Below are 144,179 nucleotides of genomic sequence, written 5' to 3' on the forward strand. Positions count from 1 at the left end.
TTTTTGCCAACTGCTCTAGGGTCATTTATTGAAAAGGTCCTCTCTTCTCCATTGAGGGAAATTGCACATTTGTCAAAAATCAGTTGGGCACATTCATTTAGATATATTTTTGGGGTTCCCTACCCTGATCTATTGATGTATGTGCATAGCACTCCATGAATAGCCACATAACAGCTGTCCTATAGGCTTTGAAATTGGGTAGACTATTCCTCCCATGCTATTCTTCTCCAATATTGTTCCTTTGTCTCCATATAAATTTTAGAATAATCTTGTCTACATTTAAAAAAAATCATGATGTGATTTTGGTAGGAACTGCATCAAACCTGTCTATCAATATGGGGAGAACTGGTATCCTTACTATGCTGGGACTTCCAAATCATGAACACTGTATGTTTCTCCACGTATTTCAATTTTCTTTGATTTCTTTCTTTAGTATTAGGTCATTTTCAGTATGTAAGTTCTGTAAATGTTTTATTATATTTATACCTAAGAATTTAATAATTGTTACTTACTATAAATTGTATTCTTTTTTAAAAAATTTTTTATTTTAAGTAATGCCTGCACCTAATGTGGGGCTTGAACTCATGACTTCAAGTCAAGAGTCGCATGCTCCTGTGACTGAGCCAGCCAGGCAGCCCCCTCAGTTGTATTCTTAATTATAGTGTCTACATGTTCATTGCTAGTATACATAAATACAACTGATACTTAAAATGTATCTTATATTCTACAACCTGTTGAACTCACATATTAGTTTTAAGAGGTTTTATTTTTTTTTTTTTTTTAGATCATTTAGGATTTTCCAAGTAGAAAATCATGTCATCAGCAGTAGCAGGTTTTCTTTCTTCTTTTCTGTCTGTGTGCCTTTTATTTCCTTTATTGCCTTCCTGCATTGACTAGAAATCCCTGCACTTTGTTGAAAAGGACTGGCAAAAATAGACATCCTTGCCTTACCTCCTGACTTGGGGAAAAGCATTCAGTCTTTCATCATTAAGTATAATGTTAGCTGTGGGCAATTTAAAAAGATGTTCTTTATCAAGTTGAGGAAGTCTCCCTCTATTCCTATTTTTCTGAGAGTTTTTATTATATGTCAGTATTGAATTTTGTCAAATCCTTTTTCTGCATCAAGATAAAATCATGTGATTTTTTTTCCTCTTTTGTGTGGTTAATTAAATTGATTAGCATTTTAATGTCAAACCAGCCTTGTATCCCTGAAATAGAGCCCATGGTTATCATGTATACTTTTTTAATGAATTCTATTTGCTAATATGTTGTTAAGAATTTGGGGGTTTATAAATGTAAGGGTTATTGATCTATAGTTTTCTTTTTTATATTGTTTCTGCCTGACTTTGGTATCTAGATAATGGTAGCTTCATAAAATAAACTATACCCTCTTCTATTTCCTAGAAGAGTCTTTGTAGAATTGATGCTAATTCGTCTTTAAATGTTTGGTAGAATTCTCCAGCAAAATCATCTGGACCTGAGATATATTTTGGGGGGGGGGTGCAGTTAAAATTACTTCAATTTCCTTAATAGTTAAAAGACTATTCAAACTATTTCATACTAGGTAAACTGTGAGATTGAGAAAGGGATTTATTTTTTTCTAAGTTGTCAAATTTATGTGTGTAGAATTGTTCATAACATTCCTTTACTATCCTTTTGATAGGTGCAGGGTCTATTGTGTTTCATTTCTGAGACTGGTATTATAAGTCTTCTGTCCTTTTTTCTACGTCAGTCTTCCTAGTTGTTTGCCAATTTTATTAATTTCTTTGAAGAAACAGCTGCTCCCGCTTTCTTTTAATTAATACATGTATTACAGGTATATCTCTTCCTTCCTTTTACTTCTAATCTGCCTCTATGGTTATATTTGAAGGGAGTTTCTTATAGACAGTATATAGTTGGGTCGTGTTTTTTTAAACAACTCTGCCAGTCTGCTACAAGTAGAGTATTCAGACCATTTAACTTTAATATAATTATTGATATTTTATGTCCTAGCCTAGCATTTTATTTTTGTTTGTTTGCTGTTTCCTCTCTGGTTTTTGTGTTTCTGTTTTTGTTTTCCTGCCTTCTGGTAGGTTATTCGAATTGTTTTTTTTTTTTTTTTTTTTTTTTTTGAATTCTATTTTGATATACCTAAAGTGTTTTTGAATACATCTCCTTGTAGAACTTTTTTGCTCTATGCATTATATATTCATAACTTATAAATATAAAATAACTGGTGGAATTTTATCAATCTAAATAAAATATAGAAACCTGGCCTCCTTTTATGTCCCTTTACGCTCCCCATTTATAATTCTCTTATTAAATATTTCAATCATTTGCATCCACATCAGAAACTACTATAATTTTTGCTTCAATCTATAAATATAATTTAGAAATTTCAAGAATAAAAGGTAAGCCTAATGTATTTATCAATATTTTTGCTTACTGTGTTTTTTCTTCCTTCCTGTGTTCCAAGGATACATTTTTTTAAAAATCATTTTCCTTCTGTTAGCCATTCTTTTAGAGTAGCTCTGTTGGTCACAAATTCTCTTGGTTTTCCTTCATCTGAAAAAAAAATCTTGACTTCCCTTTCATTCCTAAAGGATGTTTTCACTGGTTATAGCATTCTGAGTTAACTCTGGGTTGACTATCATTTTCATTCAGTACTTGAAAGCCTTAAGTTCCTAAGTCTTAGCAGAAATTCAGAAATAAGACAGGTAGAGGGGTGCCTAGGTGGCTCAGTCAGTTGAGCGTCTGACTTTTGCTCAAGTCATGATCTCACAGTTCATGAGTTCAAGCTCCACATAGGGCTGGCTGCTGTCAGCACAGAGCCTGCTTTGGATCCTCTGTCTCCCTCTCTCTCTCTGCCCTTCCCCTGCTTGCGCTCTCTCTCTCAAAAATAAATAAACATTAAAACAAAATAAGACATGTAGAAAAAGCTAAAAATATATATACATAATAAACTGGATCCTGTTGAGTTGAACCATCACGAGGCTATAAGGAACTCTGATTCTGGCAGGAGGAATAGCCATGTAATAATAATTACGTGTTTAAGTACAAAAATGCAAGTATGTAATCGTCACGGTGCTGACGCACAGAGAGTGAGCTGTACTGCTTGGGAGAATCGGCAGAAGCTTCTCAGAGATCTGTGAGCTGAATTCTAAAGGTTCAATAGTTAAAGGAGTTTCCAAGGAGAGGGGGAAGCATGTGCAAAAGCCCTAAGAGAAGAGAACATGGAATGTTTGGGACATGATATGAAGTAATACCAGACTGAAGTACAGAGCATTTCTAGGCATAAGGGGAGAAGATGGAAGCACAGGTAAGGGGGTGCAGGAGGCCTTCATCCTCTCCTAAGGAGTTTAAACTTCATCCCAGGTACCCCCAAAGAACTGCAAAATAGATGAAACTGGTGAATATAATATTCAAACAATGACAGCTAGTAGGACACACTTTTAAATGTAGCTTTTCAATGACTCATTATCTTCATTCTCCTATATATCAAAACTTAGTTTCTGTACTGGTAGGAAGGAAGTGTTAACAGCCAATAAAATTAGAAGACTCGGCTGAGTCCCTGCCTCTCGCAGTCTATTGTAAACACACTCCATCCTTCCTGCGGAATGATTTCAGGGTCTCTGCAATGGGTGAAGGAAGGAGCATGGCAGGAGTCAATGGCTAGATGGCAGCATGTTAAGTGAGGTGTTTCAGCTTTCCTGTAGCTTTGAATTCTCCAGATTTTGTCAGTTTTTGTCAAATGTATTTTGCATTATTTACTAAATAAAAATTTCTAACGGCTGAAAAAGAAATATCAGGTTTGGGTACACCATGTCAAAATTATGCTCTGAGCTCCAGAAATGTCCACAGGACCTTCAGAGAGAAATATCCCTATCCCTCACAACCATTTATCATGTTGACCCCTTTCCCCGCAACATACCCCTCTCCCACCCACTATGAGCATCTACATTATGTTCTAGAATCTAGATGGAAGTCTGTTTGGGTTTCATATAGATGGGTATCACTGATTATAACTAGTATCACATTTTCAGTGAAAATTAATTTCAGCAAGCGTATAGAAATAAAAAGCAGAATAAAATTTAAAAACCTCTATGCATGGGGTGCCTATGTGGCTCAGTCGGTTGAGCATCTGACTTCGGCTCAGGTTACGATCTCGCAGTTCCTGGGGTTAGGACTCCATGTCGGGCTCTGTGCTGACAGCTCAGAGCCTGGAGTCTGCTTTGGATTCTGTGTCTCCCTCTCTCTCTTTCTCTGCCCCTCCCTTACTTGCATTCTCTCTCTCTCTTCTCTCAAAAAATAAAAATTAAAAAAATTTTGTTAATAAAAAATAAAAAGAAATAAAAACCTCCATGTGCAACATGAGTGCCTATTTGGGCACAGTGTTATTTCCTTTTCAGTCCAAGTCATTTTTAAAAGTCATATTTATTGCTACCGAATTGTATATTAAAAACGCTTACAATGGAAAATTTTATGTTATTTATATTTTTCCACAATAAAAAAAAATTGTCAAAGTTAAACAAAAAAGAAGAAGAGAAAAGAAATGAGTGCCACATTCATGCTGCTTCTCAAAGGCAGACATTGGCCATGCCTTGGAAACAAGGAAGGGAAGACACACTGGGTAGTTGATCTAATTCAGAGCTGGTGGTGAGGGGTCTTCAGTTGCATTAGGAGCTCCATAGCATTCAATCTCCTTTTAAAGGAAAGAAATCTGCAAGCCTGATGGACTTGAAAGAAATGTCACCTTTTTAGAACAGAAAAAGAGCATATGAAAGTTTCCCATTGAAAATGAAGAAGTGAACTGGAACATTAACAGACAGGGAGCAAGGAACCAAACATCGTCAACCTGTTTAGCTCATGCACATCAGAATGTGAAGACATTTGCTTGCATTCCTTTGCCACCGAAGATAATTTTCTTTTAATTCCCATTTCTTTTATGGTGTGTGTGTTGTTTTGTTTTCTCTCTGTGGCTACTGTTCTAAAGTAAGTTAACTGTATGAGTATAAACTGGGATCTGTATATGTTCCAGTCCCATACTCTTTGGTGAACTTGACAATTTGAATGGATCAGGCTTCCAAAAGTGGAAAATTATTCCCACAAAATTACTACCTTGTGAGAAAATGTCCCTTCTGAAAACACTTTCTAGTCTTGATAAGAACTAAAATACCTTCCTATCTGAAGGCATGTTAATTAAATTTAAAAGATTATTATGTCAAGGGAGAATAACCCTAATCAACCTGGGAATCTGCTTTTCTCAAATATTTTGAGAGCCGGTATTTATTTAGAACTTATCTGTATGCTTCCCTCCATTCTCTACACAGTGTTTTATTTCTCCCCAGGTCCTTCTTGACATCTTTTTCCACACTGCCTTGAAGCCTTTCTCATCCAGTTACACAACAAACTATATCTGAATTATGTTCAAATAAGCAGGGAGACTGGCATCTTCTGTAGAAAACATATGGGCTATCAGAAGTGATGTCCTGAATTGTTGCCTCGTCATGACATTACTTTAATGAAGACACTATTTCATATATGTAATAAACAATATGGTGTCTAATAGATTTGTATAAAGTGCCTAAAATTAAGCAAGCACAATTATCAATTATATGAGTTAGTATCATATTATCATGCAGCACTACATTTGATAATTAAAAAAACAAATGAAAAGCCAGCCCACTGTCTTCATTGAAACTGTCAGTTGCAGATTTTTACTTTAAACTCTACTGGTCATTACTCTACCCTCTTCTGTGTTGGGTCATTATTTTATCTAGGAAACTCCAAACCCATTTTTTCATCCATACATACTATATGGAACCTTAGATTCTCCTAATGACCCAACAGATTTTTGGACAGTTAACTATCCTACTGTAACTGGTCTTGTTTAGAAGAAATGAAAGTTAAGATTGTGGCGGTAAAGGACAAGCTGTCAACCCATTAAATAAATTCCTGTTGAAAAGTTACTAAATGCACTGAGTATTAACATAATTTATTAGAACAATTAGAACACATCCTTGTTGTCTTTTAATTAGATTATTCCTTGTTCTGATAATTACACTAGACAAGGAAGAATAATAGTTTCAGGATTCTAAGATCATCTGTAGACTATGTGGAAAGAGAATGATCAATAATGCTAATCTACTAGAACACTTAAATTTCCAGAAAGAGATCTTTTATCATGAGCAATCCTTTGTATAATCAGCATTATTTCTCAATGTCTATGATAATCCTTCCCAAAGTTTAAAAGTAAAGATGCTAGACAAATAACATTTATTGCACTATTGAAAACCCAGTCAGGCTGGGCCACCTCTGGCCTCTACTGGCTCAGACATTGCTTCACTCTCTTGCAAAATGCCAACAAATAACCACAAATGAAGGATTTAAGATTCCATGCAGAGCAGCACGGCCAGGAGTCTGAATATCTAACAGAGAAAAGACATGATTTTTAAGTTCTGATCCTAAGAGAGGAGTCATAAACTTCCCAATTTAAAAATATATTCAAATAGATGAAAATTTCTCATAAATGAGAGTTAATCTGAATATAAAACTGGTGACATTTCCATACATGAAGATATTATTTGCAGAAATTAATGTGGAGGCATCTGTATGACAGGGAATATAGCTGGGCTTGCAGAAGTGGACCAAGGCCTTTACATATGAGTGGTATTACTATCTCTGGTTTTAAAAGTTTTAGAAACCACAGAGAATTCAAAAGCTCCAAGGTTCCTCTCATGCCCTATGCAACTGTCACCAAGCATGCTAGGAAATCCTAGAGAGCAGCTCCCAAGACTTCAAGGATTCAGAGTCTTTCTAAAAAGTCAGGAGTTGGCATATGCTATCCTCTAGGATAACCCTACAGTTGAGCGGGATGATGCTGGGATACACAGAGTTGACACCAGTGAATCTGAAGGTCTCTGTAATAAGGGGCAACACAAATTTCCCACCAGCAGCTTGGATTACAGGAATCTCAGCCCCACTGTTGACCGAGTCTGCCCTAGTCAATGCAAAGTCATAATGAGACCATGTCTAGACAGTATTGATCTCCCACCAGAGAAAAAAATAATTCAGAATGTGACTTCTCTTCTAGCTTGGCCCAAATAACACCCAAATCAGGAGTTTTCATTCATACACTGTGAGTATTCTCCATAACCAAAGTCATTTTATCAACTAGGCAGTCAATGACACACATAAGCTTCTTTTCAAGGTATATATTAAATTTTTGATATTTGAAGTCTTTCATATTCAAATGGCAAATAAGAAAGTTGCTTAAACCTATTAAAAAATCTAGAGACATCAAATGAGTTTTTATGTGTCTTTTTTACCTTGCCAGGCAAAGGAGACAGGCGTTTAAAAAAATGAGCGTCCACACAACCTGAAAGAATGAAAACTCAAATTAACATGGATTAAATATCTAGAGAAGTCATTAGCTTAAGTCATCTGAATGATTTTCCATGCAGTCTGGTAGTGTAAGAGCAGAAGAACATCGCTATAACCCAGTTGTCCATTCCAGCTGGGAAGACCTGTTTCCCCATTGACGCACCTCTTTAAATTGTCAGGGGTGCTACTAAGAACTTAAGTTCCCCACTACTCTGATCTCCAGACTAGAGAAATCTATGGGGCAGAATACTATCTTAGAGGCACCAGAGATTTTCATTTGAGTGCCCAGTGGTCAAGCATTCCAAAGCCAGGCTGAGTATTGGCTCTGCTCCCAGAGAGTCAGGGAGGAAGGAAATATGATTTAAAACACAAACGGAGGGTTGATGGGGGGGTGGGAGGGAGGAGAAGGTGGGTGATAGGTATTGAGGAGGGCACCTGTTGGAATGAGCACTGGGTGTTGTATGGAAACCAATTTGACAATAAATTTCATATTTTAAATAAACAAACAAACAAACAAACACTAGTAGGAATGGAGTTAAAAAGCTCCCCAGGCAGTGTGATAGTAAGCTAGGACTGGGAAACTCCAGCTAAAAAGGGGAGCCAGAGAGAATTCTCTCTGACTTGGGGGCTGAAGTAAAACCATGGCTTTGAGGTATTCAGGTGATGCCACAGCCACAGGGAAGAAAGCCTTATAAGGTGGATTTTTTTTGCCTCATTGAAGGAAAATGAAGCAACCATTTCATTATTTTAAAATAGTATCAAGGTACAAATCTATCCGATAGAAGAATATTAAATAAAAACAATCCATAGGGAGATTTCTACCATTATAAATAGTTCCTTATAAATGCCACCCAGAGATAAAATTATCATTTCTGTGTTCCCAACCAAAATAAGTCTGCAAGTCTGGGAAATACTTTGCCCTCTAAAGCAACCAGAAGAAAGTCCCTTCAGTCTACGAGTTCTTGTCCTACTGGGTATTGAACCCTTTGAACATTCACTCCCCAAACTGAAATTCAAAAGGCCAACTAATAGCTAGATAACTGGGTAACTATGGATAACTAGAAACCTTAACTATTTATAGCACTACTTCCCCAAATGGTCTGTATATAATTTCTTGCAAGCTTAGTAAAAATCCTACACTTGTCTGAAATGAAATGAAGGGAAACCAATAATGAACTTCCTTTTCTCTGTGTTAACGAAAAACATAACCATGCCATGAAAAGCAAGAGAGACACAGTATTCATCCTTTTCTTCTCATCCAAGGAAGGTAACATTATGAGGGTTCTAATTTAGAGTACACCACTATAGCAGATTTCTAGGACATAAAGTTAAGTTTATAGTCTACCTCAATCCTAACACACTGGGGTTAAGGTAAGTATCTATACATTTCTCTAGTTATCAAGAGAGAGAGATAGTGGTAAAATAAATAAATAAAACTTGGATACACATTTAAAAGATGTGCTGCTTATTTCAAAATAAGGCAAGAACAATTGCAATTTAGGATGCTGTGTTGAAGAAACTTAACTCTCTTTAACAAAAAATGTACACTAGCAAATACTTAAAAAACACATACACACACAAAGCTAGGCTATAACATTTGGTAGAATCTTATTTACCATTCTGATTTGGCTAAATGTTAAAGTAGCCAAACATAATAGGAAAAAATTTCCCTATTGATTAGGTAATTGATTTGAAATATTCATGAACTTAGTTGAAGTATAAGTAGTAAGTTCCAGAAACAAGAAATAAATCACATGTATCCACAAAGAGGAATGAATGTGTTCTGTGCAATCTTGGGGAATAGATTTTTTAAGGCACTTCATAAAATCATTGACTCTGGAGCAGGAAAAAACCTTACATATATCAACCCAGAGAATTCTTATTCCTGCCTTCACAGCAAGAGCCCAAAAATAAAAGTTATTTCCTAAGACTTCCTCAGAATGTGATTCAATGTATTGTCTATTTAAATAAATGTTTTCTGCCATTTAAAGTCATGTGGCAATTTTTTTTCCCAATGACTAACCAAATATGCCTATTCTATCAATCAGTTACTTCTTTTCATTCTTAATTTTTTTAGTATTTGTTTATTTTTGAGAGACACAGAGAGAGAGAGCATGAGCAGGGGTAGGTGGGGCAGAGAGAGAGGGGACACAGAATCTAAAGCAGGCTCCAGGCTCTGAGCTGTCAGCACAGAGCCTAACATGGGACTCGAACCCACAAACCATGAGATCATGACCTGAGCCGAAGTCAGGCATTTAACTGACTATGCCACCCAGGTGCCCCTCAATCAGTTCTTTCTTAAAGCTGCAAATGAAGACAGAGGGATAGCTCTTAGGTGCCATCCTCTCTCGTAAAAATCACACCTCAGCTATTTCTTTTCAAAAGTGATCAATCATACCTGTGACTATCTTCCAAAGATAGCTGAAGTTTTCCTGAATCTTACAAACTGAGTGCAAGAGCTAGAAAATGTCTTTCTAGGATGCATATGGAGGAAAGGAAGTCGTGCCATTTCTCTTAATTTATTTCTGAATTCCGCTTGGTCTTCATTAGTGCTACAGAATTGCCTTATTATTCAATGTCCTCAGTGACCCCCTGATCATTTTTCCCTGAGGGTGCATATTTGTTCACTAACTATATTACAATTTTGTGATCTGCTGGATTTTCTCTGATATTCTACTCTACATCTGTCCGAAATTAATGAATTCCATTCTTCTTGGCTTCTACTCCTCCTGTTTATTAAATTCACTCTGAACATGGAGTTTATTTTCAAAGGAATTAATAATTCTTTATTCTCAGCTTGGTATTAACAATGAATTTAATATGCATTGTATTTAATCAATTTTTTTAAGCACACTGAAGACAAATTTAGTTACAATGTTAGTGTTCCAAACCTTCCATTCCCCCAGAAAAGAAATTTATTTTGCTTGGCCTTTCCCTTCACTCCCTTTCTAGGAGAACTATTAATTTTTGTGATGCAGAATTATGTGATTGATAACAAAAACAGAACTGGAAGATTGGGATGAAAATGAGAGGGAAAAAAAAGCCTAAGTCTGCAGCCTTAATAGATATAGTATAGCTATGAAAGTGAAGGGACAAAAAAAAGAGAGTACTGGCCCCTGAGTAGTATAAAGTGAAAGATCACTAGAAAGAGAAGAAGAATGGAAGGGGATTTTAAGAATCATTGCCATGTGCAGGGAACTCAGTGACTCCAACAAAAATAACAACATTGGTAGTAGAGGAATCCCAGAAGAAGAAGAGAGAGAAAATTCATTTGAAGAAATAATAACTGAAAAATTCCATTATCAGGACATCCAAATCCAGGAGGCATGGAGAACTCCCATCAAAATCAACAAAAGTAGGCCAACACCAAGGCATATTGTAATTAAGCTTGCAAAATATAGTGATAAAGTAAAAATGCTAAAAGTAAGGAGACAAGTCTTCGACTTGCAAGAGAAAACCCAAAAGTGTAGCTACATATCTCTCAGAAGAAAGTTGGCAAGGGAGGAAGGAGTGGCATGATATATTCAACATGCTGAACGGGAAAAATCTGCAGCCAAGAATGCTCTATCCAGCAAGGCTGTCATTCAGAATCGAAAGAGAGATAGTTTCCCAGACAAACAAAAACTAAAGGAGTTTGTGACCACTAAACCAGTCTTGCCAGAAATATTAAAAGAGACCCTTTGAATGGAAAGGAAAGACCAAAAGTGACAAAGATAAGATAGTAACAGAGAAAATCCCTAGAAACAATGACAAAACAAGAAATAAAATGGCACTAAATACATATCTATCAATAATTACTCTGAATATAAATGGACTAAATGCTCCAATCAAGAGATATAATGTGTCAGAATGGATAAAAAAACAAAACAAAACAAAACAAAACAAAAACAAGACCCACTTATATGTTGCCTACAAGAGACTCATTTCAGACCTTAAGACACCTATAGATTGAAACTCAGGGAATGGAAACATTTATCATGCAAATGGTTGTCAAAAGAAAGCCAGAGTAGCCATATTTACATCAGACAAACTAGATTTTTTTTTAATTTTTTAAATGTTTATTTATCTTTGAGAGAGACAGAGACAGAGACAGAGCATGAGTCAGGGAGGGGCAGAGAGAGAGAGAGAAAGACTGGGGGAGAGAGAGAGAGAGAGAAAGAGAGAAAGAGTCTGAAGCAGGCTCCAGGCTCTGAGCTGCCATCACAGAACCCGATGTGGGGATTGAACTCACAGACCATGAGATCATGACCTGAGCCAAAGTCAGATGCTTAACTAACTGAGCCGCCCAAGCACCCCCAGACAAAGTAGGTTTTAAAACAAAGACTGTTACAAGAGATGAAGAAGGGCACTGTATCATAATAAAGAGGACAACCCACCAAGAAGCTCTAACAATTGTAAATATTTATGCCCTCAACACAGAAGTGCCCAAATATATAAAACCATTAATAACAAACATAAAGGAACGAAGTGATAATAATACAATAATAGTAGGAGACTTTAACACCTCACTTACATCAGTGGACAGATAATCTAAGCAGAAAATCAACAAGGAAACAATGGCTTTGAGTGACACACCGGACCAGGTAGACTGAACAGGTATATTCAGAACATTCCATCCTAAATCAGCAGAATACACATTCTTTCCAAGTGCATATGGTACATTCTCCAGAACAGATCACACACTAGGTCACAAATCAGGCCTCAACAAGTACAATAAGACTGAGATCATACCATACTTATTTTCTGACCACAATGCTATGAAACTTGAAGTCAACCACAAGAAAAAACTTGGAAAGACCACAAATACACGGAGGTTAAACAACATGCTACCAAACAATGAATGGGTCAACCAGGAAATCAAAGAAGTTAAAAACACACATGGAAACAAGTGAAAATGATAACACAATGGTCCAAAACCTTTGGGATGCAGCAAAAACAGTCCTAAGATGGAAGTATATTGCAATAAAGGTCTACCTCAAGAAGCAAGAAAAATCTCAAATGACCCAACCTTACACTTAAAGAAACTAGAAAAAGAACACATGAAATCGAAAGCCAGCAGAAGAAAGGAAATAATAAAGAACAGAGCAGAAACAAATGATATAGAAACTAAAAACAAAACAAAAACAAAACAAAACAATAGGACAGATTAATGAAACCAGGAGCTGGTTTAAAAAAAAATAGCTGTGCAATGAATAAAATAATTTTCAAAGTTCTTAAAGAGACATAAGTAAAATTTAGAAATATTTTTCGATAATTTGCTATCTTAAGACTGAACCACATGTGGCCCCAGCACTTATGTATGTGACACAAATATCATCCAATGCTGATGTTTATTCATTTACATCTGAACTTTGGTTTCCTTTAAATGCCATAAACACAGACCAGAAACAAACTGAATCATCCCAGAAATTTTCAAGAGCCCTCACATTGCTTTAAATGAAATTCCATTAGTTAATTCACAGGTCAAAGTCTGGGACAACCTCAGAAACTACTTGAGTAATTAATAAATTTATATGGCAACATACTGAAAATAAAAGTGTCGATCTGTTAGTGTCAAATACCAAAAAAGACACAGCGCTAGGCAACAGTTGCTACTTTGTAATGCAGTTTTAAACTATTGGCAATGTATCTGAAACAAGCATATAAGAAGAAAATTAAGGAACAGCCTTGTAACTTATATGATAAGCATCTCGCAGAAGATTTTGAGGCAGGTGATAAGCACTTAATGGCTTTAGTGCTTTGCTCTACAGATCACCCAGCAAAATATGGGCATAACCTCCACTGGAATGTGGGGGCTTTTTATGTCTTTTTTTAGTTGAGTTATATTATTAAAAATCAATACAGCATAACATGGTAATTACATTCTTAAAGAAGTACATAAAATAAAAAGAAGAACTTTAACTAAATTAAAAGTTTATCACCCTCAGACCAATATGTTATATATTTGTAAATTAAACCTGTCACCAATAAAGATGTACCATATAGCAAGGGTATGCATAAAAGAATGAGATAGAATGGAGGATTCAGGAACATATATTACATATATAGTAAATAAAAACTCCAAGGCATTCTCAAGGATCTAAGCAGCCTATACACCAATACAGTAAAATCGTATCTTCAGGGACACTTGAGTTCTATAGCTAGGGCCTAACGCAAATGTTGCATATAGTCAAACTTAACACTGAAGATCATTTTAAAACCTGTAGGGTATGAATTCTGTTGCTTTGTTTATTCAAGACCGATGGTACATATCTGAGAACAAACAACTGAGCTAGAAGGAAGCAAAGGAAAAGCCGACCTACAGATATCTGGGTACTCAAACCACCCAGTCTTTAAGAAACTACCAAATCTCCCCCAATGAGTCCTTACCAGATAAGTGGTGAAGTATAAACTTGTAAACCCTCCAGCAGGATTTATTCCGCTGTTGTAACATGAAATTTTTATAACTTTAATATGTTAATAGATATATTTGCATTGTTAAGATTAAATATCATAATATATATACTGGGGCACCTGGGTGGCTCAGTCGGTTAAGCACCCGACTTCAGCTCATGTCATGATCTTGCTGTGAGTTCCAGCCCTGCATCAGGCTGTGTGCTGACAGCTCAGAGCCTGGAGTCTGCTTCAGATTCTGTGTTTCCCTCTCTCTCTGCCCTCCCCCACTCACGCTCTGTCTTTCTCTCTCTGTCTCTCAAAAATGAATAAATGTTAAAAAAATTTAAATAATGTAATATATATGAAGGCACCAGATACAGATACTGGCACAGGGCAGATATTCGGTAGATATGCTGGATTTTAATCTAAGTCTCGTTTCATTGGACCCATCAACACACTGCTCTTTGAAATCTTGTAGAGAAGATCATAATAACTGCTTCTGTTCTTTTCAAGCTGGCATGTCCATCCAGCTGGGGCACCATGAGGAACAGCCATCACCTGCATACTTTAGGCATTGAATAGAAGCGAGTTTACCCTGGTGCTGAGTTTTGAGTGGATATAAGGTGAATCCAGTGCCCACAGAAAGCACATCTTTATGCTTGGGTCACATCTAAACAGACTGGCTCCTGAATGGGTCTGCTCTTTCCAAAGCCAAAACATGGCACATTGGCCCAAACTATAAGGCTATCAAACCAGGAGGGTCCATTTCTTTTCCAAAAAAGAAATTCCAAAAAGGCATTCCTTGAAAGCCCCATAAAATTCATTTATTCATACCTTACATAATGTATGTATACATGGGTCCCCTTTACTGGAACTTAATAGCAATGGGATGCCACAAAAATCTAGAAATTGTAATTCTTTTTTCCTTCCTTATCCCCCCCCCCCCCCCCGTTCCTTCTTTTCCTCCTTCAAGTTTCTGCCTATAGTAAAACCCCAGCAAGAAGGAAAGTCAAATGGATTTTCCTACTAGTGGACATTTTTCTGATATACTCATTTTTGGTCCTCGTATGAACTTCCTCCAGGGTGCTCCTTTATGGGAATAAGGTATGCCAAATGAAATAGAGGACTCGAGGCACAATTTTATCCTTGACATATGAAGAGAGAATATTTTTCTCCTGGATTTATGATGTAATGCAACTCAGCCACTTTCTTTTCATCTTTTCCCTCGTTTGCACTTCCTGAATATTGCTGTACACCATCATCACCATCATCATGAATTTATAGAGTGCCTATGGCTGTGGCCTCTAGGCAGCTCCTAAATGATCTAATCCAGATATCATTGTCTTCGGCTCCCCTTGGCATTAGTCTATTTACCATTCCGCTTTCTTATGGAACTCTGCTTCCGATTATTCTTCATAAGATGTTTTCACTTTCCTTTCTCTCCCTTAAGTTGGATCTCTTTTATTTCTTCCTCTCATTGTCATATTCTCCTGGGCCCTAAGCACAGTTACTCTACATTTACAGGGATTTACATCATCAAATTTAGACACTCTTGAGAACTTTCCTATCCAACTGCCTTTTCTAAGGTAATTTTTAGCAACATTAACTAAGAGAAAAGCTTTAGACTCTAGAATTCCAGGGCTCCAGGCTCACTCAGACCCCTGCTCTGATATCACATGTCAGAATGATGACCAGCATTATAGCACCCCGGGCCAAACTCTCCAAAGACAGCCACTCCTCAACCCCCTAGGATTCTAACTGGGAGTCTTTCAGAGATCAGATGTCCAGGCTTTGGATTTAGACAGACAGGGGTTCAAATCCAGCCTCTGGCACTTAATTTGGATACAACCTTGACATCCACATCACCTTTCTCAGCTTCAATTTCTTTGACTGCAAAATGAAAATGAAAATATCCACCTAAGCAGATTGTTGTGAGGCAGAAATGAGGTAATCTGTGTAAAACACACACAAAGTCTGGCACACGGTAAGCATTCAAACTTGGTAGCTATCATTTTTATTCTTATCAGTTAAAATATTGGATAGAATGCATTTGTCTTCAAAGAAATTCCAAAGCTGACCTCAGAGCACACATTAATACATTATTTAGTAGACCCCAGTCCTAAACACCACTCAGTTCAGTGTGTTCATACTTGGAAGTCAATAAATATTTTTAAATTAAAATTGAGGACACACAGAGAGTCAGGATTTGGAACCAAAGGAATACATAACCAGTCATAAATTGGGATATATCATTAAGAGCCTCTATTCTCAGAAAGTACATCTCTTTTAAAAATATATTTACTACAGTTACCCATGGAGACTGAGTATTTTTGTCATCAGTTGCAAAACTGTCTCCGGAAGGGGAATAACTGTGTAATTATAACTCTGGCCGACTTCACACATTAACCTTTTATGTAAGGGAAGAACAAAAATGTAGACTCTGGGCAAGACGCTGGGAAGCAGAGGGAGAGAGGAAGAGAAGGAAAGAAGGAGAAAGAAAAAAGAGAAGGAGAGCAGACAGGTTTGATGAGGAACAGTAATTTGGCTTTTGGCCCTTGTCTCTACCGGCACAGATGGGAGGACCAGACCATTTATGATAGCTGTCAGGTCTCTCCATAGAAAGTGAGCAATGGGACACCTCCCACCTCTCAATTCAGAGAGTAGAGCTGTCAATTGCTACAGGACTTCTGTGTGTGTGTGTGTGTGTGTGTGTGTGTGTGTGTACATACACACATGTATATATGTGTGTGTGTGTGTGTGTGTGTGTGTGTGTGTAAATTATTATGATGATTTAAAAAAAAATAAGCTAAAAATCTAAACTCAGTGATGAAACTAATTGGGCCCAATCCACCAGAGTCTGTGAGGTTTTTACTCTTGGATACGAATACGTTCTTTTAAGGCAGAAAAATAAAAAACTCATTCACTGATCCTGATCTGTAAAAAGAACAACATGATCTGCTTTTGTACCCAACACACTGTCTTTTAAATGCTATTTCTGCCTCTTGCTTGTTGGGCAGGTTAACCGATCCCTTATGCGCTTGACTTCCTCACACTTAAAATAGACAGGAAAATACCTGTGTGGAGGAGGGTAGCAGGCCGGCCATGCTTTCCCTTTCCCTGGGCCCCCACATCCATCCAAGGAGCAATTCCTAATCGGATAGGCCATATTCCAGCACAGTGGTTGTCACTAAAAGGTGGGGTCAATATACAACAAAGCCTCCTTCCCCCATCTCCACTTCTTCTCCTCCAAGTTGCAAGAAGTGACTCCTCAGGGAAGGGTAAGCATTTTCTTCTCTCTCTCCTGCCTTCTTTGCAACATTAGGCAATAGCAAATGTGAGCCAAAGTGATATCCAGAGCTCCAGCTCTTGCCCCCACACTTTTATTCTATCCTGCTTTCTCACAATGTCCCCACTCAGAATTCCTTAGCATGCTGTTCATTTGAGGGAGCGATTTAAGAAGTGAGAGGAGGTCCCATTTATGACCTCTTTGAGGTCAGCCTATGTTTATTAGTGTTCAGTACTAGGAGGTCTTGAGTACTGATCCAACTTTGTTACCATTGCCATGTTAGGGCCTTTGCATTTGTTATCCCCTCTCTCTGGAAAGTTCTGCATCATGAAATCATGGATCTTTAAATCATTTGGGTCTCAGTTCAAATGCTAACTCTTCAGAGAGGCTTTCCCTGACCATCCAATCTTAAGTAGCATCCTCGCCACCACCAAGCAACTATTACATTAATCTATTATTTTGTTAAAGGCTCTCATCCCATTTCCTTACTTTCTTCATTGATTTGCTTGATTCCCACCCCTACCTCTGTTCTAAACATTTCCATTAGAAGGGAGGTCCAAGAGAGCATGGTTCTTGTCTGTCTTGTTCACTACTTATTTACAAAGAGTTGGGTGACTATCACAAAGCAAGTTCTTATTAAATCACAGCTATCATTACCTGTTTCTCTCACACCTGGTCCAGCTACCTCCTATGCTCATCCTGGTGCAGTAAAGTCTTTTGAAAACTCTTCTCCTCCACTGGTATACTATAGGCTTTCTAAATCTTAGACAAGGCATCTCTGTTATAAATTTGTTTTCACTAAATAAAAATTTACATAACCTATTCTTTATTTGTACAGTATCTTATTCCATTTACTTTATGTGTATTTTTTAAAGTTTATTTATTTATTTGGAGAGAGAGAGAGTGTGTGTGTGCACATGTGTGAGCAAGAAAGGGGCAGAGAAAGAGAGAGAGAGAGAGAGAGACAATATCTCAAGCAGGCTCCACACTGCCAGCACAGAGCCCCATACAGGGCTCAATCCCAGGACCCATGAGATCATGACCTGAGCCAAAATGAAGAATTGAACACCCAACCAACTGAGTTACTCAGGCATCCATTTAATAAACTCCAATTTAAGGGACTCAGCTTAGTGAATGTTCCCACATACCAAGAATAAAGAAGCTGATGCCTTTCTTACCCACAAGGATAGTCCTAAAGAAGCACTTTACATCTGCCCTCCAGCCCCCTACACATATGTACACAGTGGAAAGCTCAGATTCCCATTCCAGATAATCTCCAGCAGGGAGGGAGGGAGGAGAAACACATGTTGATAAGAGCTAACCTAAAACCATAATGCTCTTGAAAACATTTCCAGTTAACATTTCTTCTTAAGAAAGTCTCAATCCCAGCCCACCAAAAATAGCTCAGTGGCATGTTAAATTGGGGATAGTTGTTAAGTTGGAGCTTAAAAGGTCTCTTGGAAATCTCTTCAAGATGAGAACAAACTGAGGGCTGATGGGGGGTGGGAGGGTGGGTGATGGGTATTGAAGAGGGCATCTTTTGGGATGAGTACTGGGTGTCGTATGGAAACCAATTTGACAATAAATTTCATATATTTAAAAAAATAAATTTAAAAAAAGGAAATTTCTTCAATTCTCCACAGAATGAAATAAGGCATAGCCTCTCCAGAAGTCCAACAAAGGCTTTCTCCTAGCACAAGAAAAGATAGTTATTTCTTCGGCTGAATATAAGATGAATTAATTAGTGTGAATTTCTTGGATATACACGTATACACACACACACACACACACACATCGCAACACATTTAAAAATGTGTATATATCCACATATTATACATATACTACACATGTGTGTGTATATGTATACACACACACTGTTTTTTTTAATGTGCAACAGAATATGTCAACAAGTACTGGAGTCACACTTGGCACTAAGATGCTTATACTAGGAGATTCAGGACAATAAGACTGACTCCCAGCTCCCATCTCACATTTGGCATGAAGCACATATTCATTGAGGGGAATCTCTGGCAGAATGGCCTATATTCTTTGAATTGGTACTTCTTACTCTTGTCATTTGTTGCTAATTCTGTATGGCTAAAATGGCAGAAGTTCAATGTACATAAGATGCAACTCCATTCTATTCAAGACCGCTCATCTTTACATTAAAATGTCTTTGTATTAAAAATCAAAAGATGGTGTCCATACAGAACTTAACATGTTAACCTGAACTCCATTTTCCTACTTCATGGACAAAGAATGTAGACAGATCTCATACTCAGGGAAGGTACTAAAACAAATCTCCACACGTGTTTAATATAAAAACCAAACAAGCAGACCGGTACCTTTTTATGATAAAGTTAATCTTATAATATCTTATACATATCTTTCTTGGAAGTAGCCGTGATGTAAATCTTTTTTAAAAAGGAATAAAACCAACGTTTCTGTAAAAGTTGTGAGGGTTGATTTTATATATCAATTTGACTGGGCCAATGCGTACCCAGATATTTGGTCAAACATTATTCTGGGTATGTCTGTAAGGGCATTTACCTGAGTTTAACATTTAAATCAGTAGGATGAGATCCAGAGAAGATGGTGGAGTGGAGGATTCTAGGCTCATCTCCTCCCAGAGATACACCTAGATAGCACCCTCATCAGTGTAAATAACCCAGTAGACGACCTTAAGACTGACAGAACAGATTCTCCACAGCAAAATGTAGAGAACAGGTCACATCTAAGAGGGTAGGAAAGGTGGAGATACAGTCAGGAGACAAATAAACCCATGGGACTGTCCACAGGAGGGATGCTGCAGGCATGAAGATGAGAGAGGAAGAGACACCCACAACAGGTACCTCAGGCATGCAGGACCCACACTGGGAAGACAAATCCCCATAACATTTGGCTTTGAAAACTAGAGGGGCCTCACTTCATGAGAACTTATAATCAGTGGAGCTTAATACCTGGAACATTAAAAATCAATGGGCACAGATCTGAGAGAGGTAAGTGCAATATGAAACTGAGTCTCCATCCTTAAAGAGACAGCAAAACAAAGAGTCACACTGAGCAACAGCGCATGGAAGCAACAGTTTGGAAACAGCCTGGGGTATACAGGAAGGAGACTTATTTCCTAACCACAGAGCCTATGCTGGAGAAGCAGGGATCTTTGGGAGACTTCTCCAAGAACAAAAGAGCTGGTGGGTGCATCCCATCCCCCTTTCCCTGCCTAGATACATGGACATCTGCTGGAATGAGTGTAGCATGAACACTCTCCACCCAGCTTGGTAAGAGCATGCCCCACCCCTGAATTGTCCTGTGAACCCAGCCCCTCCATCTCGGCTTGAACAGGACTTTTCCTGGGCAGTTGTAGTTCCTCTCCCGCAGCATAACAGTACACACCTTACTGGCATCCCACACCCTGCCCCTCTGTTCTCCTGTAGATCTGTTCCCTCTAATATACCCTTGGCCAGAGCCCATCCAAAGCAATGTCAAAAACCTGGCATTGTGCAAGTAGCCCTGACAGTGGCCAGCATCACTCCAAAGTGACTCCTGCCCCAGGGAGAGGGGAAGAGAGCCACACACACCAATCTGATGGTGGTCCTAGCAGTTGGTCAGAGGCTGACATCTGGTCTGACTGCGGGCTCTGCCCACCAATATAAGCTTCTCAGGGAACAACACAAGGAAAGTGCCCTACAGCTTGGTGCTACCACATCTCCAGCAAACACCTGGTTTGATTCAACTCACGCCTAAAGAGCCCCCGACTTACCTACTAACAACACAGGGTCTAAGCCCTACCCACAATAAAGAGCCATTGAAGACAAATAGACTGAAGGAAAAAGTGGCCCATTCACTCACTCAGCAAGGTGCATGCAACACACATTGGAAATACCCCTGAAGCACCAGATTCTGGTGAACATAAGACACTGCAGTTAAGGGCACTACAGAACCTCTTTTCATAAGGACACTACTTTCAAGAGCAAGAGACATGGCTGACTTTCCTAACACACAGAAACAGACAAAAAGAGTTAGACAACATGAGAAGACAAAGGAATATGTCCTAAATGAAATAATAAGACAAAATCACAGGGAGAGAGGTAAATGAAATGGATATGAGTAACATGCCTGATAGAGAATTTAAAGTAATAGTCATAAAGATATGCACTAGAGTTGAGAAAAGAATAGAGGACCTCAGTGACACCTTTCACAAAGAGAACATAAAAAACAACCAATTAGAGATGAAGAACTCAATAATTTCAATGAAAAATACCCTAGAAGGAACAAATAGTAGACTAGAGGAAGCAGAAAAACAGATCAGCAACCCAGTGGACAGAGTAATGGAAAGCAATTAAGCTGAACAGGAGAAAAAACATCATCATCATCATCATCATCATCATCATAAATGAAAATAGCCTAAGGGAAAGCGTCAACACCATCAAGTGTAATAACATTTGCATTATAGGGATCCCAGAAGGAAAAGAGAGGGAAAGAAAAGGACACAAAAATGTATTTGAAAAAAATAATAGGTGAAAAATGACTGAATCGAAGGAAACAAAAATCCAGATCCAGGAAGATCAACCCAAGGAAGCCCACACCAAGACATAAAATAATTGCAATGGCAAAAAGTAGTGATAAAAAGGGAATTTTAAAAGCATCAAGAGAAGAGAAAATAATTATATACAAGCAAAATTACATAAGGTACCAGCTGATTTTTCAGCAGAAACTTTATAGGCCAGAAGAGAGTGGTACAATATACTCAAAGTGCTGAAAGGAAAAAACCTGAAACCAAGAATACTGTATCCAACAAGGCTATCATTAAGAACAGAAGGAGATATAAAGAGCTTCCCAGACAAACAAAAGTTAAAGGAATTCATCACCAGTAAATCAGGCCTATAAGAAATGTTAAAGGAGACTCACTGAGTGGGAAAAAAAGATCATAAGTAGGAATAATAAAAGTAAGAAGCATAAAAGCAGTAAAATTAGGTTTATCTATAAAAATCAGCCAAGGAATTCACAAAATAAAAGGATATAAAGTATGACACCATATATTTAAATGTGAGGAATGGAGAGGGATAAAACCTTAGTGCTTTTACAATGGGTTCAAACTTAATATAGACTGCTATATGCATATGATGTTTTATATAAACTTAATGGTAATTATAAGTCAAAGAACAATAATAGATAAATAATAAAGAAAGAAATTCAATAATATCACTAAAGAAAGTCAGCAAACTGTGAGAGGAGAAAGAGAAGAAAAAAAAGTACAAAAACAACCACAAAACAAGTAACAAAATGGCAACTAGTACATACCTATCAATAATTACTTTGAATGTAAATGGACTAAACACTCAGATCAAAAGACATAGGGTGATGATATGGATTTAAAAAAGCAAGACCTATCTCTATGTTACCTATAAGAAACTCACTTTACACCTAAAAACACATGTAGATTGAAATTAAAATAGATGAAATGCAAATGGCAGTGAAAAGAAAGCTGGGGTAGCAACAATTATATTGGATGAAATAGACTTTAAACAAAGACTATAGCAAGAAACAAAGACTATAACAAGAAACAAAGAAATAATAAAAAGAACAAGCCACGAAAAAGATTAACAATTTAAATGTTTATACACTCAACATGGAAGCACCCAAATACACACTGCAGACAATAACAAACACAAAGGAAGTAATCAGTAGTAATCCAAAAATAGTAGGGGACTTTAAAACCTCACTTACAACAAAGGTAAGTGATCCAAAGAGAAAATCAACAAGGAAACAGTGGCTTTGAATGACACATTGGACCAGATGGATCTAACAGATATATTCAGAACATTCCATCCTAAAACAACAGAATACATTTTCTTAAGTGCACATGGAACATTCTCCAAAAACAGATCACATATTAGGCCACAAAACAAGTCTCAACAAATACAAAAAGATCAAAGCCATACCATGCATCCTGTTTGACCACAACACTAGGAAACTAGAAATCAACCACAAGGAAATATCTGGAAAAAACACAAAACATGGAGTTTAAATAACATTCTACATAACAATGAATGCATCAACCAAGAAATAAAAGAGGAAATCAAAACATACATGGAGACAAATGAGAATGAAACACAATGGAACAAAATCTTAGAGAGGCAGCAAAAGCTGTTCTAAGAGGGATAGCAACTCAGGACTAGCTCAAAAATAAAAAAATAAAATAAATAAGTAAATAAATCTCAAATAAACAGCTCAACCATACACATAAAAGAACTACAAAAAGAAGAAAAAACACAACTCAAACCAGTAGAAAGAAGGAAATAATAAAGATTAGAGCAGAAATAAACAAAATAGAAACTAAAAAACAGTGGAATAGATCAATGAAACCAGGAGTTGGTTCTTTGAAAAAAATCAACAAAATTGATAAACCTTTAGCCAAACTAACCAAAAGGGGTGAGGTGGAGAGGACTCAAATAAAGAAAATCAGAAAGAAAAGTGGAGAAATAATAACCAATACCACAGAAATACAAAGGATTATAAGATACTACTATGAAAAATTATATGCCAACAAATTGGACAATCTAGAAGAAAAGGATAAATTCCTAGGAACATATAACATCCCAAAGTTGAATCAGGAAGAAACAGAAAATTTGAACAGACCCATTATCAGCAATGAAATTGAATTAGGAATCAAAAATATCCAAAAACCAAAGTCCAGGACCAGACGGCCTCACAGGTGAATTCTACCAAACATTTAAGGAAGAGTTGGTACCTGTTCTTCTGAAATTATTCCAAAAAATACAGAAGGAAGGAAAACTTCCAGATTCATTCTACAAGGCCAGCATTACTCCAATACCAAAACCACATAAAAACACTACAAATAAAGAGAACCATAGGTCAATGTTGTGGGTGAACATGAATGCAAAAGTCCTCCACACAAATTCCCAGGATGCAAGGGTAATTCAGTATTCACAAATCAATCAATGTGAAACATCACATCAACAAGAGAAAGGATAAGAACTGTACAATCATTTCAACAGATACAGAAAAAGCATTTGACAAAATACAACACACATTCATGGTAAAACAAAAACAAAAACAAAAACAAAAACAAAACCAACCTTCAACAAAATAGGTTTAGAGGGAACATACAACAAAATCCTAAAGGCCATATATGAAAAACCCACAGCTAGTATCATCCTCAATGGTGAAAAACTGAGAGCTTTTCTCCTAAGGTCAGGAACAAGACAAGGACATCCATTCTCCTCACTATTATTCAACACAGTATTAGAACGCCTAGCCACAGCAATCAAACCAGAAAAAGAAATAAAAGGCATCCAAATTAGCAAAGAAGAAGTAAAACCTGCACTACTTGAAGATAATATGATGCTATACATAGAAAGCCCTAAAGACTTCTAAAAAAAAAAAAAAAACCACCTACCAGAACTGATAAGTGAATTTAATAAGCTCACAGGGTACAAAATCAATATACAGAGACCTGTTGCAATTCTATATGCTAACAATGAAGTATCAGAAAGAGAAATTAAGAAAACAATCCCATTTACAATTGCACCAAAAATAACAAAATTCCTAGGAATAAACTTGACCAAGGAGGTGAACCACCTGTACTCTGAAAACTATAAAACACGGATGAAAGAAACTGAAGACAACACAACACAATGTAATAGAAAGATATTCCATGCTCATGGATCAGATGAACAAATATTGTTAACATGTCCATACTACCCAAAACAATCTAAAGATTTAATGCAATCTCTATCAAAACGCCATCAGCATTTTTCACAGAACGAGAACAAATAATCCCAAAATCTGTATGGAATCAGAGAACACTGAATAGCCAAAGCATTCTTGAGAAAGAACAAAACTGGAAGCATCACAATCCCAGATTTCAAGATATTCTACAAAGCTGTAGTAATCAAAACAGTATGGTACTGGTACTGGCAGAAAAACAGACACATAGATCAATAGAAGAGAATAGAGACCTCAGAAATAAGCCCACCATTATACGGTCAATTAACTTTCAACAAAGGAAACAAGAATGTGCAACGGGAAAAGAACAGTCTCTTCAACAAATGGTATTAGGAAAACTGGACAGTTAACTACAAAAGAAGGAAAATGGACCACTTTCTTATATCATACACAAAAATAAACTCAAAATGGATAAAGAACCTAAATGTGAGACCTGAAACCATAAAATTCCCTGAGAGAGCACAGGCAGTAATCTCTCTGACATCAGCTGTAGCAACATTTTTCTTGATATGTCTGTCTCCTGAGGCAAGGGAAACCAAAATAAAAATAAGTATTGGGACATCAAAATAAAATGCTTCTGCACAGTGAAGGAAACCGTCAACAAAACTGAAGACAACCTACTGATTGGGAGAAGATATTTGCAAATGACATATCCAAAAAGGGGTTAGAATCCAAAATATATAAAGTACTTATAAAATTTAACACCAAAAAACCCCCAAATAATCCAATTTAAAAATGGGCAGAAGACATTAACAGACAATTCTCCAAAGAAGACATACAGATGACCGACAGACACATGAAACAATATTCAACATCAGTCATCATCAAGGAAACACAAATCAAAATCACAATAAGAGAGTACCTTGCACTTTTTAAAATGGCTAAAATCAAAACCACAAGAAACAAGTGTTGGTGATGATGTGGAGAAAAAGGAACCCTCATGCACTATTGGGAATTCAAAAAACTTTTGCAGCCACTGTGGAAAACAATATGAAGATTCCTCAAAAAATTAAAAAGAGAAATACTATACAATCCACCCATTTCACTACTGTATATTTACAGAAACATTAATTCAAAAAGATATATGTACCCCCAAGCTAATAGCAGCATTATTTACAATAGTCAAATTATCGAAGCAACCCAAGTGTCCATTGATAGAGGAATAGATAAAGAAGATGTGATATATAGTGATATATATATCACACGTGTGTGTGTGTGTGTGTGTGTGTGTGTAATATTACTCAGCCATAAAAAATGAATGAAATCTTGCCATTTGCAACAGAGAGGGTCTAGATAGTATAATGCTAAGTGAAATAAGTCAGAGAAAGACAAATACCATATGATTTCAATCATGTGTGGGGGAAAAAACTAACCAAGAAACAGACTCTTAACTATAAAGAAAAAACTGATGGTTACCAGAGGGGAGGTGGGTGAGGGGTATGAGTGAAATAGGTGAAGGGAATTAAGAGCACACTTGTCATGATGAGCACTGAGTAATGTATAGAATTGTTGAATCACTATATTGTATGCCTGAAAGTAATATAACACTGAATGTTAACTATACTGGAATTAAAACTTTCTAAGTTTTTTTTCAATGTTTATTTATTTATTTTGAGAGAGAGACAAAGAGTATGCAGGGGAGGGGCAGAGAGAGAGAGGGAGAGAGAATCCCAAGCTGATAGCACAGAGCCCATTGCAGGGCTCACTCCCACGAACCACAAGATCATCACCTGAACTGAAATCAAGAGTCAGATGCTCAATTGAGCCACCCAGGTGCCCCCTGGAATTAAAAATTTTTAAGAAAAATAAAAAATTGATAGGCTAAGTAAAGCAGATTACTCTCCCCAGTGTGAGTGGGCCTCATCCAATCAGTAGAAGGCCTGAAGAGAACAAAAGGCTGCCCCAACAACCACCAAATACACACACACACATAAGTGGGAATTCTTCCTGCCCGACTGCATTGAGCTGGGATATAGGTTTTTTCCTGCCTTCAGACTCAAACTCAAACACAGGCTCTTGCAGATCTTGAGCCTGCCCATGTTTAGATGGAACTATAACATTGCTTCTAGTGGCTCACAGACCTTTGGATTCAGACTGGAACTATGTCATTGACCATCACCACCACAACCATCCCCAGGTTTTCATCTTGCCAACTGCTGATCTCAGGACTTGTCAGCCTCCATAATTACACGAAACAATTACTTATAATAAGTTTATATATATCCAATTGGTTCTTTCTCTGGAGAACCCTGATTCAGACAAGTCTTAAACTCAAACCCAAAGATTAATAACTTTATCAGGTAGGCATCCAACTGCATGTCTCTTTATGACTATATAAAACCTTTTCATGAGCTAGCATATGGCACTCACTGTGGAACTCTCTTTAGGCGTTTAAAGCTTTTTATATATTAAAATGTAAAACATCAATGAAGGATATAGTGAAACTAAATTGGAAAGAATAGCTAGTAATGCCAAATATAGGGCAATCTTAACTATAAAGCAATATTCATTCCACTTTCTCAATGGAAAGATTAAAATTTTCGAAAGGGAGGATGGTCAACTTACACATAGAAACACATAGGGATATGCAAAAAACAGTTCAAACATCTACTTATATTTTTTATTTCATTAAGTGAATGTTTAAAAACATCCACCTAATTCAAACTCTGGCAAGGGTGTCTTCAACATATAAGAGCTACCATTTTATTCTTTGAACAGAATGTTCCAGAACACATTCGCTACTCTCAGTTTGAGACATGGCACTCCTTGAATCATGTGTGATGCTGTCTCTGGAAGTTGTCTCTTAAGCCACAGGTACCCATTTATATAAGCAGCTTTTTCTTTTAAAGAAAAATTCATCCTCATACAGGCATAGATTTTGATGTTCATGATAGACCCATCTCTTGTATAGTTTTTTGAAGTGATTTTCAGAAGATCAGTTTAGAACATTCAATACTTGAAATTGTGAAGTCACAGCCCCCAGAATCATGACTAATTCTGTATTCAATTTCTTTACTCCTTTTTTTATTGATCTCAGCAGATGACTTTCATCTTTTTCAGGGGGACAGAGGGTGAGGTCATTTCAGCCCATTGTGACTTCCAAAAGCAGCACTTGAAAGGACCCAAATATAAAGCAAGTTTGTCTCTTCTACGGGATAATAATTTGGGAAGAAAGCAAATGTCACCCCTATATTTGAGCACAGTTGGTGTATTATAAGGGAATCCTGACTTTAAGATAAAATGTCAGCTGATTTAATGAGAGTTTTGACCTTGTGCTTCATTTCATCTTTTAACTCTTTATCCACTAGTTAGTAACGTGAACTTCCTGAAAGACAGGAAGTTTGTATTGTTTGTATTGCAAACACCAACAATCGTGAAAGGCTTATTTTTGCATTAATGTTCACCTCCAATGTATTTTCTGCCTCATATACAAACAAGTATCCAATTTCCAGCCCCCAAATATGTTAAACATCATCTCTTCAATGTCTTCAATAACACAGCAAAGACATCTTTCATGCAAAACTTAATTTGGGGCCTAATTATCTTAGTGTGAAAACCATAAACACCAAACAAAAGCAAACACAATATCCAGATATCTTTAAACAATAACACCCAGGTTGAAGGACAAACGCTCAGATTAACCAGTGGGACCGGAATGTAAACTTCTTGTTTGTGATTCCTCCAAACCATCCAGCCACTGGAGTATCATCCTCCCACAAAGCTTATGGTAGCACTAATAAAACTGACTAACAGAATGAGTAAGCTTGAAGTGTTGGAACGCTGGGACATTTCATACTCACATCAGGCTGGTTATATCTTTCACTTCCCCTGTTTCCCTAACTTTTGTCATATAAAGGTTTTTACATTTTTCCTTGGCAATTAATAACCCTGACTAACATGTGTTTTCACTCTCCTATGCCGTGCTCCCAGGTCTAGAGGATTATCAACCAGGATTGCTTTAGATACAAGTAATCACAACCTGAATAACAGCCCAAGAGTGATTAAACTCATAGAGCTTTCTTCTCTGTCACTTTTTTTTTTTTTCATGTAGCAAGATGTCTGAAGGTAAGCAGTCTGGCAATGGGAAGGTGCCTTACTGTGTCATTAATGTCCCAGGCTCCTTCTATCTTTTGGTTCCACTGTCCTTAGATGGGGATTTCACTTTCACTGTCCTAGATGCTGCTATACCTCCAGGCATGGCATCCTCACTCTAGGCAAGAAGGGAGTAAGAGCAAAGGGGAAAACACAAAGAGAAGATGCCATATGAGTCAGTCTGTTTTTAGAAGCTATCCAGAAAGTTCCATCCACTGACTTTCACGAACACCTCTTTTTGCCAAAAATGGATCACACAGCCTCTCCTAACTGTAAGGGAGTGTGGGAAACTGGGGATTTGAGCTGGACATTACTCGTCCAAATGAAATCAGATTTATGTTAGAAAGAAAGGATTAGGGGGGCACCTGGATGGCTCAGTAGGGTAAGCATCTGACTTCAGCTCTGGTAATGGTCTCATGTTTTGGGAGTTTAAGCCCTGCATTATGTTCTGCACTGAAAGTGTGGAGTCTGCCTGGGATTCTTTCCCTCTCCCTCTCTCTGCCCTCCCCCACTCAAAATAAGTCAGCAAACTTAAAAAAAAAAAAAAAAGATAAAGAAAAGAAAGGATAGGAAAATGGATCACAGGAAGGAAACCACTGATGTCTGGCACACAGAGGTATATGTGGGATGAACAGAAAAGGCTAAGGGTCTCCTTGACATCTGGGAGGGTTAAGGCTATTATTCACAATTGTTTTTGTGCCAGGGAACTAGGGGAGCTAGTCTCCTCATTTGCTTCCATTTCCTTATCTCTGAAAATTCTTACAATAGTCTTCTTCTTAGACCCTATTCTAGTAATTTTATAATTATCATTTCTTAATGCAAACATGACAAGACATGTTCTCCTTTCATAACAGAACCAAAATTTTGATGGACAGCAATATGCCCAGCTTCAGATAATGGATAATGACTGATCTAAGCCAACGATGGCAATATTATTTCCTTTTGCTATTAACTTATCTTTAGTAACAGGCATGTGACCTAGTCCTAACCAATGAGTGGAAATAGATTGGGGTCTCCATGAAGGATTAGGATGTTTAATTAAAAAAAATAATAATGATAGCAGAGCTGCATGAGGAAAAGCTGTCCCCCCACCTCCATCTCTCTATTCTTTCCTGTTTTGAACACTGTCATGAAGAAACTTTGTGTTGGGAGCTGTGGCAGCCATGAGGTAACCATGACCATGAGGCAACAAGCCGGAAAGAGACTAGGTCCTTCATGATATCACTGAGCTACTAAACTAACCCCGGAAACTTTTACCTCCTAGACTCTTGTAAGCAAATAAATATCCTTATGGGTTAAGCCATATTACCTGAGTTTTCTGTTACTGGTAGCTGAAAGCATTCATAATTCAGATACCACCTTAACATCAACCTCCATTTCTTATGGGGCAAAAGTAACCACATTCATTGCTTTATCGTTATGGCACCGCCTTAGGGTTCTGGCACTCAGTGGATCTTCCATAGCCTAGAAGACCATATATTTACCTCTTTCCAACCCTAAAGAACTCTTCATCTAAGACTGACAAGATAAATTAGCTAGAATTAAGGTGAAACCAATCCAAAAGAAATAAAAGCAAGCAAGAAAAGCAAAGAATCAGATGAACATCCATGCTAGGTAATGTGAAGGTATATGCTTAAAGAGTCTCAGTTTTTTAGGGGAAAAATGCATCACCTCTGCTTAAATGAGTGAAATTAAGTTATAATCATGAGGGTGTGTCAGTTAAAGTGTTTCATGAAGAGGAAAGGGAGACTGTTCTCCCCATTTAATTCGGCAGAGGATGCGGCTGTGGGCAGGCGAACACTGCAATGGGAAGGTCCCAAGGCCATCATCCAAAATAGTAATGCGTCCAAGACAGAAAAGTTTGTTTCTGAGTTGACAGAGGCGGGACAGGTGGTGATATAATTGATGTCTTCAAAATTACAAAAGGCACAGACACAGGGAAACATGGGTTGATACACCAAACCCAAGGATAGAGGAATTACAACAACCCTCAGGAAAGACCTCAAACTTCTCTCTCAGTTTCCAGTTTTCCTCAGTTTAACCCCTTCTCCAGCCAAAGTGCAGCCAAAGTGGATCATTTAAAAATTCAAACATTTCATATCTTTCCTCTGCCTAAAGATCTTCAATGGCTCACCATTGCTTTTGTGATAAAAACCCAAAGACTTTCCAGCATCCACAAGGTCTTTCATGATCTGCCCCTGCCCGTCTCACCCCCTTTATCTCCTACCACACTGTCCTCTGCATGTCCCGCCTGCCATCTTCTTTCAGTGCATAGATTCTACCCTACTCTCTGAGGCTGCAAGACCATGAGACACCATGGGCATCTTCACTCATCTAATGGCTACCTATACTTGGCTTCTGAGAATATACTCCTTTTTACAGAGAGGACATCCCTCACCATGCTCCACTCCAAAGCCAGTGTGGTATACTTCCAGTAACAAGCTCTTCTTCCCTCTTTATAATGCTCATGATACTTGGGACTAATGGGATTAATAACTGTTCTCTCCTCTAAATTGTAAGAGCCTTGAAGGCAAAGATGTCTGTCTCTTCCACCCAGATTTTGGCATAGAGTAAGCTTCCATACACACATTGAATGACTAGTTGTAACTTACCATGATTCTGACACCATCTTGGGAGGAAGGGCTTTGTTAACAGTTCAAGGACACATATGAAAAACAGACTCATGATAAATTAATAAAGACAAAAAAAAAGAATTATCAAGGCTGATTTTAGTGAGTGGGGTATACCTTTTACTATTTCAGTTAGGCATCAAGGAAAAGTCAGTGTCCTTCCAAACATGCCTGTGGTTCTGGACAACTGAGTTTAGGGTACAAGTGAAGGAGTCAGACAGCCCTGGATTTGTGTCCCAGATTTTCTACTTCTCAGCCATGTGATTTGACATAAACCTCTAATTCTTCAAAGCCTTAGTCTCCTCATCCATAAAACAATAAAAATGTTATCAATAGGGGTTTAAGAGGATTAACTGACTTGATATATGGGAAGACCTTGCCCCAGTGCTTGTCAAAAATGAGCATGTACTGAACATTAGTGGCGGTTCTTGGATGTTCTAACAATCATTATCAGAGATAGAATATAAATCCGAGTGGATTGAAATGGTAAGAGATTAGTAGATGTTAGACAGTATTGTTATGGATGTTGTTGTTGTTATTTGTGGCCGAAGAGTACTAGTTCCCACCTTAGCACATGGCTTCTTTGCAGTTGGGCTGCTCTGTGTTTGTCTCAGTCACTACCCTGGCCCAATGCCCAGCACAGTGCTTAACACGTGGCGTTATGCAGAAAACAGTTTCTGAAGGGATACTTGAATCAAACGTCTAAACCAGTGTGATAATCCAGACATTCTTATAAGAAAATAGAAAGAGAAAGGCAGTGTTTAGCAGAGGAAGGTATAGGAAAGAGGAAAAGGATTGTTTTCATTAAAAAAAAATTATAATAATAAAAGCTTTAGAGCAATAAGACTAGAAGTTCAATTTTAATGGCACAAACAGAACTCGTTGAGAATCTTGTGCTATGATGTGGTCAAAACAGAAGCCGATAATGAAGGCAGCAGCATTCAGAGCCATCACATCTATGACCAGCTTTCAGACCCTGAAAAGTTGATTAGAACATTCCAGACAAGTGCTGCATTGTCATTCCAAAGCAAGACTCTGAACCCTCTCCCACCCCTCACCCACTGATATTGCTTTCTCTACCAGTGAGGCCTTTATGAAGCGAGGGCTCCTGTTCTCTCTTCTATCTTGTTCCATGACAATAATATCCAAAGGGTTTTCCACCCCTAAAAGGAAGCTTTGGTGAGTACCTTATTATAACTATTACATGTGACACAAGGCCTGCCACTAATATAAGATGAATAAGAATAAATTACCCAAATAGGACAGAAAAGCCATCCGCTTAAAGAAAGGCCCACTTTCTTGAAACTCTGAGGCACTGAAACCATTTAGAGTCTGCTGTCAAGATTCCTACCAGTGCTCATTACCTCGGCCAGCAGTCCCTCTGGACTACTAAAGGCTTATATGAAATATATATAATCACAGGCTGCAATGCCTAAGTGCAACAGGATGATTTAAAAGCACTATGATAGGCTTCACCCACGATATTCATCTCTTCCTGTCTATTCTTTGGTGATCCAGACAAAAAGTTGGAATGCAATCTGTATATTGATATTCCCTGAAAAGGATTTCAGCAGCTCTCCAGGAAAGATTGCTTAAGCAGTTTTAGAAACCTCAAACATTCTGAATTTATGGTGCTTACAGACAGAGGTTCTATTTCATAAAAATTAAGCCCCACTAAGTGCAATCTTCCATTCCAGCCACAGTGAGAGTAGCCAGGAGTGGGTAAATGCATCTACTTTGGTATGAGATAGACTTGGGGTCGCCTCTCAGCTCCTCACAGAACTCTGAGTGAATTAGAAGATGTATTCAACTTTCCTGAGCCTCAGTTACACCTTTAGACAAATTATGTTATGCATGCCTGGCAATGCAAAAGCTCAATAAATGTTACATGTCATTGGTATTAATGTTGTTGTTGCTGCTGTTATGGTGGTTGTTTTTTCTGGCAGAGGCCACTAGTGCTCACCCAGGCACAGAGCTGGAATGCAGCTCCGAGCTCTGGGATAGTTAGGCAGATCCAAATGACTGAGTACTGATCAGTGGAATATGGCAGAAGTAATGTACACCGCTTCCTGGAAGGACCCACAGAAATCTTCAAGGCTCTCTCTTATACTCTTTCTTATTCCTTTCTCAGTAACCTGATGACTACGTGTTGAAGTTAGAACTACAAAGTGGAAGGAACATGGATACTACCCAAGAACGTCCCAGAAGAGTCACACTTCAGAAACATACATGATGGGTTCTGAATGAATAAGACATAATTTCTTTTTTTCTTTTCTGGCCTATGTAACTGTTTGGGAATGCTGTCCTGTGCATCATAGGATATTTAGCAGCATCCCTGGCCTCTAACAACTGGATGCCAATAGGATCCTATCCCCTAATTGTGACAACCAAAACCATCTCCAAACATTACCAAATGTCAGCAGGGTGGGGTGGGAACAAAATCACCCCTGGTTGAAACCCAGAAGATCACCATCACTGTTGCCTTCATGATCCTCATCACTGATAGTCTAGTCCTTCACGACCCCTTTATAATAATAGCCCCCAGTCACAAATATAGTCCAGCATATTTTTTTAGAAGAATATGTTAAAGGGTGCCAAAACTTAAAAGAAGGTAAGGGTTCAAGTGGTAAGCACAGTTTTAAGGGCCCAAAGAGCAAAGTCAAAACCAAAATAAACATAATAATATAAAAAAATAAATAAAAGTAAAAAGTTGGTTTGATCATTTCAGTAGCCTAGAACAAAATTGTCTTTTTAAAACAGAAAACTAAACATCTAGATCTAGGGAGTTCAATGTGTTTAACAAATACATATAGAATATTTACTATAAGATAGGCACTGTGCTGAACATAAAGTAGTGAATAAAACATAGTCCCTGCCCCAATTTAGATGAAAGATAAGTACAAATATGGTGGATTTTTCTAAGAACCTAAACATAGCTTTTAACTGACCGTTGTGACAGGCAGAACTCCACAGATGCCCCTCTAGGATTCCTGTTCCTTAATTCTTCTAATCTAGGTGCTTCATTGAAGGGACTTAGTTTGCAGATGTCATTTAGATTACTAGTCTGCTGACTTTAACATTGGGCGGTTATCCTGGATTACTTGAGTTGTCCAATGTAGTCACATGAGGCCATAAAAGCAAAAGTGGAAGGTAGAAGAGTCAGTGAGGACGAGATAGAAGAAGAGAGATGCAGCCGATGGGAAATCAAAGATTCCAAACACGAGAACTCAGATGTGTCAGAATGGTTCTGAGACACAGGAGCTACAAGTCGGGACTGAGCAGAGACCAGTAGGAGCTAAGGGTCATCCCCAGCTAATAGCCAGCAAGGAAAGAGGGACTTCCACAAAGAACTGCATTCTGCCAGCAACCTAAGCTTGGAAGTGGTTCCTTCCCAAGAGCCTCCAGAAACAAACACAGCCCCTTGTTTTCAGCCCCACAGGACTTATATTGGGCTTTTGACCCCCAGAAACTGTACCAAATGTATGTTGCTTTTGGCCACAAAGTTCATTAAAAATTATTATGGTAACAACAGAAAACTAATACACCACTAATGCCTTAAATATTGCACAAGAGGATAGGTTGGAGAAAAAGAATATTAAAATATATCTTATCGTTCATCAATCTCAGGTTTGCTAAGATTTTGATAGGTGCCCATTTGTGAAATAAATGAATTCATTCCTATATTCATTCATTTGTTTAAAAAGAGATATTGAGTATCCCCTCTTTGTTGGTCCCTGGGAAAGGTGTTGAAGATACAATAGTGAAAAAGATATTGTTCTTTACTTCTAATTGCTCATACTAGAAGTGGAGGATGGAAACCTGGACAGTCATTACAGAGAAATGTAATAGAAACCTTAACACAACCTTAATATAAACGTGATAAAAGTATGAACAAAGGACAAGGGAATAAGGAGTAAAAACCACAGCTAACGTTTACTGATACTTGTCTCACTGATCTTTATAAGCCAATTGGGTAGGATCATGATCCTTTCCATTTTGCAGATGAGGAAGCTGAGTCACAGGCAGGTGAAAAAACCAGGCCTAAATCACCATCAGTAATCGGTGGCGTTGAGATTCTAACCCTGGTGGTCTAACTCCACAGCCCATGCTTTTACACACCTCATTGTGCTCTCTTTCAATGCCAAAGAGTTGGGTAGCTTCAGAACAGGGCCAAGATTTGGGATGAGTACCTTTATCAAAGAGAGGAGGGACAGCAGAAAGAAACGTCTTCAGTAAATCCAGAGCTTTGGGAAGAAGGCACATGGTATGGCATATGCAGGGAACAAAGGAGTGTCCTGTATCAGGATGAAGAAAGATTGATGGCAGATGAGACTAAAGCGTAAATTGTCCTAATCTGAAGGTCTTGGATCAATCAGTTATTTATTTCATTCTGACGCTGCCGGAAGAATCTATCCAAGAGGCAAATAATTTCCACCAACTTGTATATGATTTTCAACATTGTTTCAGGGGATATTGGTGTATACTCTTAGGCATCCAATGCATAACCCTCAAGTATAATAATATTTATTAATACAACTTAGAAAATACCATTGAAAATACAGCAAAATCCTAAAAGATTCTATTGACTCCAAGAAAGCAGGAAGAAGTACAGATGCATGCAGGAATTCAACTCTATCTTCCATCAGCTTTTTCTATCCAAATCCATAGTTACTGCTCAGCTTACGAATCATGTTAGTTCACAATAAAATAGGCAGCAAATCTATATGCTAGCTTTGAGAAAATTTCTTGAGAGCAACAAACCAACTGTTCAAATCATTACCACACAAAATAGATAAATATGGTATATAGAAGCAAAAGCATTTGTTGGTCAAAGACTCAAAAACTCTTCCACTTTTTTTCCTGATATAGAAAGAATCATCATATACATTAGGCGATCTAATCTGTTATTTAATATGGTAGCCACCAATCATATGTGACTATTTAAATTTAAATAAAGTCAATTTAAATACAATTTTATTACTTAGTCCTACCAGCCTTGTTTCAAGGCTATAGTCATGAGGCTAGTGGCCACTGTACTTGTCTAAATACATATGAAACATTTGCACCATTGCATAAATCTCCATTAGAAAAAAAAAGGTATTTATTTAGATAAAAGTAGTGATTTATTAGACATGCCTAAGGTGATTCAGTTTACCTTAAATTTATATAATTAAATTGGTCTATTCTGGGGTCTTTTGAGGTTCTGAGTTTTTGTCTTAATCATCCATATGTACTCCATTCCTCTTATTATCAGGAGATTCTGAACCAAGAGACTCTTCAATAGTCAGGACCAAGCAGTTATTAGGCACCAGCTCTGTTGCAAGCTTTGTGCTAGGCATTTCACATCTGTAAGGTCGCTGAAGTCTCAAGACTCCCTGAAAGGCATGGTTATTCCCATTTTACAGATGACAAGGCTGAAGCAAAGAGAGAGCACCACATCTTTTCACAGATAAAACTAACAAGCATTTATTTCTTCCTAAATAGATCCACTACTCCTGGAAGAAACAGAATACACAGACTGAATAGTTAAGTTTTCCACAGATGAGGTTCACTTACAGGGAAATCAGAGTTCTTTTCATACGATTGTAGGTTTTTGGTTTTTTTTTTTTTTTAATTGCTAAAATCATCCTGCTCTGGCAATGGCTGAGAAGTGACTCAGAGAAGTATAGGGCAAGGGAAATAAAAGGGAGTCTGCCCAGCTGGAAGAACTGAGTCAGATATGCATATCATCAGTCCCCAGAGCCTCCATACTTCTGCCAGAAAGACACCCAGAGTTACTTTGTTATAACTTCTCTTTTCCAATATCTGCAAGGAATGTACTTGACATTTATTTTTAATCTGATTTTCCCTTCACAAAAGCATGGAGGGTCTGACCCCTAGCATCTATGATGGCATCCAGTGATTTGTGCCTCCAGGTAGTCCCCTCCTGTACAGAATAGGACTGGTGTGAGTAGCCAACAGGATATTGCAGAAACGATGGCGTGTCACTTCACTTCTGAGGCTAGGTCTTAACAGACATTAAAGCTTTTGCCTTGTTCTCTCTCTGGAGGAAGCCAGTCGACCTATGACGAAGATATTCAAGAAGCCTGTGGAGAAAAGCCCACATGGGGGCTTCCCTCCAACATCCAGCACCAACTTGCAGGCATATAAGAGAGACACCTTGGAAGGGCATCCTCCAGCCTCAGTCAAGCTTTCAGATGACTGTAGATTTGGCTGACATAGAGAGACCTAGAAACAAAACCACCCAGCTAAGCCTGCCCCTAATCCCTGACCCACAGACACAGCATGAGACTATTAATGTTTATTGCAGTTTCAGGCTAATGCATTTCAGTATAATTTGCTATGAAAGATTAGATAACTAACACAGAAAGTTTCTCAAGCTTTATGCAGTGGCAACTCTACAGATGAAATATCTCACACACTGCTAGCTCTCTCTCCATAATTATATCTTATCTTGGCACCCAGGCTAAAAGCCTTTTGCAGGCAAGCACCGTGTCTTATACATTGTTGTATTCTTCCTTCCCATGCTTACTGATTGAGTGGGATTGTGACTTTCCTTCTTCCTCTTTGACTACTGAAATCATTTTCCTTAACTCTTGGGTCTCTTCTCTTTAGAGTTCCTCCTGAGCAGAGCCAGAAAAATTGCATGTGTTCTATCATAATCACAAAATATGCATGGCACTCAGCAAAAAGAGACTACATAGCCTTTTCAATGACCAGACAAAGATTGCAAGGACCCTGGATTAATTTGTTATGAACACCTTCTCCCATAAGTAAGCTGCTATACATGGGCGGAATAAATTACATTAGCAAATTTGCTTATTATCTATTTCCTACTCCCTGCATATAGGCTTTACCCATAAACTACATTCATTCCACACTTACTAGACATGCAAGACACGATGTATGATGTAAATTCTATATATATCGTCTGTTTTCAAGGAACTCATAATCAGATTTAGGAGACTTATCATAAAGATGCTAATATTTACTCGATTCACTTCTACACCTAAATAGTACATTAAGAAATCAAAGAGAGTGAAAGCTAAGGGCCAGTATTAACAGATCTTCAAATGAACAGGTTATTGCTGTGAGCTGAATTGATCAGAGCAAGCTTCATGGAGGAACAAAGCCATAAGAATGGTTAATGGTAGTAGATGTCATTATAAATGCCACCAGTTTCATCCAGTGGTCCTGGGCATAGACATGCTTGCACATCTCAGGTTCTTGTGATTGGGCAGAACCACATGACTTAGCTGTACCCAAGGGGGTATGAGAAAACGTAACATATTTCTATTCAGGGCTAAATCAGGGAAAGATTCATGTTCAATTCTCCAGTCTCTCTTCCCTAAGAAGGTAACATATTCTGGCTGGCACAGCTAAGTAAGCTGGGGGCTCCAACAGGGGCTGGCCCTGAATAACCAGAAGAAGCAAAGCCCCCTGACAACGTGGGGTGAACTTGAACTATGAGCAAGAAATAAACCTTCCTTTGTGTTACACTATTGGAATTTGGGGATTAACATTGCAGCACCATCTAGACTCTCCTAACTAAGACAGAAAGATTGCTAGTGCATAGCTAATAATCTTTAGATGTCAAGAGAGTTGGAGAATTGCAAAGGTAGAGGTGGAGGTAGTTTAAAAGTCACATGTCCCATGACCTTTCTCAATAACAAATCTGTGTGCATAACAGGACTTAGCTTGTTATGACATATCTTAATAGAATTGAAGGTTTTTAAATAAAAACATAAAGAAGGTTGGAAAGGCAGCGGGAGAATGAGCTACTGCCCTCGGGTGATCATGACAGATCTCAGAGTAACAGGATTATTGATGCTTTGGCCAGCAGCATTCCTTTTTCTTCACTTTCTTTTTCTTTGAGATTACAAGTCATATATTTCCATTTGGAAAACAGTATTTCATAACCTCTAAACCTAACATGAGTCCTGTGAAACCCTAGTCTACAGTTGAATGGCCAGAAATAAAGACTTGGAATTCCTTCAAAGCTATCCCATTTTACACAGCAATGCTTTCTCTCTCTACCAAGAAAGTGCTCCTGCGTGATGAATTCCCCACTCTCGCTGTATATTACACTTACTGCTCTATGCCTGTCACTCCCTATTCTCTTCCTAGTTGTTTGTGCCTTATTAAATTCAACACTTCGAAGCAACCAATAAGAAGCAGACAGGCCCAAGAAACCCTTTCTCTTATAATCAGTGTTCCCTGTTTTCTAGGAACAAATAACGTTTTCCAATCAATTCATGGGTGGGATTCATTGTCAATTTACTTCCTTTGTAATGCATTGTTTGTCCATGAGTAGCAAATGGTCTTCAGTGAGAAACTGGTGATAAATTTTACCTAAATTTTTCACAGGGACATTATCACCCATGTTACCTCTTCCAATCAAACCTCTTTGAAATTGGTTTGCAAATAGAATTTAAGAGTCTAAAGATAAAATCCAATAGCCTAGCCATCCCTGCCTATTATTCCCAAAGTAAAACTCCAAGCCACTCATCTCAGGATATGCATTACAATATCAGGTAGAAATTCACAGGCGCACCTAAGCTCTGAATATCTTTAAATATATGTGCGTTTGGGAGTGAGGGGATAGGGGGAGTGAAGGAGGAGAAGAGGGCACTTCTAAAAAAAAATATTTTAATTCTGTACATTTTAGAGTGTCTCAGTCTTTTGCCTTTAAACACTGTACTAGTCCAGATTTGAAGAGATTTCCCAGGTTAACCAAGTCCCAAGGAACTGACCTCAGATTAGTCTCTTATCTAAGTAAAGTTTCCAGCAACTCAACAGGAAGAATTTGTAAAGTTTTGCTAGAGATTCAAAATATCCTTAAAACATCAAACTTGATGATCATACCAATTTCACCTAAATCCTTTAACTCCTGTAGAATACCAATTCTTCTGATTTTTGAGAAACATTATTCTTATGCCATTGGTTTGCAGGGCAGAATGTATCAGTAAGTCTCTTTGGTCCTAAGTAAGAGAAACCAAGTTAGACTAGGCTAAGATAGAAGGGGGTTTTTTTAGAAGGGTAGACAAGTGTGCTAAAGACTCAGATGCAGAGATGCAGCCAGCTTCCTCAATGCCAGGAAACAGAAGGCAGGCATGAACATAGGGAATAGTCTCCTTCTTTCTTTGCTCCTCAATCCTTATAGAGAAATATCACCATCCACAGATCTCAAGTATACCTGTCAAAACTCTAGCCTCATACAGAAAATTGACTGCCTACCTCTGAATCTCAAATTCCAGGAAGAAACACCTTGGTGGGGGGAGGGGGGAGGGGAGAGGATCAGCTTTGGAGTAGGTATCCAACTCTAATCAAAATAACTTTCTCTAACGATCCATGTTGTGACCCAACATGAGTCCATGGGCTCAGGCCCAATGGTCTACTCTTCCAGAAAAGGAGAAGAGACTTTTGAAAAGAAAATATGATTGTAGACTCCACAGCTACCCCAGAAATACCAATATAGGTAAATGGGAGCCAGAGTGTAAGCAAGGGGCACCATGACTACAAACAGTCCCATCCACATTTTCCAATAATAGAACATCAAGTACTCATATGTGACACCAACAGAGAAGGATGGTCCTTTTTTTTTTAATTTTTTAATCTTTATTTATTTTTGACAGAGAGAGAGAGACAGAGAGACAGAGAGAGAGAGAGAGTGCAAGCAGGGAAGGGGCAGAGAGAGAAGGAGACACAGAACCCGAAGCAGGCTCCAATCCAGGCTCTGAGCTGTCAGCACAGAGCCGGATGCAGGGCTCGAACTCAAGGAGATGGTCCTTCCTTGATATCCAGAAATCTTGCACAACTACCTACCATTATGTACCTTTTTTCACACTGTATCAGAACCATTTAAATAAATTATATCGAAACCAGTTTTTTTTAAATTTTTTTTTCAACGTTTTTTATTTATTTTTGGGACAGAGAGAGACAGAGCATGAACGGGGGAGGGGCAGAGAGAGAGGGAGACACAGAATCGGAAACAGGCTCCAGGCTCCGAGCCATCAGCCCAGAGCCTGACGCGGGGCTCGAACTCACGCACCGCGAGATCGTGACCTGGCTGAAGTCGGACGCTTAACCGACTGCGCCACCCAGGCGCCCCTCCAAACCAGTTTTGCATATGTTGATTTCACAATGAAATTATAGACAGCATTATGTTACCACTATAATGGATGTTGTGTTCAGCTTGTTACGTTACCACCTTAGGAAAAGTCCCCTAGAATTTCTATCTCAAAAGACAATCTCTCCTCATCAGCCTGCATGCCATCAAACTGACAGACAAAAGCAATTCACCTACCCATAATGCCGCCAACAGTCTAAGGGGACACTGCTTGACCAGTGCATTCTCAGCATGTTTTAAAACAGTCAACTTTTGAATCAGAGAGATACTTTCAAAATGCCATTCTGTTTTTAAAGGGCTCTATAAAAATTAGGAAGGTGTCCAGGATTGGTGACGTATTCAATATGTCATCCAGGAACCTAAATATCCTGTTGTGTTATTTAAAAGGATTGTGCTGAGGCAGATACCAAGGGAGTTGAAGTAATCAGAGAAAATCTCTTTGATGTTATGAGCGGGCAAACACATGTTGCAAAATCATGCTGAAAAGGACTGTATGTCCTACCTGCTGTGTGTCCCTAGGGGTGACACACTCCTGAAAAATGCTTTAAGTTGCTATAACTGCCTGTTTTCCTTCTTTGCTGTATGAATTCCCTGCAATAAGTAAATGCTTTCAGTTCCTTCTCTGTCTCACGAACACTTGTTGCCAAAAAATACATAAATAAATGTGTAGGTATTAAACAACTCCACACAAATTAAAAACTTGTAGCAGGAAGGCAGGAAGCTAATTTTCTAACATGAATTGTCCAGCTCAGGGGTCTCTAATCCTGTAATTCATTGTGATACCATTTCACTTCGACTCCAATAATACATACGTTGTGTGAGACACCTTGGGGAAAGGGCAGTTAGGTATTTCACATCAGTAGGAGATCTTCTCCCTTTGTTTCCCCCCTCCACCTCCTTTCCTTTTCTTTTTTCTCTTTAATTCTTCTACCCAGAAAAATTCTCAAGGAGCAAAAATATATCCCTCTCTGTATTTTTATAAGCTGGCCAGTTGTGTTTCCAGGTTTCTGGGGTCTTTTGAACACAGAAAATCATGCCTCAAAAATGATCCCACATTATTCTCAAAAATCAGTTTTCTCAGTCATTAGCCCAGGACACCAATTTTCCCTTCAAAAACATAACAAAACATGATCATCATTTCTGAGGACAAACCCTCACTCAGAATGATTCAAAGAGAATACAAATTTAATGATCACCCTGAGAACCCAAGTGATACATCCCAGGAAATAATAATAAAATTTATGATGGCCTTAAAAATTGTTTAACTCCTTTCTGGAATCTCTGACTTATAGGGTAGTAATACAACCAAGGACTGGCAACAACTCACCAAAGTCCAGAAGAGTTTTTGGCCTTTGAGTTTGTAGGCAAAGATGCTTAAATTGTTCCCCTTCGAAAAATAAAGATTACTTATTATTTACCTTCCTGTGCATCAGACACTCCTACAACATGCCTATAACTCTTGTGTTCTTAGGTTTCAGCTTCAAGGTCTCTGAATACATGGGAGAACTAGTAGGGTAGTGAGCCAACCTACTTGTTTTGGGTTTTTTTTGTATGTTTTGTTTTGTTTTGTTTTGTTTTGTTTTGTTTTGTTTTGTAGGAAGAGAAAAGGAAAGAGAGAGAGAGAACACTCCCCCAAAAGCTTCATAAGGAAATCTGCAAAGCAACACCGAAGAGAATGAACCAGAACACAGAAGGATACAATTTTTCCCTCCAGATGATAATACTAGGAGGAAGAAAGACTTGAAACCATTGAATGATTTTTCTGATAACCACCTAGGGCTCTCTCCAAAGAGACACATGCAAAGTTGGGCAAGTTGTTTTCTGTCCTGTCAGGAAAATATTTAGTAACAGCCGTGTAAAAGTAAGTACTCACAGCTGCCCTGAGGAGCTGTGGATTTGTTTGTAGTGTTGTTTCTTTCAACAAGTTCCTTTGTTGTTTTGTGTGTTCTCCCACAAAGGCCTGGCCTTCTGCAGATAGATTTACCATTCTCTCTGCATGAATACTGTCTGGAAGCACAGAGACCATCCAAGCTGGCTCTATCTGATGGTCCTGGTGCTACAGGGTCCTAAGAGTGACCCGCAGAATGAGAATGGAGATATTTATAGTGGCTGATCCCCTGGGATGTGGTGAAGCTTAGTTGGCTTGCAGCTGTTAGTTTCTTCTCTGAAGGAAAAGGCACTGTTTAAAATACTATGGATATCAGGGCACCTGGGTGGCTCAGTCAGTTAGGGGTCTGGCTTTGGCTCAGGTCACGATGTCACTGATAGTTAGTTCAAGCCCCACGTCCAGCTCTCATTCCCGGGCCTCAACCTGGCTCCCTTGCTCACTTGCCTAGGACCTAAATCCCTCTAGGAATGAGCTCTGGCCCTCATTGGCTTCTTGAGCCTTCTTCCCACCTACACACTAAAACCTACTCAGAGCCACAGACTCCACTACCTTGAGAACCTTTTCTGATGCTTACTCCTTGCCTGATACTTGTTACCACATTGTGGCTCCTGGATTCTCTACCACAGACTTTAACCACCTCTAGAGCCACCTTCCTACAATATATGACACTAACCATCCTACTACCTCCCAGACTGACCACTTATTTGAACCACCGTCTATCAGCGTACTCTTGAAACACCAGGGTAGGTCTGCCACTCAACCCAGAGACACACTATCCTCGATCCCTCCACCACAGTGCCAACTGGTTCACTGTGCTCATTAAAAAGGGACTTTTGGTTTAATGGGCATCTGGCATTTCATATCATGAAATCTGTCAAATGCAGGTTAATAGAGACTGAAAGATGCCCGGTTATTTGAGGGTAAAACAAAGGCAGTAAAATTGATATGAATGGTAAATATAATATTTTGGAGCTCTTAGTGTAAGCCAGACACTATCCTAAGCATTTTTCCTATTTTCTTGCACATGACCCTCAGAACAATTGTGTGCAGTAGATGTGATTATCACCTCTACAGCTAAGGAAATGGAGACGTGCAGAAGTTGAGCAAACTGTCCAAAGTTGCACAGGTAGTAACTAACACAGACGAGGGACTGACAAGTGAGTCCCACTCTCAGTAAGTACGAGAAATGTTTCAGGGTGCATGCACATCTCTAGCAAAGGAGAGTCATTTCATCAGGGTTCAACCAATCAGAGCTCTCTGACAGGTGTCCATACTGTGACCACAAATTGTTAACTCTGAAGCTTCACGTGAAAACATAACCTAAACTCAACCCACTTGAGGTGATATTGTTCCGTTCGCAGGGAAGGCATTTTTTAATCCTGACGCAGATGAAATCGAGTTGATTATCCAGACATTGAAACCCATGGTGTTCACACTTTTTAGTCAAGTTAGGCACTAAGACAATCTAAGTGTTTGATGTCAAGTATTTGTCGTTCTCAAGAGAATTTATACCATATTTAAGAATCTAACTGACTCTGTGATTCCAGTTTTAAGTGTGTAATTGATTACTGACTTCTGATTTTAGGTAGAAAGGTGCAAGAGAATCTGACTGTAAGTGGTACTGAAATGCTTAAGATAATTGGATTTATTATGTTTATGAGTTTGGTATAGTTGATTCAAAATATGGTTTAAAAGCTTGGAAGCTTGGGTTAGGGTTGTGAGCTTGCCCTGGCAGGTGTTGGAAGTATTTTCAAAGAAAGTAAAAGTGTTAAATTTGTAAGTGTCCTTTAAAATATTGATAAAGAAAGGTAACTAACTAAATGTAAAAGACCATTTAAATAGAATTTACTCTTTTATGGAATTTATAAGTTGTACAAAAGGAGTTTGAGTTAATTTAAGTTCTTTAAAAAGTTGTTTAAAAATATATAATTTTAGGGCCTCCTAGGTGGCTCAGTCAGTTAAGCGTCTGACTCTTGATTTCAGCTCAGGTCATGATCTCATGATTCATGAGATTGAGCCCTATTAGAGCCTACTTGAGATTCTCTCTCTCCCTCCTCTCTCTGCCCCTCATCCAGCTCATGCTCTCTCTTTCTCTCTCAAAATAAATAAATAAACTTTAAATATATATGTGTGTATATATACATATATATATACATATATATACACACACACATGTGTGTGTGCGCATGTGCAAGTGTGTGTGTGTGTGTGTGTGTGTATATACACACACATATATATAATCTTAAATAAACATTAATTAAAAACTCAAACTAGTATTAATACACCTCTCTGCATACAAAGTGCCCTTAAGCCACTAAAAAACTCACACTAACGGACCCATAAGCAAGAGTAAGCATTCCAAAGCATAAATCTGGTCATGTCATACCTAAAATCCCCTTTTGGTCATCCATCACACTGAAGAGAAATCCCAAACTCCTAACCAAGGTCTCTGAGGTGCTACAAAACTGACCCCTGGACACTTATCCTACCTCATCTTCAATTACCTTCCTCCTTCCCCAGCACACTCACTATAGCCAGTCATGTTGGCCTTTTTTTTTCCCTCCCTAGTGCATCACAAGTTCATTACTGCAACAAGTCCTTTATATTTGCCATTCTCTCTACCTGGTATACTTTTCCCAAAATTTTTTGGATGGCTAGTTCCTGTTTAACATTTAATTCTCTGCTCAAATGTCACCTCCTCCAAAAGCCTCCTCTAATTGTCCCTTCCTCCAGTAATCTCTGACATAGTAATATAGTTTAAAGTCTTAGAAGTATCCTCGATGTCTGAATTATCGTGCCCATTTATTGGTTCACATATTCATTTTCCTTATTCCCCAAATAAAATAAAAGATCAACAAGGGCAAAAGCTTCTCTTTCCTAAAATATTGCCAGACACATATTAGGTGCTCAATAAATATGTTACATGAATGAATACACTTAACTAAATAAAACTTGCCTTTGTCTTAAATGCAAAGTTATTTTAAAAACAGATCTCTACATAACATTGAGTCTGTAAGACCCAGTTTTCTGAGGGTTATTTGATGAATATGATTATGTTATTTTGGGGTTAATGTCCATGAACTTCTGAAAATAGGCCAAATGTCAAGCAGAATATACAAGCAAATATGATCCCTCCCCAGGACACTTGCCATCCAAATTACAAGCATTCAAAAATCTTGGCGAGATGCCTATGCTAATAAGAAAGTGATCCAGTATTCATGAGAATTTGAAAAGCCATTATTTTTGCCTGAAATCATCTTGGCTTTTCCATAATTAATATGTCATTATCATCAGAAGGCTAACAGATCAGGATGGTAAAAGCATTGTTTCATAGAACAACACTCATAGGAACGACGGTGTTATGTGAAATACCACAGTGACTTTTGATAAAGGAAAATAATCCAAAATCTGAGGCTAATGAATGTAGAAACTGACTAAACAGAAAGAAGATAGAAACAGTTGGCATCAAGACAGAAAGGTAGGTGTTTAAGCAAATCCAGAAATGGAAATCAAGTTCCAAAGATGCATGGGAAGAGACAACTTCCAAGTACTCATGGGCCATGGGAGATAATAAGATCAAAGTCCTATGTTCTGTACCTAGTGATTTTTCTTTCATGGCTCTTCCTTGATTTGGTCAGGAAGAAAGTGGTCTTGGACACCTGCTAATCCATTCCTCCATTCTCTCAACTTTCTAACCCTACATCAAACAAGAAAGGCAGGTATGGTCTATACTACAATACACTGGCATTGGTAGAAATGTCTGCCCCAAACTCTTGGTCTATTATCCAGCATGAATCTAAGACACAATTAGATCAATAGATAGCATCTTTTGTTAGACTAACACTTGCAAACATTATCAACTGTGCATTTTTAAACATTGTGTGTGTGTGTGTGTGTGTGTGCATGTGTATAAAAGAATTGCTAGGAAAAATATTTTTTATAGCTAGGAAGTCATTTGTTCCCTTTGACAAAGTGGTATGTTTCCTTTTGTAGCTAATGGCAGTCACATAACTCACTTCTTTGTTTGTTTGTTTGTTTTGTTTTTCTTGTCTTGCTAATCCAAGAAGTTCAGAGCTCAGAGCAGGAGTATTCTTAGTTTAAATTGTCTGAAACAACTTTCTCCCTCCTTCTCCTTTTTCATGCCTTGACCTCAAATATACAGATATGTTTACATTTTTGTTGTTCTTTTCACATGTGTATTTTCTTACGAGTTGGTAAAAATTTGCTTTGGAAGTGTTTGTGATAAAAGGAATGAATAATTTAGTAAAATTTTAAAACTGTTCTACCAAAAAAAAAAAAAAAAAAGTATGTCCTAGGTTCTCACCAGATTGCAGTAAATGTCCAGAAATAGCTCAGAGCTGAGGTATCTCCAGAGAGTTGGGGGACAGGAGGGCAAAGAATACTTAAAAACAAGGAATTTTAGTCTGTACGTACCATTTTCTATGAAACATAAAAGGAAAATACCCATATAAAGGCTGGCTGATATATGTGGAGGTCTATAGGGGAAATAAGTGAATATCTGACATAAAAGGAGTCTTAGAGATCTCTATTCCAATCTCCTTGATTTGGACTAGGGAAAGTCTAAATCCATAAAATCCATTTAATCCACAGAGATTAAATGACTCTTCCAAATAAACAGGAAGTTGGTAACTGAATCATGCCTGGAATCTGGGCCCTGCTTTCCAGGATATGAGTTTGCTAATACTTGAGAAACTATAAGCATTGGAAGGAAGATTTTAGTCTGACAAAATTTTAACCAGGAAAAATTGCACATTGCCAGTTAAAATACATTTAAGCACTTACTTTTTCTCCAATGCCATTCAATATATGAATTTTATTGTTTATTTATTTTAAGTAAACTACATTTCTTGAATGTTTCAAGTGGAAGCAAGGAGGTATGGGTACAAGGGAATACGAAGATTATAATTAAATTTCCACACATCAAGTTCCAATCATAATGAATTTCTTCTGTAATCAGCCTCTGCATCTCCCAGTTCCTCCTGACATCCTGAGTTTCAGATCCTTTTATAATTTTTTTCAAGTAATAATGTATAGGCTTATGAATTTCCCTTATATGTTAGCTTTACAATAACAATGCAAACTTTCTCTATTTCTTGACTGACTCTTAGCAGGAAAAATAAAGTCATTGGGTATTTATATAAATGAAAAGTTTCATAGGTGGCAACCAACTGGTTGATGCATATTTCAACATATTTAAAATAATACTCAATTATATTCAGTAACTTTACAAGTGGGTACATCCAAAGTCAGCATAATGCCCATATTTTAAAAAAGAAAGAAAAATAATTTTATTTGGATAGGATAGAAGCAATAATCCTGCACCTTTCTTTTCTTTTTTTACTTTTTATTTGGAGATAATTATTAATTCACATACAACTGTAAGAAATAATAGGGAGAGATCTTGGGTACCCTTCTAATTTTTCCCCCATGGTAATAGCTTGTATAAGTATAGGAAGATATCAAACCCAAGACATTGACATTGGTGCAAGCCATCAACCTTACTCAAGTTTCATCAGTTGTACATTCACACATTTGTGTGAAAATACATTTTTAACAGCTACAATTTATTTAGCATTTCTATGATCCAGTTAATCCTTACAAAACTAATTTACTAATTAGGAAAGTAAGACAAGAGGCAAAGTGAGGATGTGAAACTCAATCATTTAACTCTGAAGGCAGAGTTCTTTATACTACTCAGTAGAGGCGAGAAGCCTACATGAATGTTTGGTTCATTTGCAGAATTTTGTATATAGCTATTCCCCAAAATACTCAAATGAAATATTGGCAAAAGCAGTTAAGTACAACAAAGGGGAATATCAAAACCATGAATCAAGAGAAAAGGCAAATGAGGTTAATATAATTCAGTTTAGCACTGAGCTTCTTAGCAGACAGGGCAAAAAGATAAATAGGGTGAGACATGTAATCCTTATTGTCAAAGAAAAGAAAACACGGATGCAGAAATTTTAAAATGTATATATGTATGTCCATATACCCCATGCTTGCTCCATTGCATTTTTTTATTCAAAGTTCATAAATATCCAAAATAAAACTCAGCCAAGGCAGGCTTAATATATTAATAAAACTGTTTTTAAAAAAACACACCCCATGAGGCACCTGGGTGACTTAGTCCATTAAGTGTCTGCCTTCATCTCAGGTCATAATTTCATGGTTCATGGCTTCCAGCCCCACGTCAGGCCTTCTGCTATCCACGCAGAGCCAACTTCAGATCCTCTGTCACCCTCTCTGCCCCTCTCCTGCTTGCGCTCTCTCCCTCTCTCAAAAATAAATGAATAAAACACTTAAAACACACACACACACACACACACACACACACACACACACACACACAAACACCCCACACTGAAGGTAGCTACATTTGTGGAGAGCATAACATATAGACTTGTTAAATCACTATGAATCACACCTGAAACTAATGTAACATTGTGTCAACTATACTTCAATTAAATACACACAGTAAAACCTTGGATTGTGAGTAACTTGTTGTGCAAGTGTTCCACAAGAGAAGCAAACATCTCTCATAAATTGTAACTTGATAAACAAGAGATATCTTGCAATACGAGTAGCATGTGATATGAAACATCACGTGATCACAACTAAGCCAATGATTCTTGAAATTAGCTTTGATACACAAGTGTTTGGATTATAAGCATGTTTGCAGAATGAATTGTGTTCAAAAACCAAGGTTTTACCTTATTTATTTATTTATTCATTCATTCATTCATTCATTCATTCATTCATAACTGGTGCACTTTCCAATAATGACTACTGTCAATTCTCCCCCTGTACACTCATGCTGCTCCTTCTTCAAGGAGTGGAGTCTATCCCCGTCCCCTTGATTATGGGCTGGGCTGGCCTATCAGCTCAGGTTAATAGAATGCACACTTGTAATAGCGTTCTCATTCCATACATAGTAGTTAAGAAGCCTGGCAGCTTCCACTTTGGAGCTTTCTGGAGAAGTCAGCCGCTGTGATGTAAAGAAGCTCACACTAGACTACCAAATGATAAAACACTTTGTGGTAAGACTGAGGTAACGTGGACAGCATCCACATACCACATACCAGAGTAAATCTTTTTTTGACCATCCTGGCCAGCAAATTTGCAAGCTGAATGCAGCCCAGTGAACGATTCAGCCTATTCACAATGGAGTAGACAACTGGCCAGCTAAGTCACACTCCAATTCCTGAGTCATAGAACCTTGAGAAATAATGAATCATCATTGCTTTAGGCCACAGGGTCCAGGGTAGTTTGTTAAAAGCAGCTAATAACCGAAATAATGACCAAAATATAATCTAAAAATTCATTCTATAACTTTGCAAGTTTAGATGTATGCATCTAGGAACTAACTGCAAACCTTCACAAAACCCAGGGGACGTGGCCAATCACCACTTCATCCACCTTCTCCCTCCCATTTACTCCAATGATAACACAAGGTTGCCAGAATCTCTCTGGAGGGAGTTTCAAATCTGGTGTTGAAAACTTTTGTAGCTGCCATCGGAGGGACAGGCAGCCAGATCACCTAGCTTTGGTAGCCAAAGGGCTTGTACTCATAAGTTCCACAGGACTATAGCAATTTAAGAAGCTGTCTTAAAACAGGGGCAGTAACACCCCTACTCCACAGCTATATACCTTGGCTTGATAAACAGGAAGCACACAAAAATACCTATCTCCCAGGTTCTCTCTGGAAAGGGTTTAACTGCATACTTTCCCAGCTTCTGCCTGAGGGTTTGGTTTCTAATCAGCCTGCCTCTAGGCACTGATGGCCATCCTCCCCTTTGGGACTCTGAAGGCTCATGGCATATTCTCAAATACTCACAGCCACAAAGAACAAAGACAGTAGCTTGAACAAATACAAAGGATTGAGTGGCAATGAGAAACTTGGCCTGGATTGATTGACAAGGTTCATCTCCTACACAAGACCTGCCTGTCAAAACTGGAAGAGGTAACTGTTTTATCTAATACAGAAAGCAACACAGTCAAGGAAAATAAAGAAATAGGGGAATATGTTCCAAATAAAAGAACAGGATAAATCTCAAGAAACTGATTTTAACAAAATGGAGATAAGTGATTTACCCAACAGAGAGTTCAAAATAATAGTCGTAAAGATGTTCTCCAAGATCAGGAGAGCAATGCATGTACAGAGTAAAAAATCCTCAACACGAAGACAGAAAATATTTTAAAATCACCAAACAGGGGCGCCTGGGTGGCTCAGTTGGTTAAGCATCCCTCTTCAGCTCAGGTCATGATCTCACGGTTCGTGAGTTCAAGCCCCACATCGCAGGCTCTCTTTGGGGCCCACATTGGGGCTCTCTTTCTCTCCCCCTCTCTCTGTCTCTCCCTCACTCTTTCTCTCTCTCTCAATATAAATAAATACACTTAAAAAAATTAAAAAGATAAAAAAGCACCAAACAGAAATCATAAAACCAAAGAATACAATAATAGAACTGAAAAATTCAATGCAAGGGTTAAATAGTAGAATAGATCAAGCACAAGAAGGTTAAGTGAACTTTAATAAAAGACAGTGGAATTCATCCAATCAGAGAAGCAAAAGACAAAGAATAAAAAAGAGTGAAGATATCTTAGGACATCATCAAGCAGATCAGTATGCACACTGTAAGATGATAGGGGTCTCAGAAGGAGAAGAGAGAAAGAAAGGGACAGAAAGCTTATTCAAATAAAAACAGCTGACAACATCGCTAACCTGTGGAAAGAAACAGACATCCAGATCAAGGAAGACAAAGAATTTCCAAGAATGATGAATCTGAAGAGATCCACAGCAAAACACATTAGAATTAAAGTGACAAAGGTTAGAGATAAAGAGACAATCTTAAAATGAGCAACAGAATAGTAATTTGTTATATTAAAAATATCCATAAGACTACAAGTGGATTTTTTAGTAGAAACGTTTCAGGCAAGAGGGAGTGGGATGTTATATTCGAAGTGCTTTAAAAAAAAGAAATCCCCACCAACCAAGAATACTTTACCCTACAAAGTTGTCTTTCAGAACTAAAGATGAGATAAAGAGTTTTCCAGACAAACAGAAGTTAAAGAAGTTCATCACCACTAGATCAGCCTTACAAGAAATGCTGAAGGGAGTTCTTCAAGCTGAAACAAAAGGATGCAAATTAATTATATAAAATATATGGAAGTATAAACTCACTAGTAAAGGTAAATCTATGGTAAAGTTCAGAATACTCTAATATTGTCATGGTTGTGGGTAAATCACTTATAAATCCAGAATAAAGGTGAAAAGCAGAAGTATTGAAAATAACTATAACTACAAAAACTTGTTAATGGATTGCATAATATAAAAAGATGTAAATTGTGACACCAAAAACAAACAAACAAAAAACTGTGGGAAGACTGTAAAAAGGGAAAGCTTCTGTGTGCATTTAAAGATAAGTTGTTATCAACTTAAAATACAACATTATAAATATATTTTACATAAATCTCATGATAACCACAAAGCAAAAACCTAGAATCAATACTCAGTAGATAAAGAGAAAGAAATCAAAGCATACCCATACAAAAAATCATCAACTCACAAAGGAATAGAGCAAGAGAGAAAGGAACAAAGGAACTACAGAACAGTAAGAAAACAATGAACAATATGGCAATGTAAATCCATAACCATCAATAATTACTTTTAAGTGTAAATGGAATCATTTTTTCTATCAAAAGACATTTATTTATCAGAAAATACAGAGTGGACAAATGGTTAAAAAACAAGATCCAACTCTCTGCTGCCTACGAGAGTCTCACTTTAGCTTTAAGGATACTTATAGACTGAAAATGAAGGAATGGAAAAAGGTATTCTATGCAATTAGAAATAAGAAGAAAGTAAAGGTACTAATATTTATATCAGACAAAACAGACATTATGTCAACACTATAAAAAGAGACAAAGAAGGTTATATAAGGAAAATGGATCAATTTATCAAGAGAATATAATAATTGTAAATATTTATACACTCAACAATGGAGCAAGTAAATATACAAAGCAAATATTAACAGATCTGAAGAGAGACACAGATAGCAACATAATAATAGTAGACACTTTCAGTATCCCACTTACAACTATTCAGACAGAAAAACAAAAGAAGAAAACACTGGACTTCAACTACACATAGGGCCAGATGTATCTAACAAACATATATAGTATATTCTATCCATCCAAGAGCAGCAGAATGTACATTCTTCTCAAGCATACATGGAACACTCTCCAAGATAGATCATATGTTAGGCCACAAAACAAGTCTTCATAAAGTTAAGAATTTTGAAATCATATCAAACATCTTTTCTAACCAAAATGGTATGAAACTAAAAATCAACTGCAAGAAAATAGAAAATTCACAATATGTGGAGATTAAACAACATAGTCCTGAGTGACCAATGGGTCAATGAAAAAATCAAAAGGGAAATAAAACAATATCGAGACAGAGGCACCTGAATGGCTCAGTCAGTTGAGCGTCCAACTCTTGATCTCAAGGTTCATGAGTTCAAGCCCCATTGTCAGGGCAGAGCCTGCTTGGGATTCTCTCTCTGCCCCTCCCTGATGTCTGTTCTCTCTCTCTCTCTCCCTCTCTCTCAAAATAAATAATAAACTTCAAATACATAAGTAAGTAAAATCAACTTAAATGGAAATGGAAACACAAGATACCAAAACATATGGGATACAGCAAAAGCAGTTTTAAGAGGGAAGTTTATAACGATAAATGCCTACATTTAAAAAACTCACATAAACAAGAAAAACTGGTTTTAAAAAAAAAGAACAAACTAAGCCCAAAGTCTGCAAAAAAAAAAAAAAAAAAAAAAAGGAAATAACAAAGATAAAAGTGGAAATCAATGAAATAGAGACTAAAGAGACAATATGAAAGAGCAGTAACTGGTATTTTGAAGATAAAATTGATAAGCCTTTAAGCTGGACAAAAACAAAAAAAAAGACTTAAATAAATAACATCAGAAATGAAAGGGAAGACATTACAACTGATAACACAGATATACTAAGGATTGTAACAAACTACAATGAATAATTATATGCCAACAAATTAGATAACCTAGAAGAAATGGATAAATCCTAAAAACATACAACGTACCAAGACTGAGTCATGAAGAAATAAAAAATCTGAACAGACCAGTAACTAGTAAGAAGACTGAATAAGTATTACAAGCTTCTCAATAAAAATAAAAATAAAAATAATAATAATAATAATAAAAATAATCCAGACCAGATGGCTTCACTGGTGAATTCTACCAAATGTTGAAAGAAGAATTAACATCAATCTTTATCAAAGTCTTCCAATAAATAGAAGAGGAGGAAACACTTCCAAACTCATTTTATGAGACCAGCATTAACCCTGGTACCAAAACCAGATAAGGACACAAGAGAAAAGAAAGTACAGGCTAATATCCCTGATGAACTTAGATGCAGGAATCCTCGCAAAATATTAGCAAACCAAATTCAATAGTACATTAAGGATCACTCACAGTGATCAAGTGGGATTTATCCTAGGACACAAGGATGTTTCAATACATACAAATCAATCAATGTGATTCAGCACATTAACAAAATGAAGGATAAAACTCATGATTCTCTCAATAGATGAAGAAAAAGCACATGAAAAAATTCAACATCCTTTTATAATAAAAACTCTCAAGAAATTGGATATAGAAAACTATACCTCACCATAATAAAGGCCATATATGACAATCCCACAGCTAACATCATATGTAATAGCGAAAGGCTGAAAGAATCTGAGACAAGTATTGGAAGTACTAGCCAGAATAAATGGGCAAGAAAAAGAAATAAAAGGCATCCAAATCAGAAAGCAAGAAGAAAAGTTTTCTTTTTATTTGAAAAATAATCCATTTACAATAACATCAAAACGAATAAAATACTTAGGAATAAATTTAATCAAAAGGTATAAGACCTGTACTCTGAAAATTATAAAACATTGATAAAAGAAATTAAAGAAGACATAAATAAATGGAAAGATATTCCACATTTACAAATGGGAAAATTATTACAATTAAAAAGTCCCACTACCAACCTACAGATTCAGTGTAATCCCCTTTCAAAATCCCAATGACATTTTTTCATACAAATAGAAAAAAAAGCAATCCTATAATTCATATGGAACCACAAATACCCCAAAAAACAAAGCAATCTTGAGAAAGGAACAAAGCTGAAAAAATCAAAATTCCTGGTTTCAAACTACACTATAAAGCTACAGTAATCAAAACGGTATGGTATTGGCATAAAAAGAGATATACAGAGCACTGGAACAGAATAGAGCTCAAAAATAAGCCCAAACATACATGGTAAATTAATTTTTGACAAAGGAGTCAAAAATATACAATGGGGAAAGATAATCTCTTTAGTAAAAGGTGTTGGAAAAACTCAGATACATGCAAAAGAATGAGCCTAGGCTTGTACTTTATATTATATATGCAAAAATCCACTCAAAATGGACTAAAGACTTGACATAAGATCTGAAACAGTAGGTATAACTCTGAAACAGTAGGTAAGCTCCTTAACACTGGTTTTGGCAATGATTTTTTTTTGGATTTGGCACCAAAAGTTAAGGCAACAAAAGCAAAAATAAACAACTGGGACTATATCAAGCTAAAAAGTTTCTGTGCAGCAAGGAAACCATCAAAATAATGAAAAGGCAAACTATAGCCCTGGAGAAGTTTTTGTAAGCCACATATGTGATAAGAGGTTAATGTCCAAAACTACAGGAAAGTCATACAACTCAATAGCAAAAACACAAATAACCCAATTTTTAAAAAGGCAAACAACCTGAGTAGACATTTTTCTAAGAAAGACATACAGATGACCAATAAGTACATGAAAAGGTATACAACATCATTAATCATCAGGGAAATTCAACACAACCACAATGAGATGTCACTTCATAACTGTTGGGATGTCTATGATCAAAAAGATAAAAGATAATAAATCCTGGCAAGGATGTGGAGAAAAGGGAGCCCCTGATGCACCAACGATGAGAATGTGAAATGGTATAGGAACGAAGGACAACAGGGTGGAGGTTCCTCAAGAAATTAGAAATAGAAGGACCATATGATCCAGGAATCCCACTTCTCAGTATATGTCCAAAGGAAGTGAAATCATTAAATCATTGTCTTGAAGAAGTACCTGCATTCCCATGTTCACTGTAGCAAATGTCTGTTGCAATAGCTAAATGTCTGTGGATGAATGAATGAAGAAAAGGTAATATTATCATTTAGCCTTAATATATTAGTGAGCCTTTAAAAAGAAGGATTATTTAGCCTTTAAAAAAAAAAGGAAATCCTGCCATTTGTGACAACATGGATGAACTTGGGAGAGCATTCAGCTAAGTGAAATAAGCCAGACATAAACAAATACTGCATGGTAATACATGCGGAATCTAAAAAAACAGTCAAACTCTCATAAACAGACAGTAAAATGGTAGTTGCCAGGGGACACTGGCAGGAGGTGTGTGTGTCGGGAGGGGGGGAAGTGTAATAAGGAGAGGCTGGTAAAAGAGTATAAACTTTCAGTTATAAGATGTTTATTGTCTGAGGATCCAATGTAGAACATGTGACTATAGCTGATAACACCGTATTGTGTAATTGAAACTTGCTAAGAGGGTAGAATTTAAGTGTTCTCACCAAAAAAGATAAAGTAAAGAGATAAATATGTGAGGTGACAGTTGAGTTAATTAACTCAATGGTGGGAATCCTTTCACAATATGTACATATATCAAATAATCACATCGTACACTTTAAATATATTACAACTTTGTCAATTATAGTTCAATAAAGCTGAAAAAATTAAAAAAAAAATAAACTTGTTGGTACAATAATTAAACATTTCCAAACAAGTAGTCCTTCTTACATGATTAGAATGTGTGGAATGCCTAGAAGCAGCTTTTCCAAATGAATTCATCGATAAACATGAAACATAAAATTTACTGCTCTAGTTTTCCCAGAGACCCTATCTAGGACAGACTGCCCTAGGACAGATGATTAAGTTAGTTTAGGTCCAATTCAGGACTACATAACATGGAGTTATGTCTTAGGCCCCTCAGGCAATTTGGAGCCTTCCAGGTCAAAGAAGGCCTGCCAAAATCTAAAATCAATAGGGCCATTTAAATGATGACATCCCCAGTGGGTAGAGATATTTGACTCCACACATCAATGGCATGAGCTTCTGTCCTGAGCACTCATCAATAGGTCCAAGATCCCATTACAGCCTTTTAATTTATGCTCAGTGATATTAGGATTTAATTGATGCCAAATATATCGCCTGCCACTAGACAATGATGTTGTGGCAATCAGTAGAAAACGGCCTTCCCAGATATGCCAGGGAATCTACTGGCTGTATTTACTGGCTTAGCTGGCTACTTCCACTTTATAGCAGGTCTCTGTTTTTCTGCCTACCCATCATTCATACCCTCCCATCTTCTTTTATTAGCAATGCAACTTTCCCTTGGGAAAACATTCCACCCATATTCTTAGTCCATGTTGCTTAAGAGGAATTGATTCACCCACAGTTTCAGGGATAGCTACATATGCTAGATGTGGTCAATTACCTTGGGACAGTGCCAATAAGATCGAAACTTTGAATTTTCACTTGAACTATCAGAAATGTGAAACTCTTACTTCCTGCTGTTGGGACTGCTACACTGGAAGTCCGGAATGGATGTGTATCACTGGAAGCGCTCATGCCACTAGGGTGAGATATGGCTTTAGAACAAACAATGGATAGATCATTTGATCTTCTGGAACCAGCAATTCTAGAAATCTTGTGCCTGTATTTTTTCAGTATTACGTCAATAAAACACCTTTTTCATTTAGTCCATTTTGAGTTGTATTTTCTGTCTCTTGCAATCATTCTCAGAAACTGCAAAAAGATGGGCTACTGCACAAACTATGCACTGATGGTATGCCATTTATTTTCTAGTACTATGCAATTTATTACACCCCTATTCTGAGCCATATATCAAAAAGCACCAAGGTATTTAGACAACAGAGCTTCTACAAACAAAAGTATACTTGATCTTCATAAAGTTAACTTGGTCATAAGAAAACAGTCAATCGGGAGCACCTGGGTGGCTCAGTCAGTTGATCATCTGACTTGGGCTCAGGTCATGATCTCGCAGTTCATGAGTTTGAGCCCCACATGAAGTTCACTGCTGTCAGCTCAGAGCCCACTTTGGGTCCTCTGTTCCCCTCTCTCTCTGCCCCTCCCCACTCATTCTCTCTCTCCCTCTCTGTCTCTCTCTTTCTTTCTCAAAAATGAATAAACATTAAAAAAAAAAAAAAGAAAACAGTTATTTATGGGACATATGGCTCAACATTATTCATTAAGCCAAACATGGCTCTAAGATTGGAAGACAGCACTTCACTAAAACAAGACTTCTTCAACTTAACTCAATGGGCCTTTCAGATCATTTGGTCTTACGGCCCCCAAATGTCAGTCCACAGACTGGGAACATTTGCCAGAGTGTGGCCAAATCATTAATAGTCCACAGAGTAATGAGGGGAAAAAAGACTCTAATAAAGTTTTAATGAAGCTATGTCATTTCATTTTTACATTCTAAGATTTGATGTTTACAGATTCTCTTTTGCAAAATAATGTCAATAGTCGATATCATTAATAATATCATTAATAATATCATTAATAACATCAAGCCCATGACCCCCGCCCACCCAAGACGCCCTAGTTTGCTGTAAATGCTCTCAGCTGTCAATAATGACAGCCACACTTCTTTCTTCCTCACTTCTATCTCTCCCTGCTCTTTCTCAGCCACCTCTAAGGGCTGTTCTCCACTCCTGGAGTTTTCCAAATGGGGAATTCCTTTGTCTTTTGTAATACAGATTACAGTAGCCTTTCTCTGGTCTCCTCAAATCTGCATCTCCTCCTGTAACTCTGCTCACCTCCTTAGGCCAGATGCAAGAAGAAGCTATCCTTCCTCTTGGGAAGAGGAGAAAGGGAATTATAAATAAATATTTGTTCATCCCAAACAAGTAAATTCATAAATATTGATAGCAACATCATTTAATGCATAAAAGTGTCAAAAAGAACCTAAGTACCCCGCAATAAAGGGATGATTAAATTCCCCTATATGGGGGGCACTTGGGTGACTCAGTCGGTAAAGCGTCTGACTTCAGCTCAGGTCATGATCTCACAGTTTGTGAGTTCAAGCCCTGCATCAGGCTCGGTGCTGACAGCTCAGAGCCTGGAGCCTGCTTCTGATTCTGTGTCTCCCTCTCTCTTTGCCCCTCCCCTGCTCATGCTCTGTCTCTCTCTATCTCAAAAATAAATAAAAACATTAAAAAAATTTTTTTAAATAAATAAATTCCCCTATATGGGAAAATCACACACAGTCATTAAAATTATGGTTGTAAAGATGTTGCAGTAACATGGGGGAAATGCTGATAATATCAGGTTAAGTAAAAAGACACACAACTATGAAAACACAACTAAGTTAAAAAATCCATGCATGGATAAACTATAACACTGTCCACACAGATTTAACCACACAAGTGGGGTTATGGGTAATATCTATTTTTGTCTTTAGAGAAGTCTCTGTTATCCAGATTTTCCACAATGGGAACATACTCCTTTTAAATGTAGAAAAATATATTTATTAAATTTAGTTATACTTACTTATGTAGTCAATATTTGCTGATTACTCATTCTGTGAATGCCAAAAAACACCATACTTTTTCCTGATAGTTTCCTTTACAAGACAGATTTGCCATAAATTTAAACAATATTTGCATTGTTTTTGTCACTGTTGTCGTTGTCATCATTGTTGTTGTTGTTTGGCAGCAAGAATAACTTGTACTAAGCCAGGCTGCTACCTTTCTCAAAGCCATCCTTCATGTCTAATGACCACCACTGCACCTGCACAAGCTCCAGGGCTGACCCTTCCCTATTTGGCATAAAGGCATGCCCATATGGGAAGCCATACTGGGCAGGTATCTTCCAACCAAACTGAGGTCAAGGATCTCATCCAAAGTGCTAGACTAGTAAAAACCAAAAGAGAGAAATCAAGAAGCCATATAGGAGTTAGCAGAAGAAATCAAAGTCAAGTAGAAATACAAGCAGGGAAGTATACAATTCATATATTGCTAGTCAGTCCTATTCTAGAATAATGGGAAAGCTTCATCGTTGTCAGAATACCAACACCGAATTTTCTGAATGCTGGGTGACCCCTAAATCAACACTTAGGTTCTGACAACTTCCCAATTCATCCTCACCAACTTCATTAAACACCTAGCATGCTTTTTAGAGGAGTGGTTTTGTTTGATTTGCTTTATTTGTCATCTGAAACTCAATAGGACAAAGGGTAAGATCACTTCTTAATCTCTCTGTAATTAACCAGTTAAGAAAAGGTTTAGTTAGATACTATGACACATTAATATATATTAGTTCTAAATCATTTTATTTCAGATAGACATTATCAGCTACCTTCTCCCCACTGTGCCAAAACTGTATACAGGGCTATTTCAGCAGAAACCCCATTCATTCTAAATTCAAGGTACTCAATTCTGCCTGAAGGACACAGACTCTTATGGTATCTACAGGAGGGAAGGAATATGAGAAATCCTTTTTTAAAATTTTTTTTAAAGTTTATTTATTTATTTTGAGAGAGAGACAGACAGACAGAGAGGGTCAAGAGAGAATCCCAAGAAGGCTCCTTGCTGTCAGTGCACAGGCTGATGTGGGGCTCCATCTCAGGAACTATGAGATCATGACCTGAGCCGAAATCAAGAGTCAGATGTTTAACTGACTGAGCCACCCAGGCACCCAGGAATATGAGAATGCTCTCTCTTGGTAATCACTAGGACCCAACTGCACAGGATTGGGTGAAACAATTTTGTTAGTCCAGAGATAATGGGAGATGTAGCAATAACTCTGAAAGTCATTTGGATGAGAAGGTTAAAGAGAATGAAATGAGCACTTTTTGAGTTATCATGGATTGGAGAGGAAATACAGTCACTGCATCTGGGAAGTTAGGATCCCTGCTACGCAAAGTTCTATGGCCTGGCAGAAATGTCTGAGACTAAAGACATTGGAGCTTTTAGACTTTTTAAAGTTTTCATTTTGAAAAAAATATTCAAACTGTAGAAAACATATAAGAAATATATAATGAACTTCCATATACCATTCCCTAGATTACTAATTGCTACTGTTTTTCCCTATTTATGTTATCTCTTTCACTCTCTCATCTCCCTCTCATCTCATGTCCCTCCTCTCATGTAATCTCTCTCTCCCTCAAATGAAAAGAAAAAAAAAGTTTATTTGCTAAACCACTTGAGAGTGAGTGTTGAAAGGTTCTAGAATATGGTCTTAGAATACCACTCCAAAATGGTGTATGTGGCACTCCACTTTGGCCAAAGGGTTATTTTGAGCTAAAGGCAATTGAGAACAAGCAGACTAGGAAAAAGCTCTATACATCCCTCAATCTGTATGACAATAAAGTGTCATTTTCCTCTTTTGTTAAGGAAAGTTCCCTCTATGAAGGAAATTTCCATTTGTAAAGCTTTCTTTCTTATCAGGAAGAGAGCTACTCCAGGAAATAACTCTCTTATTACCTAAGAGTTAGGTATCTTCTCTGCAGAACAAGATAACTTTTACTTGCCATACATTTCCTTCCCCACATTCCACAATTTGCCCCCACGTCTTTGCCTAGAAGGCCCCACCCCCCTTTCGCCTAAAATGCTATGTAAATTACAATCATCTGGCCATCTCTTAGAGCCACGTTCTTCTTTGTGAACTCCAGCACCAGTGCACTCATACAAAGGTAATTAAAACTGCTCTCTTATTACTCTGCTTTTTGTCCTTTGGCTGTGAGCTCCAGGTGCTGAACCTCGGGAGGATAGAGGAAAACAGGTGCGATATCAAATTCTTCTAAGAATAAGAGCTGTCTCTCACATAAACACAGTGCTATCATCAAATTCAGGGGCTTTAACACTAAAGAGTACTATCTTAAATATGATCCATATTTACATTTCTTCAATCCCAAGAATGTCCTGTTCTTTTTCCTCATTCCAGGATCGCAGTGTTTTTAATTATCATGTGTCTTTTATCTTCTTGAATCTGGAATAGTTCCTCAGATTTTCTTTGCCGCTCCTGGCATTAACAGTTTTGAAGAAGTCAGACCTGTGTTTTGTAGTATATTTATGCCAGTCTCATTGGTTCCTTGGGATTAGACTGTTACAGCAAATACTCGGCACACAGGGAGAGACAAGGGACAATTTCCCAATTTCTTGGGAAATCAGAAAAGACTGTTGATTTCATACCGGTGATGGCCCAGTGGAGTCACCTAAAAAGGCTGAGCATCCAGCTCAGGTTTTACTGATCTTTTATACATATGTGATTCCGGGTTGGGCGGGACTATTATAGTGAGGCTTCTGGTTCCTGGCTGCTAGCTGATGAAAGAGGCAAGCAAAACTGCAGAAGCCAAAAGCATGCAAAGGGAGTATGTGGCCTCGGAAATCTGGCTGGCCCTTTCTATTTGCCTTTGACAGCTTTCCTTCTCAAGATTCACATTATACATTTTTGAAAGGCATACTACTGAAGTGACTTTATGTCCTTCTTACTGCATTCTATTGGAAAGAAACAGATGGAAGTTTTTCCCATTGCCAGGGATATTAACCTTGATCCTTGGATGAGGTGGTATGTGCCAGGTTACTCCCTGTATCTGTGTGTGTGTATTCTCCTCTGAAATAGATCATAAAACCCTCATGTGAGAGATGCCCTCCTTATGATGAGGGAGCATGAGGCAAGCTGAGGGCAAAAGACAGACTGGCATTCCTCCCTCCCCCCAGGTGGATTATGTATGATATTCCTTGGACACTACTGGCTACTTAAGAACAAAGGAAAGGGGTTTAAGTGCTTGCCATGGTGATGTGGGAAACTAGAGCAAATGAAAAACTGAATTCCCTTACTGCCTACAGCCCCTTGACAAGTCCTTGACACTGGCAGAGTGACCTCTCTCTAGGAGCTCAGCTGCCTCAAGGATGACACTTTGCTAGGGACAAAAGAGAACCTTTAGCTTAACATCCAACCTCGAGGATCCTGTAAGTCTACTTCCTTTATCTCAATTGCTCTAAGATATACACTGGCAATCATGCTCCAAGCTTACGATCCACCGATATACACCTAAAGGGTCTCATGACTAAGGTTTTATTAAATGGTGATAAATGGTGTTTCCCTAGCAACTGCTAGCCCCTCAGGTTCTGGAAACCTTGCTTCCAAAATTCCTTGGAGATACGCTCTATCCCTGACCCCCTCCCAACCTGTGGGTATATAATGAGTTACCCGTCAGGACACCAGTGAAGCTCTTCCTGACCACGGGTCCCATCCCGGTGCTTTAATAAAAATCACATTTGGCACCAAAGACATAATCAAGACTTCTTTCTTGGCCATCTGCTCTAGACAACCCCACCATCACCCCAAAACATCATCACTTATACCTGGAGGAAAAAAGCATCCCTGTCTCTGAAGACAAGGGACACCAAAAAGAATTCTTACTAAGTGTTTTCCAGTTTTCCCCCTGCCCAGTTACCCTTACCTCATGCCCTCTGACATACACTATTTCTAAATGACTGCTTGTTCTTCATCAAGCCAAGCATACAAATAATCAGATCTGTTTCTTCAGGCCTTCATTTCCTTATAAAGACTCCTATGTCATGTAAAACCTACATTAAATAAATTTGTGTTCTTTTCTCTTGTCAATCTGTCTTTGTCATTTTAATTTTCAGACCCAGCCAAAGACTTTAAGTGGGCTTTGCCCTACACTGTAAATACAGAGAATAAGCAAAGCATGGAGAAAGATTTTGAAACTGTGTCAATATATTATTCCACAAAAAAACTTGCACTCAATGGTTTTGGTACCTATTGATGATGCTAGTCTGAATTATTCTGATAGGAATTGTAAAATAGTGATATTCTAGTTCCTTCATTGCTTCCACATCTATTAGCTGATATTCCACTGTAAAGAGAACTTCTCTTTCTCTCTCCCTTCTTTATTGACTTATTTTTTTAATTCGCTCATTTTTGTTTTAAGTACACCTGAACCATTTGATATTTTTTTTTAATTTTTTTTATGTTTATTTATTTTTGAAAGACAGAGAAAGAGAGAAAGAGAGAGAGAGGGAGAGGAGGAGGGGCAGATAGAGAGGGAGACAAAGAATCCAAAGCAGGCTCCAGGCTCTAAGCTTTCAGCACAAAGCCTGATGTGGGGCTCAAACTCACGAACTGTGAGATCATGACCTGAGCTGAAGTTGGATGCTTAACCGACTGAGCCATCCAAGTGCCCCAGAACCATTTGATTTTTAAGTGTCCCGTTTCAAGCTGGCTCCTGTGTCATTCAGACATGTCCTCATCTTTTTTTTTTTTTTTGAGCAGTTTTTTTTTATTTGCTGGCACAGCAAAATGTTCCAGACTTTTCTTATATTTTACCTGCTCTGGACCAGCTATTTCTTCCCAGGCACTGGTTCCTTTTAGTGGGGAATGGTGTTTAGAAACAAAGAGCAGGAACTGAGTATGCTCCCTGCTGCTGGGGGGCCCTTAATAGAGGGCAGAACGAGGAATTATTTATATACTTATATGAATAGAAACAGGTTATTAAAATATTTATTTATTTTTGAGAGAGAAAGAGACAGAATGCAAGCAGGGGAGGGGCAGAGAGCTAGGGAGACACAAAATCCAAAGCAGGCTCCAGGCTCTGAGCTGTCAACACAGAGCCCGACACAGGGCTCAAACTTATGAACCATGATATCATGACCTGAGTGGAAGTCAGACATTTAATCAACAGATCCATCTAGGTGTCTCTTTATATAAATAAAAAATTTATATAATAATATATATAAATAATATATATATACTTTATATATTAAGTATATATAATATCATCATATATTTTTAAAAATATATATAATTATGTATTTATATTGACACTTCTAGTCTCAATCCAATAGCTCAGTGTCCTAAAAATCCTGGCTCCCCTCCAAAATCAATGTATTTATCCAATCCTACCAGATAAAATAATTTCTGAATCATTCCATCAATACTACTATCAATAGCAAATGTATAAAGTTCAAGATTTCTTTCCATTTCTTTTGTCTTTAGATGGAAGGTATACAGTCAAGGGACTATGCTCAGAATAATCTGAATTACTATTTTTTTTTCCTAATGTGCTGTCACATCATCCATTTGATATACAATTGGGACCATTTACTTCTGTTTTTATTCAATTTCTCTCTCAATACTGTAATTTATTTTTATTTTTAAGCTTATAAAACATGAAAACATGATTTCAAAGTCAAAACTATAAAAAAAAAAAAAGTGCTATCACTCCTTACCCTAACTCCTCTAATCCTATTCCCACTCAGTAGGTTACTAATTTCATTCTTTCCAGTTTAACTTTCTGTGATTCCTTTCGCAGAAATGATCGATGGATTGATCAATAGATAGACAGACAGACATTCTTTTTTTTTTTTTTAATTTTTTTTTCAACGTTTTTTATTTTTATTTTTGGGACAGAGAGAGACAGAGCATGAACGGGGGAGGGGCAGAGAGAGAGGGAGACACAGAATCGGAAACAGGCTCCAGGCTCCGAGCCATCAGCCCAGAGCCTGACGCGGGGCTCGAACTCACGGACCGCGAGATCGTGACCTGGCTGAAGTCGGACGCTTAACCGACTGCGCCACCCAGGCGCCCCCAGACAGACATTCTTATTTCTCTTTCTTTCTTATATAAAATGTAGCCTGCTATATCTACTCTTTTGTATTTTGCTTTTTGTACTAATAATATCTCTGGGACTCACTCCATACCAGTGCAAAAGGAACTTTCTCATTCTATATTATAGCACATCTCTGTATGGGCTCCATCAGGATTCATTCAAATACTTTCCTTTTGCACAGACATTTAGGCTGTTTCCAGTATTTTGTAAGTACAAATAATCATGCGTGTCTCTTATTATGAGTGGAGTTGAACATACTTTCTTATGCTTAAGAACGATTCCATATCAATTTCTGTGAATTATCTAGATCTCCTGCAACTTTCCTGTTGGGTTTTGGGCCCCTTTCTCTTCTTAATTTATAACTCTTTATATATGAGGAATGTTAGGTCTTTATCAGAAATATATCTTGCAAATATCTTCTCCCAATTTGACAGCTGTGGTTTGACTTTTATTTATTTATTTATTTGCCAGGCAAAATAAAAAAATTTGTTTTTAATTTTTAATTTTATACATTCAAGTTTCAGTGCATCTGGATTTTGAATTATATATAGAAAGCCTTTCTTTGCCCCCAGGTTATAAAGAAATTCCCCTTATAGTTACATTTAAGTGGGCATGTGTGTAGGAATAAAATATTTGTTTATTGACCTCTGGGCAATGTCAAAGATGCATGCTTTTTATTTCCATAGGACCTTCATCTCCAACAGCATAGTTTTCACTTTCCCTAACCCCAGGTTTCCTCACTAGGCCAGCTTCACCAGAGAGCTGTGCATGAAATCCAAATTATCAAAGAAGATTCTGCTCACTTGTCATAACCACATGAATCTTCTGTCAAGCAAATAATAATTTGTAGTGCAAATCTGTTTTATAGTCACATATTTTGTAAAACAAGGATCACCTGTATTATATCTTATTGTCTCTCAATGATGTACTTTCTCATATCATTGTTATTATCAAGTAATGCATGTTTAGTTTAGAAAAATAAAGTATTGATAGTAAAAGCAAATAAAACTTTTAAAATGTTTAACAGGGAGAATGGGTTACTATACCCATACATATCTATGGAAAAAAAACTTCTCTTTTCACTAAGACCCTTCTAATTATATTTCCTGTTTGTAATCTATTTCCATTTTCACTCACTGTAAAAAATGTTTGCATGTTACTGAGTTGTCTACAACAATGTTTGGAAAAGCTACATGGTAGTCTACTATATAAAGACTTAAAACATTGGGGTGCCTGGGTAGTTTAGTTGGGTAAGCATCCCATTCTTGATTTCAGTTCAAGTTATGATCTCATGGTTGTAGGATCAAGCCCCATATTGGGCGCTGTGCTGAGTGTGGAGCATGCTTGGGATTCTCTCTCTCTCTCTCTCTCTCTCTCTCTCTCTCTCTCTCCCTCTCTCTCTCTCTCTCTCTCTCTCTCTCTCTCTTTCTTCCCCACTTGTTCGTGCACATGCTCTCTCTCAAAATAAATAAATAAACATTTTTAAAAAGACTGAAAGCATTTAACCAAGTACTGCACACTTAGGATGTTTGGGTTTCTCTTTTTCATATCATAAACAGCTCTATAATAATATTACTTAAAGATGCACACCTTTGTGACTTGTCCAAATATTTAAGGTAAATATCTAGACATGCAGCTGTTGGGTCAAAGAGTAAACAATATTTTTCATACATACACCAAGTTGCCACCAGCACTGTTTGAAAATAACTGTTTACTTTACTCACAACCCACCCACACTGAGTGTTATCATTGTTCTCTATCTGTTGATTTTTTTAATAACACAAGACTAAACAGTACTGTAAACCTCTATAAAACCACAAGACAAATTTAGAACAAAGCATTACAGATGTGTGTCTAAAATCACTGTAAAATTCTATCTAGGCTCTAAACAATCTACTGAAACATCTGAGAAACAACTTCATTCAAAAATGAAGATTTTTTTACTCTGCTTGCACAGCTCAGTATTTAAACCTTAAAATCTCATGCAACTTCCTAACAGCCCTTCCCATTTGGTAGCTGCCAAAGCTTGGTATTGATTATAAATGAACAGGAGGGTTCCTATATAGGCAGCATCAACCTAAGGAAGTGCGGAAATAAACTTTTAGAAAAGCATCTCCTTTCAAGACGTCACTAATTAAAACTCCATGATAATTCTCCCTTGTCAATTACTGGCTAAAATTTTTACTTCACGTTCTAATCTAATGGCCCACATGTCTAAATTACACTTTTAATTGAAAAACAACAACATGGAATTTTTCTGTTTTGAACCATCTGTGTTTTCCCAAGAACCTGTGATTGCTACCAATAAATCCAATCAAACCCAATCTTAAGGTTCAAAAAGCTTAGGAAAATAATAATGCTGTTCCACAAAAACATGACGTGATCAGAAGCACTTGCTTTAAAATTCAATGTTTGGTGTGTGAAGCTTCTTAACAAGTGTTTATTAAACTGCATAATTTCAAAGCCTGGAGTGGTATATTGCAATGTTTTCCTGGGAGTTGATCACATTTGCATATCCTTTTACACTTCCTGTGAAATTAATATTGCCTTTTGTATCTTGAACTCAGCTAATATAACTTGCCATTTTTACTTTTCATTGCTATGAGTAATATAGAGTAAACCCCCAAAGGGACCCCTGCAATGCCTACATAAGCTTTATTCTCTGGCTGTTACATTTTTTCATATGAATATATTAAATCATGATTAATAAACCTTTACAGAATCCACTGGTCTTGCAAAAAGGCAAGATTCATAATGATAAAGGCTGCCCAATGAATACAGGAAACTTGCTCCTAAAGTGGAATCAAAGGCCAGGGTTCACAGAGCTCCTGTCACATCCAACAGCACACCAGAGGTCCTTCACCAAGTAGGAAACATTTCAACAGTCACTCAGCTCATTGTCTTTGCAAGACTGGCTTAACCACCAGGATACCATAACCCAGCTGGTGACAATTAGACTTCTTTCTCTCAGAAATACATCTCTGTCAGATGTTAAAATCTGACAATTCCTGGATTTTTAAAATTCCAGCTGGGGCCCCTGGGAGTGGGAATGAGATGATAGTCAAAGAAAGAGGGTGGCAGGGGTTGAGGGAAAGAGGAAGTAGGTATCAGGAGTAGCTGAGAAGCTCCAAAAAGCAAATCAGATGCAGAAGAGGAGAATCTGGAATTACTACATACCACTCTAGACAAAGGTCACTGGAGGCCTCAAAGCATCATTCCCCACTCATCTGGAGGAAAAAAAAAATTTCCCTTTAACATCTGAGTTCTTGTCTGAAACCCCCCTATCGTAAAAGGAGAATGGAAGGGGAAAAAACTTAATTTTGCACACACATACAGGGGCCCCAGTAAGATATGAGACTCAAAAGGCAGCCAGAGGATTGAGGTTTATACACCATCCTGTGCTAAGGAAAAGGATAGTAGTCTAAGGCTTCAAAGGGGGAAGGCAATTCGCTGGAAGGTGAGAGGTGGAGATGTTGGGTAAACAAATTTAGCCCTGCCAAGCAGATAAGTCTCTCAGGGGAAAAAGTTCTCTCTAGTAATAGACTCTTTCTCCTGTAGGCTTCCTTTCTAATGTAAATACCCTTTATAAATGTAGATTTTCCCTTACAAAGGGGTAACTTCTATTGTTTTCAGAGATTCTCCTAGGTCTGCAGTTTCTTAAAAATAATCAGCTCAGAATAATCCTTAACCAAAGAATCCTATTTTGGGGTGGCCTATTCTGCCCCCTTCAGCCCTCCTCAGCTGCTCTGCCTAGCTGACAATCTAGTCAAGGCCAGAACACCTAAAAGACAATCCAAAGGAAAAGTGGGGGCAACTTCATGATTCCTGACCAAGGGGATAAATACGCCATACCACAACAGAGATCACCCTCTGCCACACCTTGTACTGTTCTCATTTTTTCTCCTGCTTCAAGCCCATCTGCAGCTTGGTCAAGAGGGTGGGCTGGCATCCAGGACCAGGATTAGGGGAAGGCGAGTTAGCAACTGGCCTCAGGTGCAAAATTTAAAGACTGCTAAAAAAAAAAAAAAGACCTCACTAATCAAAATAATACTCAATGTAGTATACATACTTTTTATTTTTTTTAAGTTTATTTATTTTGAGAGAGAGTGAGCTCAAGAATGCATAGGAGGGGCAGAGAGAGAGGGGAGAGACAGAATCCCAAGCAGGCTCTGCACTGCCAGCATGGAGCCCGACGCGAAGCTCGAACCCATGAACCCTGAGACCATGACCTGAGCCGAAATCGAGAATTGGACGCTTAACCCAATTCTTGAGCCACCCAGCACCCTCACTGAAATATTTTTAAAAATCAAAATTAACGCAAAAAACTCACAGCGAACAAAACATCGAAATTTTAAACAAAGATGAATGCTGGGGCACCTTTTAACTTGATAAATGAGCAACGTCTTGCAATATGAGTAGTACATGACACCAAATGGCACATGATCACAACTGAGCCAGTGGTTCCTCTCTCTCTCCCTCTCTCTCTCTCTCTCTCTCTCTCTCTCTGTCTCGGAAGCATTGAGTGTGATCATCTCCCATGCTCGGATGCTAGATCTCAGGCCACGGTGTTGAGCAGAAAGCAGTCACTTTTCAGAACGTTGGAAGGTGCCCATAACTGACACTAGTATATTTTTTGTCACTTCAAAGCACCTATGACAGTCCATTGCTCTTACAAACAAGAGTCAGCTTAGGAATGCTTTGCTTCATTCTAGGTCAGGCTGCCTGCAGACATAGACCCTGTCCTCTGCTGCCTTATTGCCAGTTACATTAAATACAGTATATGACAAGAGTTTATTAAGAATGTACTGTAGTCAACATCCATCAGTGATAGCAAAATTCATCCTACACAATAACCTTCGTCTCTCTCTTGTCTCACTCACACCAGCCATAAAGGTTTTCAAAGGTAAGTACAGGTTAATTTGTTTATTTTTCTTTATATTTTGTATTTTCTTTATTATTTTGTATTCTATTACAGTATTATAGTCATTTTTATATGAATATTTCTGGGTCATGGAACGAATCATCTGACTTTCCATTATTTCTTTTTAAATTTCTTTTTTAATGTTTTATTTATTTTGAGAGACAGAGCATGAGCAGGGGAGAGCAGAGAGAGAGAGGGAGACACAGAGACACAGATTCTGAAGCAGGCTCCAGGCTCTGAACTGTCAGCATAGACACCAACACGGGGCTCAAACCCATGAACCCTGAGATCATGACCCAAGCTGAAGTCAGATGCTTAACTGACTGAGTCACCCAGATGCCTCTCCAAGGAAATTTGCCTTAATACACAAGTGCTTTGGATTACAAGCATGTTTCTGGAATGAATTATGCTCACAAACCAAAGTTTTACTGTATAATGAAATCAGAAAACCAGAATTTATTATAATTTCAATTTTCTGGGTTTAATAGATACAAAGTCAATAATATTTCCAATATTTACTTCTTTATCTTGTTTTTGATGGGCAAAATCACCATGTTTGATGTTTTCTCATCAACCACTGATAATTTTAAATAGTTTAAAATTAATTAACTTCATTAATTTAATGAATTTCATTTTTCTTTGGCCTCCAACTGCAATATGGGTTGGCATTGGAATGGTCTTTATTTAAAATATTTATTTTTGGGGTAACTGGGTGGTTCAGTCAGTTAGGCATCCGACTTTGGCTTAGGTCATGATCTCACAGTTTGTGAGTTCAAGCCCCGTGTTAGGCTCTGTGCTGACAGCTCAGAGCTTGGAGCCTGCTTCCGATTCTATGTCTCCCTCTCTCTCTGCTCTTCCCTTGCTCATACACTCTCTTTCCTTAAAAAAAAAATAAATAAATAAACATTTAAAACAATTTTCTTAAGTATTTATTTTTGTTCATCAAGGATTTTTATTTGCATTTGCTTGATGATTTTTTTTTTTTTTTTTTTTTTTTTTTGGGACAGAGAGAGACAGAGCATGAACGGGGAAGGGGCAGAGAGAGAGGGAGACACAGAATCGGAAACAGGCTCCAGGCTCCCAGCCATCAGCCCAGAGCCTGACGCGGGGCTCGAACTCACGGACCGCGAGATCGTGACCCGGCTGAAGTCGGACGCTTAACCGACTGCGCCACCCAGGCGCCCCTGATTTTTTTAAAAAATATTGAATTAAAATATGTTTTCCTGATCACTGAGTATTTTGGCACTCTCCTACTTTGTGCATTGCCTGTTCTATTCGAGTCAAAGTTGAAGCTATAGCCATTTTACACAAATAATAACAAAAATGACTCTAAATGTGGAAAGGAGCAAAAGATATATTAAATGAAGGAAGTATGCTGCAGAATAATATGTAAGTACGGGTTCATTTGCACTTAATTTTTTTTTTAAATAACTCAGTCATTATACATCAAATCTATATGTTTAGTAAAGGGTAAAGAATGCAGTCATTGAGACAAGAGGTTCTTAATCATAATGCTACATACGGTGCCCAAATAACATGTTGTTGTGGTTTTTTAATGTTTACTTATTTATTTTGAGAGAGAGAGAGAGAGAGAGAGAGAGAGAGACATGAACAGGGGAAGGGAAGGGAGAGGGTGAGAGAGAGAATTCCAAGCAAGCTCCACACTATCAGTGCAGCACTGGATGCAGGGCTTGATCTCACAAACTGAGAGATTATGACCTGCGCCTAAATCAAGAGTCGGACACATAACCTACTGAGCAACCCAGGCACCCAGTAACATGTTAATTAATAACAAGTATTACTCTTTGCTAACGTTTGATATCTTTGAATGATTATCCCTACAGTAATACGATTCTCATTCACTTGTAGCTAGATAACATTTTTTTTCGTTTGAGAGGGAGAGAAAGTGGTGGGGTTATAGTACGTGTACTAGAAACTATCAACAACCATCATAGGTTCAAGGAACCTCATGGGCATCTCAACAACAATAAGTATCATGGTGAAAAACAGACTGAGAACCACTTGTCTAGGCAGTAATTAGTTCCTATTACATAGGCTAAGATATGTAGTAAGCACTTTTTTGTTGCTGTTGTTGTTATTGTTGGGGAGCAAGAATGCCTCACTCCCTTCACAAGGGGGAGGAACTCCTGTCTCCTTCAGGGTCCTTTTAGCTGGACTAAGAATCAAATCGACATGAGACAGATTAACAGGAGAAACTCAAATTTAATAGGCATACATATGGGAAATCCAGATAGACATGGAAATTCCAAAGACAGGAAAAGTGAGGGTTATATGTCATTCTGAACTAAGGAGAAGGGGACAGGGGTCTGGAATTTCAGAGGAAAGGGATACAGTTCACAGGGCAATAAGAAGAACGGATGTTTGGTAATTAGATGTTTGCTCTCTCATACAGATGGGTCACTCAGGTAAAATGTATCTCTGTTAATAACCCTTATTCTGGGAAAGTCCTCCAATTTAGATTCTTCTGTGTGGTTAAGGGAAGTACAAGGTTTCTCTTGAGCCTATAGGGTCTCAAGGGTCTCAAGCTCAAAATAATCCACGTGGCAAAGTGGCACATTCTGGGTTGGTGGTGGGGGGGTGGGGGGGAGACACTGTCCTGAACCCTTTCATCCTGCTTGGGGGATTTGGAGGTCCTACTCAGTATCCTCCTCTTTTCAATAATTATAATGTTTTTGTTTGCTTTTTTAGCCAAACTTATGGAGGTATAATTTTGCAATGGTAAAATTTACACTTTTTAATTTAACTTCTATGAATTTTAACAAACATGTATACTACTATAACCAACATCACAATCAACATATAAAGCATTTCCATCCCCCTCCAAAGTTACCTCACGCATCAGCTGTAGTCAAGTCTTCATCCTATTCTACAGCTCCTGGCAGCCCTTAATTTGTTTTCTGTCCCTATAAATTTGGCTTTGCCCAGAAACATCATATACATGAAATCATAAGCCTCTGGTGCTGGCTTCTTTCACTTAGTGGAAAGCATATGGAATTTATCCATTTGTTGCATGTATTAGTAATTTATTCCTTTTTCTTACTGAGTGTCACTCTATTGTATGGATGTACCACAGTTTATTTATCCATGGTAATAAGATTTTGATTTTGATTTGGCAAATCACCCTGACTCCACTCTCAGGTAATGTGGTTTATAAAAGGCTGATGCAAATCTACTTCGCAGAGTATCCATACCCAGACCTAATCAACCAGTATATTCCCATCACTCTGACCATAGGGATGAGTTCAGAGGTGGGCACATGGTCCAATTTGATCTAATGATATCCAACACAAGGAAATTAACGGAACTATTAGTAACAAGAAGTTACGACATGGAATCATGGGGAAAAGATATTAAGCTAGTATTTCTGGTGGCCTTCCTGACCCACGGGGGAGTTCCCAACTTAAAGACAAGGCGAATGGAAAGCAAAGTACAACCAACTAGGTGAGACAAATTCCCACCTAGTCTGAGTATTTGGTACAGCCATGCCTAAAGACCTGTCCCTAGACTTGGCAGTTTTACGAGCCAACAAATTCTTCTAACTTAAGTCAATTTAGGTTCTGTTCTTGACTTTTTTTTTTTTTTTTTTTTTTTTTTGAGAGAGAGAGAGAGAAAGAGCCTGGGCGGGGGAGAGGGGCAGAGGGAGGGAGAGACAGAATCTCAAGCAGGCTCCAGCCTCAATGTGGAGACCAACGTGGGGCTTAATTCCATGACACCCTGGGATCATGACCTGAGCCAAAATCAAGAGTCAGATGCTCAACTGAATGAGCCACCCAGGTGCCTCTCTATTCTTGACCCTTGAGAAAGAAATCTTTCATATTCCACCCATCAATGAGCTTACAAGAGAGTTTCAAAATAAGACATAAGCAGAATTCACATCAAATGTCCCAGCTTCACCAGTTTACCACTTCATTAGTACACGGTCTTAAGGATTCTCTTTACTCCTATAAACCTTTACTTCCTCAATTCTAAAATAGAGAAAATTATTTCTTACTTATTCTACAATATTATTTTAAAAATTAAAAAAAGACTATGTTGGTTGAAATGCAAAAATATTATGATTATTATACATACAAAATAATTTGTACACAAAAATATAGTAGGTGACAATGATAATGAGAGAAAATTAAGAGGCATTATAGGAAGCAGTGAACAGTAACCATGACTAGTGACATTTATTGAGTGCATGCTTTGTGTTAGGAATTGTAATTTACATACATCAAGCACTATACATACATATATATATATATATATATATAAAGTATTTATATACATTATCTCATTTATCATTCTCAATAACACTAAAGGAACTTTAAACCTTCATTTTAGATGAGGCTTACAGAACATAAAACATATACTAAGTGAAAATAACAACTGGTAGAAACAAAATAAAAACTCAGCCCTGAGCCAGAAAAGCCAATGTGTACCTCAAAGTGAAAGTCTTTGCATGAAGTGTTTGCATAAAGCATACACTCTGTAGAGACAATTAAGTTATAAAAACCATGATCCTACAATTAAGTGAGCCATACCGTTGCCTTATACATAACTGTGCATGTTGTATTGGACACATTAAGACATAGAAAGTCTAGTCATATAAGATTATCACATGGTAATAAGCGAAGTTGCACTATATTTCTAAACATCTGGATTTCTTAGCCAATTCCACACATTTAAGTCAGCTATTTGGTGTCATAAACACATGGCAAAAATCCATTAGGGAAAAATAATTGTACATCTGGCACCAAGATGGCTGTAAGAGTTAGACTACTTTTAAGGAGGAATTCAGGTTTGTTTGCTTTTTTTCTATCCTATATTCTCTAAAGGATAAATACCCCAACAGAATTGTTTACAAAGTAACCAGGATCGAGGAGGTAAAGAGGAAACAAGGATGAATGAGACGTGCCCTCTTCAAAAGCAGAGCCTTCCCCTCAGGATACCAGGCACTTGTAATTACTTATACCTGACAACCTGGCCTATAAACCAAAAGAGTGTCACTTGTTTGTCCTTCCACTTCCACTTTTCTAGCTTTGGTGCTCATCAGATTCTCCAGAGAATGCCTAATTTTTAAGCCATTCAACATTTCTATCTAGAACTTCATTTACTCATTCAGTCTTTCAGTTACTCAATGATGATTTTTATTTGCTGAGCCTTCGGCTAAAGATCCAAGGCCCACAATATCAAAGCAAAGTCAAAAAACAGATGGATGCTAGGATAAAACATTTATGATATATTGGGGCACCTGGGTGGCTCAGTCGGTTAAGCGTCCGACTTCGGCTCAGGTCATGATCTCACAGTATGTGGGTTTGAGCCCTGCGTTGGGCTCTGTGATGACAGCTTGGAGCCTGGAGCCCATTTCAGATTCTGTGTCTCCCGCTCCCTCTGCCCCTCCCCAACTCATGCTCTGTCTCTCATTCTCTCTGTCAAAAATAAACATTAAAAAGATTTTTTTGAACATTTACAATATATAATTACAGATCCAGTGTCAATCACCCTAATATAATATGTATATTCTTAAAAGTTGAAAAGAAATATGGGTTCAAAACTGAGTTTTTAGTATGAGCAAAATAAAAAGACAGTTCACAGAAGAGGATATAGAAATGGCTGTTAAAAATCTGAAAACGTGCTTAACTGTTCTTATAATAAGAGGAAACAAGTTAAACCCACAGTGAGAATTTTGACAACTGTACTGTACTATCATAGCCGATTATCTGTAGGAGGCACTGGGTGAGAAGTACGTGAGAACTCCTCGTACTACCTCACAACTTCTCTGTTAATCTAAAACTATTCTAAAACTTAAAAATCTTAAAGACAAATACACTGATACACACTTCTTACCTACCAGTTTCACAGAAGTTCAAAGCTTATAGACAAGAAAGGTATGGGGAAAGGGTCCCTCTCATGCATTGGTAGAGAGAGTACAAAAGGGCATACAACCTGAATGGAAGGAAATTTGTTATTAGTTAAGGAAACTATGTTATCTATTTACTTTTGTATCTATTTACCTACATATCTATATATTTTCATACATGCAATGTCAGTTATAGCATTTTGTTGTTGTTGTTGTGTTGTTTTGTTTTTTTTTGAAGAAAGTCTACAGAGAGGAGAGACAGAATCCCAAGCAGGTTCCGCACTGTTCAACACAGAGTCTGATATAGGGCTCAAATTCACAAACCATGAGATCATGACCTGAGCCAAAGTCAAGAGTCGGACGCTCAACTGACCAAGCCACCCAAGCACCCCCACTTATGGAATTTCACTCTGAACATACACCTTCAAACATATGACAAAATGGGTACAAGGTTATTCACCACGGCATTATTTCCAATAACAAAATACTGGGTAACTGAACCATCCATAGGGACAACCTTGGTATGTCACTCAAAGGTGTACCAGTCAGCTGTAGTAAGAAATGAGGGGGACTTTATAAAATGATATGAAGTAATTGCCAGGATAAAAAAGCAAGGTGAGAAAAAGTACATGTAATATGCTAACTTCCGCATAAGAAAGAATATTAAGTATATGTGTATATGTATGGGTTTGCTAGTTTTTGTGATAAACCCATGAGAGATAAACCAGAAATGAAAATGTTTACTATGCAGGATGGGTACAGATTGGAAGGATAAAAACAAAATAGGAATTCCTTGAACAACTTTTTATCTTGTTTTGATTTTGGGACCATATAAAGTCCTATACATACAAAATAGAAAACAGGAAAAAAATTATAAAACAAAAAGCACACTTGCATACAAACAAAAAAATAAATAGAATGAATGGCATATCATATTGCTAAAAATAATCACAGAAGACAAAAATGAATTCAAATAACTTTTGGGTCTGGCATTATGAACGTCTGTCTATAGTGGAATATTAAGACAAAAATGAGTACAAATAAATCCTGAACTTTACTTAGTAGATTGGTCGTTGGAAGTGGTATCGATGTAGTCATTCTGCAACTATTTTCTGTGTGTTATACAATAGAGAAAATGGATCAATACATTGGGATCTCACCGTGGAATAAAGAAGATAAAAAGGTAGAATGAGGGAAGAATCCTGTGATGTTGGATTTGAATTGTTGAATTTCAGATTATTAGTATATATATAGTATATATGTAATTATCCACAATAATCTGCAATTCAACTATATATGTATGTATATGTACATATACATGTGTACACATGTATATGTGTGTATGTACATATACATACACAGTAGGTAGATAGATAGACAGATAGTAGCAAAGAGACCACCTAGTAACCTAAGTTTCATTTCTAAATTCCATTCCCCACTACCCCACTAAAGGAAGCCAAGCAGAGCTCTTTGAAGAAATGACTTATTCTTGATCAGGAGAGGGAAAATATAAGGTAAGCCTAAAATATCTTATTTTGCCCAAGGGTATACTCAAAAACTGATGTCCTTTCATGTCAAAGGGACATAAAAACTAGTTTACAGGGGATCCTACTGGCTAAAATGAAGATAATTGGAAACTCATAAAAGAATAAGAAGTTATTTATAGAGTTACATTGTTTTGTGGGACTTCCTTGAGCTATATACGTAAGATTTGTGCATTTTTCTATAGGTTTGCTATACTTCAATACAAAGATTATAGTGACTTTTAAAAAGAAATAGCTATGATACAAGCAGCAAAGGAAACACATATTTTATTCTAGCTGAAAGAAGGACCATACTATGAATAAATTGTTCCAACTATTACAATAATTATTCAATTCTACTATGGACATGGCAGAGAGGGTGAGGAGCTCTTTGGTTACCAAGGAAGGTCAGCTAATAAATTTATAAGAATAATACAGTAACAAAAACACTATTAGGCAAGATTCATCAATGGATGATAAAACCAATGGGTGAAACGTTCTTAAGAAACAGGATATTCACTCAGTCTCAGAGTATTACCACACAGATTGCTTACTAATTACAAAGCAAACCACAAATCTCAAAAAGCCACACCTAAAATCCAAAATGGAGGGATCTGGAGAAAATCACTTAATCAAGTGATCAAACAGCACCACCAAAAATTGAACAAACCAACTAGTGCCTCTGATATGATTCAATATGAACTATACAATATTAACTAGGTAGTATGTTGGCCAAAAATGTTGAGGCTAAATCTAATCATCAGGAAACAACTGGACAGATCTACATGGCATGGCATTCCACATGACACTGCCTTAGAACCATCAGAAATGTCAACTCATGAAAGACAAGTGAAAGGCAGAGAACTATTCTAGATTAAAAGAGTCTAAACACATGCACTAACTAAGTTAAATGTGTAAGCCTTTATCTGATTTTTAAAAAAATAAAAATAAGAAAAAAGATATTATAATGTACAAGGGACCTTAATGGGGACATTTGAATATATTTGGTAACAAAACAATGTTAAATTTCTTAGATGTGATAATGGTATTATTATACACATACTGATCTCAAGAGATAGAAGGTTAAATGCCAGGGGGAAATACGATGAATGCAAATGTTTTTTTGAAAGGTATATAAATGAGAAAAAGAAAGCAAATGAACAATTATGACAATATATTAATAACAATTCTTGCGCATTGTATTTGGATAACTACCGTTCTCTACTCCCAACTTTTAAAAAATTTTAATATTTTCAAAATAAAACTTGGGGGAGGGACAGAAATAATTGGGATAGAGTGTAAAAAAAATAAATCAAGGATAGCCAGCATTTTTTAAATGCCCACTATGTGTCAGGCCCTATTTAGAGGAGATTGCAATAATAATTCATTTAATCCTCATAATTCTATGTGATTGATACTAATAATATCTCCATTGTATAGATGAGAAAGTTGGGTCCAATAGAGGTAAAATAACTCGACTGAGCTAGTATTCACAGTAGTTAGGATTTGAACATAAGAAATTTAGATTCAAAGTTCATTATCACAGCCATACTTTCCTGCCCTTCAAAAGTAGTGAATTGGATTACTGCAACACACTTATCAAATAATACAAAATAATCCGATTGGTAGAACCACCATATTAATCATATAAGCCTAATGATTAATATGCATCTGATTATCTCCTATGTGCCCAAAACAGAATTCTGGAGGATTCAGCTTGTCATGATTAGTCCTATTTCCTGTGCTGGAAAATAAAATCAGTAATAACAGGAGGCCAACAAATAGCCTGAAGTGAGGAGGGAGGTTGATTTTTGTAAATACAACATGCAAAAATAGTATGGGCAGGTATAGGTGTTATTTTTAAAATAGAGAATATAGGAAAAATCAAAGGATCAATATTTACATTTCCTAGATTTCCAGATTAAAGAAAAAGGAGCAAAACTACAGGTGCTTTGAGATTTGGATTGTGTTAATGCCATTATAAAATGGTCCCTTTCTTTAGTTGGGAGCCACAGAAGATCCTGACGGAGTAGAAATTGCATCATTGGTCAATTAATCAGTGTCTCTCGTGATAGCTCAACAGGGTGCCCTCTTCAACTCAATAGACAAGCAGCTCACCAACAGTATCTAAAAGAGAGCAAAGTCACAGAATGACAAAAGTAGACATGAAAAGCTACAGAGTAAAGAGACTAAAACAAACAAAGGCAGCTGTGCTATGAAAGAAAGTGAGAAGTGGAAAGGGAAATGTCAGGAATCAAAGGTTAAAAAAGAAAAGATCAGGATTTTTTTTTTTTCAACGTTTATTTATTTTTGGGACAGAGAGAGACAGAGCATGAACGGGGGAGAGACAGAGAGAGAGGGAGACACAGAATCGGAAACAGGCTCCAGGCTCTGAGCCATCAGCCCAGAGCCTGACGCGGGGCTCGAACTCACGGACCGTGAGATCGTGACCTGGCTGAAGTCGGACGCTTAACCGACTGCGCCACCCAGGCGCCCCAGGATTTTTTAAAAAAGATATAGAAGTATCTTATGAAAGAAAAGGGACCAGTGAGGAGATAAAAATCATGACCAGAGTTGAAGCCTGAAAACACAAGGCAGAAGACAGAGGGAAGCAGTTGAGAGCAGAGCCCTTCACTCCACCCCTCATTTACTCATTTGGTTCACACCTACAACGTAGGAAGAAGGTACTCTGCTGAGCTTTGAGGGACCCTTGCCCTCAAAGAGCCCAGATGCTCAGTGTTGCAAGTTCCTATTTTTCTAATGTAATTTTAATTATTGCTGCCACACTTTAGTTAATTGTGATAGTTAATGTGTTAAGTTGACTGGGACACAGGGTGCCCAGATTATAACACTATTACCGGATGTATCTGTGAATGTGTTTCAGAATGAGATTAGCATCTGAGTCAGAGGACTCAGTGAAGCAGATGGCCCTCCCCAGTGTGGGTGGGCATCATTCAATCCCCTGATGGCCTGAATAGAACAAACAGACAGAGGAAGAGAGAATTCGTGCTCTCTGCCTGGCTGTTGCGCTGTGATGTCAGTCTTCTCCTGCCCTCTACTGTGACTTACACCATCAGTCGTACAGTTCTTGGAACTACACCACTGGCTTTCCTGGGTCTCTGGCCTGCAAATGGCAGATTATGCAACTTCTCAGCCTCCATAACCACACAAACCAATTCATTATAGTAAATCATATATATTATATATATATACTATTGGATTTGTTTCTCTGGAGAACATGTCTAATACACTAATATTCTCATACTCAACACATACTTCCAAAAATTATAGCAATTACATCATCTATAAAAAAGGGTACTTTTTAATGGCAGTTGATGTACTGAGTAAGTTTGTTATGAAAAGGACACATGTTTATATTTCTGATACATTGATAGTATAAAAAAGCATCATCACCTGGTGCTTTTTATGGATAGATATTTTCAACATTGGATACAGCATACCTCATATCACACCTCCCCCCCCCCCCCGCCACCACCTTTTCTTTTCATCATCCTACTCCAGGGAGGTGAACATTAACAGAGAACAAGGTACTCTAAACAAAGAGGAAAGACGGATAACGAGTTTAGGGACCAGGTTTTCATTTGCTTTGTAATGTCCCATAAGATTTCAATGACGAAAAGCAGTAATGACCAAAGGAATGAGTATTTGTCATATGGTATCTGAGAGTGAATTCCAGGCTAAATGAAGATACAGTAAGGGAGAGCCTCCCAACCAGATATACTTACTTAGTACCTCACATATGAAAGACGCCTAACTGATACACAATTTGGAAAAAACAGAAATTGACTCCCCAGAATGCCTTGGTGTATGATCTCAGCTCTTACTAAGGTCGACTGACTCCCTGAAAAGAGCTGAATTCAAGTCTGAATGGATGTTTTATACATTCAGTTTAGAACATCCTCCCTCCCTGTCCCCCCGATCTACAAGACAGAGTGAAAAGCATGGAAGAGGACGTATTATTTTTACTGCTCAACATCTGATTCCTTTAGGGCACCCAACCCACTGTGGTTCTTCTGGGATCTCAATCAAGGGGTCTCATCTCCTCTACCAGAGGCAGGAATGTGAGTCAAGCTAATCAATCAGTCTTTTTTAGGATCTGTATGAACCAGCTGAAAGAAAAAGAGGCTTCTGACATCTCGGGAAGTAAAATGCACATAAGTCTGAAAATGCTTTAGGATCATTTTCCCACCACAGGACTGAGACTAAAGGGGAAATTAATAGAGAAGAAATGGGCTGTGAGGTGGGGAGACAGCAGAGGCAAAATTACCAAGAAGCTACTGAAACTTAGGTTTATAAGTCCCTTTCTAGCAATGTGGTTATTTGTATTATTTTTATAAAGAAGGCTCTCTAAGGGGTGCCTGGGTGGTCCAAGTGGGTTAAGTGTTCCATTTCAGCTCAGGTCATGATCTCATGGTTCATGAGCTCGAGCCCTGCTTTGCACTTCACACTAAAAGTATGGAGCCTGCGTGGGACTTTCTCCCTCTCCCTCTCCCTCTCCCTGTGTGCCTTGTGGGATTCTCTCTCTCCCTCTCTCTCTGCCCCTCGCTCACTCAAGCCCTCTCTCTCTCAAAAATAAATAAAAATTAAATTAATTTAATTTAACTTAAAGTAAATTAATTAAAAATTTTTAATTTAATTTAATTTAATTTAATTTAATTTAAAAAAGAAAGAAAGAAAGAAAGAAAGAAAGAAAGAAAGAAAGAAAGAAAGCTCTCCAACTGCATAAACTTCAGGCCACACAAAATGTCCACCACCCCTGGGAAAGACACCTTTAGCCATCCATAACGAAAGCCAGTTCACCCCAATGGATCCTGCAATTATGTGAGCCAATAGTCTCCCTTTTCTTTTCTCTTGGGATAACCTGAATTTAGTTTTATCCATTTGCAGTTGAAAGGGAACAGACTATGCCACCCCAAAGTATGTCTCCTTGGCATAATAATTCTTTTGAGCTGATCATTTTTAAGAAACTTACAGACACAGGAGAAGCTCTGAAAACTGGGTAGAAGTTACCCATTTGTAATGGATGTCTACATTTATAAAGGAAATCTCCGTTTGTAAATACCTCCTTCTCTGTATCAGGAAGAGAAGGACGACTCTAAATTGTAAGGCAATCGTGGGGCACCTGGCTGGTTCAGTTGGTACAGCATGTGACTCTCGATCTCAGAGCCATGAGTTCAAGCCTCACGTGGCATGTGGAGATAGCTTAAGTAAATAAAACTTCAAAAAACAATCATAAGACAATCTTATCAATGGAGCAGGCATTAAATCTGCAGAACAAATCTTACCCTTATTTACCTTGCTTATCCTGGTAACCCCCCAGCACTGCCCACACATCCATCTCTTTCTCTTTAGCTGAAAATGGTATTTAAGGTGGTAGTGTGGCCATCTCAGCGAGCTTTACTCAGTTTTCCTGGGTAGCTCCCATATACACACGAGGTATACAAGTCAATAAAAATCTAATTGTTTTTCTCTTGTTAAGATTTTTTTTTTTTTTTTTTTTTTTTTTTTTTATTACAGGAGGTCTCGGATAAAAACTCAGAAGGGTAAGGTGAAAATTATTCTTTCTCCCCTATACAGCCAAAAAGCATCTGGAGATTTTAAGACAAAAATAAAATAATAGATCTTAACCTCTGGCAGGAAAAAAAAAAATGAAATCAATGCTATTTCAACTTTCAGAATATCTATTATAAGTAATTATTTTATTTCTTTCCCACATTTCAGAATGTGGTTTACAGTAGCTTAAACATTGGATTTGTAACCAGTTTTAAGGAAACAAACTATGGGACAGTCTTTATACATTTTTTTTCAAAGATACTTCCTTTGATTGGCTATAAATGATAGAAAGTATTAGGTTGATACTACAAAATGTCTGACTTCATGATACCATTTTGTGCACTATTTTGCTTTTTCCAAACATGTATTTTTATTTCTCCATAGCACAGAGTACTTACTTATTCTCTACGGAGAGTTCGATTTAAATTCTCTTCTGTCTGAATCCACATGATTGCTAAGGAATTAACTACCAGTACTATGTATCAAAACCCCCCAGCAGTGCTTTGACAACCATAGTCTCCCCCAGACAAATTACAATTGGACACCTAAGATTCTTGGAAATCTGCAAGAAAGTCAACTTTGGAAATGTTTCATTTAAGCCAGACTCCACTTTCTCTTGAAATTTATCACTGAAGAAGGTAATTTTAAAAGTGATAGAAATTAGTAGAGTATATGCCATACTTCTCTGAATAGAAACCTGCAAACTGATAAAGGTCCAGAGATTGCCTTCCATGTGGTTCCATACATACATGTCTCACAAATACAAGAAAAATGAAATGTGGCGCTTATTAAGGATATTTCAAAAGCTACTTACAATTACATGTGTTAGAAAAAGTTAGATATTTATCTCAAAAGAAACAATATTTCATGTCCAAAAGATCAGGAGAACCATCAAAACGGACCAGTTGTCTATAAATGATTCATTCAGAATGACAAAGGAAGTCACTGTTTTGCCAGAGACAGACTGACCAGCTCTTATTTTGAAGAATAGCAGGCAGTGAGAGAAAAATGAATTCTGTGATTTTGAAAAATCACTCTTCTGAGCAATGATTCAAGTCCTAATCAAGTCCTGTCACCATCCCCCAACCCCTTGCACCCTCACCCAAAGAGCCAATAAAATCTGTAGTGACCCCATCAAAAAGGTCACAGCCAAATGATCTTGCTTTAAAGAGCTCAACACCGACACACATACAGACACACACCGCCACCACCTCTATCATCATCATCATGGCAGAGAACAGCCACCTTGGTAGTAAAGGCATTTGAGAGCTAAGTCAAGCTTCCTGGCCAGAGGTCCTAGTATCTTCATTTAAACCCAGGAGCGGGTTCCCTGTAGGACACTGGCTTTGGCACCACAGAGTACTGACACTTCCAGCACTGTTTCTTTAACGTTCAAGGGAATATAAACATCCCAACCAATAAGTACAGAGATGTCTGGCCGTCTAATTTCAAGGTCGGCTCTATATCAGAGTCTTTTATGGTTTTTAAAAGGAGTATTTTATGCTAGTCTGATGGAAAACTCCAACAGTAGAGGCTCCTGTCTGACAAATGCCTTAGTGAAACAATAAGCCTGAAGCAAAGTGAGAGAGGCAAAATTATTTTGCTGCAATAGGTGACGCCCAGTGAAAACAGAGACTACTGAAGTTTAAAAGAATAATCTATATTTATTCTGCGTAAAGACTTTCCCCACGTCAGCACTTTAAATACCACTGTAAAATGCTGACAGTAATTATGTGAACGGTGCTATAAGAAATTAAATCCTTCAACTAATGGGTTTCAAAGGTGTTTCTGCTTCTGCCTTACACACACACACACACACACACACACACATACACATACATTTCAGCTTCTCTGTCAGGATTTCCCAAAATCAACTCTACTGCAAGGAGTGAAAATGTCTAGAGTACTTGCTGCTGCTGTTCCAAAGAAACAACTGGGAAAGAAAGAAAGAAAGAAAGAAAGAAAGAAAGAAAGAAAGAGAGAGAGAGAAAGGGAAAGATAGTGCATCTGCCCTGAGGCCTCAAGCTCAGGTGTGCTGGCTTTCTGGCTGGGAGGTGGGATATGGCATAACTGGAGTCAGGTCACCCAAGGCTCACTCACTGAGTGACAGGGCGATCAACTGAACCTCCCTTAACCCCAGGTTCCCCATCCATATAACAGTGACAGTCATGTTTGTTATAGGGATTAAAGGAGGAAATACATACAAATCACCTAGGAGAGCCTGGCTCACAACAAAACACTCAGGATGTAAGGGAATTACTATTATTTATGATTGTCACAGAGTGTGCATCTTGGTTAAACAGCTGCCAGTCCTGGCAGCATAAAGTGACTCAGAGGAAAGTGAGATTTGAAGAAACTACAACTAGCCAAACTACAAAACTGACTGTAAGTTGTTGGAATTGGAATGTCTATTAGACAGAGAACAGACCCAGTACAGGATCTGGAATTTCAACAGAAAGGCAAGTATAACCTTCCTGGCTGTAATAAGCAACCCAATAATCTTTCGATGGATAGTCTTCCCTGCTTTGACCTTTGCTACTCCCAGTGCGGCCCACACACCAGGGCATCACCTGGGAGATTCTCACAAATGGAGAATCACAGCCCCGCCCTTGACCTGCCAAATTACAATTTTAACAAGATCCTCGGGATTTTAACAAGATTTGTAAGCACATTAATGTTTGAAAAGCACCACTGTAGAGCACAAAATTCAATGTATAGTCACTCCCATTTGGGGTGTGTTTCTTTTTTATTTTTAAAATTTTTTAAATTAATTAATTTTTTTTGAGAGAGAGGGAGAGAGCACAAGCACTGGAGAGGCAGAGAGAGAATCCCAAGCAGGATCCACACTGTCAGTGCAGAGCTCGACATGGGGCTTGAACTCACAAATCATGAGATCATGACCCGAGCTGAAACTGAGGCAGGACACTCAACCGACTGAGCCACGTAGGTGCCCCTGGGGTGTGTTTCTAGGATCTTTGCTGCACAATAAACCACTACAAAATTCAGTGACTTAAAATAACAAGAACAACCACGCATTTGCTCTATCTCCTCAGTTTAGGCAGGGCTCAGTGGGATGGCTCATCTCTGTCCCAACACTCACGAGGAGGGAAAAGGGCAGTTCTTTTTGGGAGATGAGCCAGGCACACACAGGAACAAGGATTTGTTGAAAATAGTCTTCACAGACCAGGTACCACAGGGTGTCTGTTACTCTTTCACTTTTTACCTCTCCCTGTTCTCATGATTGATGAAACATCCACTTTGTTTCAATTATACAGCTATATACAAGCCCCCATTGGGAACCCAACAAATTTTAAGGCATGATATCTCCCCTCAAGGAACTTGTAATAAAATGGGTGAAACAAGGCATCGATATCCTAAAATTTTAATAACAATAAAATACTGTAATAATAAAATATTTAAGTAGCAGCCCAAGACAATAATGAAAATGATGCCCTAAGACTATGGACCGTTCATTTAATTAATTTTGCACACAATAACCACTCTGAATGTTCAGAGAAAGAATGGAAGTGGAGGAGAAGGTCCATGGAAGATGAAAGATGGGCAGCCTGAGCAAGATTTGCACAGGAAGGATTAGATGGATTTCAAAAAGGAAGGCCCAGTGAAATGCACTTGGAGGATAACATAACCAGGGAGCCAAGGGAACAGGGTCATGGGGACACAAGGCCATGAATGAGTGTCTCTGCATATTCTTTGGTGATGATTATAAATTCAATGTTCCTGAAAGAATTTCCTGCCTCATAACCTCCGCCTTTACTTCTCCCCTTAGATATGTTCATAAGCCATTTGTGGAATCCCCACCAGCAATATAACCTTGTATTAATAATGAAGGGTTTTTACTAACCTTATAAACTTTACTATACCTTGGGGTAGGGGGGTAGGAAAAACAAACAGAAATGTAGGCATCGTCGAACGGCAATTTGTAAACTTCACTATTTGCTGTATGGGAACTAGCACTTTCGGTATTGTTAAGCAGCAACTTGTAAATTTCACTCTCCCTTAGAAAATAAAAATGGAATGAAAGGTACTGCTTAGAAGAAACATATAAATTTCAATCTCCACAGCAGGGAAATAAGCTCTGATTACACTACATAGTTCACACACCTCAATGTGCCAAACACTTGTTTTATTATGCATTCATGTATAATGAGTTGGTTTTCCAGCAACAGAGAATGAAATTTACAAGTTGTTATTTAACTTTTCTAGGATTGTATTTTTCTTCCTTCTCTTTTCTTCCTCCTCCTTCCCCCCAAAAACATAATACCAGCGATGGGGTTGCTGAACAGTAGCACCTATTCATTCCTTCTATATCAGTGATTAAAACAATTTAAAATGTTGTTCTCAGGGCTTCGTGATACCCCATATTGTTTGGGGCCATACATTTCAAACAATTGCTCTTTACCTTGTTGGGGGTAGAGAGGGCTTTTAAAAAGTTGATAATAAGCCTTACTACTAGTTTTTAACTTCTATTCGTTGTTAAACACACACACACACACACACACACACACACACACACACACCAGGCCTATGACTCCAGGGACTCCCTAGGATTTTCATAAATGTACCCAACAGAAATTCAGAGCCAGCGTATTTGAACACTTTTGCTATTTATTCAAGCATGCTTCTGAATAGTTACTCTGGACAGGAAGGATGGGACCGCTGGAGGAAAGTGGTTGAACTATATTCTGTAGAGTCATGGCAAGAAATAAAGAAAGAAGGGGAGTTGCCACCTCAATACTAAAAGTGTCAGTGCAATGATATCCTAATAAAAGGTATTCTATTAGAAGTTATAAAATCCCATACCGAGAAACAGTCTCAAAACAAAAGTCAGGTGCAATACAGCCCAGAATCAACCAAAGACATCTTTATGTCAGGGACTAAAAGATACCAATATACCATCTCTACAATTTTCTTAATATAATTTTTGAACAGATGATATATACACAAAGTAAAAATTTAAACAATACCAAAAGTACAGTAAGAAATAAGCCTTTCCATCCATGCTGTTGACAATCTCTTGCAGTCTTCAACACACATATATCAGTGTGCATGTATATACACACACATATTTTAAATTCCTATGGCAACAAATAGCATATTCTAACCCTTTTTCCACTTAATGGATATCATTGAGATGGTTCTATATAGATACTTTTTTTGTAATGGCTTCATTGTGTTACAAAGTATAGACATTCTACAATTTATTTACCTAACCCCCTATTGCTTGGACACTTGAGCTGTTTTGAATCATTTGTTGTTAGACAAAATGCCATAATGAATATTTTTGCACATGGATTTTTGCATACCTACATGACCATATTTTGAAGATAAAAGACTAGAAATGAAACCGCTAGGTCAAAGAGTTTCATGCATCTTATTTTGACAGTTATGATCAAATAGCATTCCAAAAACGGTGTACCAATTTATACTTCCATCCCTGATACCAACAGAGCTTCCACTGAAGGAATTCAAAAAAACCCAAAAGTTCATTATCATTTTTCCGTCAACTGATCCCTTCCCTCTAAAATGGGGCTGGGGGTAAATACCATCTATTTTTTAATTGTAAGTATAGGCAGATCATAATGATTATTGTCCAAGACCCAAGGCCATTTCATTACCCACCGCACTACTCTGTCCTCACTGTGCTATAATTCTAACTGGTCAGATAGATCTTTAATTTGCAAACCTCCTCAGAATACAGATTATCTGCATTCTGCAGACATCTGCAAAAAGCCATCCGCAAGTGCATATTTCATGGCTGAATATTTTTACATAACATCAGCTGGAGCCCATCGTGCTAGCATTCTAGCCAAGTGTCACAACCTGCTCTATTATACCAATAGGCAGCTTCAATTAGTCATTTTCTCCCCGTGGTGACGACAGCTATAATAGCATGCAGTGGTCTGATGAAGTTTGTAATACAAAGTGGAGATGGAGGTATTAAAAGAGGATACAAAATTAGAATAGAATTTAAAAAAATTCCACCTCCCAAGTAGTCATTTGGGGAAATGACAACATTTCTGACACAAGATTCAAGAATGAATACAAAAATGCAATCCCTTTTGAAAAAGATGGATAAATAAATTCACGATGGGGACACATTCCAGCCCCAGATAGAACTTGGGTTTTCATTGACTAAGGAGTCATTAAGTGTCATCTCAAAAACAACTATAAATAAAAGAATATTTGGTAAATAGAAAAACAAATTTAAATCCTAAATAGAATTCTAAGATGAACATAAGTGCCAGTGGAGAATGCTACTCTGAAAGCATGATACAGTAGTAAATAAATTAGAAGGCATGACAGGGTTGGCACTACCCTCAGAATTTATTCCTAATCCTGCTGCTTCTCACTTCATCCGCTAGGATCAATGAGCTCCAAGCCATGTTCACCTCCCCTGTTGCACAGCCACAGCCCTCTAATTGCCTGCCTGCCTCTCCTCTTGTCCCCTTCAGCCTCTTCTATCCATAGAAGCTGAAATGAATTTTTAAAAATATAAACCAGGTATTTCCTTCCTTCCAGCCCTCCAGTGCCTTCCTTCCTCAAAATCTAAAAGCCTTACCATGGCTGAAAAGGCCCTGCATAATCCAGCCCTGGCACCCCTCCAAGGACTTGACCCAATGCTACCTTCTCATCTCCAGGGACCTCCATCAAGCACAGTCCCAACTCAGATCCTCAGCAAGACCCAGCTTCTAGCTGGGATGCATGTTCCCCAAATATTCACATGCATGCCTCCCTCCTTCACACTTGTCTTCAATGTCACCTTGGATCAGAGAGGGATTCCTTGACCACTCAATCTAAAATGCAACCAAAAACTCTATCGATGCATGCTTACACCACTTTACATTATATTGTGTAGTAATATGCTTATCAATTTATTATCTATGGCCCCTGCTAGAATGTAATTTCTATGAAGGCAAGAAGAAGAAAAAATACAAATTGTGCATCCCAACCAGACACAAAATCATACTATGATTGTGATTTAAACACACAGGTGAAGAAATATTGTTTAACTTACTTCGGATGAAATTCATTCAACTCGTCAAACATTTAGTGGACTTTTAATTATATATGGGATTATTATATATTATGTATATAATATTTATTACATTGTATGTATGTATATAACATATAATAGTTATATGTGTATATATATATAACTACATATATATAATACAAACTATTGAAATAATAAATCAAAATATTAACAATCAGAAGTCCACAGGAGTAGAACAGACAATCAATGTCAAGAGGTTCCAAGGAGAAGGAAAATTTCAGAAAGAAAGATGGAGAGGATTTGGAAAAGGAAACCAGGAGTGGAGGACATTCTAGGTAAGCACACAGGATGGACAAAAACATCAATTACACCAGTGTCCCCCCAACTTCAGGGCAGAAAACCCTGGTCCACTGACAGGACAGAGCAAAAACTAATAAAGTTATGTCCTTTTCAATTCTCTTTTAATTTTCTGAAATCATTCACCGAGAAAGTATTAATTAGTGCTAATGTATCCAAACATCTTTCTTACACTTGTTTATCTGAATAACATATTTTTATTTTTGTTGCATTTTTCACTCAAGTTTTACTTCCCTATTTATGGTGAGGTGGTCTATTTTGTATTTAGGGAATAACATATCAGTTTCTCTATCTATAAACTTATTTAAGTAAAAGAAGTGAGCTGTTTTAAAGCCAGGTGTTAAGTCAATCATGGTGTAGCTGGCACACCACTTGCCCAGACCCATCAGAGCCCATCTTTAAAGGAAGAAAGGAGGGTCAGCAGAGAAGAATGGAAATGTAGACTCTTGTCAAAATGCAAGAGGCAAGTGGCAGACTAAAGATTTTGAAATATATTATGTAGGCCTGTAGTTTCCCAATTTGTTACAAAGCCAAATTCCTTGGAAATGTCCTTTATATGTAAGTGTGGCATGTCTGTTATTTTCAAGACAGCATGAAATGTAACAATCTTCAATTCCATTATACCAACTGAAGAACAAAGTAAAAATAAATAAGTAAATAGATAAATACAACTTCATACTGTATGTGAAGTATAAAACCTCAACCGTAACTATAGCTATATCTAAAACAAAACAAAAACCATCTACTACGTCCATTAGGATCTGGGGGGAAACATGATTCCCAAACACTCAGCTGGGGCGAGGTGCGGAACTATCTGCAAAGGTGCAATAATCGTGGGGGTAAGTGAAAGGTTAATGTGGTACCTCAGACTAAGGGAGGACCCCATTCATAAAGTCCACAGAGGAGAACCCACCAGGTACCCAGCTGAGTAGAAAATGGATATGAAGTGATAATGGAAGATACCCAGCACACAAACAAAACTATTTTCAAATATCTGCTGGGTATGTCTTTACCACTGTCTAATCACTAGCTGTATAGTTGGGCTTGGGGCTGCACAGGTGAAGAGTATAGCTGGGCTGGACTTAAACCTCAGCTTGCCATTCACTAGCTGCGTGCATTTCTTAGGTCACTAAACATAGCTTGCTCAATAAAATGGGGGATAATAGCAGTTTTCACCATAAAGCTGGTCTGAGAAGCAAACGAACAAATGTATGTACAGCTCTTAGCATAGTGTTTGCCTGCAATGATTGTGTATGTGTGCAGTGGGGTGGGAGAGGGGTATGTTGATCACCAAAGCATTCAAGAGAAACTTACGGAAGAAGAGCTGAAAATTGCAGAAGTTCTCAATTGAAATTGCATTAACTTAATACTCTATATGACTTGGCCAAAAAAACCCATATTGTTCTGTTCTATTGATAAAATATCCCAAAGGCGTAAAAAGAAGGAAAATTATTTAGACCATTAGAGGCAGATCATGGTGGTGTTGGACACAGTGGTGGTGGCAGAGGTGGGTGGTGGCAGTGGTGTTGGAAGGCGACCTAGAGAAGAAGGTGATATCTAAGATGAGGCCAACCTGAGGCACAACAGGAATTAGCTAAGGAAAGAGGTGCGGGAAAAGTGCTCCCAACCAAGGGAATCCAAACTGCCACAGCTCTGGGGAAGAGAAAACATCACAGGTTCAGCGAACGGGATGATCAAGCTGTGAAAGAGGAAAGGGGGCTGGAGAGGTAGAACTTTCAATCATGTTTCAAGAGCCTGAATTAGGGGTGCCTGGGTAGCTCAGTCAGTTAAGGGTCCAACTCTTTGTTTGGACTCAGGTCATGATCTTACGTTTCCTGAGTTCCAGCCCTGGGTTAGGCTCTGCACTGGCAGGTTGGAGCCTGCTTGGGATTCTCTCTCTCTTCCTCTCCCCAACTTGTGCTCTGTCTTTCTCAAATTAAATAAATAAGGCTTTAAAAATTGTTTAAAGAGCCTGAATTAAGGGTTCCTGGGTGATTCAGTCAGTTAAACATTCAACTATTGGTTTTGGCTCAGGTCATGATTTCACAGTTCTTGAGTTCAAGACCCATGTCAGGCTCTGCTCACAGCACAGAGCCTACTTGGGATTCTCTGTCTCTCTCTGCGCCTCCCCTGCGCTTGCTTGCTCTCTCTCTTTCTCTCTCTCTTTCTCTCTCAAAAATAAATAAATAAACTGTATCAAAAAAATAAATAAAGGGGTGCCTGGATGGCTCAGTCAGTTAAGCATCCAGCTTCGGCCCAGGTCGTATCTCACAGTTCGTGAGTTCGAACCCCTATCAGCACAGAGCCCCACTTCAGATCCTCTATCCCCCTCTCTCTCTGCCCCTTCCCCACTCAAGAGCTCTCTCTCTCTCAAACATAATTTTAGGGGCGCCTGGGTGGCGCAGTCGGTTAAGCGTCCGACTTCAGCCAGGTCACGATCTCGCGGTCCATGAGTTCGAGCCCCGCATCGGGCTCTGGGCTGATGGCTCTGAGCCTTGAGCCTGCTTCCGATTCTGTGTCTCCCTCTCTCTCTCTGCCCCTCCCCCGTTCATGCTCTGTCTCTCTCTGTCCCAAAAAATAAAAAAAAATTTAAAAAAAAAATTAAAAAAAGAAACATAATTTAAAAAAAATTTAAAAATATAATGAAAAATTTAAATAAATAAATAAATAAATAAATAAATAAAATAAAGAGCTTGAACTATCTTTTTCCTGAGGATAATGAGAACCCCATGAAGGACTTTAAGCAGGGAAAAGACACGGTCCCATGATCAGATTGTCAGAATTAGAAAACCACTGCTAAAGGGAATGGGGAGTGATTGAAGAGTTTGGAGTTGTTACAAAAATGGGTTATAACATGTCACACATGATTTTTTCTCGAGTTAACTGTAGACATGGATAGGCATTCACTAACTCATTCACTCATTATGGTGTTTCCTGAGTACCTAACAGCTACCAGGAGCCATGCTCACATAAGGACAGGAGAAGAAAACTCACAAATAAACAAAAGAAGCAGTGTAAAAAGGGCTAAGACTTGAAAGGCAAAGGACATTTCTGAGAGGTGGGTCAAATTCCAGAGATGGGAGCCAGCAGAGTGCATGTGATGAAACATATCCCAGGATAGTCAGAACGCACAATCCAGGGGCAGCAGGAACACATCCCTTCAACAGGAATGTAATGAGCACACACTACATGCCGGTTTTGAGCTGGCACTGGATACACAGTGATGAAGGAGAAAACACTTAAAATAAGAGGTACAACAATAACTCTTACCATTGCAGATAACGCTAGGTTGATTATTAAGAGTGTGAGAGGCAGAAAAACAGAAGTAAAGAGCAGTGCCTTAATTTAAGGAGGCTTGAAGTGGCAATAAACTATTTTTAATTATAACTTCTCTGCTGAGAATTGACAGTCTTTGAAAGCTTGTGTAAACCATAAATGAGTTACATGCAAATATATTACTGATATTATAGCTTTTAAAATGACATTATAACTTTTAAAATGTCAAATAATTTTGAATGTCAAATGCTAACCCCCTACTCCCCCCCAAATTCCAATCATGAATTGTCCACTTGATCCCACATCAAATCAACCTACTGAAAAGTGAAATGCCCATTCCTTCCACCGAATAGGAGAAATGCCTCAGATGTGGTCAAATCTTCCCTTGTCTTCAGAGAATCTTGGTGCTGATACTGACCCAGCAAGTCAGCTAAGATCCATTTGGGACGACGCAAGAAAGGGAGAAAACATGTTCCCCATCCAACACTAACCTTTCCAGCTCAGGCCCTGATCATGCCAAGACATCAGAGTGTAATAATGGTAATTTAATAATGGAGTCGGCCAGGCTCAGCCCACATTAGAAAGCTCAGGAAAATAAATGAGGCTTGCAAGCCAAACAGAGAGAAACTTCTCCAGGCAGCGCCTGCAGCAGGGAGATACCTGGTAATGAAACACCTGCTGTCTCCATTCATTATACAGGAGGCAAACCTTAAAAGAGAGCCTGGAAAGGTGAAGGTCTCAAAATGGAAATAAATAAATAAGCATGCCTGTCCTGGAGAGATCTCTGCAAATGGCTCGAAAGGACAGCCCGGAGATTTTCTGGGGGGGATGTGGCAAAGTTTCATCAGATGTCGAGGGAGGTAATTATGTGCTTGGGCACATTTGCTGGATAAATTGGCCTCCTTACCTTCATCTGCCCATGCGGGCACCAGAGACAGAAACTGTGTTTAAACTCCACAGTGTTCTCGCTGGCTTTGACTATAAAAAAAGAAATAAAAATGTGTCCTAGGTGCCTGGCAAATCAGTCCAGTGTTAGATGGGGACCCATTATCTTTGACCTTCACATTTTTGCCTCTTCTGACTCACAGAAAATCCTCAGAAACCCTTTCAGGTAAAGATATCTGGCTTCTGGGAGGCGCTCACTTTCAGGAGAAAGATCCTGTTTTTGTAATATAAAAATAATACTTGAAGGAAGTGATTTCTTTATCTTTAATTTCAGTTGGTCTGTTACCTGCTCCAATTTTAACAATTTGCCTAAAATGATGGCAGTTTTCTTTACTGACTATGTTAGTAACAGGTGAAGCCAACAGCTATGCCCTTCCTTTCTTTGCCTTTCTTCTCTAATTACTAAGACACTCTAACATTTCTCCATCTTGGCTTCCGTATAGAAAAATTCTGACAGGTACCTCTGGCATCTTCTCTCACGTCTGAAACCAGTAATGAAATGTCAGCGGAGGAACGGTTAATTAAAATTGTGGAATCCACTTTGCATCCTCTCAGAGTCAATAAAAGTGCAATTAAAGATACCTTTCAACACATGATTTAACCAGTATAAGTCACATTTTTAAATAACATTTGGCTGTTAAAAATAAAAAATCATTAATATGAACTGAATGCTCAGTAAACATCCTGCTTCCTTGGCCATCAAACACCTTTAGCTTAACTAGTGTCTTAGATGTGATATTGAGATCCATTAAGAACGTGTTTTCTAGTAATAAACCAAAGAACATGGCTGAAATCTGCAGGTAATTTGCAGGAATAAAAACCATACCTGAATCTCCCACATAGGCTTATCTAAGCTATTATCTTTAACAAAATTTCCTCACATTCTCAGGTTACTCCAGAAACATTTAAGAAAGCAATGGCACAGAACCGCCGTTTAGAGTTCAGCTCTGGACTCACGTGTCGTGTGTTTCAACCCTGCCTCTGCTACCTACTAAACAAGAGACTGCAAATCAGCTTGGCTTCATTTCTTGGGACCTCACATTTCTTGGAACCTCACTTTGCTTACCTGAAAAATGAAGAAAACGCTATCTACCCATAGGGCTGCTGTGAGGATTAAATGAGATAATATGCATAAAGCAATTTAAATAGTGACTAGGACCTTGTAAAGGTGTAATAAATATACACTGTTCTTCTTTGAGACCTTATTTGTTCTTCTTTGAGACCTTATTCCTTTAAAAATTACATTCCCTAAAAGGGCCTGGAGACTTAAGAAATTCATATACTTGGAGAATATATTCGTTTATTTTGCATGATCTCATTATTCGTTTTTCTATGTAAAAATTAGGGAGATGATATTTCAGGGTCCCTTAGTTCCAAATGCTGCCGCTCATTTTCAGTACAGATCTCAGTTAAGCAAAGGAGAATGAAAGGGTCAAATCGGCTCAGAATCTGCCAGCTTCCACCCTTGCTTGTAAACTTTATTCCATATGAGTCAAATGACACTCCCCAGAGAACACTCGTGAAAGTCCCTGATTTACAGAAGTATTTACTTTGGGGTTTGGGGTTTGTTTTTTCAGGTTTATCTCTGGGAGAGCTTGCTAGAGCTAACAGTCCAGCAATTTTATTAAACTCTGTTCAATTTCAGCATTTTTTAAAGACTATATAGAAACCACACAGGCAGTGGCTATTTAAACTTCCCAGTGGATGCCAAAAATAATAAAAAGACACTTAAATGACCATTTTTGAGCAGAGCCAACAGCATGTGGCCTAATTATCCAACTACATGAAAAATTCTACAGAGTTTTAGCAGAGTGGAAGGGTTTGATATGCACAATTCAGAATGCAAGTGGCCACCTCACTAGGGTGTATAGAACTTTTCAAGTCTAAATAGAAGGTGCAGCTCTAACTGGGTAAGTTTATCCTCTGTTTTTTCCCTCCTGATTAACTTATAAGAAATGACAAATGAAGAGACAGTAAGAAGTTGATATAGCTAAGCCACTGATGAATAGAAATATTGAAAAGATGCTTAAGTGCTCTCCTTAATTTGTTGCCATTACAACCTTCTGAGGTAGGTATTATTATGCACATGTGACAGAGGAGGAAGCCACAGCTCAGAAAAGTAAGTGCCTTAAAGAGTAGGTATCAGAGCTGGTGTCCTGCCTTTTCCCTATTTGCCCCTTTGGATCCTTTGTCTGCTTTGTTGGTGGCCTCTCTCCTGCAGCCCTCTGCAGACTCAGCTCCCGTGCCCCCTGGCTTCTTTTGGGTTAAAACAATGGCAGGCAGCCTTCCCTAATTGCCCCTATCTTAAAATCATCTCCTCTTTATTTTGTTTTCCTTATCATGGGTGTAAACGTGATCATATACTTATTTGTGAATTTATTCAATGATATTTACTGGGAATCTAGCATACAGCGTGCATGCTGTTGTGGTGCTGGGAATATTATAGTAAATGAGACTCACATGGTCCATGCCCTACTTATTTCTTCTTTTCCAACTTAAATATTCAATATAAGGAATTTCTAGAAATCTAATACCGTGTCTTCTACAAATCTTTGGACGGTGTTGGACATATGAGGGATGCTCAGTAGCTGCTGGATAAAAGAAAGTCATCTGAAGTATCTGCAGGACCAGTAGAGAAGCTACCAAGTCTAAGACTCATTAATTTGATGAGCAAACCCATAACAATGCTGCTCATTAAAATAAGAAGTAAGAACATGTGGAATCTAACAAACAAATGAACAAATAAATAAAGGCTAAACAGACTGATAAATACAGAGAACAAATTGTTGGTTGCCAGGGTAGAGGGGTTGGGGGTGGGGAGGGGCAAAATGGGTGAAGGGTGGAAGATATAGGTTTCCAGTTATGGAATGAATAAGTCACTGAGATGAAAGGTACAGCACAGAGAATATAGTCAATGGTAGTGAAATAACATTGAATGGTTAAACCTGGTAGTTATACTTGGAGTGAGCACAGCATAACCTATTGACTCGTCAAATCACCATGCTGTACAGCTAAAACTAATGTGACACTGTATGTCAACTATACTTTAACAAAAAAAAATAATGAAGAATTAAAAAAGAAGAAGAACGATGATAACTGGTGTTGATAAAGGTGAAGTGAAATGAGTACGCTCATAAACCTCCCAAGCAAGTATCAATCAGTGCCATATCTCTATATGGCAATTTGCTTAACCACCACAAACAAGTCTGTGACTGGATTAATTGGCTTCCAGAAGCAAATCCTAGGAGCATGATTAAGGATGAAGCCAAATATATAGTTGGAAGTACATTCATGAATAATTTGAAAAAATTTCAATGGTAATAACCTAAGTGTTCAACAAGAAGGGAATGGATTAATCAACTGAGGCACACAATATAATGAACTATTAAAAATTATTAAAAACAATGCCATATCACATATTTCATGACAGGAACATATTCACAACCTATCATTAACTGAGAAAGGAAGATACAACATGATACATGGAATATCCAGTTTTTCTTTAAAAAAAATGTTATATATGCAAAGAAAAAGCTCTAAAATAGCACTGTCCAACAGAAATATAATACAAGGCACATTTGTAGTTTTAAAGTGTTGGTACTCGCATTTAAAAAAGCAAAAAGAATTAGGTGAAAATTCATTTAATGGTATTTGATTTAACCCAACACACCAAAATAATAATGATTAATTTTTTTCTATACAAAGCCTTCGAAATCTGGTGTGAATAGTTTATACTTGGCACATGTCAATTCAGTCTTGCCACATTTTAAATATTCAGAAGCCACACGTGGCTAGTGGCTATCAAATGGAACAGCTCAAGTAAGCCTTAAAAGCAGGTGTGAAGAGAAAGAATTTGGATAAATTTACTTTCTTCTTTTCTTTTCTTCAATTACCATTTATAATTTTACTATTGGCATATACTATTTCTGTAATATGTACAACAATGTTGGTTTTTAATATTAGGAAGAGAGGGTTTTTTTTCCTTCTCTAGACACTTCTTGGCTCCTCCTTTCTGCAAGTTCACAGACTATGTGCTTCCTAGAACTACAAGACTGCTCCCCTTTATTCCCCTCCCTTTACATACACTTCAAAGCTGCCTAGCTTCAGTCCTTGGGCACCTGAGTAGGGATCAAATAGTGCTGTTCTTCAGAGTGGCTGCTAAGCTGGTCCCTGCTTTCCAGGGGTGCCCCCCGGAATCTATTAGGACTCCAGGCACCGCTTCAATGGCTCTCTCGAGTTTGTGGAAGGGCATGGAATGGGACCAGAAATTGCTTAATTTGAGGTTAATTAAATAGTGATGACAAGCCTTAATCTCCAACTTTTCCTCAGATTGTAAACACTGATTGCAGCTGCAGCAATCTGCAATAAACCTATTGAGAGAAATCTTGACCAGAATGAAATGAGTATGTCAGTTACCCAGATGAAGCTAAGAGAGACAAGAGAGAAGAAATCCAGGCCTTTGTAACACCAGGAGAAATGGAGACCCAAAATAAGAGAAATTAAAGGAAGAATGTGTCAAATCTGATTCCTGTACAGCCCAATCAAAAAAAAAAAAAAAAAAATCACCAGATCCCACAAGCCTGGAGGCTGAAAGAAACAAAGATGGAGACACCAAGCCATGAGCTGTGCACACGAAGAAATTGAAACAGTTGCACCTCTATTGACCACTGATGGAGTTTCCGTGGGGCTTCTGGACAGAGGGCTAGACCACTGGAAGTGAGTTACAGCAGTTCACTAGAAGGGATCAGGGCAAGGATCAGAGTTACAGTGTGTTAGGAACTTACTACATGTCAGGTACTTCACATGTAATTTATTGGTAATTCTCACAATAATTTTATAAGGTGAGCATTATTATTTTTATTTTTTTAATGTTTATTGATTTTCGAGAGAGATAGAGATAGAGTGTGAGCAGGGGAGGGGCAAGGGAGACACAGAATCTGAAGCAGCCTCCAGAATATGAGCTGTCAGCACAGAGCCCAATGCAGGGCTTGAACCCACAAACCTCGAGATCATGACCTGACCCAAAGTCCAACACTTAACCAACTGAACCACCCAAGCACTCCTATTATTTTCATTTTAAAGAAGAGAAAACTAAGTCTCAAAGAGGTCCCCTACCACGCCTCAGGCCATGAAAAACATGGGTGGAACCCAGATTTGAACCCAGACTGACTCCCTAAAGTCACCTCTAAATCTCAGGCTGCTCTGGCAAGGGCGAGGCAATGGCCAGGAAGTGAGAAAGGTGAACCAATAGTGAAGTTCATGAGGACGATGGGCAAAAAAAGAGCAACAATTCCCCTAAGAGGACCCGACTAGGAAGGCAGATGGCCTAGTAAAAGACTGCAAGTGAAGGAACGTTTTGAAAACACTGGTCCAGATGCACCCTGGAAAATGCCCTTCCTGGCCTCACTGACCTGGAGAACATGTCCACACACTTCACGATCCAGAATCAACATGTGCCTCTTCTGTGAAGACTTCCCTGAAGCTCCTGGTAAGAGACGGGCATTAGTTTTTATATTAACAGGGCGGGGTGCACTGGGAGAAGGAGCAGACACCATGTCTTGTGTAAAGAAAGGTCGAAGAAATGAGAACCTGAACTTGAGGATGAGGAAAACTGGAGAAGGGAAAGAACCATGACAGGTGTTGTCAAATAGTTAATGGACTAATATGTAAGGTTTTAATCCACACCTTCTTCCCTAAAGCCTTTTTGGGACAAAACATTTGTTCATTCATTTACTCCTTTCCTAGCGCTGCGAGAGTGCTAGAGAAATAACAGCGAGCAAAAACAGACACAATTCTGCCGTCGGAGTACACACATCTGACAGGAGTCACGCAGCCATAATAAAATCACGCAAATAAATGAAGAATTGTGATAAGTGTACCAAATAATGGGGTAAATAAGATGTTAGGATTTTATACAAAATAGAAAACTGGAATTAATAAAGAGAGTGTATAGGGGAATAAGCTTCATTTCATTATTTGGAAGAACTTTCAAACAATCCACACAGTCTAGAAATGGCCCCACAAATGAACATACTTCCCTCTGGGCATTGGACCTGCCCAGGCTGAGGCAGGGGAGCGTGAGGGTGCAGCCCCTATATGACTTCTATAGTCCCTGCAAGCTCTAAGAAACTAGGATCCCATCATTCTAAACAAAATATCTTCTCAGAAGGCAATCAGAATTTGCTATATTGAATTTCTAGGAGACTCAGGAAATTTATGCAAAGAAGAATCACCTTCTGTGCATGGAGGGGAGTCAAGTGAAACAGAGTCCCCCAAGCTTTTCAGTAGCCCTCCACCTCCTGTCATAGCACTGATGACGTCTGTCCCATGCACTGCCCTGGAAGCTTCATGACAACAGGGGCCACAGGCTTGTTCATCACTGAATCAGCAGTACATGGCGCATGGCATATATTAAGTATTTGTTAAGTGAACAAATGAATATAGCACTAAAATGTAGGTGTGTGCAAACACACTCACTTATAAAAACTTTCTTTTAGTGTTACAGACTTCATAAATGAACTTTATTGAATATTTAATGAACATGAAAGTCAATCACTTGCCTCCTGATTAATAGCTAGAGTCCCTTGTCCAAGCGGCCATTTAGTTCCATTAAAAATGAATAATTTTCCACGGAATAAATATACACTATACATAGAACATCCAGGGTTCCAGTGTTAATAAGCATTTAAGTAATGCAGAAAGACTAAGAATCTATTAACTAAGAGAGAACTCCATGAACTTGCCCTCTAAGTCGTCATTCATTTCCTACCCATTTCTCTTCTAAATTTTAAAATTATTTAGCCAGGGAAAAAAGTAGCTCTGAAAATGGAATAAATAAGGTTAATAGGGTGTCATATTTTGGTTAACATTTCCAGGCTGAAAAAATGTGTTTTTGTTAAAGATTTGAGAGATGTTATTCCTCCTGTGAAATGAAGAATACATTAGGGAAGATCAATACAAAACTGAAGGACTATATGTAAAATGTTAAGGGTCTATCACTGAAAAATTATGAACCGTGCTATAGAACTTAGCCAGGTCAGAGCTAAATTAAATTATTGATCTACATTCATTTTTTCCCTTTCTATGTGACTATCTCTTGATTTTTTATAGCGTGCATTATTGCCTATATGGTAAATGAATCATCTTATTCTAGCCCCAGCATATCTGCTTACTGACAATTTTCTAAAATTAATTGTCGTGTTGATAGAGTTCAGATTTACAAATTGAGCTATGCTCACATAAACATCTAAATATTCAAGGTAAAATTTATAAGCTTTTTTAGCATTAACTCAAAAAGAAAGAGGGCAATTTTCATATTTTTCAATACAAAGAATGGAAAGAAAAAATGAAATGCTATTTTTCTTGACACCATTTCACTACTTGATGGTACTTGATACATTTCATTGATGGAAATGTACTCATTCGACTTTTAAACAGTGACTTCACTGTATTCCTAAGCAAGGTAATGAAATCAACACTGCACGAATTAAGATCTGTGACTTTTCAGACCTAAATCTTCCTCGAGATGTGCAACCTCAAATTCTGTAAGCAGTTTTACCAATCGCTTTGGGGATTTCTTTAAATCAAAGAACTCTCATCCCCAGTCAGCCTCCAAAGTGATAGAAGAATGTGGCTTGAATTAGGATTTTCTCTCACCTGCTAAAAAGGGAAAATGGGTAAACATTTTGTAAGAAATGTAAATTCCAGAGACCCATGTTAATTCATGAAAAAGGAAGCTGACATAAGAGTTCTTGGTACAAATGATCTTGAATTTGGGGCTGAATTTAGCCAGTAGCTTTTGCCTATTGGGAAAATATTTTCTCTTTAATGAAGTAGTGTGAAACGCAGAGGCCTCTTCATTTTCTCTAACGGAGATACGATCATTCTGACTTGTGCTCCAAACAAGTAGAAATTATCCCTAATGTGTAGTTTGAGCATTTGTATAAAAATACAGTGAAATGCTGTTTCAGAGTCTGATGAGAAAATCATGTGAGCTCACAAAATGTCTGCCTCCCTCAGGTGGAGAAACGGTCGCTGCTTCTCCTTGGGCTGGTTGTCACTGCTAGAAGCTCCTGGCATTAGGGGAATGTCCCGCAGTCTCACACAAATGCCAAACCCTGTTGCTGGGACAAGGGGATTCCAGCCTCACAGCAGACCTGAGGGACTCTGCTTCTCTCCAGGTCTCCTCCAAAGCTGAGAGCCCTTTGCACTAGAAATCAATGTCATCCAGTGAAAACTCGAGGAGAAAGTTAAATTCCAGAAGTAGCAATGTCTCTTGTGTACCAGTCTCTCCCCACTGTATTTCTGTCAAGTGACAAGAAGCAAGAAGGAAAACAGAGCGAGTAAAGCCTGAAGAGAGAACAATCAAAGAAGTGTAGAACTTGAGAGAGGGGAAGGACCAAAACTTCAAATAGGAAAAGGCTCAAGCATCCCACTGTGCAGAAATACAGAATGCTGTCTGTAGAAGGGCCCAACTGAAGGTCATCGATCAATACCTTAGGAAGGTCCCTCACCAGATTTTGGGCACTCTGAGCCTTGGTGTTCTTGGCACACAGTACAGAGTCCATTTCCCAGGAGGCAGACTTTGTTAACGAGCTCAGAAGACCAAGGCATAAAACCAGACTGTCAAAGTAGAAGTCTACAATTTGCGGTATAACTGCTGCACAGGTGTCAGTATGACCAGTACGTTCCCTTCCTGAAGATGTCCTCCAGGCAATGCCAAATCCTAATCAGACAACAATTTGATGCGTAAGGAACCTGAACAAGAGGAGTTCATTTGATGAATTGAATGTTAAACTGCATCAGGGAGGATGGCGTCACCAATGAGAGGAAACACAACACGTGCTGGCTGCAGCTCTCTGGATCCATTGCCATGATGGGAACGGCCTTGCCAATAGAACAGCAATTGTTCCAAGCTCCTCATAGGAAATCCATCTCCTCCAAAGAGGACTACATATGCACTCCTTCTTCTGCATTTCCATAGTCCAACCCAACATACATACCTATGTTACATCAAAACAGGAGCACATCTTAAGTTCAGCCTTGTTGCTTTTCTTTGAATTAACCAGGGCTCATAAATAGCTTTCCATGCCATGAAGCAATACCATGATAGATATTCTTGTACACACTCCTTTTCCCAAACTTCTGATTATTTCCCAGAGAACATTCCCAGATACAGAATTGTTGGGTCAAGTAGGCACACAACCATTCATTTACATACTGCCTAAGCCTGCTTTCACCCAATAATAGCAGATGGCTAGAACAGAAACCAAGAAAGCCTACAATAGTTAGTCTCTGGTCATTTTCAGAAAAGGTTGGCCAACCACGGACCTAGAGTCTACGATTAGCTATAGGCAGAACATTCACAATAGGACACCATCCACAATAGGACATGGACTCCCCACACCATGACTATAAGCAGATCTTTTCCCTATCAATTATTTTCTAACCTTTAGCATTCTTTAACCAGTCCGGAGGTTCTATGGGACATAACTTCACTTATAATTAGAATAGTACTAAAAAATACTATCAGAGAAATGTAGCTCCATTATTTTTAACTACAGAAATTCATATAAATGGGAACTAAATCAAACAAAATGAGATAAGTTATAAAAAGTCCTTTCTTGCATAATAATCTATAATAAACATGAATACACATGTTTCTTAAACTTTGAAATAAAAATTGATTATTAAATGAAAAACTAAAAGAGATTTCATTTCTTGGGTCTTTGATCTGAAACAGCTAAAAATTTCATACTAGATTCTCTTTACTCATGAGCGAGACTCAGAAACTTGGCTAAGAAAAAAACACACAACTTTTTCTTGAAAAAGAATCACGTAGACCACATCTGAAATTTATAAATTCCTTGTTAATTAGATTTTAATCTACATGACTATACCATATGCTAGAAAACCATCCACATACAAACTGTAGGAGACTGTTTAACTGCCATTACTTTAAGAGCCACTTAAAAGATTTTCTATGGGATAAAGATTGGGTGATTTATCATGGTTTTATGCGCCTTTAATCTGCTCCATCTTCCCATTGTAAAATAAATATTGGTTTTAAAATAAATGGTTCTGCCCAGGTTTTGATGAGAAAAATTGCCCTGTAAATCACAAGCTCACATGTGCCAAACTCGAAGTCCAATGTTAACTAGTCCATTCCGATGAAAATAAGTCCATTTTATAGAACAAAACCTAAGGAAGACAATTACTTAAGTATATTATCAATGGTGCAATGTAACTAATTTGAGATATAAGCTTCCCCAAACTCTGTTATTTAATTCTTAAAACAACCACTAGCTGATGCCAAACAGATCCTCCGATCGGACTTTTTAAAAAGTGTTTTCTTTACAATAGTCATTATAATGGTCTAACTCCAATATACAAGTTATGTAATGGAAAATAAATACAAGCAAATCTGAGAGCAAATCTTTATCAATCACTTTTCTCATACTCAGGGTCCAAAGAAATTTAACAGTCACTTCCTTAAGACTATTTCATAGAGCTCTGAGAAACTGACAATAAATACATTTTCCTACAGCAAGCACAGCAGCCAAAAGCACCCTTGAAGATATTAATGGTTTAAAGCAGAGCTTTGCAAACCGTCTGTGATGTAATACCAGTTGATTGTACTTTTCCCTTCCAATCTGCTGCGGGTTGATGATACAATTTGTAAAAGCCAATTAAAAGAGGCACTTGGATGATGTGGCAAAGCCAAACTGCTACAAAATTTCTAAACCGCACTGCCCATTAGGTATATGATTTTGGCCACTTGTGTGATTGTAAACTTTGCAGGAGCCACATTAAAAAATGTAAAAAGAATCAGGTGAGATTAATTTTAACAATATCTCATGTAACTCAATATTATCTACAATCTTATTTCAACATATTACACAATTATTATATTAATAACATTATATTTATATTGTGAAAATATTATGGAGGTGTTTTGCATTCTTTTTTTAAGTATTACCTGTGGAATCTAGTGTAGAATTTATACTTACAGCACGCCTCAGTTCACATTGGCCACATTTCAAGTACTCAATAGGCATATGCAGCTAGTGGCTACTGTGTTGGACAGAGCAGTTCTAAACCCTTACTCTCAAATTTCAGCACCTCCCTCTTCCCATTTTGAGTAGTACTGTATAAACCACCGCGGCCTTCAGAATGGCATCTCTTAGTTTCACTTCCTGTCTGATGTTTTATAATTAAGGGCTCCACTGCAGATAAGGCCAACACTTAAATAAAGAACTTAGCAAACACACGACTGCGGCTAACTTCATACTTCCTTTGATCCAATGCTATTAACAAGGGATGGATGTAGAAGTCCTCTGCTCTCCCCTCTCTAGAAGCAATCACTATTCTGAATGAAGCTGGTTTATTTCCTTCTCATCCACATTTTTACACTTTCTCTACAGATTATAGTCTTAAGCATTTACATAAATCTATTAACAAATGAAACCAAGTGTTTGTGTTTTACGGAGATGTCTGAATTTAATGCATTTGGCTCATGCAAACCCTTACCATATTCCAACAGCAATTACCAAAATGGAATCTCATATCTTTCCACTGTCCCACTCTATGATCTATGTCTTTGGAATCCGTACCACTTCCTGGCCTGGATAATTCCTACGCACAATTTAGGTCACAGCTTCAATGTCACTTTTTCAGGAAACCTTTGCTAATGTGCCCTTTGCCCTAATGAGATTAGGTTCCTTGTTAAACTGCTCTTACCTTTTCTACTGCACTATCACAGTAGTGAATATCTCTTTTTGTATTGATTTAACATGTACCTTCATCACGAAAGTATAAGCTAGCAGCACCACAATTCCAACTAGACAATAAGTGTTCATAAATATTTGTTGTACGAATGAATGATTTTTTATTCTAGGAAGCCAGACTCAAACTCAACTCAGCTAGACATGAGGTGTGTCAGGATGGATAAAGCACCAGACTCAAGTTATATATCATGTTTCTTATGTCTCTTGTTGGGACATAAGCTTAGGATGTGTATTATCATCTGGATACTGAGTACCCTTATTTATTGGAATGTATGTTTTCAAATATAGTACCATCAAGTTATTCATAGTATATTGTTTTGGACTTTTATTGTCTAGTAAGTCTATATTTAGGGCTCCCTTTTCATTTATAATACTATTTGTATTCTCTCTCTCTCTCTCTCTCTCGCTCTCTCTCTCTCTGCTTCTGTAATTGATCAAGATTGCCAGATGTGAATGTGTTTGGAGAATCTTTCAAAGAATCATCTTTTACTTTGTTGATCTTTTCTACTATTCCTTTTGTATTCTATTTTGTTTGTTTTAATATTTTATATTATCCCTTACCTTTACTTTATTTCGGTTTACTCTGCTATTTATACCTTTTTGGTTGAATGCTTAACTCACTGATAACCAGCATTCCTGTATTTATTTTTATTTAAAAAATAATTTATGTTTATTTATTTTTGAGACAGAGAGAAACACAGCGTGAGTGGGAGAGGGGGAGAGGAAGAGGGAGACACAGAATCTGAAGCAGGCCCCAGGCTCTGAGCTATCAGCACAGAGCCCGACGTGGGACTCAAACCCATCAACCGTGAGATCATGACCTGAGCTGAAGTCAGACGCTTAACTGACTGAGCCACCCAGGTGCCTCTCCTTTATTTCTAATATATAAATTTGTGAATCTATAAATTCCCTTCTGTGTACCCCTCTAACTACACCCTTTAAATATTTAAAATAAAGCATCTACCAATTTCTCTCATCACTTTTCTATGACTCAAAAAACATTTGAAAGTATGATCTTGAGTTTTCAAATGTATGAAATTTTGATGTCTACTGGTTTTTGGCCTCTAAATTTTTTCTTCTCTGGGACAGAATTTGTATTCATCAACGTTCAGGCTTCCTACATACAAATATTCTCTGCTAATGGAGTTCTAAGTTCTATAAATGTCCATTTGACCAAGCTAATCAGTGATATTTTTTTAAATCTTCTTTATCCTTTCTAAATTTTTAACTTTATTTGACTTATCAGTGTCTGAGAGAAAATGTTTAGATCTTCCTGATTATAATTACCTATATTCTCAATATCTTATGATGATTCTGTCAATTTTTATTTTATATATTTTTGAAATGATGCTGCTCAGTAATGTAGCTCCAGGATTAATATATTTTCCTGGTGAATTGTTCTATCATCATTAAATAATAACTCTCTGTAACCATAATAATACTTCTTGCTTTAAAGCACATTTTGTCTGATATTGATACATCATCCACGCTTTCTTTTGAAAGGTATTGGCAAGGAATATTATGTCAATTTCCATCTGTTTTCTTTCAATCGTCCCATCCATAATAGGGGTATCCCTTGTAAATAGTCTACAAAGAGTACATAGCTGTCTTCCTTCCCCATCCATCGTAACAATCTTTGTCTATTGACAGCTAAAATTAGGCATTTTTGTATTTATTATGATTCCTACATATTTGGCCTTATTTCAACCATCAAATTGATCTACAATTTCCCCAGAATTAGGGATTATCTAAACATATCAAGTACACCACAGCCAGTACTGCTGTATCTAGCTGATGCTCATAATTTAGCTATTCTTGATAAGTCATTTAGACACATTAGCAAACTATATTCTCTTAAAGCTGTAAGGTAGTAAATCCTTATTTTTAAAAAAACCATAATATCCTTTTAAACTAAGCTAAAATCCTTACTTAAAAACTTATAAATAACATCCAAATTAAGATGTCCAATCCACTATTTTATTTCCTTACCTATAACATGAATATAAAAGAGTCCGTTTGCCATCCACCTCTAATGTGGCTGTATGTCCCTCTCCCCTATTATTTTTTTCATTTCTATCTAATGCAGCTCTGATTCTGTCTCTGCCTTTCCTACACTTCTTCCTCACTCCAGCTCTCTTCATCTCTTACCCCGACAACTGCATTAATAACTTCTCTCTCACTGTCTTAATCTAACTCCCTTCCACTCCAATTCACCCTCCAGTTAAATGAGGGCCTTGTATTTTAAGCTAAGAAATTTGAACTTTACCCTGCAGGTCAGTGTCTCTCAAACTGAAATCCAACGACATAGTCTCACAGCTCCAAACATTCTGGAAGGACTTTTTATTTTAATTTGTGGTTCAATCCAATGAACATTCCACAAAATCTAAATGACAACCTGATAATTGAGCTGTGCTTTCCAATAGCAGTGCCTGAGTGTGTCCTTTTTTCCCCTCATCAACTCTGTTCTGTTCTCAGTGTCACTGGCACCAAACGATCACCCAAAGTGACAGCTTTTAACTTTCAATGTGTCAGTAAGCACATCTGGCTGTTCGGTTGGTGTGTCCTAATGCTAAAATTGTCCCAAGTCTGCCATTGTGCCCTTTAGTGGAGATGATTTGCAACTGAAAGATATTGTCATCAAATAAGGCTTTAATTTCTGAAGTTATTTAATTAATGGAGACTTTGATATGACATCATAAAAACTCATAGTGTGGCAGAATAACGGTCGATTTTAATTGTTATGGATTAATGAGAAAAGAACAAAGGCAGAATTAATATGTAAATGATGTGTTTATATCAAATGAAAGCCAAATGATGTTATGGGACACTGTACAAAAGAAGGTTTCCAGATCTTTCAAATAGAGAAAAGTGGTAAGAGAATTGAATCATCATATGGCTCAGAGTAGTAACGGCATGCAAATTAAAAAAACCTTTACCAGTATTTGGAAACAGGAAGGAATGCAAATTTGCTGGAGGAGGTGAGGTGGTTTGCTCTGATGGTTTCTATTTCCCCAGTTAAATATGGAATAAGGGTGTCAGCTGAATGGGAGAACTGGGGATGGGTGTCAGAGGTTTGAGGTACAGGTAAAGGTGTAAATTACTTGTCTCAGAGAATAGAAGTACTAAGTGAATAAGGCAGGACTGCCAAGTGGAGCAGAGGATCTACTTGAAATTAGTGCACATAAATTTAAAGTAAGTCCATAAGACTTAGCATTGTTCTCCATCCATCTGCACTCAGGCCCAAAGTGGACAGAAAGCTCAGTGAAAGTCAAGAGTTATGCCAGACACAATCAAAAAGAATGAAATCTTGCCATTTGCACCTACGTGGACAGAACTAGAGGGTATTAAGCTAAGCGAAATTAGTCAGACAGAGAAAGAGAAATATCATATGACTTCACTCATATGAGGACTTTAAGAGACAAAACAGATGAACATCAGGGAAGGGAAACAAAAATAATAATAAAAAAAAAAAAACAGGGAGGGGGACAAAAACATAAGAGACTCTTAAATATAGGAAACAAACAGAGGGTTACTGGAGCGGTTGTGGGAGGGGGGGATGGGCTAAATGGGAGAAGATTAAGGAATCTACTCCTGAAATCATTGTTGCACTATATGCTAACTAACCTGGATGTAAATTAAAAAATTAAATCAAATAAAAATTAAAAATAAAGAAAAAAAAAGTTATGCCAGGCAAGTATGACAGAGATGACAAAGGGGAGATTAATCACAGCACCTAAACTGGGTGAGGAGGGAAATGAGGGCATGAGAGGGATAATCATTAGTACATGAAAGCAGTAGGTCAATAGATTGGAGGCTCTAAGGAGTCAAGGAACTCCTATTGGAATAGGAATGTTGTGGGCACATGAGGTGGCATCCTTGGAAAGACACACGGACAGAGAAATGCTTTGAAATCCATTTTGAAGGTCAGCACCATGTTTCTTAACAAGAGCACTATGACATTGGGGATGCAACAATTTTGCATTATGTAGGACTGTCCCTGGTCCTGAAATACATTTGGTATCCTTAATTCCTGCCCTCTAAGGGCCAGTGGTACTTCTTACATTTGCAAATAATCTCTCCTTACAATTGTAATGCCCTCTAGAAGAGGAAAGCCTCCTAGATTGAGGGCCACTGGCCTGGGAAATGACCAATAGGCAGAAAAAAGAGACATTTGACAGTGAGAAACTGAAGGAACTGGGAGGCCAGAGAAGAGTCTTCTATGTGGATATTTTCACCAACAACGAAGGCAGGAGGTGATGGGCATAAAGTCAGTGAGCTGGGGGTAAATTTTTCAATAACTAGGCAGTAGGATTATCTGATGGCACCTGCTTTCTTTTTTTTTAATGTTTATTTATTTTTGAGACAGAGTGTGAGAAGAGGAGGGGCAGAGGAGAGGGGGAGAGACAGAATCTAAAGCAGGCTCCAGGCTCTGAGCAAGCTGTCAGCACACAGCCTAACCCAGGGCTCGAACTCACGAGCTGTGAGATCATGACCTGGGCTGAAGTTGGATGCTTAACCAATTGAGCCACCCAGGTTCCCCTGAGGGTGCTTCTGTGGATAAAGAGAAAAGAAGTTGTCTATAAGTGACAGCAGAGATGAAGAAGGACACCATGTCCACTTCAGACACTGAGAAAAAACAGTGACCACCTGAGAGGGTGAGAGATATCCTTAGATGGATATCTAAGAGTATCAGAGCAGCACTTACAGAACTTTCTGTGATGATAGAAATGTTGTATATCTATGCTGTCCAATAAGACAGCCAATAGCCACCGATGCCTATCAAGTCCTTCAAAAGAGGTTAGTGTGACTAAGGAAATAAATTTTTTACTTTGTTTAATTTAAATCTGTTTGAATGTAAAGAGCCACACGTGGCTAGTGATTACCTTATTGGATGGTGGAGAAGAGTAAAAGGTGAAGGGAACATTCACAAATTAGTTTAAAGATGCAGGAAATTCTTCTTAATCTCTGGGTCTTGAGGAAAAGGGACAGGATAGATATGAATCTAGTTAACTTTGTGGGTCTGGAGAAGGAAGGTAAGATAAGTCATGCTTGACAGCATTATCATTTTCAATAAGCAAGATCCCCAAAATCCATTTTAATTCATTTCTGCCTCCTCCCAGACTAACTTCTGGACCATACTATTATGGAAGACACTTGAGAAATCTTCTAAAGACTAAAATGTCTCCACCATGTAAAAATGATTTCTTCCTATAAGAACAATCTGGTATTAATAGACTATCACTATTGACTGTTCCTCTGGGACCTAAGGGTCTCTTCCCCAAAGACTGGCTTTCTCTCTCTAACAAAGAAAGAAAAAAATGTGACTTCTGAGAATTCCCTGTTAAAAGATGGTGCTTTTTAGAAATCGTATTTATTGCTTTTTTGCGTTTTTACAGAAGAGTATAAAGACATTGGTTCTTTGTTATCCAAAATAAGGTAAAAGTATTATGATTGGTTGCAGTCATAAAACTATAATTAGTGTTTTAATAAAATAATAAAAAAGGGTCGTGAACCCCCACATCCACCCCACCACACACCACAGACTTCCAGAATGGAATTGTAGTCATGCTCTTAGAGTTTCAGCACCAACATAACTAGCAACAACTCTGTCAAACTGCCCTCATCAATCAAATGGGCAATGCCAATCTAGGCCAAGGACCACTCACCCAGTGCAGGAATCTCTGGTTCAAGCAGATAGGCGAGTGTAGGTAATATCTGGATATTGGTCGACACTGCAAGTGACTGGGAATAAAGGAAGAGTGAAACACTTCTGATTAGTTTCTGTCTCTTAGTGTTTCCAATTTCCATTTTAATTGTAATCAAAATATTAAAATACTCTCTGTCCCCAGAGAAGGGACACAATCCCTAGTTTAACAAACCCTAAAATACAAAATTAAGAAACAACCTCTGTGGGGTTAATCAGCACAGCACTATAACTGGTTGGATTCCCTAGTGGACAAGGGTCAATTTCTCTGGGTCTTAAGGCAAAATATTTTCTGTAAATGTTCTCTTGCCTAGACCAGATGACAAGCATGTCCATATTGTCCTCCATATCTTGTATGCCGATCCAGACTTAAAGGGTCTTCTTTATTGAATACACTTCTGAACTCTAGTGATGGCCAGAGTCAGTTAGAAGTATCAAGAAATAAAGAACCATACATTCCCACAATGCTGGTGAAGTTGATTCTATCAGATGCCCAGTCTTGGATCACCTTTGGGTCCAGGATCAAATTTATCTTCCACCATAGTAAATTCCATATTTTCCAGTATTTGACCCAGGATTAAAGAGGCCATTCTTACTCTCATTTCTGGTTTCCCCAACGGGACTTTGATCAACACGGAAGCCAAAAATCATCCTGGTGCTAAACCATTAACACCAGTTAACTATTCTGTGGTCATCGCCAAAGACAGTCAAATTGTAATTTAATTTCATTGGCAACAAGAACAAGGAGGTGAATGCAATGCTGAAAGTACCTCTCAGCCATTAAGGAAAAACCTTAAAAGTCAGTGAAGACAGGCAAAAAGAGACGGAATTATTAATTCCCACTGTATTTCTCTGCCCACAAGCCCCCTCTGGTGGAGGAACTAATAGTAATAAAATAGCTATAATAACAATAACCAAAGTTAAAAAAAAGGGGGGGGTGGGAAGAAAAGAAAAGGCAATCCACAACAAGACAATCAGCCCCTGTAGAATTGAGAGTCAAATGTAGTGATTAGCAAATATGAGCTACAACTGGAAAACCACTTACAGATGAAGCAGTATGATGAATGATTTACCAAAAGGTCAACACTGCTCTTTTATCTTCAGCACCCATCAGTTTCCATTGCCTTCAATTTGTCTGGCACATAACAGAAAGCGAGCCATAAAATATTCACCATAAAAATTAACCTTATTTTGCAGTATTAAAAAAAAAGAAACAGAGCTAGATATAGTCTAAGCATATGGGCCCGCTTTTCAATTAGGATTCCTCATATACATTAGAAAAAGCATTGACATTTAAAACTCTGTTATAAGAGGTAATGTACTCAGCAAGTACCAAAACTCTCTGCCCTATGCTCAGTTTTGCTGATCTACTTTCAGTTTTCGAACAAGGAGAGGCACCCCCACACACACTCAAGACCACAGCAGTGATGGGGTGGGGGTGGCGGTGGACTGTGTCAACATTTCCCCTTTTACTCTTCTGTAAGCTACACCTCCCTGCAGCCTCTGCTATTAGCTGCTGTGGGTACCAGCCTTTCAACCTCAACACGCCTACAATACATTCTGCCAGGTGAGTTGTGAGAGGAGCTACCTTCACACTCTCATTTGACAACCTTTGTACAAAAGGAAACACGCTATCAGATGAAAATATACTTTCAGGCAGAAGGTATTCTGAAAATTAACATACTGCCAGATCCCCTTAACCAGACCTGTTAAAACTCATTAAGCCATTTTAACTCAACCAACTCAGCTGATTGATTCCATGAGAAGACAGGTCACTTCCCTCCTTCTCTCTCCTATGTCTGGATTTACCAATTGTTTCTCTGATTTTACCAAATCAGTAAGATATTTTGCGTCCTATACAATAATCTTAAGTTATCTGAGATATTAAATAATTCCCCTCCAGACTCTCTTCGAAGAGAGTTCCTAAATATTTACTTATATCATTGTTATTTCCTGATTTCTTTTAAAGGAAGAATCAAAATGGAAGAAAAAATGTCAAAAGAGTTCTGAAAAAGATGTAGTACAAGGATATTTACCCCTGTACTATTTATAATAGTAAAAACTGGAAATTCTAAATTTCAAACAAAAGAAGAATGTTTAAATTAATTCTGGTACAGCCATAAAGTAGACTGTTAGGTAGACATTAAAAATAATGTGGTAGGGGAGCCTGGGTGGCTCAGTCGGTTAAGCGTCTGACTTCGGCTGAGTTCATGATCTCAAGGTTCGTGAGTTGGAGTCCCATGAGCCCCACATCAGGCTCTGTGCTGACAGCTCAGGGCCTGCTTCAGAACTTCTGTCCCCATCTCTGCCCCTCCCCCACAGTTCTCTCTTTCTCTCTGTCTCTTTCTCTCAAAATAAATAAATAAGCTTTTTAAAAAAATACGTGATAGAATATTTAATAACATGGAAAAAAGATTCATGATATTATTGAGAGGGAAAATACATTGCAAAAACAGTACAGTATTATCACATTTATTGACAATGGTTATTTTTGGATAATAAGGAAGTTTGGCAATCATCAATTGGGCAACCCAGTTTCTGTTAACAACTCCTCTTTCTAGGACCCCTTACAACTAGGACTGATTTTATAAAATGAGATCTAAGCAGAAGTCTGCTAAATGGTCAAATGGGCCCCTTTTTGGTTTACCTCCCCATACCACCCTGGAATGAGCTGATCAATCCATGACCACAGATAACAATCTCAAAGTTAATGGTGGGGGGAGAAGATAAAACCTTGTAAATCAGTTATTAGTTACCACAAGAAACAACTACAACTTGATCTTTATATTCATCTTTGCATTTGTTTTGGTATCCATGTAGACATGATCAAAGAATAGTCCCCAGGAATCTATAGAGTTTTACTAACACTAAAGTTAAGGCTTTGGGTTGTGTACAGAACATTAAGCACCATTCCAAGAGAAGGCAGCCACATTGCCTCTGAATCACCAAAACACAGATTAGCTACCTTGAAAATTGAAAGTTCACCCTCAAAAATACTTTGATAAGAAGAATAAGCATAGGCATGTTTCTCAGCCATTCAGGGCTAAAATAAATAAGTAATGGATAATATAGGTAAGTGACAGAAATCCGGTCTTGCCCGGATTTACACATACACCTTATGAGAGCAGCTATTATTTTATAGCGTGTGAATCTGTTTGCATGTCTGTCTTCCCAATAGACTAAGCTCTCTTCAGGCAAAGGCCATTTCCTTTTATCATTCCTAAAGATTCCCAAGCCTTCTTCCTTCCAAGATCTCAGAACGAAACATAGATTTCAACTATAAATGCCTATAAAACATGACATCAATTTTGACTCTAAGTCCTTCATTATAAGTCATCCTATTTAAAAACAACAACAACAACTTTTTAACATTTTCAAAATACCCTGAAGGGAGGGAAAGATCACACATTAAAATCTGTCAAGTAACATTTACCTCCTCGAGCCCTGACTAATCAGAAATGACTAGACTTGGCAGCTGCTTTCATCACTTGGTCTATATGCTAAATACAACTCCTGTTGTGCCAATTGGAAAAGGCCAACATCCCTTCCCATCCCATACAACATCCCATCCTGCCAGTCACTCTAGAGCCTGGCAGTCTGTCTGGTGAGACCACTCCTCATCAGATCAAGTAGAAATTATAAACTAAATTTACATGGTCCATTGTAGCCCCATTCCAGAAGAGCAGTGGTAAAGTTAAAAGAGATTAGAAGGGTATCAGATTTATTACTATTGATTCCCTGCTGGCAATTTCATGGAAAGATATCCACTGCAGTTGTATAAAGGGCATCTGGCTCATTTCCAACTCTTTTGTCTTCACGTTCTTAAAAAAAAAAAAAAAAAAAAAAAATCAACCAAGAAGGAAAAAAAAAAAAAGTAGAAATTGGTGGAAAGGGCCCAAAGGTTTTCTCTAGAATAAGAAGCCTTCATCACTACACCCCAATTATGCAAATCTGCTCCTGCCGAGTCCAATACATTTATTGAGCCTCACCCCTGCCATCCGGGTAACCCAGAGAAGGAGCCAATCTATAATGACTCAAGCCACATTTCACAATAGATTCCAAAGGACACATGATGTCATTTGCTAAAATGACAATCCAGATGGAAAGCATTCTGACCTATACATAATTGATTGACCTTTGCTATGCTTTCCTGGTTATTTATATACTATCATATGCATGGATGTATATCAGTGGTATTTACACTTGGCAGCTACTTTTGAGAACGCATTATTCAATTGGGATTTGAAGCTTTTTACAACCATTTCCTGACCAAGCATTCAAAAATGAAGGACAAGAAGAGATGTTATCTTAAAAATAACATTTAATAGGATCTAGAAACTCTAAAGAAGCTTTGTGGCTCTAATTGTTTTAAATTACAGTGGACAAGATCTGTCTGTGTAAAGCTAAGTTCAAAACCCTGAAACTGAGGACACTAAAGGGCATTTTATCTCTTTTCCAGCTTGCGGCTCAAAAGTGATGGTAAAATACGTTTTACCAAAGGAGTGGAACATCTTGGACACTTGTGAGAAAAGCATCCTGTGAGGCAGGTAATTAGAGACCATAATAAATGACCAGGGAAAAGAGTACAACTACGTGATGCTTTCTGGCTTTTTTATTTAGTTATGAATCTGGTTTTCTCCAAGGGTTAAGCTGCAAATTAAACAATATTCATATGATCAAGATGGGTTCAAGATAATTCAAGAAGGAGAGGCAAATGGGAAGATTAGGGAAGGCGAATACTGGCATATATGTCCTTAGTCCCACTGTTCATACCCAGGACAGACATCAATAACTCATCACTGAGTTGTTAGCCAAAGACCCTGATAGGAACTGAAAACACTTTTACAATAGTACTCCAGGTGAACACTATTTACCAAATAGATTTAGAACACAAAGTGAAATATATTTGCCATTGCTGAACTAAATAATCATACAGTGTATTTCAGATCAACTATCAAAAGTGTTAATGCCATTATGTAGTCGTCATAATTTAGTGCTCCTTGGTTTGCTTGCCTACAGTAAATTTCCACCGATCTGAATGAAGGTGGATGCACTGGTACATATTGCTGTTTTGTCCTAATAATGTGATTAAATAGAGAAGGCTGTATCTTATATAATCCAATTAATTCTATCTCTTGCTGCCTTACACTCAGACCCAATCTAAAACAAAGCAGATCTTTAAAACCAAAATTTAAAGGTACCTCTCTGAATCCTACAAAAACATTAAACCAAATTCAGCCGTTTTCCATAAGCCATGATATGCTAGTGTTATCTGCAGTATAAATGAAAAGTAAAGAAGGGGGTCTAAACAGAGTAAGATGGAAATTCTTGTATATTGACATAGGATTATTACACAGCAGTAAAAAGGAAAGTGCATAAATCTAAAGAAACAAAAAATCAAATGGAAAGAACACTACATAGAGCTTTCCAAGTGGTGTGCCTCAGCGACTAGGTTACAGAGGTCCTAACATACTGATCCCCTCTGTTCTGGGGATTAATAGTAGCTGGAGTGAACAGAGTCTTGTGGTAAGACATTGATGGCATTGATCCCAAGACACCGTGCAGTATTTTCAAGTGCAACGTATGCCATGATGTGAAGAAGCTGGGAAGCAGTGACATATGGTATAAAGCCAGTTTTTACAATGCTCAAAAACTAAAACATATCTTGTTTAGGGATACACACAAATGTGGCAAAATTATTTTATATGAGAAAAGCAAAGCAAAGGAAGTATATGTGGAAAATTTATCCTGTATATTCATTCCTGCTGTACAATGGTTACTGTTGCAAGGAAAAGGGAGGAGAGAGAGGGCAGGAACACACAAGTAAATGGTAATGTTACAGCTCTTAAATTAGAGGGTGGGTTCATGTTAGTTTATTGCACTCCAAATGTACTGTTTTATAAATATAATGCATTTTTAAAAACTGTCACGATTGGGGAGGCTGGGTGGCTCAGTTGGTTAAGCAGCCATCTTCTGCTCAGGTCATGATCTCGCAGCCTGTGAGTTCGAGCCCCATGTCGGGCTCTGTGCTGACAGCTCAGAGCCTAGACTAGAGCCTGCTTTGGATTCTGTGTCTCCCTCTCTCTCTGTCCCTCCCCTCTTCATGCTCTGTCTCTCTCTCCCTCTCAAAAATAAATAAACATTAAAAATTTTAAAAAAACTGTCATGATCAAGAATCCAGGCAACTTTCTAGCTTATTCAGAATCACTTCACAGTAGAATCCCAACATGTCAACTCAAGAATAGATACAATTTCTTAAGGGAAGCTTGAACCCAAGGTCTCTAAAGGTCAAAATGCTTCTCCATGATGACAAGATTTTGTTCTGCTAACTCAACACAGTCCAGGGGTTTCTCATGATCAACTAGGATACCTGTTCTATTTGAGGATTACAAGACTTTGTTCTAATCCAACTAGAGTATTCATGACAAATTACTGGAAACCTGAAGTTCCATTTTCCCACTCAAAAATATCATAAAAAACAGGTGCAAAGCTTCTGAATTAAGAATCATTTAGTTACAAAAAACAAAGATCCATTTTAGGAGCTCAAGTAAAATCGGATTCTCAGTGAGGAATTCCAGACATGCCATAGCACACAGGACTGGAAGGGTAGCCAGGCCTCACTGGAACCAGAGCCAGGAAGTAACAAGTCATTCAGATCCAGTATCACCACACTCACTCTCTGGGGCTTCGGGGCTCATGTCTCTACTTCTTTCTGGAGTATTTACCTTACTGCTTTTACCTTTAGATGTCCTTTCTCTGCTTCCACACAAATATTTGTATCTCTTTGCAGCTTAAATGGAAACCAAGCAATGTCCTGAGTGCCACCTCAAAATGATTAGAGGAAAAAATCTGCTGAGCCCAACCAAGGTCATGATCAGTCACACCTCATCGAATCAGCCAAATCTATACATCAGGGGCTACCAATGCAAACGCTTGTGGGGGCCACAGAAGTAATGAAAGGTGTGAAGCTGACCAGGTGTGAGACAAGAACCTGCAAGGAAAGGTCCTGAAACACACAGAGCTCAGGCTGCTTCTGGGGTTCAGCTCTGTACTAACAGAGATCCAGGTTTTTACTTTAGTTTCTTGATTGAGAAAACACATCTGTAGACCACATTAGGCCACTGGCCCCTGCTGTCAATGTCCTACAAAGAATGAACTGTGGGTATTCCAGATTCAGAGGGTCACACCAGGTAGTCACGGCTGTAGGTGCCAGCCCTTTGGAAAGTTCTTGCGGAAAGGGTCATAGGTCTAGGCAATCACCCCAACAAAGCTCGGATGACACACAGCTCCCACATATACCTCCTCACACAGAAAACACACTTCAGCTAAACTTCTAAAAATACCTTCTTCAAGATCAGATACTGAACTGGGTGGAGATAATTCTATGTGGCTCTGTATGGGTTCACAGAAAAAGGCAGTAAAGTATAAGAAAATCAGACAAAGCAAACAAGAGCCAGAAAAAGACAGCATTATCTTCTCCTTTTCTATACACAGCCAAAAATGCTTCCATAAAAGACTACTTACTACAAAGCAATTACAGATTCTTTTTTCAATTAACTAAGTGTGACACAGGGGCTCTTGTCTCAATTTCTTCAGCATTCCAGAGTGGTGAGACACAGAATCAAGACTAAATTCAACTCCTTAGCTTAGACATCATTTCCCCTGGGAAGCATGGTTTGATTCTCTCATCTTGAGAGACAAGTGCCCCCTCAGATGTTCCCACAGCACCCTGCTCACCACCCCTTTCCTATGGCACTCAATCCCAATACTATATGTTCATAGCTGTCTATTTGTCTCTGACATGGAGGTGATATGGGCTCTTTGAAAGCAGGGATAATGTCTAGTCCTCCTTTATGCCTCAGTGCCTATTTCTTGAATACATGTAATCAGACACAATGAAAATTTTATTTCTATTTTTTACAGTTATTTCAGAACAAAAAAGTTGAATTTACACTCAATTCCTCCCTATTTTTGTACAAACTTTCGCTCAACAAGTTAAGTTAAACTTAACTTTTTACTCACACAAGAAGTACATATATCATGCTGAATTACTACATACTCAAAATCACGTAGTTGTAGGACTTTGGGGAATATGTAGTCATATTTAGGCTAAAAATCCTTAAAGCTACCTTCTGTCAGCATGTAGGTATGTGCAGACTTTCCCCAATATACCTATATTGATGTAGATATAAATATATCTGGTATAGAGGAATAGGACACGGCAAAATGCTCTACCTAAGAACATAAAATCCACACATTTAAACTTATGAGGAATTTGGAGAAGTATAGTATATGTATATCCTGCAAGACTTACGTTCCATTCTAAAGAAATGAGTCTTGGCAAATTTCCCTAGTATTGAGAACTGTTTAGCAGGAATTAATTTTTAAATGAAATAGCCTAAAAACTGAATAGATGTAGTATTATTTAGAGTTATGTCTTGTTCTTCAGTAATTATTGAAAGTGACACTGGTATGTTTTATCATTGGTAATTGGACTGAATTTGACCAAATGTCTCCCCTTTCGCATGAAAACTAAATGCACTGTTCCAATTTTTATTGCTATCCCCACTCTAGTGATGCTTCATTAGGTATAATTTGGTAGCCTATATAATGTGGGGGAAACAGAGCATTATTTCAAAGCTATAAGTATATCTGTGACAGCAAGAATGTTAAGTGAGGTTCATGTCTCCAGACACTTGACCCTAAGCTAAAACAAATTAATTTTATAAGACTTAATGTTTTATCTTGAACAGGGGTAAGTATTATCTTCTCGTTCTAGCTAGATGGAAGTATTTGGCAAATGTCTTCTTTGGAAAGAATTATTTAGTAATGGAATTATAATCAGTGTCATAAGGACAGATAAAGCAAACTGAAGGACAAATGGATGTATGAAGGAATGAACGGCAGCATTTTGCTAAAGGAGAATTCCATTCCATTGATGGGTATTACCAAATGAAAGGGATATTGGGTTATATTAAATTAAACATATTTCCTTACTCCAGGAATTGTCTGTCTTTAAGATTCATAATGGTCTTCATGGATTCTCAGGAGAAGGATGGAGTGTACGATATTTGCCATACCTATTGTCTACATAAAGGCTTTATACATGTAACCACTCTCAGGAACAGAGGTGCTAGTGGACAAACCTCAGATGAAATTGTAGCTCTCTCACTTAGTAGCTATGTTCCCACTAAGTAGCTCTTAACCCCTCTGAGTATCAGTTCCTTCATTTGAAAAATCATCAGTTCTGCCCTTGACTTCCCTTGGAAGTTATGCCCCATGATTAGTAACAGATAACATCTTCAGCTGCTATAATTCAACTCCTATTCAATTTACAAATGTATACACATTCTTTCATACATTCAACAAATATTTGTTAAGCATTTAGCACATGCTGGGCCGAGCTGGTAATTGGGCATAAACACAGATGGTTTCTGAACTCAGAACTGATGGCCTTACTGGGGAGAAAGGTTAGTGGCAGATGCCAAAAAGACAGACCAAACCAAGGGGCCTGAAATAGTCTGTAGAAGGGAAAACACAGAAGATGAAATCTGAGGAGAGGTAATTAACTCAGTGGAGATGAAGGAAACAAATTAAACAGGCCATGGGAACAAGATGTGCAAAGGCCCTGTGGCAGTAGGGAGGGCACTGATTTTGAGGAAGAAAAAGGGCAGTGTAGTTGGAGTTCAGAGAGTTAAGAGGGCATGATGTGAAAAAACAATTAAGAGAAGACAACAGTGGCCATGTTAGGTTTTCAAATGGTGGAAATGGTTTACACCAGCTCGGTGGCATGATCAAACTAGCATTTTGAAAATCTCCCTCAAGCTACATTTGGAAAATGGGTTGCAAGGGGACAGGGGAGGATACAAGATCAGTCAAAGGCAGTAGTGATGATAGTTTATACTGCCATGGGAACAGTAGATCTGGAAGAATACAACAAATCTGAGAGATATTTAGAAGTTGGTAAGGAATGGAGTATGGGGATTATGGTATACTTTACACATAAAGAACTCAGCTGCAGTACTTGATCTGGTCTATGAACTGTACTTCCCAATAACCTGGTACTTTTTCTCTACTATACAATGGGAGACTTATCTCATTTAATATAATACTCCTCTGCTTTCAAAAACTGTTATGATTCTTAATCATATTCTACAATGGCCCTCGTCAGATGTTTATGCCTTATGAAACCAATTTTTTTTTTAATTTTTAATTTTTATGGTTTAGATCTATAGTGTCTTTTAAAAAAACTACATGATTGTTAGTCTTAGCCTAATAGGTTGTAAATTGTGTTGCTCACCTCCTCACCAATTGTCCATCAGTACTGGTATGTGTATTTCTTGCTCCTACCAACGACTCACGATAAGAACATAGGCATATGTATGAATGTTCCTCTGGGAAGAAAGTGAACAGTACTGTTACACTGTATTAGTTGTTATCATTCCTTCTTCTAAATGCTCTTAATCTCTTAAACAGAACATGGTTTAAAAAAAAAAAAAGAGCATTACAAATATGTAAGAGTTCAGCATACTGACCACACACTTGTCAAATTTGACAGAAAACATAAACTTGGTCTCAGTATCTATGCTTAAATTTTGAGACTTAGACAGCAAGTTGATAACTCTTTAAAAACAGTATGGCAGGGATGCCTTGGTGGCTCAGTCAGTTGAGCGGCCAACTCTTGATTTCGGCTCAGGTTGTGATTTCACAGTTCCTGGGCTTGAGCTCTGCACTGTCAGCACTAAGCCTGCCTGGGATTCTCTCTCTCCCCTCTCTCTCTCTCTGCCCCTTCCCCTGTTTGCTCTCTTGCTCTCAAAATAAATAGATAAACATTTAAAACGAAAACAGTATGGCAAAATATATAGAAGTACATAAATGAAAAGTATGGGACGAAATGTTTACAGGGGTTAATTCTGAGGAATGGGTTTGGATTGCAAGCATAGGGGATTTTGTCTTTTATTTTATTTTTTTTTATTTTTTTATTATTTTTTTTAATTTTTTTTTAAATGTTTATTTTTTCAACGTTTTTTATTTATTTTTGGGACAGAGAGAGACAGAGCATGAACGGGGGAGGGGCAGAGAGAGAGGGAGACACAGAATCGGAAGCAGGCTCCAGGCTCTGAGCCATCAGCCCAGAGCCTGACGCGGGGCTGGAACTCACGGACCACGAGATCGTGACCTGAGCTGAAGTTGGACGCTTAACCGACCGAGCCACGCAGGCGCCCCTTGTCTTTTATTTTATAATGCTTATGCACTGTTTGAATTTTAGAAGCAGGATTTTTTTGTAACAAAAATAGAAGGAAGAAAGGGCAGATACAAAAACAAGATCAATAAAATAGTATCACTGGCGATGCCTGAGCAACATTTATCATAGAAACTAAATGCATTACACTAGACTTTCATTATATGCAATTATTTTTCTAGGCCCATGATCTGACTGGCCCATGGTGTATAACTGCACACTAACCATGGACACGCAAAAAGGGTTCAGTTGTATTTGCATCATCTGTACAAAAGAAAATTGAACATATTAAATTCACATTCTATTCTATTCTATTCTATTCTATTCTATTCTATTCTATTCTATGTAGGCTCCATACCCAACATGGGGGTTAAACTCACTACCCTGAGATCGATCGATAGTTACATGCTCCACCCAGTGAGACAGTCAGGCACCGCTGACATTAACATTTTAAATTGAATTATAGGTAAATAGAAGTAAGATGTTACAAGGTACATGGGAGATTATTTGTTTCTGATGGATTAAAAATATTAAGAGATATGGTGAAAGCAATATCTGTAAACAGAAACAATTTCTAAAGAACAGTGGCCAAATCCACATCCAATCTGATCAATCTGATGTGTCAACAATGGGAGTCCTGTCAGAGAGCAGAAACATTCTCTTCACACCTTCCATACTTTTAGGTTATGGCCATCTCAAGATAAGAAGCGAATCACATCTTAGACAGCCCAGTTATGAAGTTTCCCAAAATGGGCATTCATAAGAATCACCATTGTGGCCTATTAAAAAAACAGATCCTTACCTATCCCAAGATTATAAAGGTATTCTCTTTTTCTTACGTTACTGAATTTGCGAGAGCCTCCAACATAATGATGAATAAAAGTGGAAATTACCAACACTCATTCTAATTCACAATCTCAACAAAAAAGCTGTCGATATTTCAACATTATATATGAGGTTTGCTGTAGCTTTTTTGCAGATATCACTTATCTAATTAAGGAAGTTCTGCTCCATTCACATTTTGCTAAGAGTTTGCATCATGAGTGAGTGTCAAATTTTATCAAAAGCATTTTTTCCCTTCATCTATCCAGATGATGATATGGTTTTTCAAATTTACTCCATTAATGTGGTAAATTGTATTGATTGATTTTCAAATAATCAACTTGCATTCCTGGAATGAACCCAACTTTGTAGTGATATATTACCCTTATATATATCACTGACTTTGATTTACTAATGTTTTGGCTAGGATTTTAGCATCTATCTTCATAAGAAAAATTGGACTGTGAATTTCCTTTCTTTGAATACCCCTCTTAGCTTTGGGGTCAAGGTTATGCTGGCCTAACAATGTGAGTATATATATGATTGGTATTGCTTCCTCCTTAAATATTTAGAAAAATTTGCTGGTGAATGTGACTGGTATGTTCTTTGTGTAAAGGCCTATAATTATGAAGCGAATTTATTTCATAGATATAAGATAATCCAGATTTCCTAAAATGTATTACACCAATCTCATTGTGGCTTTTTCCTGGTTTTATTGAGAAGTAATTGACATTTGTCACTATATAAGTTTAAAGCATACAGCACGAATGTATGATTTATAAATACTGTGAAATGATTACAATGGACTGAGCTAACCTCTATTTTCTCATAAATACAATTTTTAAATAGAAAGAAAATAAGGAAAAAAAAGAAATAAATTTTTCTTGTGACAAGAACTCTCAGGATTTCCTCCCTCGACACCTTGCCTATACGTCATACAGCATTGTTAACAATAGTCATCATGTTGTACACGACATCTCTAATACTCACTTCTCTTCCAACTGGAAATTTATGCATTTTCACCACCTTTCTCCAGTTCCCCTACCCTCAACCCACACCTCCAGTAACCACAAGTTTCATCTCTTTTTTTACTGTTTATTTATTTATTTTGAGAGAGAGTACATGTATGAGTGAGGGAGGAGCAGAGAGGGAGAGAGGGAGACAGAGAATCCCAAGTAGGCCCCATGCTCGGCATGGAGCAGACAAGGGGCTCAATCTTATAACCATGAGATCACGACCTGAGATGAAATCAAAGCCGGCACTTAATCACCTGAGCCACCCAGGACCTGGATCTCTTTTTCTATCAAGTTTTTGTTTTGTTGTTAGATGGCACATATAAGTGAGATCATATAACATTTGTCCTTCCCTGACTTATTTCACTTAGCATAATGCCCTCAAGGTCCATCCTTGTTGTTGAAAATGAAAGGATTTTCTCATTTTTTAATGGTTAAATAATAATTGTGTGTGTGTGGGGGGGTGTAATGGAATTTTGGTGTACTTTTAAGAAATTTAACCATTTCCTTTAAATTTTCAAATTTATTGGCATAACATCTTGATAATATCTTTTTACTATCTTTTTTAATATCCGTAGTTTAGTGTTAGCCTTTTTGCATTTGTGATATTAATAATCTACCTTACATTTTTCTTTGATTATTAGTACCAGAGTTTTATCAATTTCATTAGGCTTTTCCCAGAACTAACTTTTGGCTCTATTTTTTTTATTGTCTTTTTTATTCTATTTCAATTATTCTGATCTTATCTTTATTTTCTTCTGATTTCTTTGAGTTTACTTTGCTTCTTTAGATCCTTCAGATGGATCTTTGAGATTCTTTCTTCTTTTAGTTTTTCTTCTTTTCTAATGTAAGAATTTAAGTCTATTAATGTCCCTATAACTTCTGCTTTAACTGCAACCCACAATGTTTGGTATGTTGCATTTTCTTTATCAGTTAAAAATATGTATAATTTTCAATGTGATTATTTTCTCTGACACACAGGGGAAAGGGTATTACTTAATTTCCAAATATTGGAATTTTTTTTCATTATTATTTTGTTACTAATTTACAACTTAATACTACTATGATTAGAAAATAAACTACAGGGCTTCAATCCTTTGAGATTTGTTCAGCAATGCCTTTGGGCATATGAACTATTTGCTAAATGTTCCTGTCACTTAAAAACTACATATTCTTCATTGGTGGGTGCAGCATTCTATATATTACAATTAGGTCATGTTTGTTCAATGTGGTATTTAAATCTTCTATATATTTACTAACTTATTTTTCTGCATGTTCTATTAATTAATGAAAAAGTTATGATAAAATGCCAACCAAGATTGAAGATTTCTATATTTCTTCTTTTACTATTATAGTTGCTTACTTTTTAATATTTTGAGGTCATGCTATTTGTATGCACACATATAACTACACTGCATCTTTTGGTTAGTGTTTACATGGTAAAATATGGGGTTTTTTTATTAGTATTCCATTTTCTCCATCCATTAGCTTGTTAGTTATACATTCTTTGTATGGATGCTATAAATATACAATGTGTTCCCTTGACTTATTAGAATCTACCATACTAGACATTTTTTACCACTCCCTGGATAAGGAGTACCCATGACTTTAACTTCACTTTCCCCCATCCCATTGCCACCCTATGTGCTATTGTTGCCTTTTATTGCAAAGATAAAATTTTTATAATTTTATAAATTAAATCTTATTAAAATTTCATTTTTAATTCTACACATATTTTATTTTTTAAGCTTTTTGTTATGGAGAGTTCTAACATACATAAAAATAGATTTAATAATGATATAAAACTCCCATGTTCACTACTTTACTTTAATGATTCAATTTTGTTCAATCTCTATCTCCTTCACTTTTCCCTTGACCATATTATTTTAGAGCAAATCCCAAACATCATAGCATATTTCCTATAACTATCTCTTGTAACACAAGTGTGGTTTTTGAGACATAACAACATAATATCATTATAAAACATATAGAAAAATTAATAATAATGCCAGATTGCTATCAAGTACTCTCTTAATGTTCAAATTTCCAAATGCCTCAAAAGTAATAACTATTTTGCAGTATTTTTTAATCAAGATTCAAATAAGTTCTGTATACAGTGATTGGCCAATATGTCTTTAAGGTACATTTAATCTAGAAATCCCCTTAAATCTGTTATCCCTTGCTACTTATTCATTGGAGAAACTGTCTTGTTTGAACTGAGCTTTTCTACTATCTGATTTTTTTTTCATGGTATTGTATTAAATAAAATGCTCCTATCTGTAAATTTTGTTTGTTGAAAGTTAGGTTAGAGGCTTAATAGAATTTAGGCTTCATTGTTTTGTTTTTGGAAAGACTATCTCATGGCTGATGAGATGTGTGCCTCTCTTAAGAGGCACACTATGTCTGGTTGTATTTTTGTAGTACTTATAATCATTAAAGTTCAATGACTCATCCTTACTATTTTTTCAAAATAATAACTTGGTTCCTAACATCCTCCCATGGTAACCACTTGTTATTTTTATTATTAGCTAGTGTTAATTAACTTATGGATTTAAAATATTTCTTATATTTTAGTCTACTGCTGTTCCTATTCTAATGGATGCTTGAATTGTCCCATCTTTGGCTACAGGGAGTTAAACATCACTAGACACTTTTTCTCACTTTTTCTTAAATGTAAATCCAAGTTAATTAACACATAGTGCAATAATGATTTTAGGAATAGAATTTAGTCATTCATCACTTACATATAACACCCAGTTCTCATCCTAACAAGTGCCCTCTTTAATGTTCATTTCCCATTTAGCCCATCCCCCCATGCAACACCCTGCCAGCAACCCTGTTTGTTCTCTGTGTTGAAGAGTCTCTTTTCATTTGTCTCCCTCTCTGTTTTTATCTTATTGTTGCTTCCCTTACATTGTGTTCATCTATTTTGCTTCTTAAATTCCACATATGAATGAAGTCATATGATATCTGTCTTTCTCTGACTGACTTATTTCACTTAGCATAATACATTCTTGTTCTATCCATGTTGTTGAAAATGGCAGGATTTCATTTTCTTCGAGTGACATTCCATTTTATATATTTATATAAATTATACACACACACACACACACACACACACGCACACACACTACATCTTCTTTATCCATTCATCAGTCAATGGACATTTGGGCTCTTTCCAGACTTTGGCTATTGTCAACAGTGCTGCTATAAACACTAGGGTGCATGTGCCCCTTTGAAACAGCTGTATCCCTTGGATAAATACCTAGTAGTGCAATTGCTGGGTCATAGGGTAGTTCTATTTTTAATCTTTTGAGGATCCTCCATACTGTTTTCCAGAGTGGCTGCACCTGTTTGCACTCCCACCAGCAGTGAAAAAGGGTTCCTCTTTCTCTGCATCCTTGCCAACATCTGTTGTCTGAGTTGTTAATTTGACCCATTCTGACAGGTATGAGGTGATATCTTGTTGTGGTTTTGATTTGTATTTCCCTGATGATGAGTGATGCTGAGCACTTTTTCATGTGTCGGTTGGCCGTCTGGATGTCTGTCTTCCTTGGAAAAGTGTCTAGGCACATCTTCTGCCCATTTCTTCACTGGATTATTTGTTTTTTGGGTGTTGAGCTTGATGAGTTCTTTATAGATTGTGGATACTAACACTTTATCTGATATGTCGTTTGCAAATATCTTCTCCCATTCTGTTGATTGCCTTTTATAGTTTTGCTGATTATTTCCTTTGCCATGCTGAAGGCTTTTATCTTGATGAGGTCCCAATAGTTCATTTTTGGTTTTGTTTCCCTTGCCTCTGGAGACATGTCTAGTAAGAAGTTGCTGCAGCCAAGGCCAAAGAAGTTGCTACCTCTTTTCTCCTCGAGGATTTTGATGGCTTCCTGTCTTACACTTACCATCCATTTTGAGTTTATTTTTGTGTATGGTGTAAGTGGCCCAGGCTCATTCTTCTGCATAGACATTATTTTGATTGTTTTAAACAGTCTATATTCACTTATATTTACTCATATATTTATACTTTTTGGTGCTTTTCATGCCTTCCTGCATCTCCACAATTCCATCTTCTGGCTAAAGAAGCTCTCTTCAATAATTTCAATGCAGATATGCTGGTAGTTAATTCTCTTAGTTTCAATTTTTCCAAAAACATATTTTTTGAAGGATATGTTCACTGGGTACAAAATTGTCATCTGGCAATTATTTTCTTTGGCACTTTAAATATGCCATCCCATTGTTTTATATCTTCCATTGTTTCTGTTTAAAAATTAGTTATAAGTCTAATCGGTGTTTCTTTGAAAATGTCTTTTTTCCCTTTCGGTGCCTTAGGGTTTTTTTATTTGTCTTTGGTTTTTCGGCACTTTTACGATACTATGCCTACATACTTTATTCCATTTTCTTTGCTAACAGAGTGTCTTGAATCTACAGCTGGATGTTGTTCATCAGTTTTGGAAAATTCTTAACCAGTGTCTCTTCAAGTCTTTGTTCTGCCCCTACTTTCTCTCTAAACTCCAATGACAAGGTCCAGACCTTCACACCATCCAATATGTCTCTTATGGAATGTTCTTTATATATACATTCTTTTTTCCAGTCTGTACTTTAATCTGGATATTTTCTACTGACCTATCTTTCAAGTCACTCACCCTCTTTTGTGATGTGTTTAATATCTTCTTAAGTCCATCTACTGAGTTCATAATTTCAATTACCATAATTTTAACTTTGAAGTTGTTCATATGATTCTTTTTATACATTCCCAATCTCTGGTGAAATTTTCTGTCTTCATCAGTTATTTGGACATCCATGTATGATAACCTCAATATCCGAATCACTTCTGGATCTACTATTTTTGGCTATATTTCTCTCTTGATTTTTGGTCATTTGTTCCTGTTTTCCAACATGCTTCTAATTGTTTAATGATAGATACATTGTTTATGAAAAGTGTTACAAGTAAGAACAATATTATCTTCCTCCCAAAATGATTTTATTTTCCTCTGTCAGAGAGAGTACAAGCAGATCATCTTGTGATTCAATTCACACTGGTCTGTTTTCAGTTGGGTCTTACCCTAGGATGTAGATGTTCAGGGGCCTCAATTAAAACCTGAGCGTTTATCAGGATCCTACATCCTCAGAAACTCTGAATTCTATAAGACTCTATGAGACTGCTAAAGCTCTGCTCTGCTTTAGTCTTATCAGATGTTTTCAACATTATTTTTTGCTCACACTAGAAGTACGCAACAAGATCTCTAAGGAAAACTCCATGTAACATTTTTAACTCACTTCTCTCTGCTTCCTTTCCTGTGGAATCTTGGTTCCTCTGGCTTTAATTGCACCAACCAGGAAAATAATGAAGCTTTTTCCATTTTAGAAAAACAAATGTTTAAGTTAATTTCCTTCTTTATGTGTCCATGCCTTTATTTTATGATTCTTAATACTTTAAAAGACTATCATTTTCTCATTATTCCAAAATGAACACAAAGAAACGAGTAGGAATAGGAAGCAAAAAAAGTATTGACCTTCACTAGGCAATCAACCCTCAGATAATGTCAGGAAACCTGGAGCCTTCTCAAGGAGGAATATGGAAGAGAAAGAAGGGAGATGTGTTATTTATCACAGACAATACTCAGCACAATTTTATTGCACCTTGGGGAATCCAACGCTTTTAAAGATGCTATTATTATTTGGAAGCTCTCCAGAGAGCACTAAGTATTAAAAATAGCACCTGTACTCTGCTAAGTCAAATCACCTGTTTATTACCCAGAGTGATGAAAATCATTTAATAAAATATTACAGACACTTGTTCAAAATCATGCTCACAATTCATATACTCAGAGAAGTTAAAGCAAATACCCATGCCTGTTCCATACATATTTTTTAAATGTATAACTCATTTAATGGGGAAATAGAGATCGTTTCACTGGTTTTTAAAATTAAAGACATCAAAGTTTTGTGGGGTTTTCTTAATAGTCAAAATAAGACCTTTGTTTTTTCTTGCTCAGCATTTACATAAAACCATTGTAAGAGCAGCCTTCTCCTTCGCACCCCCCCCCCCCACCCTTTGTAGAATCTATTCCTCCTCCTGTGCTTGGAAAACATATAGGAAGGTGACCAAGGCCTGGCCAATCGCTGTTCTGTCCCATTGGCCACAGTTATGGGTTAAGCAAGGAGCATGTAATCCAAGTTAGTCTGATGAGATTCAGTACTTGGATTGTATAAAAAGTACTAGAAAGAGAAAGTCTACTGGGATTGCTCAACTGGTAGAATGGTAGAATGGAAGGCCCAATGTGGTGATCACCACATAAGAAAAGTCCTGTCTCAGAGTGAAGCCCAAACCAGAATTTTCATCACCTTTAATTGCTTAAACCAGGTGAATAAGACTGGGTTTCAGATCAGCAAGTAAGAGTTCTTACTAACGTAGCTACATCAGAGAAGTGCAGAGTAACAACTGAGACTGTCAACAAGAGTAAATAATCCTCAAGCTTAAGACAAAACTCTAGCTGCTAATTGAAATGATGCAATGGCATTAGAAATACTTATTACATATATGGGAAATTTTATTTCATTCCACTGATAATGTTTTCATTTCCCACCTCCATTTTCACAATGCCCAAGACATGAGACATGAAATTTTATCAATAATATCAAATAACATCACTCCATTCTTGAAGTTCCAGGGATGGATTACTATTGGCATTTTAACCTGTTTCTCACAGAAGCTTACTTATTTGGGGATTGGAGCAAGTTATGAAACATTTCAAGAAGACTTTGTGTGCTGTATAGTTTTAAAATTCTGTCCTCAGCTTTGGTTTACCACTATGGCTGTTTTTGGTAGCTATAAGCAATATTCCTAGGAAAAAGTTTGCAAGTAAAATAAGAATTCCTCAGCATCTTTTTGTCCTTTAAGTGGGCACAGAATCAAAGATGTGCACATACTGGGATCACACATTTCTACTCATGGCATTTAATTACAAGTAAAGTAAAATGTGCAGGGCCAGAATTTTAAATATTAGTTCAATAACCTTTATGCACTTAATTCCTGAATGATTTTCTCCCTCTCTGGAGAGTCATCTAATGCCAAACAATGGCATGAAGGTGAAATCAAGGTGAGTCATGATACCTGAAAAGGCATAAGGAAGGTACATGTCAGAATTATTAACTCAGAAAAAAATAAGGGAAATAATCCTTTCCCTAAAATTATGGCCTGCCAATGTATACTAAACTTTGAAGAGGCTTTATTTCCCTCATTCATAACTAATCACTATTTTAAGAAGGAAGAGACTTAAAACAGAACAATTTTGGGAGACGTATAACCATTTCAAAACCCCCAAATAAATGAGAAATCAAAAGAAAAATGGCAAGTTCATTGGTTATTTAAAGTAGAATTTTCAGTGGGCCAAAATTCACCAAGGCAGGCTTTCAAACTTCACTGTGGGTCATATTCAAAAAAATTTTGAAAATCACTGTCTTAATGAATGTGTGTGTATACGTGTGTGTATAAAATGATCATATATACTTACACATCAAAAAAGTCTTACATTTAAAAGAAATCTTACATTTTAAATGAACACTAACATTTTCTATTTACCCTATTCTATTCTATTCTATTTTATCCCATTCCATTTTATTAAACTGCTGATCATAAATCACTAAATTGTTCCCACAATCCATCAATAACATATAACTAGATATAAAACATATGATTTGGCATAACTGAAACATATGACACAGCTTAGGCTAAGAGAATTAGGCATTTTCAAATCATTACCACACTAATTTCAATTAAGACTTTTCTGAAAAGAAATCAAATCAACTCTACACAGTGGAGTTTCTTATAACATTCATTAACTTTACCAAATGTTTTCATAAAGCGCTTGAAGTTAAATGTTTCATTTAAAACGACATCCCTCTGAATGTTCTTTGAAATAACCCAATGGCAGCTCATCCTCTCAAATTTGATCCAAGAACACTAACCTTTTCCTTTTCTTCTTTTCTTTTTAACTGCATGTCTCTATAAAAGTCAGTGAAACACAATACCACAGGGTAATATTCTAATGTAACAAAGAGGTCATTTCATTTTCTATTCTGTTTTACCTTGTGGTATCAACTACTATTTAACTTGTTTCTGTGAGGAAAATGCTTTAATGAACCTAGAGGAAGACAATGATTTGATGAATGCCTGTATGTGTGTGTGTGTGTGTGTGTGTGTGTGTGTGTGTGTACACATTATCTTGGAAGGAACATTTCTTTCCATATCCTCTATTAACTGAAAATTCCAACACCCTGAATATCTCTTTGTTCCCCCCATTTAAAAAAATGTGACTTGCATTTCTATTAAAAGGATTTCTTGGGGGTGCCTGGATGGCTCAGTCAGTTAAGCGTACAACTTCTGCTGAGGTCATGATCTCATGGTCTGTGAGTTCGAGCTCTGCATCAGGCTCTGTGCTGACAGCTCACAGCCTGGAACCTGGTTCAGATTCTGTGTCTCCCTCTCTCTCTCTGCCCCTTCCCCACTCATGCTCTGTCTCTTTTTCTCTGTCTCTGTCTCTCTCTCAAAAATAAATAAACATTAAAAATTTTTTAAAAAGATTTTTTAGGAAAAGGATTTCTTGTACTAACTCCTGCTTAAGAATTTATAGGTTGGTATGTTTCAAAGTATGCCCTATAGAAATCGGACACGGCAATCACTGTCAACACGACAGACTGATGATGGGTGGGTGGGTGGGTTGCCTGTTAATTCCCATATCACATTTGCTAAACTTCTGTTGAGACTACAGGCTAGATCCAGCCTACCAGATTTTTTTTTTTTGGGGGGGGGGTCTTCTTTCTGCTTCAAAGATCATTTATAATCACACATAGGAAAAAGAGAGAGGCAAAATCTTAGAAGTCCATTCTCATTGAAGCTGAAAGCTGAAGCAAATGGCACAATCCTCAGAGCTAAGAGTGAACCTATGTGGTAAAAAGTAGCCAATGTTACAGCATGGCTCGTTCAGCATTATGACCAAAATGGGCCACTCTAAACTCTGAGATTCATTCAATGGTGGTTTTCTCAAATTTGTCCTTAAAGGTTGAAATTTATCATACTTATATGCTCAGCCACCCTTAAGACGCTTGAGTGTATGGCTGTGTGTGAAATAGAAATGAAACCTACAGAGCTGCAGACTGAATGAGCAATCAAATGCACACAGCCTCCAAATAATTGTAAGTGCTACAATAATTCCACCAGGGTATGCTGAACAGTCAGGGTGCTGGCATCCGCCATTAAGGAAGACATTGTCTGCCATGTTGCTTAGCAAAGTTTTAGAAGGAGGCATCAGGCTGGCAGAGAAAAATTTCATTACAAATCCTTATTCCTTAATCTTATCTCTTTCTTTCATTCTCTTCTTATTTCATTTTCATTTGGGCAAGTGAGAAAGACTGGAAGGAAAAGAGGGAGTGTTATGGAAGAGAAAACACAAGTGTGACCCCTGTTGTTTGTGGATTTGTCTGGTCACTTGATGCCAAGACAATAACCAGCCCTATGCCTTCCTTGAGTCACGTCCTTAACGGATCAAAGATAAAGCAATTAGGAAGAAGCAGCTTATTGGTGGTTAGGGTACTGGCTTTCAATTTTTAATGTGCCTACAAATCACCCTGGGATCTTGTTAAAATGCCAACTCTGATTTTGGGTAGGGGTCTCAGCCTCTGCATTTCTGTTCCTAGGGGAAACCCAAGCTGGCAGCCCACATGATGCTCCACTGTCACTCTTTGGGTCTGGGATACTGACCTACCCTTAGCCTTTTCTTTACAGGAATTTCACCCACTTTACTTTCCTTTTTAAAGACACCTGCAGTGGAAGGAAGGAAGGAAGGAAAGAAAGAAAGAAAGAAAGAAAGAAAGAAAGAAAGAAAGAAAAGAAAGAAAGAAAAGAAAGGAAGAAAAGAAAGAAAGAAAGAAAAGAAAGGAAGAAAGAAAGAAAGAAAAGAAAGGAAGAAAGAAAAGAAAGGAAGAAAGAAAGAAAGAAAAGAAAGAAAGAAAAGAAAGAAAGGAAGGACAAAAGAAAGAAAGAAAAGAAAGAAAAGAAGAAAAGAAAGAAAGAAAGAAAGAAAGAAAGAAAGAAAGAAAGAAAAAGAAAGAAAGAAAAAGGATGGCATAGTAGAAAAAGCACTGGCTCTAGAATCAAAGTTGAGGTGGAATCCCATCTTTGCAACTGACTTGCAATCTATGATTAGATTCACAAGAGGAATCTTGTGAATTCCTCTGAAGTTTGTTTTCTTCATCGATAAAATGGGCATGCCACCTTCCTAATTCTCACAGCTGTCACAAGGGACAATATGTACACATCCCAGTATGTTCATTTACGGGATGAATGAATAAAGAGTCTATAGCACAATAATTCTATCCACAGGTAAAAACAATGGGGGATAGAGTGCTACATTGTTTGAATACACGTTAATTCTTCTTAATACTGTGGCTTTGGCTCTTTCTTAGATGCAAAACTATGGGTCTCTACACACGAGAGATCCAAAACTGTAAAGCTCTACACACCATAAATCAAGTATTTCGTCCCATTTCCAATACTTCTCTGACTCCAGAAAGCCACTCTCTGACCATGCTTTTAGTCATGACAGAATCCAGGGTAGACAAGGTTTTTAAAAATATTTCTTGGGGCATCTGGGTGGCTCAGTTGGTTGAGTGTCCAAATCTTGATTTTGGCTCAGGTCATGATACCAGGATCGTGGGATTGAGCCTGCTTGAGATTCTCCTTCTCTCTCTCTCTCTCTCTCTCTCTCTCTCTCTTAATCTCTCTCTCTCTCTTTCTCCCTCCCTCCCTCCCTCTGCCCCCTCCCCAGCTCACACACACTCTCTCTCAAATAAAAAATAAAATTAACATAAATTAGTAAATAATATTTCTTGCTGTATCTAATGGCAAAAATACACTTGATTATTTTCTTTCCCCCCAATTACTTCAGTCACTAGACTTGTTCTGGATTTCTTTGGCTCCTATCTCCAATGACAGGTCCTCCTTATCTTTAAGCTGTCCCTTCCAGTCTCTGTTCTCTGATCTGAAGGCAGGATCCCCTTTGATCTCAGGGTCAGTAAGACAAAGGCGCCCCTTCCTTCCCATGTTGGTGAATCTGGTGAATTTGAGTTCCTCTGGGGAAATCCAAAAGACACCTCTGAATTAACCAGAGGAATGAAGGAAAAAACAGCTAATGCAAGCCTTCTCTCCCACACCCACAAACTGAACCCAGCCCTCCAAATCTGGGGTTTAGTAAAGAGGTAAAAAGAAGCAGGGCCATTTTATCGACTACAGTAGAAACAAGGAAGGAAATGGAAGAAAACCATGGAATGCTAACTGTAACTGCCACACCCTTCCTCGCCTGACAGCCTCTGGTGGTTGCCAAGATAGATGGGGCTATAAGTGGATAGGCCCTAGGGATCATGACTTGACACTTCTGGGCCCCACGATAACTCTTGTTGTGATGACACTAAAGAGTCTTGGGCACCATCTGAACAGAAAGGACATATCAACCACAGAAGTCCCACCTCATGACAAGAATCAAGGATTGCTAAGGGAGGCCTGTCCCTGCCTCCACTTCCTCTGCCTCACTGGCCTCCCTCCCACAGGCTATTACAGAACTAGCTCATTTCCATCTCAGAATGAATCAGAAGAATGGACAATTATTGGCTTATCTGTCTTACTAGAGTGAGTCACCTGATATTGGCCACTTCATATGATTCAACCTCATATCCTGTTTAGCAAAACAAAGTTTCACTGTCACACACACAGAAAAACTAAACCATTTCTGTGGCTGAGCTATGCTGGCCTGAACAAAATGACCTCAAATTCATTTCCTAAAAGGCTGCATATTTTAAACCGAAACATATTGACTGTGGTCCTTACCCTTATTTTCTACTTTTCTAAGGCAAGATAAATTCAGCAAACTTCTTTAGGAAGCATCCCATCCAAAGCAGCCACAATCAGTCAAACATAATGCAACCGCTGTGCATTTTCATGGTGTAAGGCGTGAGAAGCACACACCAGTAAACCAAACACCATGCCTGCCTCTGAGGAGCACCATCTAGCTGGAGAAAGCAGAGAGAACAATGGAAAAAGATAAAGAATGAAACAACATTATTAGAAATGTCACAAGACAGACCATAATCATTTGCTAAATGAGAGGAACGGAGAATAAGTGCAGTGAGTCGAGAGGCAGGAGCAATCACCCAGAATCTGATTTGAGCCACTTTCTACCTAATTCAGCTCATCAATCACCACACCCTCCCACCTACTTCCTCTGGGAGGTTATCACAGAAAATGAAAATCACCTCTCTGCCTACTCATAACTGCCAGAAGACAGTCCAAGAGATATGTACCCAGTAGGTCTCAGACCACTCCCTCTCAATTACTGGATCCATCTCAGGAAAAGATGGAAGGATGGGGTCACTTATGCTGGCCACTTTTCTCTCCTAGAGGAAGTCACCATGACATGGGAAGGGGGATCGAAAAGCTAATGATATGTGCCTCCACATAAACTGCAGCCACCTGGCAGTTAAGCAAACTTTATAAACCTCTTACTTCAGAATTTCAATCCGTCTGAGCAGTTGCCAAAGGTCAAAAGTGGCAGTAGCTGTAAGTATGTTACAAATGCCAATTTAGTTATAAATGAGGTCACGTTAACACCACACAACCACGGGCTATTTCAGCCATTTCCTGTGTGCTCTCACTCGGACCCTACTGTGGTACCCTGCTGTGCCTCTCTACTGAGGTCCCTGTTGAAGACAATACCTAGCCATGAACCCTGTCTCCAGTGCCCTCCAGAATTAGACTGTTTCCTTACCCAAGGCACCAAGACCAAGTGCTCTGTGAGTGTCAAACTCTCAAGGCAGTAGCAGCCCTGGCCACCTCCATGCTCCCTGCACTAAAGCCACATGGGAATGTTCCATGCAGAAATTGCAGATAATGCCCTTTTGGAGAAGAACAACACGGTCACCCTGTGTCACTGTCGGGCCCTGATAGAGGTTCATTCACACCTCAAGGAAACATCTCTAATTAGGCCCTTTCTCTCACCTCCCACATCTAGTCTATGAGCAAGATGGGTCAATTTTACCTACAAAAATATCCCTGGAGCCCTCCCCTGTTCTCCAAATCTGCAGGCATCCTGTCAGTTGAATATTAATTACCACTACTGTTACCACTTAGGTGGGGCTCTACCCAAGCCTTCCAACACCATTTCCACCTTTGCTCTTCCAATCTATCTGAACGCTGCAGCAAGAAGGATCTTTTAAATACACTCAATGGATCATATCTTCCAGGGTTTAAAACCCTTCAGTGTCTCCCTGTTATGCTCTGAATAAAATCCTGGTCCACAAGGCCTTCTGGGACCTGGTCTAAGCTTCTCTCAACAGGAGACCATCCAGTGGGGGTGGTAGGAGAGGCCTGGTTCACCTTCAAACTACCCAGCCTGGAATCCAAGGTTCACTGCTCCCCAGGAGAAGCCTGGGTTGGAACCTAGGGTCCTCTACTCTCCACGGGTGCTGTGCAGCTCTGGGCCAATTACCTTCCCTGTGCTTCTATTTCTTCACATGCAAAAACCTCACTGGATTGTTAGAGAAGTAAAGTGAGATACTACATGGAAAATGCTAAGAACAGTGTCAGTCCACAGTAAGCACTTAATCAGCCTGGTGTGCATTCTTTCCTTAGACACGCCTTACCGCCCCCCCCCCACCCCCACCCATCGCCCCATCCACTGTTCCCTCTACTGGGAATGCTCTCAGGCCTCCCCTCGAACTCAGCATGGTCCCACCTTCCCCTCTTTCAGATCACCTCTGCAGAAGGGCTCAGCAAAGACTCTCCCCAACCCCTCTGTCATTCTCTACTGCAGCTCATGACTTTCTTCATAGCACTTCTTTTCCTTTTCAGCCTTTCTTTGGCTCATTCACATATTCACTGTCTTCTTCTTCCACAAGACTTTAATCTTTATAAGGACTTGGACTATAGTAGTTATATTGTTTACCATTGAATCCCCAGCACCTAGAACATCACCTTCACTCAAGGATCCTCCCTTAAGTTACTATTTATTCTTTTTATATTTCTTTTTTTTATTTTTTTTAATATTTATTCACTTTCAGAGAGAGACAGAGAGACACAGAGAAAGAGAGAGAGAGAGAGTGACAGAGAGAAAGAGACCTCGTGTGGGCAAGAACAGAAGAGGCGCAGAGAGAGAGAGAGAGAGACAGAGAGACAGAGAGAGAGAGAGAGAGAGAGAGAGAGAGAGAATCCTAAGCAGGCTCCACACCATCAGCACAGACCCCAATGCGGGACTCAAACCATGAGATCATGAGCTGAGCCAAAATCAAGAGTGAGACGCTTAACTGACTGTGCCACCCAGGCACCCCTGTTTTATATTCCTGATGGTGTTTAAATATATTTTGGTATTACTAATTGGTATGTAAATCTCTGTTTCAGAAGACACTGTTTATCAATTAAAAATGACCCTGTGTCTGAAAAAAGATTACTATCTAAAATTGTTCAAAGTGAGGGGCACCTGGGTGGCTCAGTAGGTTAAGTGTCTGACTTCAACTCAGGTCATGATCTCACAGTTCATGAGTTTGAGCCCCACATCTGGCTCTGTGCTGACAGCTCAGAGCCTGGAGCCCACTTCTGATTCTGTGGATCCCTCTCTCTCTGCCCATCCCCTGCTCACTCTCTCTCTCTCCTTTCTCTCTCTCAAAGATAAATATTTTTTAAAATTTTAAATTGTTCATAGTGAGTGAGTAGATGAGTCTTGCTCCATCCCTCTCTTACAGCCCCTGTGCCCCCTGGAGCCCAGACCATCTCTGCAGGACCAGGCTGGAGAAGACACCATACCTCGCCTCTTCATGGCCCAGCCTTCCCCACGTCCCTTAAAGTCCATACAAGCCTGTCTTCCAGGCCTCCCTTCCCTTCAGACAGATGCTCAGCAAACCAAACTCTAAATGCTCCTTTGGTTCAACCCAATTCACCTTATCACTTCCTCTCTCTGTATGGATAGATGTATATGTGTGTATGTGTGTATGTGTGTGTGGATACATGTATATATATATAGCACACACACTTTTCTGTATACTTAGATGTTGTGTTAGCCCAGATTCTACAGAAAGCACAGCCTCAGGCAAAGCATATGTGCTCCTAATCCATCATAGCACAACATCCCAGAGAAAAAAGAGAGCAAAAGAGGGAAATGAGGAAGGAAAGGTAGAAAAGCAGAAACAGGAGACATTTCAGAGATGGCCACCACTGTTCTCAAGCAAAAATAGTTGTCATATATCCCGGGCCCAACTTCTAAAAGAGGCCATGTGAATGACAGAGGGGAAGAGAGGGGACAGATGATATCCACCCAATGCATGAGGGCTTGGGAGCAGTCATTGTTAACAACCTTGGGCCATTACAGGCAGCAGTAGTGGTGTGGCTCAATCACTGTGAGAGCAGCACGCATCAGCAAACAGACAGATCTGGAGAGGGGCCTAACTGGAGTCTGGTACAGATGGATAAAGAGGTGATGGCCACTCAAATGCATTGCTCAACAATGGTAAGCATGTGACATATAAGCTCACCACTCCTAAAGCTTACACTCATGGCAGACAGGTCCAAATCTTGAACAGTACTTTGTCTAATGGAGCCCAGGCTTGGCCTCTGAATCCACCTCAGCACAGGGCTGTCAACAGCCACTACATCCAATAAAACATGATACATCTTCAGGACAAAACACTGCAATAAAAAAAAGCTCTTCCCTGTACATTGGGTCATTTGATCTCTGCAAAAGTGCAACATTCAGTGGAGAAGATATAATTCCTCTCCATTCTACAGATCGGCAACTGGCACATGGAGGGAATGTATGGTGTGGAGACCATCAAAGCGGGGATGAAAACCAAGATTTTTGTGGAAAAACCTAATATACAAACTATATGATTATTAGTCATTGGGTTATAATACATACATTATGTGAAAAAACCTAATACACAAATATTATGTACTATAACCCAATAACTAATAATCACATAGTTATTTTGTTAATTTAATTATCACAGGATAAATGAGGTGTTTCTTAAGCCCTGTTCTCCTTGATTTTGTTTTTTCAAACATACACTGGAAGACAGAAATGAGACCCTATAAAGGACAAGAGCCACAACAGTAATGCAAATAAGGATAATATTGGGCTTAAAAAAAAATTCAGACCTGGGGGGATGCCTGGCTGGCTCAGTTGGGAGAGCATGCTACTCTTGATCTCAGGGTCATGAGTTTGAGCCCCACGTTGGCTGCAGAGATCACTTAAATAATTAAAACTCAAAAAAATTCAGACCTGGAATTACAATGACAAAACATACTATCAAGCTGATGAAAATGATCAGTTGTAGAAAGTGGAAAATGCTACAAAAGGGAAGCTCTTCTACACCATCTTTCATCTCTCTCAGGTCTGCAGACAGGGAACCAGTGTCCATGGCTCTCCTGGGTATTTCAGGAAAAGAGAATACCACTTACTTGATACCCTTTCTAGACTCACACTCTCTGTACATCCTAACATGACAGCTTTCCTCATTCTGCATTTGACACCAGTTTTGCCGATTTAGCATCTCAGGGTGATACGTACCTAATTTATGGGGCAAAGTTTATTTCATATAAAGCAGTTCTGACCTTCAGTATAGTACGATTAGAAGTCAATCTGCCCATGTTCTTCTCCAGCTCTGATGTTTATTACAGGAAAGATGTGTCATTACTTCTACTGACCCTTCATTCCTCCCCCATCCACCCAATATGCCCACCCAAATGTTCAGAGCATTGTATCTGCATCTTGGTAATCTGTTATCCACTACTTGGCAGAGAAATGCACTATCATATGGCATCAAGAAAGTCTGGAGGTCTGGCAAAATTTCACAGATCTTATCGCGGGGTCTATTTAAGTCTTATCGGGGGTCTATTATATGCAGAGAACTGTGCTAAGAACTGATAGTCCCCCAGATGCATCGCTGGCCCCATTTCTCCCCCCAACCCCAATTTCATCCAAGTCCTTTAAAACCTTTGCTCCCCACTTTTCTTCAGTAAAGTTCATCTCCCCAATCACATTATGCTTCCTGCACGAACAAAAACCAGAATATCCTTGCCTTCAGTGGTTGCTTCTGTGTTGAAGATCCCAGCTAGACCCAGCCCTGAGTTCCCCAGCACTGAACTCAGACCAGTTTGGGCATGGTATACAGGCCATGCTCCCCCAGCATAGTCCCTGCCCATTCCTGTCTGATCCCCAGCAAAGCCTTACTCATAGACAGACAGACAGATAGGTAGGTAGGTAGGTAGGTAGTAGGTAGGTGGGTAGGTAGATAGATAAACAGATAGATAGATAGATAAAGATACAGAAATGAATAACATACTGCTCCTTTCATTGAATGTTCCAACCTACATGATATAACCCAATAATGGATCAAAAAATCAATTTAGGGAATTATAAGCAGAATTTTTTAAAAAACTAAAATAGAATTGATTTGAGAATGTAATGTACCTCACATATTAAGAGTGGGTATCGTTTCACAAAGGTGTGTGTGTGTGTGTGTGTGTGTGTGTGTGTGTGTGTAAATGTATTCCTTACTGTAGGGGATCTAACAGTTTGAAAGCTAAAGTTTCCCACAGGGAAAAACCATCACTTGAACACATAATGATACAAAATCTATGCATGGAGAATCCCTAGAGTGACACATAATCAGCACTCAATATGCATATATGATGGCGGAGATCAGTACTAGTGAGAAGTAGACGTGATGTTCTGGCAAACGTGAGAACCCAAACTTTCTAAAGCCCGTGTTCATCATAAGTCTCTTTGTTCAAAA

The 144,179-nt window shown here is 38.0% G+C and overlaps 1 long non-coding RNA gene across 1 annotated transcript; it reads right to left on the reverse strand.

Moving 5' to 3' along the window:
* Window positions 1–5,666: 5,666 nt before the first annotated feature.
* LOC125929540 (uncharacterized) lies at window positions 5,667–114,398 on the reverse strand. Its single transcript, XR_007459901.1, has 3 exons — window positions 114,313–114,398; window positions 113,230–113,305; window positions 5,667–7,357 (listed from the first exon to the last, which is right to left on the reverse strand). It is a non-coding gene; the product is annotated as an uncharacterized LOC125929540 (long non-coding RNA).
* Between the last annotated feature and the right edge of the window lie 29,781 nt (window positions 114,399–144,179).

The sequence above is a fragment of the Panthera uncia genome, chromosome A2 (genome assembly GCF_023721935.1).
Source record: "Panthera uncia isolate 11264 chromosome A2, Puncia_PCG_1.0, whole genome shotgun sequence".
Taxonomy (NCBI): Eukaryota; Metazoa; Chordata; class Mammalia; order Carnivora; family Felidae; genus Panthera; species Panthera uncia.